General features: G+C 43.1%; 5 protein-coding genes and 1 long non-coding RNA gene across 12 annotated transcripts in view; 2 read left to right on the plus strand and 4 right to left on the minus strand.

The window, feature by feature from the left end:
* The window catches only part of LOC143323845 (uncharacterized), a 1,803-nt gene extending 1,033 nt beyond the window's left edge, over positions 1-770 (minus strand). Inside the window, exons 1-2 of the long non-coding RNA XR_013077416.1 lie at positions 609-770; positions 1-6 (exon numbers count right to left, since the gene is read on the minus strand). The exon at positions 1-6 is cut by the window's left edge and continues 129 nt beyond it. This is a non-coding gene — a long non-coding RNA (uncharacterized LOC143323845). The remainder of the gene's footprint in view (positions 7-608) is intronic.
* An 8,386-nt stretch (positions 771-9,156) lies between these two features.
* tmprss4a (transmembrane serine protease 4a) lies at positions 9,157-16,612 on the plus strand. Its single transcript, XM_076734311.1, has 13 exons — positions 9,157-9,230; positions 13,217-13,271; positions 13,405-13,548; positions 13,779-13,931; positions 14,038-14,164; positions 14,269-14,388; positions 14,756-14,799; positions 14,981-15,143; positions 15,252-15,415; positions 15,802-15,897; positions 16,018-16,160; positions 16,248-16,400; positions 16,525-16,612. Exons 1-13 carry the CDS (start codon positions 9,225-9,227, stop codon positions 16,534-16,536), a joined length of 1,380 nt encoding a protein of 459 aa, XP_076590426.1. The 5' UTR covers positions 9,157-9,224; the 3' UTR covers positions 16,537-16,612.
* A 2,004-nt stretch (positions 16,613-18,616) lies between these two features.
* Positions 18,617-24,427, minus strand: mre11a (MRE11 homolog A, double strand break repair nuclease). The gene is made up of 20 exons (XM_076735534.1): positions 24,369-24,427; positions 23,882-23,962; positions 23,558-23,690; positions 23,252-23,412; positions 23,077-23,164; positions 22,832-22,973; positions 22,613-22,727; positions 22,207-22,392; positions 21,938-22,106; positions 21,527-21,607; positions 21,313-21,442; positions 21,110-21,210; positions 20,849-21,019; positions 20,442-20,501; positions 20,178-20,358; positions 19,869-19,955; positions 19,658-19,722; positions 19,492-19,553; positions 19,282-19,378; positions 18,617-19,029 (listed from the first exon to the last, which is right to left on the minus strand). Exons 2-20 carry the CDS (start codon positions 23,899-23,901, stop codon positions 18,988-18,990), a joined length of 2,091 nt encoding a protein of 696 aa, XP_076591649.1. The 5' UTR covers positions 23,902-23,962; positions 24,369-24,427; the 3' UTR covers positions 18,617-18,987.
* Positions 24,428-24,696: 269 nt separating this feature from the next.
* Positions 24,697-29,562, plus strand: cep57 (centrosomal protein 57). Of its 2 annotated transcripts, none has more exons than XM_076735535.1 (11): positions 24,697-24,914; positions 25,329-25,512; positions 25,878-26,078; positions 26,173-26,294; positions 26,439-26,567; positions 27,071-27,148; positions 27,308-27,403; positions 27,773-27,853; positions 27,946-28,175; positions 28,260-28,404; positions 28,509-29,562. In XM_076735535.1, the coding sequence occupies exons 1-11, from the start codon at positions 24,867-24,869 to the stop codon at positions 28,692-28,694; spliced, it is 1,500 nt and encodes a 499-aa protein (XP_076591650.1). In that variant the 5' UTR covers positions 24,697-24,866; the 3' UTR covers positions 28,695-29,562. The 2 variants fall into 2 exon arrangements, with proteins under 2 accessions (XP_076591650.1, XP_076591652.1); XM_076735537.1 differs by having other exon boundaries at positions 28,260-28,378; positions 28,509-29,543.
* Positions 29,563-31,088: 1,526 nt separating this feature from the next.
* On the minus strand, positions 31,089-33,238 carry LOC143323742 (coiled-coil domain-containing protein 195-like). Its single transcript, XM_076735766.1, has 3 exons — positions 32,732-33,238; positions 31,968-32,187; positions 31,089-31,818 (listed from the first exon to the last, which is right to left on the minus strand). The coding sequence occupies exons 1-3, from the start codon at positions 33,069-33,071 to the stop codon at positions 31,689-31,691; spliced, it is 690 nt and encodes a 229-aa protein (XP_076591881.1). The 5' UTR covers positions 33,072-33,238; the 3' UTR covers positions 31,089-31,688.
* A 2,987-nt stretch (positions 33,239-36,225) lies between these two features.
* dock10 (dedicator of cytokinesis 10) lies at positions 36,226-94,001 on the minus strand. 6 transcript variants are annotated; one of them, XM_076734310.1, is made up of 57 exons: positions 74,971-75,263; positions 68,111-68,230; positions 65,253-65,342; positions 64,220-64,302; positions 62,505-62,577; positions 62,078-62,218; positions 61,770-61,904; positions 60,334-60,520; positions 59,279-59,367; positions 58,708-58,791; positions 58,321-58,479; positions 57,882-58,130; positions 57,632-57,754; positions 56,780-56,862; positions 56,560-56,682; positions 56,377-56,456; positions 56,097-56,284; positions 55,870-55,935; positions 55,637-55,729; positions 55,379-55,502; positions 55,168-55,289; positions 54,916-54,999; positions 53,750-53,842; positions 53,456-53,574; positions 53,193-53,262; positions 51,621-51,734; positions 51,346-51,417; positions 51,066-51,212; positions 50,723-50,806; positions 50,506-50,602; positions 50,330-50,362; positions 49,875-50,053; positions 49,021-49,137; positions 48,671-48,788; positions 48,450-48,571; positions 47,810-47,924; positions 47,591-47,657; positions 47,153-47,200; positions 44,659-44,769; positions 43,966-44,078; positions 43,754-43,869; positions 43,215-43,352; positions 42,941-43,123; positions 42,735-42,845; positions 42,430-42,645; positions 42,262-42,319; positions 41,507-41,608; positions 40,827-40,933; positions 40,593-40,715; positions 40,400-40,513; positions 39,451-39,597; positions 39,106-39,316; positions 38,837-39,027; positions 38,658-38,758; positions 38,193-38,331; positions 37,919-37,991; positions 37,095-37,302 (listed from the first exon to the last, which is right to left on the minus strand). In XM_076734310.1, the coding sequence occupies exons 1-57, from the start codon at positions 75,127-75,129 to the stop codon at positions 37,244-37,246; spliced, it is 6,663 nt and encodes a 2,220-aa protein (XP_076590425.1). In that variant the 5' UTR covers positions 75,130-75,263; the 3' UTR covers positions 37,095-37,243. The 6 variants fall into 6 exon arrangements, with proteins under 6 accessions (XP_076590422.1, XP_076590420.1, XP_076590421.1 ...); XM_076734307.1 differs by lacking the exons at positions 37,919-37,991; positions 74,971-75,263 and adding an exon at positions 93,773-94,001 and having other exon boundaries at positions 36,226-37,302; XM_076734305.1 differs by lacking the exon at positions 37,919-37,991 and having other exon boundaries at positions 36,226-37,302; positions 74,971-75,261.
* Between the last annotated feature and the right edge of the window lie 50,178 nt (positions 94,002-144,179).

Raw genomic sequence — 144,179 nt, forward strand, 5'->3', positions numbered from 1 at the left:
TGCTCGCTGCAAAGACAAATACAAGGAGCTAATTAGATTTCAGCCGTAGATTAACAAATTTTCACAGATCACCTCAGATGCCGAGCCAACTGAATGACAAAAAGGTTCTATTTGCTTTTTACAGGGTATCGTATTGCTGTCATAAATGATTACCAACTGCCCGCCTGCCTCGGCCTAATTGGATCAATATATCTGTTGGTTATGAATGAATATTCACTCTGATGGAATGAGACTGGAAAATCAATCTCTGGGAAAGATGCTGGCTCTACCTTTATTAGCAGACTTTGGAGAGACACTGACGAGTTTGAGTGATGAGCTCTGGCACATGATGTAAACAGATGAGATTTTTTTTTTAGGCTTTTTTTTTTAGGCTCTAACTTATAGTTACAAGAAAGAAGCAGAGCTAAATGACTGTGTGAAATGCACAACAGGCAACACAACAAAGCATTAAAAGACACTGATTCTAAAGACGAAAGGTACATTTTTGGTGGAATTCAGGAACAGCGGGGGTTGAATGAGTAAAATACTTGATGATGAGCAACTGTCTGAAAGTTGTGCACCACAGTTACTGTAAACAGAAGCATCTCACCTACAAGACTCCCACTTACCATCATTCCCCATCGCTGAACAGCCAGGATGTGTTCTGTCTTGTCTTCTTTTCTGCTCCCTGGCCGTTTGGAGTTGAGCTCTGCCGCTGACTTACTTGACTTTACATGAGTTTTTCTTAAATGGATTGTGTTGACTGTGAAGAACCACGACAGGGAACTCTTTAGTCTTCCTCCTTCACCTACGTCTGTCTGCTCATACCAGTCATTCTTTTAAAACCAGTCCATCTTCTTTCTTTATCATGCCTTCCACCCTCCCTCCACTGGCAATTGTTATAACAAAGTGGATCTGACGACCAGTCGTTCTCACATGGGCAGTCATGCTTAGCAACTCTTTCTTTAAAATTTCCCAGTGGAGCACTTTGATACTGGGTAACTTGTTGTATGACTGTCTCACTGAGACCCAGCAGGAAACTTAGGAAAACTATCTTGAAACTATGACGAGGCCTTCAGCATGAAGTGCCTTTCACTAAGGAAGTGCCGTTCTTTCGTCCCTCAGGTTCCCACAGCTCCAATGCCAGCCTCTCCTTCTATAACAAATCATAAACAGAGAGCCAGGTAACACCTGAATCAGGTGGTGCATGGGGACTCCCTGTTGGATGACTGAGTTATTACACCTCTTCATCATCATCGCTGAAAAATAATGGTGCAAACAGTAGACGAAACCAAATTTAACCCGGACTGGAAACAGTACCAAAACATGTGACTCAAACCGGAGCGCTGCTGCTTTGACTCAGAACAATTCCACGAAAAAAATGATTGAAAATGTTCTGACAGTAAATGTTTTTCATTTCATGTAAAAAGTTACAAACCCAACAGCTTCCATACAATGAAAACCTTTTGATCTAAGCAGATACTATCTTGCTGTTTGTAGGGTGGATGGGTTTTCTCGAGTGACACACAATTCTGCATCACTGAACACATGGAATTACCCACAATCCGTCACTGTATTTCAGAGGAGTACAGTAGCCACATGCTTATTCCAGGACCGAATTAAAATAAAACACCTGCATCCACTTTCATGCTTCAGGTTTGAAAGTGTGGTCTGAAAAGTGAAAGTTTGGGGATTCATTTTGAAAGCTTTCATGACTGTTGTGTGAACATGTAATTATTGTATTACACCTGGCAGCTGCTCTGACACATTCTGGAGAATAATATATGATAACGCAGATGGGTTGACTGTTATGGTAGTCGTGCAATGCTTAAGAACTAGATGAATGATTCTCAGTATGGCGGGCATCAACTTGAAAAATTTGAAGCTTAAAGATGTGTCACCCTTCATCCACAAGATGTTATCAGCAGTGGAAAGTTTCCTGTTATTTAACCTGTGTGGGTGATTTGCACTGCGACAAAATGAGTCTCACCAAAGATCATGAGCCACAAATTGTGTTAAAGGGTATACAGAGAGTATACCATTTACCAACGTGCATCAGGATGACTGCTGTCTTACACTGATAAGCATGACTGTTACTCGTAAATTCTGCTGAAAGACAGAAATCTTTCACGTCCGTACATTCATCTGAAATTCAAGTTCCCCCTTCCATCCTCCACATGTGTGGAGTCAGCAGTGCTTTAATCCTTCCTTTATTTATCTATCTCGAACTTGCTAAACGACAGCAATCATTGCCATGAGTGCATGTTAGCATGTTAGCATTCAGCTCAAAGCACAGCCTCAAAGAGCATGGCCAGCATGGTTAGCATGGCTATAGACTCTTAGGTTATGTCCCAATGTTGTCTACATTCTATGTTTCTCTGTATGTTTAATGCTACTGCAACAAAATAATTTCCCAAATTGGGATCAACAAAGAAGCAGTCTAACATCTAAAGTCAAAGCACTTCTTATTTACAATATAGTTCACGACATTTACTCTCTGCCATTTTATTTGAGCGTCCAGATTTTGAGGGCATGGATGTGAAAATTACAGTTTAAGAACGGAAATCTTTTCTCCACAATCAAGATTATCCCATAAAAGCCACACATGGTATGTCATCCAAAATTTGACATGACATATTGAGCTTTTACATAATCCTCCAGATATTTTTCTAAATGTTTTAAGGGAGAATTTCATAATCTTAAAAGAGTCAAACCCAAGTTTAAAGTTTCAGTATGTAGGATTTAGTGGCATCTAGAGGTGAGTTTGCAGATTGCAACCAACTGAAAACCCCTCACCCCAACTGACCTTTTAAGTGTGTAGGACAACCTATGGTGGCCCATAAAAGCTCGAAAGGCCATCTCTCGAACCAGTGTTTGGTTTGTTTGTTCTGAGCTACTATAGAAACATGGCGGTGCAACATGGCTGACTCTGTGGCAGAGGATCCGCTGCCTCTGTGGATATAAAGTTGACTCAGGTGACTATCCTCCTAAACACTGGACCTTTAAGATGGGTAAACATTCCTCTCTGTGTATCTGTGCCGTAGAAGGGAATAATTACCTTTAAAGAGTCAAAATCCTGCATTAAGTAACGGAAGCTGTAGTATTCGATAGGATATTGTTTTATGTTTTAATTTCAATGTACTGATATTTGAATCTTGAACAATGTCATTGTTGTCTTTCATCATGTGATTTTTTTGTATCTATAGGATACATTTGTCCTGTTTCCTGAAAAAACTCTTATCTACTTGTTTCTTCACGTAATTCAGTTTTCTATTTTATCAGACTTGCATAATTAGCTTAGTTTAGCAAAAAGACAGGAATCAGGGTGAAACAGCTAAACTTACTGGCCCAGTGGTACACTAAAATAATCCACCTACTACCACCTCTAAGGCTCACTAATTAATTAATTTTCTTAATCACTGCACTACTAACTAAAGCATAAAAACAAGTTTTTGGTTTCACGTATCTCTGACAAAGTGTGATGTTTTATTTCATACTTCATATTAAAATTGAAGTAGAGATTTAGATGAAAAATCTAAATTATAAAAAGTGGCTCAACATCATTTTGTACAAATGCGGCCTATGCCTGTGAGTCTGTGTGTTCATGAGGTGAACAGTAACAGTGAGCAGGAAACAATGTCACCTCACCCCCACAACACGTTCAGAAGTGCCACTTGATAATTGCCACAAAGGCATGGCGCCTTCTTATGTTGCCTAACTAGTGATATATTTCCCATTTCTCAGCACAAGCCCTTCCTTATGCTGTAAATCCATTCAATTAAAGTTGTCAGTCAGGGGAGGCGGGTGTCAGCTGACACAATGAAACCATAAAAAGTGTTTTGTGGTCCCAGAGGACAATGATGCAGGACTTGTATCACAGTTAAACCTCATGCTGCAGTGTCAATGCCTGTTATGGATTATCACAGACATTGTTGGTGGTGCTTGAATGTCTCATTTATGCCCTTTATCCAGGAAATGTCATCCATATTTTCTGAATTCCATTTTTTACATTACTCTATTTAACCTAAAGCATATCACATAACTGACCCAGATCATGCTTGAAGCCTTTGAGCTGCTTTTCTTTCAAATTTGAAGCATTTCTAACAATATTTGCTCCATTTTCAAAAAAAACAAAACCAGTTTTGTTAAAAACATGTTTAAAAAAATGTGTTTCCCAGATGACACTGGCAGGACTTACATTCTTCAGAGCCTAGGGAACATGAAATGTTACGGTGTTAATTATTAACCAGTTATTTTTCAAGCACTTCCCCGAACCTCTCTCCAGCTTCAGGTTTCACAAAATCTACACCTCTGGAGGGTTCAGGTGCCTTGATGGGTGGGGAGATGTTGGTGTAATGACTTTGATGGGAAATTGGGGTGGTGCATGTGTGAGAGAGAGACAGACAGAGGTGGGGTGAAGGAACCGTGCAGGGTGTTCCTTGTTGACACAAATAAAAGGTCAGATGAGAAATTCCTCAGAGGAAGATGCTGAACTTGAGAGACCAGAACACGTCTCTCAACCAGCTTGCTCACTAAACCTCAGATGCTTTTCCAGAAAGAAGGAAGCTACAATACAGGTGAGGAAATGAGGAACGATGCACGGGAAACTGTGAAATCTAAGCAAGATGAAATATCCTAAATCAAACGTGCCTGTTTTTTGTGTAGATCTATCTTCTTACCAGGCAGTTTTCATGTTGTCACTTGTTTCAAGCTTCACTTAATTCACTATTACAACTTCTTACTGGGATTTTATGACTGGTTATGAGTAACTTAATGCTTGAGACTAGAATTTCCAGAATTACAAGTACAAATCAGCTTTCTTCAAAGTCAGAATTTCTTTGTATCGAGACAAATGTGCTCATTTTTAGTGGAGCCGCTTACCAAAATCTTGGTTTGTGAAACTTTCCGACAATTATGCTGGGTGTCTGTGTGTTTGATGAGGATACTTTTCTTTACTTCTGTTTTATCACATTTTTGGTGAAGTGGCATGAGGTGGTGTCTTCACTAACTCAGCGGACTCAGAAAAGAACTCTGATCCATCTCTGGTTAAGTGTCCTATTAAACTTTATTGTAACCACCCTTATCAACATGTCTGATATGGATGCTCTGAGGGAAAGGTCAATTAGGTAATGATACACATTTGTTAAGCCTGATGCTAGTAGCTTTTCAAGCTTAATTAGATAATATAACCAAAATTCTGTTCACATGTTAAGTTCAACTAAATATGACTTAATAAGTACTTTGGAAAGTAAGAGATCAGAGGTGGATTGTAATTGGACTACAGTTTTTCACCATCTTCATGTTTCCTTTGCTTTGTTCAGGATTGGTCTTATAATCAAATGAAATGCTTCAGCCTGATCGAAGATCACACAGTAAGATCTCTGCTTAGGTTTCTCAGTAGTCTGTACAGAATTTGGGTCTCTTGCTGCATTGTTTGCAAGTCAGTGAGAACCAAAATAGATGTTGTTGGAGAATAACTAATGCAATTGTTTGAGAATACTTTCAGTGGAGTGATTTTAGCTCCAGTTCTCTCAGTTGGCACATATTCTTATTTACATTGTGAATACAAAAATCATCGGTGATAACCCCTAAACTAATCTGTTAATATGTAACCCATCTGGACCATAAACTTTTCGGGAAGTACTTGTACTTGAGCTTTCCGTGCGCCCAGTTTCAAATGAAAACAGCAGTGATTTTAGCAGGAGAACAGGTGGTTTCATTGACAAAGAAATGAAGAACAATGAACGGATGAATTTCATCTGTGTGATGCAGTCTGTGTGTTTGGCTGTCGTGCTGTGAGAGCTGATGGGATTGTGAATAGAATGAAACAGATTGACTCAGCAGAACAATAAAGGTCTGGAGTCAAACAAGGGCATACAATAGACTCATTAGATCTCTGAACTGCTCTCATCGTCTCTTTTGTAGCATGTGCAAACATCTTGTCAGCCGCTGCTAAGCCGTGTCAGCCAGGATAAACGCTGTGACTGCATAATATTCATGTGCGTTACACATGTGTGTTATTAGAGGGAATGAAAAATGGGTGATTTAATGGACATATTGTTGCGTTTTGGCAGGATTTGGACTCAATAGCAGTCACGCAGCAGGGGAGCAAGGGTTAACTAGGAATTCATCGAATGAATAAGAGACTTCAGGTATGCAGGAAACTAGTAGCTGGGGAATCCTGGGAATATCTGGTGAGGCACGAGGCACTGAGGTGAAGAGCAGTTCAGGGATATGCCGGAGCACACAGAACTCAGGTGGTGTGAGTACTTGTGTTGAGTGCACATGATGGTAGAGACACAGGTGAAACTGGGTGGTGACGGTCGTGGACTGGAGGCTCTAGACAAAAAGACACAGGAGATCAGGCACTCGTCAACAGCCAACTATACCACTAAGCGGCAGAAACAATCTGGCACAAGTCCTCTGCAGTCCACAGTCTTTATGCTGTGCTTGATTGTGATGAGTCCCAGGTGTGTTGGAGAAGCCACCTGATGAACCACGCCCAGCCTCTGCCAAAAAAAAAGAAGACACAAGAAACAAAGCCTCACATCTCTTCACAGTACACCAGAAAACACCAGTTTTCGTAACCGTCACACATACAGTGGGTGACAGCACACTATATACACACACTATAGCTGCTTTTGTTTTTTGTCCCACGTCATTTTGCAAATAGTCATGCACCAGACTTTATACCAGGGTGGAGCCTCTAAATGTCTTGTCTAAATGGAAACCTGAATATCAGCAAGGTTAGCAGAGCTTGTTGGCTGAGAGAGAAAATTGCATGTTCAGACGTCACCGGCCTCAAACTGGGCCACTCGGAAAGCTTTACGTATCTATCTACCAATCTAAATTACCTACCCACCTACATTTATACAGCCATAAATCAATATATTTTGGGATATCCTGTGAACTCTGAGACCAAGTTTTATGAATGAGGAAAGGTTGGGAGTGAGCTTTGAGGTTCATTGCATTTAATAGTCCAGTTCAAGGGACACAGTCAGCTGCTGCTTCTAACAATGGCTCTCTCTCTTCAGCCAACCTTGTCAGTCTTTTTTCTCGCGCTCCTGGTCTTTTCCCTCATTTGTCTATGCTCAGTGTCCCATGACATTCACAGTAGCCTAATTTTTAGAAGCAGTGACCTACTGACCAGATTGGTCATCAAGTGCATCCTTTGACACGTCAGTCACATAGTACAGAAACTTGCTGTTATATCAATCAAGTGTGTCAGAACAGGTTTTGTTTTGGTTTTTGTTTTGTTTTTTAGTCAGGGCCAGTTACATCACGGATTTAGGTGTGCCTACAACTGCAGCATTCTTGTAAGCTTTACAGTGACCCATAAAAAGCATTTGTCTGACGTGTAATACCACTTTCAATTAAACTTTAATTCAGTATATAGGTTAAAGGCATATTCAAATATATTTACTGCCGTCAAGGATGTTATGTTTTCAGTTTGGCTCATTTACTGGCTCGTTTGTCTGCAGGATTATGGAAAAAATGACAGATTTTCATTAAATTGGGTGGAGGGGTGTAGTTCAAGCCGAGGAAGAAATTTTGGAGCAGATCTGAATCATGTGGTGGATACATGAATTATTTTTCCATTTCGTTAACAGTGCAAGAGAGGGCATTTGGCCTTGGGGGAATAAATTTCCTTCTAGTTACAATGTATCACAACTCCAGCCACACGACCATCTGTTTGTCTGTTTGATCCAGGCAGAAATATCTCAACAACTACCGATGGAGTGCCATGAAATTAAGGACAGACATCCACGTTCACCTCAGAATCAATTATAATAACACTGGAGATCCCCTGACTTTCAATTAGAACATCGCATCAGTTTTAATTTGTCAAATACTTTGGTTTATGACCAAATACCTGCAAAACTAATGACATTCCCATCAGCCTCTGCTGCACTTTGTGTTAAGTCCTAATTAGCAAAAGGGAGTATGCTAACGCACTAAATTAAGAGGGTGAACATGATAAACATTACACCTGCTACACATCAACATGTTAGCATTGTCGCCGTGAGCATGTTAGCATGCTGGTGTGTGCAGTTGGCTGACAACATTGCTGTGCCTATATGCACAGCCTCACAGCTAGCAGCACGACTAGAGGCTCTTGTAGGTCGAGGCATATGGCCGCCAACGCAGAGCTTTGTTTTTCTTGAGGTCTCTGCTGTTAAAAGGAAGCTTTTCCTCGCTGCCTTCACCAAGCGCTTGCTCATGGGGGAATTGCTGGAATTGTTGGGTCTCTGTGCATTCAAGAATATGGTCTAGACCTGCTCGACATGGAAAGTGTCATGACAACAGCCTTTGTTGTGATTTGGTGTTACATAAATGAATTGAGTTCAATAGAAATAGGTCATTGCGTATATTTGTCATATTACTTGCTACGTGACATGGCATGAGTCACAGTTGGATGTCAGACAGGATCTCCTGACTGATACCAACTGACTTTTCATTTGACTGTCAAAACAGGTGAAAAAAGACTCACACCTCAGCCTCAGGGCATCGTACTGCACACGTATCACACCACTGTTGATTTCAAGTTGTGCCTGGGTTTGTGTGTGCGTGTGTGCATACATGCTGCACTGTGCCACATCTGTGCTTTTGTATATATTTGTATCTGTACAGATGCCTGATTGCGTGGGTGTATGTTTGGGTAAAACCTGAGAGGCAAAGAGGCACAGCAGGGAAGCTTAAGAGTAAAGGATGCAAAAGGAGGCAAAAAAGAGATGTCGTGCTTTATGTCCAGAGGGCTTAAAGGTTTGGAGTGGGAGGGATGGGAGGGAGGAGGGAAAATTGGGGAGGGCATACAGGTAGGAAGAGACAGGTAGTGAGAGAGAGGAGGATCAAGAGTCAGGTTACCTGGAATACCTCCGTTTAGTTTTGTTTCGTCAGCAGGGCTTGGTCATTCAAAAACAACTCTCTGAATCTGCGGAGCGCCGAAACACAACGCTACACACCAGCACTCTTTAATAAAGCCAGTCAGACATCCTTCAAGGCAGATTCAGTTACACTGCCAGAGAAAGAAAAGGAGAGAGAGACAGAAAGGAGATAGACTGAATCAAGCCGGGTTTTGTAGTTTAAGTCAGCGGAGAGGGAGGGTGAGAAGAAGAGGACCGAGGACATACAGAGGACAGTGACTTTCTGGGGAGTCCCACCTCCAGAGAGGGAGGGCAGTGTTTGCTCTGTGTTCGCTGTCAGAAGAGGTGCAACTGGGCCTTACCAAGAAAGACAACTACATCATGTGGGTGAGTCCAACTAGAAGTAAAATCAACATATTTATAAAGAAGATGGCAAGTCAGGTCACTGGTTTGCATCAGAGGGGCCATTTTGAATATTACCATCCCTACATATCCTGTATCCTGTAACATGTTTGTTATCATACCGTGGTACAAAGGTCATACTCACTGTTTGCTAACTTGTATTCAGCCAGTTTTTGCAGTGTAGCAGCAAAGTTTTGCATGTTGGAAATGCTGTCTGCAACTAAATGGTGTAAGTATTTTACAGTAGCACAGCCATAGCTGATATGCCAAAGCATATATTGCCTTGTGCTTTATATATAGAGTTTAGTAAAAGGTGTGTGATCATCAGCAGCTACTGGAGCAGGGAGGTAGGAACATGTTCGGTTCATGTTGATCCAGCTGATACTCATAGTTTTATTTGATTTGTGTGGAAAGAACAGTTCTCTGTAGGTCAGACTAGATAGTAAAATCTTCAAAAATGTATGTGGCTGGCAGCACAGTGTTACAGCGTTTAGTACTGTCGCCTCACAGCCAGAAGGTTGTGGGTTTGAGCCGACCGGCTGTGGATTCCCGCACATGTTCTCCCTGTGTCTGCGTGGGTTTCCCGCAGGCTTCCATCCACAGCCCAGAAACGTGAAGGCTGGGTTAATTGGCGACACTGTAGATGTGAGTGTGAATGGTTGTTTGTCTCTATGTGTCAGCCCTCACATTGAGACAAACCCATAACCATCCAAAGGATAAGTGGTTTTAGGTTATGAATGTATATGTGTGTGGAGTTGCTTGTGCGTTACTGAGTGCACTCACTATAGTGTGCACTTCTGCGCTTGTTTGTGCTTCTCAACATGCGCAGACTGCACTGGTCTAGATCTCTGCCTTTGATTAAAGCTCGTCCAACATGTAATGCATAGTTTCTCAGAAGCCCTTTTGTGACCGTTTCAGTTATGAGGAACATAATCCAACAAAGCTGAGAAGCGGCAAGGGGAACACCTCGTTTGAACAAAAGGTTTACCATGTCAAGGCCTGTATCCATTAAGCCTGACCCACTTATGTTTTTTTACTCAAGCAGTTCCCACTAGCACTGGCTTAACTGGCTGGAGTCCACTTTATGGGTCAGTTTGACTCAAACAGAATCAGGTAAAACACGTTAGATGACGTAGACAATAGATATGCTCATGCTTGGCGAATGCCGCATGATTGTGTTTTCCAGTAGGCACCATCATCATACTGTCTGTCATGGTAGGAACAGATGCCATGAACAGATCAGGTATGTGTGTGTCCGCTCTCAGCCACATGACTTCCTTTAGTCATCTTTCTGGTTTCCCAGATTGGATGGACCTCCCATTTTTTGTGCTGTCTCCTTAATCCCGCCGTTTATCCTCTCCCACTTATTCAGTTCATACTGTTTGCTATCAGGTGATGATGATCTAATTCCTTTTTTTTTCAGTGATGAGTATGTGTGATTTTTTTGGAGGGAGTGTATTAATCGGCATGTTAAAATCGGGTTATTGGTATACACCGGGGGCTCTCTCTTATGCTGGTTATGCAAATCTGATTATTATAGGCTCCATGTGTTGTAATGTTTGGCATCAGCGTGACTGATGACCGATGACACCTCAGTCTTGGGGAAATTGAGAAGATGGTTAATAAACTAACTATATGGAACAAAAAAAGCATTTTTAGTATAAGTGAGTGCAGCACTTATGTTACATACCAAGATGCTGCAGGGCTTAATCCACACAAGTGAAACACTTGTTTCGGAAAAGAGAAAACCGATAGTGATTTGACGACACGACATGCAGAGTAAAGAACAAACTGTCTGGGTGTTTGACGTATGCAGCTTTTATGCTTTAAGATGGACATGATTATTTGAAATGCTGTCCTATGTAAGAGTGTCTCAAAGCGCTTCCAAGCAAAACAGTCTGATTCATGGCAGGATAAGGAGAGCCGCCCAAGCCGCCCAAGCCGCCCAACCACCCCCCTCCTCAAAAAAAAACCTGTCCAACAACATTCCCCTCTCTCTTTATAGAGTATATACACTTTACTTGTTCCTCCTACTTGACTGACGAGAGCTGGACATGAAACAGCCACATCAGCCGTTATTTTCACAGGGAGGTATTTTCAAAACATCGCTATTGAGCACTTCCTTTAATTGAAGTAATTGCAGCAGAGCATATTTCTTTGCCTGGCAGCGAAGAAATATGAAAATGAGGGAAATTACCGAGTACTTTAAAGCAGAAGTGAAAATTAGACAACAGTATGTAGTGTGACAGTGTTCCCTATTAGCCGTTTTGTTTAGCTGTAGTTCTGGCAAGTCCTCATTTAGTCATCAAAGATTATGCACAACATGCTTTTTTAACCACACAAAGTATCAAGAAACATCCAAACTGCATACTGTAAGCATGTTTGTAGTTCAAACAATGGGTGGAAAGCTGTGAGAACAAGACAAAGGAAGAACAGCAGGTAGGCGAAAGTGCTCTTCAAACCATCACTCAGTAACTGTATATACCATCTGCTGAAATCCTCAAACAGGCCAGTCAGCAGCAGGTTTGGGACTTATTTTATTTCGCTGTGACATTACTGAGTCTACTTTCTTTTTACCACACCGTTTTAATCTTATAATTTCATAAAAGCCCTTCTAAGGCCTGGTGTCGCAATCTAGGAGCCACTATTAACACTTTGATATTTGCTTTAGATGGCGGTTTTTCAGATTGCATGTGTACAGTGTACCTGTCCCTATCAAATAAAGATAACACCCCCGACCTGTCACTCCAGTGAAGGGGCCAAACTGACTGTCAGACCCCTGACCACAGCCAATAAGCCAACTCCCAAATATTTCAGGGCAACTTCCTGTTCATGAAAATGCAAATATTTGACTTGAGACTAGACAAGACCGGCTAATCAGGGATGTAAGTCTTGGTTAGATCTTTGGAAGGACCTACCATCATGGGCCGTGTCCCTCAGAGCAGTGGTTCCCATCATGGAACCAGGCCAGGACCGAGCATGGGGCCACAAGATACTGTAAATCTGAAAGGTTGCAAGATAATGAAAAAGCAGGAGAAAAGACATGTTTCTGCTGCACAGATATTTTTTTTTTTTTTTTTTTTTTTTATTATCAAACAAACATTTTATCCCTTCAAGCCTCATTTGAATTTTTTAGGTGAAAATAATCTGAGAGGGGAAAATTACTCACAAACATGAGCACATTGGAGCTGCTCTATTGGGACATAATTACTATGATTTATTTTGTAATCTATCCCACATGCTAGGAACACAATACAGACTGAAGTGTACATTATGCAATTATGCAACCGGGATACAGCTGATATCTTGCTTAAGGATACAAGAGTAGCATTTAACCTGGCTCCTGTGGTTGAAGGGCAGCCACCCCTCTCACTGTACCATCCTGCATCCTTACAGGCTGTTCTGTCTCCAAAGTATCAGTTGCATGAATGGAGGACTCGCTGGGTCCCAACAGACCCTGCCACACTACACCCCAGGATCCTGTACATTCACATAAGATCCCGTTCACACTGGGGTCTGTCAGACAACAGATTATGGGAACTGCCTGCAGCACATGGAGCGGCTGACATATGCACATCGGTGTAACGTGACAATTCATAGTGGGACACTATGTTCCATGTGTGCATGATGGGTAATCTGTTGTGGCTCCTCCCATGGATATGTATTGTATTGTACACCTGTCTTGCACATGGTTCATTTGTTCTATGCTGTGCAGGACTTTTGGACAGATAGGTGCAATTTATTCTCACATATACTTGGACAGCCACCTGGAGAGAAACACAAAAAGTCACATGCAAACAGCTGATGACAGCTTAGATAAATACACTGAAACCTACACACACAATTACACAATCACCTACACCCCCAGCTAGACGCACACACTATATTTTCTCTCAAGCCACACAACGCACACTGTTGTTTCGACACCTGTGCTCATCCTGTCTAATGCGTCTTTGTTATTCTCGCCTCAGGCAGTCGTCCAGGTGCCTGAAGAAAGCACAAGACCATTGAATCCCAGGCAGCCAGGTAAGCTGTTTCATGTTAATGTGTTACTGCAATGATGGAAGATTTATTTATGAATATCATGTTAAATACATGGAAAGTAGGGTATTAGATGGTACTAAGAACGTGTTTGTTTTTTTTCCCCTCCTCATCCCAGTGGTTCCTAAGCCAGGTCGCCACAGAAAGCCCATGACGGCTCCAAGGACTCAGAAAAGCAAGGCGTCTAAGGCGAAGGCAGTGCTGCTCACTGTCGTGGCAGTTGTGGTGTTTCTGGGCATATTGGTCACCGCAGTATACTTCAGTGAGTCACAGTTCCTGACAGTAGTTTTCTTCCTTCAAGGAAATGTACATACATCACAGGATGGCATCATGTTTCTATTTCTATATCAGTCACACTGGAGACACATGTTTTCCAAAGGTGTATTCGTGACAATTCATTCGTGACACTTGACTATTTATCAAATCATCCAAGGAAAATGTTGTTCTAATCCGAGTTCTGCCCTTCCAACGTGCCACCTCTTTCCCCTGCAGTAAAGCAGCTGATTGACAGCAAGTATTTCTTCTGCAAGCATTCGCTGAAGTTCATCCCAATAGACCAAGCATGTGACGGGAAAGAGGACTGCGCAAAAGGAGAGGATGAAATAACTTGCGTGGCGAGCTTTAAAGTCAACACCACCTATCCAGGTAAAGCAAACACTTGACTCGGCCTCACTTGGGCATCACAAAAATAAAGCTTGAAAAAATAAGTTGACTCCTCTCTTCTTCCTCTCTGTGCCACTCCTCCCTCCAGTGCGTCTCACGTCAGCTTGGAATGTCCTGCAGGTGTACAGTCCTGGCTCAGGTTGGCGGAGTGTGTGTGGTGAGGACTGGACCCAGCAGCACACAGAGACGGCATGCAAGCAACTGGGATACACAAAGTGAGTTCACACCCTCAGAGGATCAATAGACTGTGTGAATTTAAAGCTTGGGTTATCAGAAATCAAGCCTTGCATCGTCCCCCTTCTGTCGTCTGTCTTACCAGTAAACCTCGTAGTACCAGTATCCCAGTGGCCATTTTGATATCTTCCCTGAAACCTGGACCATTCACAGCTGTCAGGCCGGGGACTACGACCAAACCCATACATCAGGCTACCATTGACCGGTGAGCGAGGCAGTACATCTGTCATCCAATGGGAAATTTAGATGCTCATTTCTCTCCTTCCCACTTCCTATCTCTGTGAAAAAAAATCTTTCATTTATTTTCTCTTTCTCTTTCAGCTTTAAATGCTCCCCCCTGCCTGATTGTACCCTTCTCACAGTTTCTGTTCCTAAAAGACAAAAACTTCCACGGTTTTTGTTCCCTCTCTGTCTAATCCCCCATCAGAGTGTACAAAACACTTCACTCAGAGAGGGCAGAACAGGAGCAGGGGTCAGTTAGGTCAACATGCGACTGTGTATTTTGTCTGTTTGACAAACTAATTGTGGTTCATGTGTAGTTCTAAATATTTGATTTCCCCCCCCCCCAACAGAACTCAATGCAAATCCGGATCTGTGGTATCTTTGTCCTGTTCAGGTGAGTTTTATTGTTCAAAAAACAACCACAGTCACCAACATTGTTTACAGTTTTTAACGAGGCAGAGCTGTGTGACCAGTTTCACAATAACAGGCTCACACATGTCTGCAGAAAAACTGTCTCTGTGAACCACAGTAAAGAAAATGCTCTTTGAAAATAACAAGAAACCTTTGCTTTTCAGACTGTGGAGAGGTGGGCTCTCAGGACCGTATTGTTGGGGGTACAGATGCTTTCATTGAGGACTGGCCCTGGCAGGTTAGCCTGCAGATGGGAGGCAGCCATGTGTGTGGAGGCTCTCTGGTGTCGCCGCAATGGGTTGTCACTGCTGCCCACTGCTTTGCTGAGTCAGTACAGTTTGCATATATACCATTTCCACTGAACTTCCTTCGTTGCTAACATCTAAAACATGCTCACACCCCCTCCTTGCTCTCTTCTTCTGGATCTTGCAACAGTAAAAAGGAGGTGAGTCGCTGGAGAGTGGTATCAGGCCGGACATACATGAGTACGCTGGGAGGTTCCTATGTGGACAGGATCATCGTGAATGGAGACTACAGTGCAGTTCGAAACGACTATGACATAGCTCTGATGAGACTCAGCAGTCCGCTCAGTGTGGGAGGTCAGAGTTCAATTTAATACTCATAAAAACACACAGGCAGAAATCACTGCCCCTTACTGATTGATTAGAATTATGAGCATATCAGTTAATGGACCCTGAAGAGTCTGTAGTTGAAATTTAAACCTGAACAGTTCTGATAAGAACAAGACATATAATCAGTAGGCTTTCCTCTATTACCCTCTACTGGTGTACATGCCAAACAGCAAGCTCTTCACTGTACATGTGTGCACGTACAGGAAATTTGACTCTGCTTTAGACATTGCACTTGCATAGGAAAGAAGTCTTTCAACTCAGCCAGTGTAACCACTTGATAACTGTACTTTTCAACTGCCAAAGCTACGACAAAAGCAAACATTTTCGAAATGAATGCGCTGCCTGTCTTTCAGAGAGCCGTAGGCCGGTTTGTCTGCCTCCTTATGCCCTCGGCCTTCAAGCCGGAGCCGCCATGATTGTGACTGGCTGGGGATACCTGAAGGAAAACGGTGAGAAACCCTTCACACTACCTGTCATCATCATCAACTGCCAGCTCGCAAACAAAAAAAAAAGACAACTCTTCTGAAGTAACCTATAACTCAAACGTTGCATCCCCACTCTTTCTTCAGGCAAGATTAATCCTTCACTTCAGAAGGCCTCCGTCCCTCTGATAGACTGGGCTACCTGTGCCAGCCCAACAGTGTATGGTGGTTCCATCACCCCAAGGATGATCTGTGCTGGGTACCTGGAGGGGAAAGTGGATGCCTGCCAGGTAACGAACCACTGACAATAATATTTAAAGCCTAGCAATACAGATGGATTGGATATCAAAATATAACTGTGCTGTTATGAATCCCAGGGGGACAGTGGGGGTCCTTTGGTGCACTTCACCTCCTCTCAGTGGCATCTGGTGGGAGTGGTGAGCTGGGGCATCGGCTGTGGCCAGGCGAGAAAACCAGGTGTCTACTGCAACACTGAAGAGATGCTCAGCTGGATTCATACAGTCATTGACGTAAGTGTGTGGTGTTACAAGTGTCTGTTCGTGAGCTCCACTCACTAGCTCTTCCAAGCAGTAGTAGTAGTAGTTTTACTTGGCAAAACATACACTAAACAAACATTTTACGTCATCCCTCCAGAAAAACCCCTGAGGTCCTCCATCATGAGACGCAGCCACCACGAGACTGCAGTCCAGTGCGGCTTGGACAGACCGTGAAACTAAAAGAAGGCTTTTGTTTCCATGTGGTTTACTGAGAGACAGAAAGGGGAAGTGGAAGATCGATGTCAGCAGCAATGCAGATGAACTGTTAAACACAGCCTTATGCAAAAACACTGCAAGTGTACACGCACACACAAACTTGTTTTGGGTGTGGTTTGTACCATTTCAGGTTCTTATCTCAGGGGACAAGTATATTTACGTTGCTTTGGTATGTGCCGCTGGTCTGTCTGGGATGTTTTAAGCTTTCAGTGTCGTAATCTGACAGACCCAAACCACTGATTCCTGTGTCTTTACAACGAGATTAGTATCAATTTAAAGTAGAAAAATTGTTCACTACCTTTGGTTTAGCAATAAGTGTACAAACTGTTTTAACTGTGAAGACCAGGCTGGCAGACAAAATGTACTTGATTACTGTGTGCTACGATTTTGGGTGTGCAATGTGATATGAGGGTTGATATGGTAATGAAAGGTGACAGACAGGCTAAACCTGTGCTGTGCTAAAGCTCGCAGAGGTCAGTGCGAAGCCTCAGGTTAATATCACCAATGTTGTAAAAATGATGCAAAGTGCAGGACTTTAACGCATCGATGGAGCTGATTCAGTCGATCTGATGCGTGTCCACATTGAAGGGCAAATGCACCTTTTTCACAGCACAGATTATGTGCTTTTCTTCCTACCACACATTGATTTATACAAGCACTTTAAGTGGAAAGCGGGAATTACTTGACGTCACTGCGAGCGCAGAAGATTCAAGTAACAAGTCTACTGATGCACTGAAGACTATAACTTATAAATGTAACGCTGTAATGTGTTCACGGTACCTCCACACTGAGTTTCAAAGGGCCTTCAGAAAACTCAAACCGTGGCCAGAATATTCAAAGCTGTGCTCACTGACTGTATGTTAACATGTGCACTCAGGCAAACCCCTGTCACTACTTCTTCATTTTAAGGTTGTGATTCCATGTGTAGCAAAGTAACAGAATTCATCAACCTGATTTATTTATGATTCTCTGGTCTTTGAGACATATGTTAAATAAGTAGAAATTGGCACTTTTGAATTTAGAAATTTTAGTTAACCTACTGTCATGATATTAGAAAATTTTGTACAACAATAACATTGCTGTCAAGGTTTGCATACAGTGTGGTGAGTGACGTAGCAGCTGATAGTTGACTATATGTGGAACGTTTTGTTCATTTTTATATACCTGTAAAATTGGTTGTAAAATAGGCTGTAAATGCAATAAAAACATTCTTTAACTTGGCAAGTGGAACATTTGTTTTGCCACATAACTGTCTGGATATTCTTTGTATGAGCTGGAAACCAGATCCCTCCTTGTTCCAGTCAGTGTCGGCCTCGTCCCACGCACACACCCTCTGACCCAAAGTTAACAAAAGCAACAAGAGAAGGATTTATGGAAATCATTATATGAATCCTGAACAAAAGATGACGCAAATGACAATGGTCATCTCAAATTTCAAGCACAATCAGTGGGAACATCCCTCAAGCAGCATATGGTGCAAGAAAGGTTAAATTCATAAATCATCTGACGAATGAAAACAATAAATCAAAAATAAACTTTGGATGAAGTTTCAAATATCTGCCTTTCCAGGCTGCATCCTGAAAGATCTTACCCTTCAACTTTCTTACAACTCCCCTAGTGACACCCAGTGCCTTCAACTTGACTATACCGCCCCCCTCTGGTGGATAGATGTCATTTTTTTCTGTGTGACCAGCTTCACTGTCTTTACCTTTGCATTTGTACCTGAAACTTCATCAGTATTAGCTTTAACAGCAAAACAGCAGGAAAAAAACTGGCAGTAAAACCCAAAATATCTGTATAAATTTAAAATACAAATAATCTGAAACACAGTAGAGGACAGAAGAGCCAAGTGGCGAGTGAGAATCTGACTTTATCTGCATTTGATGGTGTATTGCTCTTTCAGATTCTCTCACCCTCTGCCACTGGGACGTTACGTCAACACAAGGGCACAAAAAAAAAAGAGACGATCACATATGAAAAAAACATTTATTATATCCTGAATATCAGAGAAGTACAAAAGCCAACGACAAAACCCAAAATGGATCAGTGCTGATGTACAGTAGCAGACACCGTCTGCCAGTTGGTGCGTTCAGGTGGTGGCTAATAAATGAGGCTGTGAAAACTGCCACATCCACCTTATAGCCTTTATCTTAAGCCTTTGATCAGAACTGATTGACTGGATAGTTTTATGCTAAGCAAACAGCAGCTGATCAACTTAATTATTCATCATCAACATTAGGAAGAGTGAGTGAAACATGCCCTCAGAAGTCCTTCAGCACAACCCTGCAGCAGCTCACTTGCTAATTAGCATTTATCAAGTGCTTCAAAACAGACGCGCTCGTTGTTATCTCCGTGAACCAGACCTGGGGCCTTTGAATGGGTTATCCTGCATCACAATAAAAAAAAAAGAGAGATGAAGATGGAAAAATGATTAAAATGTTTGTCAGGGAAATGTGAAAACAATCAAGTTAAGTTCATTTTTGGCAAGAAAATCTGAAATGGATTGTGTGAGATTAAGGGTAGGGGTACATATTGCTGCTTCCCAGAAAACAATGTGGTTTTGTAGGAAACCCACTAGAAAAATAATCATACGATCCCCAGCACTGCAGACACATGCTGGGTCATTTTCTCTTTTCACCTCATCATCATCACTGTCATCAAACGCGACTCCTCTCGATGACTGGCTCTGGCTCTGAGAGCTGTACTTTGTGAAGGATGATGATGACGATGCTGCTCTGTGGTAGAAAGAAAACCCAGATTTAGAAAAAAAAAAATGTTCAAACACAGGGGTGGTGGAGGGTTTTCCTCTCATGAACGGCTGGATTACCACCAACTGAAACAAACATACTTTGGCGGGCGTTGGGCAGTTTTCGTTATAGGTATATCTTCATCCGAGTCATCAATGGTCATCTGGAGATGAGACGCAGGGTTGGAGGACAGTAGAGTTAACATAGAGATTAAATTTAGGAGGTGTGTGTGTTTACTGCATGTGTGTGTGTTTTCCCTTGACCTACTTCATCTGCAGCGTAAGATGTGGCGGCCGCTGTCCGAGATGGTCTCTGGGACGTAGCTTGAAACGCTGAAGAATGGGGTAAAAAGGAGAGAGGAGACACGTTGAAGGAAACAGATTCATACCCTGATGAAACACCAGGTTCCTCTGAATTCTCTGCGTATACAGAACATTAACCTGTGCGTCCGCAGATCATCACGCTCACTCTCTCCTACCTTGCATAATGCCTCTGCTCTGTGTTGTTGCTGAGGGTTTCTGGGAACGGCCCCGACCGGCTGGCTTTGGTTCAGCGGAGGTTGCGCCTGAATAGACAGATGAAGGATTTATGATGCACAGCATTTTGCTCCATTAGATGCCACTTTTCTTTGTCAGGCAGCTGGAGGAAGTGCTGTGGATGTTTGGTCTAACCTGCCGCTCAAGCACTAACTGCTGTATTTGCTGTGTGTCACTGCCTTGTGTCAGGCCTCCATTCTTGAATCAACCTTTGAAACACCTATTTACCACTGTATGCCCCTCTAACTCACCTCTCCCTCTACCCCGGCCACCCCGCCCCCTGCTTCCTCGCCCTCTGCCTCGGGTGGGGGCCGGGAACGGGACTGCGCCTTCATCAGAGTCCATCGCAACATCGTCGAGCCCATCGAACATGTCCTGGTCTACAGGGTCATCGCCTCGCTGCTGACGGTGAGCTTTGGCTCTGTCCATAGCCTGAGAAGGACAGAGAGAGAGCTCACAGAGTCAGACACAGCAGACAGTACAACATTTGAGGCGTCTCTGCATTCATTACTTACTTCTTTGATTTCATTCTCTTCCTCAGTTGTGTTCTTTTTGGACTCCCTGAATCGCTTGATCTGAAAATGTAAAAACAAGCACCGAAAAAGTCAATAGTCCTACAAAGCTATTTACATGGCCAATGAAAATTAACACTCCTGTTTACATGCAGCCAAACATCCTCTGATTAACACACACAGCCTGCCTCTTTCATTTGTTCAACCACCTTCTTGGAAAGGTCAGCACTGCAATATTTGCACATATCCAAAAACCTGTTGATATCTTAGTCTTTCGTGATGTTTAAAGGTAGGTGATGTTCTGTTCTTTTGAGCATGCATCTCTACCGCACCAGAGCTTATCATGAACAGACAAGAGGTCGTGTGTCGCAAACTGCGATAAAATTTTGAAATTAGACCCCGCCCCTCACCTCTGTGTCTATATCCTGCTCTGTGGTCACTCCTCTGGCCTGGAGGTGGCGCTGTGTCTTCTCTAACTGGTAAGTGATCAGTTCCTCGATAGCGTCTTTCTCATCTTTGTCTACAAACTCCTGAATGGCCTTCCCCATGCCCTGCTCAGTCAGAAGGGACAGCTGCACTGTCTGTGAAGATACGCACACACACACACTACATAAAAACAAGCGTTATGACACCCTGCAAATACGAGACTGTGAATCAGTGAGTGGCAGCACCTGTTCAGCTGCCTCAAAGTACTGTTTAACCAGGTCCTCCACTCTCAGCCCCTCAACGGCTGTGGGTTTCAACAGTTTGCTGTAGTCAACGTTGACCTCATCTGAAAAGCACAACAATTAAAGCACGTCAATTAGGCAACACTGTACGTCCATCTACGGTGTGTACCGCAGATCCAGAGATGTGTATTTATTCCGCGTCATACCTTTGATGCCCTCCTTTTGCTCCCGTCGTCTGAGAAAGTGAATGATGTCTTTCGGGTTGGCCACACGGTCCACAAACCTCTGGCTGAAGCGAGACGTGTTGAAAGCCTCGAAACCTCCACTGTAGTCCACCTGGGGAAGGCGATGAAGAGGGTGAATTGGAATGTAGAGTGACGATGAAGGTGCGCACACACGCGTAAGGTGTGTAATTCTTACCCTGAGGCGGATTAGAGGTTTCTCTGGGGTGAGAGGACATCCGAGTCGTTCTCTTTCAGCTTCTTCTAACATCTCTGTGACCTAGAGAAAGGCAGACGGACAGACAGAGGACACAAGGGGGACATTTCCATGACTTTAAGAATGTTATTAAACATGCACTTCACAGGCATTTTTGTGGATAAGCAGACTGCGAACTTTACTGGCTCATTAGACGTTCCCACCACCAATTAGATGCATCCGCCAATGTGTATCACAATACTAGTTTCAACGATCATGCAACAGAACACTAGATTTTAAATTAGTAATACATGCGTTTCTCATAAGATGAGACATGTTTGGGGATTTTTCTGAACAAATGAGTGACAGATGTAAGACCGGCTCTGCATGTTTGATGGCGAGTGCAGGTGTTACCTTCGCATAGCACAAGTTCTCCACCTTCTTTGTGACCTGGGGTGTACCAGGTATGAGGTCTTGGTAGTCAGCCAGCACCACATCCTGGATAAAGAACTGACGCACCGTCTTTAAGGGGATCTTCTCCAGGTTCATCTTGCGACCTTTCACCCTCAGCAGCCCTATGTGCCTAGATCCACACAAACAGAGTAGTTTGGCAACTTCATAGTGTCAAAACAATCTCAGAATATGGGAACGATCATTCACTGTGTGCAGGTGTCTCTGTGTACTTCTTGGTAGCCTCTCCAGGGGACAGGGAGGTGGCGACTGAGCTGCCAGGCTGTGTCACATAAAAGAGCTGCTGTTCATTTCTGGTCGGTGTAATCAAGCACTCGTGCTCGTGACCCCACACCACCAAGTCAAGAAAGTCATCCAGGAACTGCTCAGGAATGTAGTTAGTGGGTCCGTGCTTACTCCTAGGTTTAAAAAAAAAAACACAGGCAGAAAAAAACATAACAATTAAAAAAACAGGAAAACTGACATTGAAAAATACAGCCATTTACATCTTAAAATTATAATCTAGGCCTGGCTTTGTGAGGTAATGCAGTAAAAGTTTACTAGTCCCAATGTGTGAAGAACATGCCAACCTATCAATGTTAAACAACACTCCTAACGCATTAGTTTGCATGCACACACCTGTTCTGGTGGATGGCGAAGAGGTTAAACCACTCATCCTGGTCCTCTTTGGGGCGAAGCATAGTTACCTGGTTGTTGACAAACATCCTGTACAAGCGCTCATCTGGGATAGAGCCTTCACACACACACACACACACAATTTAGACTGAAAAAACGATTCCTATTTCCAGTAATCCTAGAAGGCTGCAGACAAAGAATGCACAAAACACACACACTTACCAAGACCATACAAGGCGAGCCTGGAGTTGCCTTTCTGCATGAGGATGGGACTAATCTCAATCCTCTCCACTGAATGGGAGTGACCGAAGTGATTGACAAGACCAGAAGCACTTAGCAGATCCAGCGCACACAAACCTTCAGCCTAGAGGAAAACAAAGTAAGCGTGGTTTTAAAACGAGCACACAGGAAGAACGAGACAAAGATCTTGTATGTAATAAATTTCCTTCACGCTGGAAGCAACTCACCCCAGTGGGATCATCGTGGTTACCGTGAATGCTGAATACGGGAATGGAGACGTTCAGGTTTTCATCCTCATAGTTAACCCAGGGGAACCTATGACACACCGACACTGATGTAACGTTCGTTCAACACGAATACAGCGTTTGCCAAGAATAATCACACGAACACAGCAGAACTGACTGGGTGGTGTTGAAGTTGACAGTCTGATCACTGAGAATGTTGAAGTGAATGGGCGAGTCTCCCATGCAGTACTGTCTGAGCATAGTGATGCAGGTGTGGAGGCACCGGCGTGACGGCTTGTTGTCATGGAACAAATCCCCACCCAGCAGGATGAAATCTACCTGCAAGCGAACAAATACACAAATAGAAAGCAGTGGGCATTTCGAACACGTTGACTTTTTGATGTTCGTTCAAGCAGACTTTGTGTAAATGAATCTGATTTTCTGCTGAGTCACCCATTGTACCCTCTGCACAGCTCGCACGCACCTGATTTGTCTTGGCACATTTCAGGATCTCATTTAGGGTATTGTAAGAGTCACTGCCACGGATAGCATCCTTCTCGAGGTAGCCGAGATGAATATCTGTAGCAATCAGGATCTTGAAGGTATCCTCGTCATCTCTGGAAAAAAACACATTTTATCCAGTCATGAAAAAGAAACACAGCTCATACCTGGATATACCTGTACATTAGACTGCACTGTGCATTATCTGATTATAAATTCATTAGGACATTTCAGGAGATCTGTTAATAAACAACGAGCATGACCACAGTATATTATGGCTTTAAAGTGATAATTTAAACAGACTCACAAGGTGTTCTCCGAGGACATGGTGATAATGAGAACTTGAGAGGTCTGTTTACACCTCACAGGTGGTCAGCAAAAGGATTCCCTGCAGAAAATAACATTAATTTCAGAGAATGGCACAAAACTATCACGGAGGCTTATGACGCTACAACTAATGTTAAAAAATGTTGATAACGTGTTCGAGGAGCCAGGAAACACTAGCTACATTTAGCTACAGTTAGCTGTATTTCGTGATAGCTAGTGTAGCTAACTAATAATCAAGTCGTAAAGCAGTAGCATAGCTAACAGTGAGTTCATGTGAGGATGATGTATTAACGTTAGCTTTCACTTTTGCTAGAAAACTGCCGCGTGCCAGCTATCAATGCAGTAGCTAACATGAACTTATGTCTACACTTCGACTGGCTGTAACTAATCGATATCTCGATAAGTAATTACTATTTGTTGTGTTCGTTATAAGGTACAACGTGGGAGAAACACTGCTTGCGACCCACCTCCTCTCAGAAACGCTAAACTTTCCATAAAAATCCCGGCAAGTCTTGCAAACCCTCCATCCCGCCCCTCACTGGAGGCTCACAGTTATTGTAGTTTTACTCTGAAGCATCAGCGTTATAAGCGGGAGAATCTACGCGGAGGAAGAACTACATTTCCGGTAAGCAAATAATATGCATTTGCTTTATTTACCCAGGCGCGCCGTTGAGGCCGTCTCAAAAATAAAACTATGTTCTATAGGCGCCCACCTCTGACGGGGCATGCTGTAATTAATATCAATCAATCCCTTAGAAACCCTGTGTTATGAGGCTCAAGTGATGTTTTCTTTTCACAACCATATTAGCACTGACAGCGCTGGAAACGGTGCTTAGCTAGCGAGCTGTCAGTCGTATTTAAAAAGGTCTTGGCTGTAGCTTTAATCTCAACTAACATTAGCACATTTTGCACATTTTACTCCCCGGTTCAGCACGAGCGAGGCAGACTGGATCGGCAGCATTTCAATGGAGACTATGTCAAAAACACCCGCTGCTGCTGCTACGCGGGAGAAGGTAGCTTTACTAGACCTTACACAATTTAATTCAAAAAGGAAGAATAGCAACTCTTCGCCATGGTTTATAGGAGCCATAGAGTTAGCCAGACTATACGGAAAGCTACCTAGCAGCAGTTGCTACAACTCAGACCAGCTAATGTCGCAAAACTAGAAAGTTTCACCTTAAATGTGTCTTTTTTGACTCGAGCAGGAAAAATAACACATGCTGCAACGTTAGTTGTGTTAAAGCACGAATTTAAGGTTTTAGCTCACATTTATGTCACTTTCTGTACTTCATTTGCTCGTTATGAGAAGGCTACCACCACTCCAGCACCTCCATCACTGATCGACTGCAGCCATCACCATGAAAGCATGTGGAATATTTGCCAGATATTGTGGATGCTGTTCAACATTTAGCCCTGTGTCTCTGCAGGACCTCTGTCCACCGCCACCCAGTGGAGTGGTATCTGACAGCCTGTCCCTCCCATCCTACAAAGCGTATCCTGCTCACCGTCCCTTCATCAACACACTCGTGCATCACACACCCCAAACACGCACACATCAGTCCTGTCGCTCATCATCACCCAGCAAGGCATTCCCAGAGAGCAGCAGTGCAGGTGACTTTAATTTGTGCATGTGTGTGTCTCTGTGTTATTTTCCCTTTGCAAAGTTTCCAGTCAAGTATTGTGGTGTTTCAGAGCTCCATGGTTACAGCCTGTGTAACATGATGCCACACTACTTGAATGTCTCAGCCGCACTGACATCTATTCATCCTCTCACATTATCCTCTCCAGGTCCCTATCCGACCCTCCTATTCCTCCCCCCCAAACCTAAAACTCATATCTTATTACACCTTGACTTTAATCATACTCTAAATATGTTTCTATCAGTATCCATATGCATTCACTCACACACAATCCCTGTGTGTATGTGTGTGTGTGTGTGTGTGTGTGTGTGTGTGTGTGTGTGTGTGTGTGTGTAGCAATCCTGTCCGCCTTGAGGAACCTCCAGGAGAAGATCAGGAGGTTGGAGTTGGAGAGAGGACACACAGAGCGCAGCCTGCACGCCGTGGGGAACGATGCATCGCGCACACATCTGCAGAGCGACACAGTCACACAGAGGCTGTTCAGTGAGCAGACAGACACAGAAAGAGAGATGAGCGGCCAGTCCAGCTGCAACCAAGGTGGGTGTGCGATGAAGATGTAATAGCTTTTTAACTGATGTTGTTTATATATTCATCTTTATGTGTTATGGTGTGTCATTGTTCTACGCCACAGTGCTGGTGAACCACCTGGCTGCTGCAGAGTCTCGCTGTGTGAAGCTGGAGCGACAGCTGGAACACATGAGGAGGATGCTGCGCAGTGCCAAGGCAGACAGGACCAGCCTGCTCAAACAGCAGGTTAGCCCCATGCTAAGCGTCATCGGCCGTGCTACAGACGCTATGACTCTTCACCTCGAAATACACACAAAAAAACACTCATGCGTGAATGTTTTTGAGCAAAAGTGAATGGAACTGTATTTTAATTGTTCTCTGCACTCTCAGGTTTCCATGGAGACAGCCAAGTCAGCTGATCAGCAGTCTGACACAGTGTCTGAGCATGCCCAGCTGGAGAAGCTGGAGCGGCTGGAGCAGGAGTATCGTCGGCTGACACGCACACAAAACAGCGCTGAGGTACACGCAGAGACACAGTTTGTACAAGATATGCATTGATGAGTGACTTCTTTAGAGCCAAAAGTCATAGATTATCCAAGAATTTAGGGTTATGGTTCCCAATCAGGGGGTCAGGACCAACACATGGGTTCCTAAGATAGATCTTAAGGGGGTCATGATTGATTTAAAGGGGTAAGAAAAGGAAATACATTCATTTATTTGGCACAAAAGTATTTTATTTAACATTTCCTTACATTTTTTTTCTTTTTTCTTGTGAAATGCTCAATATGTTCACGTGTTTAGACCTCAGTTTGAGAGGACAGTGACTCTTTGGTCAAACTGCTCACTGAAACCTCATTCTGTCATCTCAGAAATATTTCCAGTGTATGGCCTTACTTGACCAGAATTATATAGAAAAGCCCATTAATATTTTAATTTCAGGTGGGCAGTGACAAGAAAAAATAAAATTTCTTTTTTATTATTACCACAATAATGATGGTTGTGTGTGTGTCTGAATGTGTCAGATGAAGATTCGGCAGCTGGAGATGAAGCTGCAAGAGGAGGAGCACCAGAGAAAGCTGGTCCAGGATAAAGCCAATCAGGTCAGCTTTGACTTGTATTTCTCTTTAGCCACACTAGCTTGTACGCACTGTTGACAGCTGGTCATGTTTGTTATACTATAAAGGAAAGTCTGTTGTTTTACACACTGTATGCTTTATGCTAAATGTGGGGCCTTTTGTGGGTGCGTGTGTGTTCCTCAGCTTCAGACAGGCTTGGAGGCCAATAGGATCCTGCTGCAGTCAGTTTCACCTTGCCTGTCCAGCAGACAGTCCAAAGAGAAGAAGATCAATTCAAAGGTGAAGAGCGTCACAGCGGAGGTTCAAGGTTTTCCATCTGTTTGAGTGCGCTGAGAGTGTTTCTGTCCCGTTTTATGAGCACATGTTAAGACCAGCGTGACAAGACAGCTGCAGTCGAGTGCTTCTCCACGGTGTTAGTATATCTGTAAATGACATGTCGAATAAAGAACGAAGGAATTTAAGTGCATCTGTCAGGATATCCTGATGGAAGCTGCTGCTTTTGTTTCTGTAAAATGCACCTTTTTCCCTTTCTTTTTTTAAAGAATATCTCTCTTTTCTCTCCTTGGTGCCATGATGAAATAAGTCTTTTTAAAATTAGCTACCATTTTCCTGTAGATCGTATTTCTTATGTTTATTGTCTCTCTCCAGAAATCTGCACCCCAGCAGTCGTCCTACACACAGCCACACTACAGACTGAGCCTCAGAGATGTACCTTTTGTTGCTGGAACGGTAGTATGGGCGTATATGCATTTTTTTGGCTTTAGTGCTGGAACAAAATGATATTGAATTAACGCTGCACTTCTCTCCTCCATGACTTTCAGTCGGTAGGCTGCAGCCACTCAGTCCGAGCAAACGTCCAGTCAGTGTTGTCTCTCCTGAAGCGACACCAGCCGCACCTCTGCAACAGCCGTGTCCTCTCTAACAGCGCAAACGGCTATGGGACAGGTAGTCGCAGGCACTCGGACACTTCCTCTTCTTCCTCCTCCGCTAGTGGGGGGGAGCTATCGGAGCTGCTGCAAGCACTACAGGAGGAGCTGCGACTCATGAGCCTGTGAGTGTCGCCGCATCTGAGGTCTCTCTATAAGGAGTGGATTGCTTAGAAAGGTGTTTGAGTTGACCCTGTGTGTGTTTGCAGGGAGCAGGACGAGCTGATGAGGCAGGTGGAGGCCAGTGTTTCTGAACAGGAGAGAAAAGGGCTTCAGAGGGAGCAGGAGGGGCTGCTGCTGAAAATGGAGAGGAAGGGAGAGCAGATCAGTAAGCTCTACAAACACAAAACACAGGTCGGCTCTCACACAGAAGCAGTTCAGTTCACACAGACTCACTGCACGAGGTAGATTCTGTTTTCTGATTACTGTCTATTTCCTTTTCTTGTCTCTGTTTTTAGATAAAGAAGTTGAGGAAGGAGGCCAGTTCTAGGCCGAACAGTGGGAATGAGGTGAGAGTGACGACCACGGTGTCCACCAGAGGTCGTTCAGCTGGAACGGTCAAAGTCAGACCAGGAGAGAGAAGCCAGAGGAACCTGAGGCTGCTGAGGGACATGAAGGCTCTGCAGACCTCACTACGGGCCTGAAACCCACCAGGACATGAACACAGCACACTAGATTAATCCTGTCGGTGCTATCTGCCCACCTATGGCCATCATTTCACCATCAACGCAGCCACTGACTGATGATCACTGCAGAAAGTGGCAGACCATCGAAAACAGTCTGTTCATGAACATATGATCTCTTGAGAAGAAGATAAATTTGTTTACTAGGAGTATTGTACCTGAAAAGCTGCCCGTGTCTGCCCACCCAAAGTGCATTTTATCAAAAGAGTTTGTTTTCTGATTAGTCATATCTTTATCTTGATGTGTAAGTCGTTCACCAGCAGAGGGCGTGAAAGATCTAATGAGTGCTGCAAAAGATGTTTGAAAGGTTCATTTCAAGTTTTTAAATGTTGTTTTTATTGGGGGGCGTGGAAACAAGTTTTACACTAATGCACAACCTGGACTTAAATGAGTCCCAAAAAAACTTGGTTTTTCTATTTTTTCCCTCCTTCAAGGGAACCAAAATCCCACGGTGCTGAAACTTTCCTTGGTTTTCTGTTTCGAATGCAGCAGTCAGTGATATCGTAAAGAAACTGCAGCGATGAAATCAGCTGATACATATTTCTGGAGCTTGATTAGCCTCATGATGTGCTGAAGAACCTAAAAAAAAAAAAATACTGTATTCTTGGTTAAAACAACTGAATCCTCTCGATAGATGTGTCATATTGCAGATTCTTACTATGTGAATATGAACACGCACATGTTTTGTGTTATGATCAGAATATTTGTAATTATTTCTACAAATATATGAAGCTGGATTTTGATATTTTTTTGACAATCATGGGTAATTATTTTTGAGTGGGCCTTCCTCTGACAAATAAAAGTATTTGTGTTTGCATATGATGACGGTACTGTTTTCTTCTGTTTTTGGCTTTGTCATGTGCATCAGCCTATGCACTGGTGGCCAGTCTTGGACCACTGTGGCCTCGTACCTGTACCCTGCTGAGCTGTGACTGAGCTGCTCCCGCTGGACTCTCCTCTGTGACAGACTCGTCTCATCAGCCTTCGATGCTCATGACGTCAATCAACGTCAGACCAAAATAACATTATAATGATCTTAAAACAAATTATCTGCAGCTGCTTTAACACCATCCTAAGGCTTCATGTGTCATTACATTTAGATGTGTACCTTCAGGCAAACTGTAACTAAATTCACTGTAAAACAAAGGATTTTCAATACTTTATTGTGATTTTCTTCACTCATGTTACTTTTTCTACTTTATAAAATTAAATGAATTGTTGATGTGAAGTGCAGTTTTTTATATTAATATTGTAAATGCTCTTGATCCCAAACCTGCAGTCTTTTTTTAAGGGTTGTTCAAAATTAAATATATAAAAATAATTAGAATATGTATTATATGATAAGTAACTGTATGTACAGATTTGTTTCAAGGCTCACCTAAAAGCTGCTGATGGGTGGTCTGGACATAATGCATGACTTTGAGAGGATCATTTTTCAAATCAGAATTTCTTCTTCAGTTTTTAACCTCTTTATCATAGATCCCAAAACAATTAATCCACTCTCTTCTCAAAACTCTCACCATCGTTGCAGGGATGAAGCTGGAGTCCAGGATGCCTTCCTGACATATGAAGTCTCCTCACATACGTCTGAACCCCAGTTCTGCCCAGCCATGAAGCCCTGGGACTCAGAGAGTCTGCACACTGATGACCAATCAGAGGGTGGAGCTCCAGACCAGCTAAAAGATACAGATGGCCAAACAGAGGTGAAATTCACAGAAAAACATACAGCCGGTTTAGGCAGTGACAGCCATGTGGACACAGAGGAACACAGAGGATAACCGGTGCTGTGGAAACCAACAATCAAAGCAATCACACCCGAACCAGGTTCTGTGGTCCTCTGAGTTGATATCTGCTGAACGGCTGATTTGCCCTGACAATGACTGACCTTCAATAAATCTTATCAGAGGGTAAAAATATTCAGTTCAGTGACTCTTCATTTGTTTTCATACAGTGTAGAGAAGAATCAACACGCTCGTCCTTGTTTACATGCTGCACCAGCAAAATCTGCAGTATATCCAGCTTGAGGTAAACTGCACTGTGAAAAGCTTGAAGTTCATTTGCTGTATCTTTTTGTAATGAACAAACATTTTGGCTAATGTCTTTCTGTGTGTGCAGGCGTCTGAGTTTCAGCTAATGCCAAAACGTTAATAAAGCAAATCTGAACTTTTCGCTAATATGACCCACTTTGCCTCTAGTTGAATTTCCTCAACACAAAATTCAGTCTTATAAATACATAAAAGTGATATTAATGCATTATTTTGGAAATTTAAACTGACCCACAATAAGGATAAGAGTGAAACATAATGGTAATAATGAGCTTCTTAAAATGTGTCAAAACAATTCATAACACTGCATATGTTACAGGCAATAGGTCACAATGCCTCACTTTAATGTTCATATTAGTGTGCCAGTGGTATATCTACATACATGAGAAGCAGACACTACACTTTGTGATTTGGACTAAAAAAAATACACTCTTTACACATGTTTAAACTCGCACGAGGCCCCTTGACAACCCAGTAAAGTTTACATTGTGAAAAGAAACAAAGATGAATAAATAATGAGCGTGATGTTGCTCACGAGGACTGGGGCGGCGACCACAACTGTCCGTTAAAGAGCTGTCACCTGCAGGTGTTTGTCTCAGTCCAAAAACAACACCCCGGGCTGGGACAGGAGTCCAGACATCTGATCCTCGCTGCAGAGGGCCCCGTGTCTCATCACTGCTGACCGGGCCTGGATCGCCATGGCCAAATGAAAAGCACACCTGTAACCAGAGTCTTCTATTTGTGCGGTCAGGTGTGATAAAATCGGTCTGCTGGCTCACTCAGTAAAAGCCCAATCTACGCTGACCTAAATGAAGAGGCGAGTCTGTTTTGAGGCCGCAGAGGCTCAGTTCATGCGTGTGCGTTTTGTCTCGTGGCCACAGCCAAAGTCTTTAAAGAACAAGTTCTTCTCTCAAGAGTCTGTTTCAGTTATGGAAGCCAGCTCGCTGATTTTAGGCTCCTCCTGGTGCTTGCTCAGAACTGGCCGGTTGGTGTAAATGTCATCCACAGGTAGAAGGAACGTCACAGTTTTTACCTTGGCCCTTAAAAAAAAAAAGAAAAGAAATAAAAATCACGTGAGTTACATGGGAACAATGCTGCGACTGGACCACCTCTTAAATTAAAACCAAACTTAATTCAATAATGTTGCTTTGAAGCTACATTTCTGTGTTTTAAACTGCATCACTTGCACCTGTTCTTGTGTACATATTCCTGCAGGGAGTGCCTGTTGGACACCTTGCCCACTTCTCTGTCTGAGTGACCAAAGATGCTGTTTCCATGCTGGATTTCTCCTTGTAGTCTTCCCCATCCAGAGTCACTCCGCTGTGCTCTGTCAGTCGCCCCCTCTCTCATGGTCACCCCCGATAGGTTGGAGCTTATGGAGTACCTTCGGACAGTCATGACAGTGTTCTCTGTGAAATACCATGAACACGGTGCATTGGGATGGTTTAATTCCCACAGTGCAGGGAGAGTAGATGTGGAACAGAAATAGTAAGGAAATATCTCATTTAAATGTCATCTTTCTGCACCACTTTAATAACCTGACATATTTTAAAGTAAATCCACGGTTTTCTTCTCCTTTACACATTTTGCTGTGCATTGCTGTAAAAAAAAAAAGTTTCATAAAGAGGATACTGAGTTGCATTATGGGAAACGTAGATCCAGTGTTTTTGAAGTCTGACCAACACTAAGGACTAAAATCAGGATATCTCAGCTCTTGTTTCTAAGATTTTTTGATATCATCTGTCTTTTGTGAGACATCCAATTTAATGACATTGTGATGAGAAATTGTTGGACTGTTCCTTTAAAATGCTCTTTATGCTCCTTTATTCGTGTTTTGTTATATATGTGTATATATATATAAATATATCTATGATGCTGTATTGGAAATTAAGTTGTAGAAATAAACAAATAAATACAACAGTGAAAGCAACCACCTGTGTACTTCTCTCTTACCTTTGTACTGTCCCTCCAGGACTGGCGCAGACGCATTTCGCCTCAGGTTCACATACGGGTTTTCCTCCATTGCCGACCGCTGCTCCGCTGCTGAAGACACCGGGCTACCTTCCACAGGCACTCCCCCTAATGACCGCTGACCGGAGCCTCCCCGCAGCTCCTGGTTCTCCGCCTCCAGCTTCTTGATTTCATCGCGCATCTCCATGATGACCTGCGCCAGGCTGCGGGTGCTCTCCATGGTGCCGCTGCTGCGCTGCCAGTACCACGGCTTCCCAAACACCGGCGGGGAGTCGCGCAGGAGAAGCTCACCGTGCTGCTGCTGCTGCTGGGGCTTCAACATGCTGCACCCTTTTGAGGTCCTCCTGCTGCGTGCTTCTGTCTCTGCTGTGTGTGACTCAATCTCAGTCCAGATCTTGTTCTGGGGAGATTATGTCGCCTTTCACCACTTATACAGCTGAAAGGGCTCCGGTGATCAGCCAGCAGCACACAATAGATGTTTTATTAATCAGCAACCGGCTTCCAGTTTCAGGAAAACTAAGCAGGGGTCGGAAATGAAATGCGCACTGCACAAGAGCTTGAATGCGGGGGACCTACAAAACCTGCAGGGTCAGCGAAATAACACGGGTTTTTTGGTCCTGCAACACGTGTACACTTTCATGTTTTAGCTCTATAAAACATGATCAGATTTTTCTTCTCTTTTTTTTTGGCATCTCACCCTCCCTCTTGTAATGCCCTTGTCTCTGCTGGGATTACAATATCCTCCTTCTAAAATATTAATTACATCTGTCAGCAAAGATAAATCTAGGAAGGAAACTGAGAGAAAAAAAAAAAAAAAAAGGCCACCTTTCGGCTTTTTCTTAATGCATAGTGAGGCTTCATTCATTACACTCAGGGGACAGAAGGTTTGCCTTAAATTTACTGTAAGGCTGCTAAATGACTGGTCCTCGCTCTCATTAATATGCATGTTGTTTGATAAAGGCACAGGTCAGGGGGTTGACCCCATGATGACAGGCAGTCTTGGTCAAAAACGTGAAAACAAAACAGGCGTTTCATGAATAATAAGAGAAGGAATCACTGCAACAGACGGGACAGGCAGGCTGCAGACAAAGAAGGGAATTACAGATAATTACTCTCAATGAGGCTTCCACAGCCAGGATTGTATGGTCAGGTGCTGCACAGGGTTCATGTTGTCCCGCAAGTTGTAACTCATTATGCATAGACCGGACAGTTTCTGAGTGCACCTGTAGCTTAGCTGGCCTGACTTCAACAAGAAAAGATATAAAACAACATAAGATCAGATATGAAATATTGTCAAGAAGAGCTGTTCGCTTGAGACCCTTCAGTCTGTGACCTGGACTGAATGGTGCTGGCTCAGAGCAACCTGACCCCACCAGAGTCTAGGCCACTGGGAGAGAGACAGGCACACAGAAGCCGGCCTGCAGAGGAGAGAAACCCAATCAGCCCCCTCTTTCTGGTTCACAAAATAGGCTACAGCAGGGGAGGGAGGCCAAAAAAGATGAGACCGAGGGAAGGAGAGAAATACTAATCGGCTGGAAGGAAGGGAGTGTGCGAAGAGGTAGGAGGTCAGCAAAACTCAATCTGCTGCACCTCAGGCCTGCAGCCACAGAGGGAGAGTGAAGAGACAGAGGTGTAAATGTGTCACAGGCTGGTCAGGCAGAGGTACAGACAGACAGACAGGACTGCATGCTGCCCCGTACCACCGGCTCCATGTTCAGGGCCACTTAACCTCTTTTTATGTGCGGTGCCACAACCCCAGGCTTAGCATCAATAAATAAACAACCACTCTCCTGCTCTCTCTCCCTCTGCATGGTCAGTAATTATACCCAGCGATTGGAAAAAACTGACACCAGATCCCACGGAAAGCCGTTCTATGTCAGAGCACATGCTGAATTTGAACGTCATTTCACTTTCAATGAAAGCTCAAACGCAAGTTTTGTACTTTCCTGTGTAGTCGGGGGCGTTGTCTCATAATACATGCATTTTATCATCAAGTTTCTGTCTGCGTTACAGCTTTCTGCATCAAATACATCATACATCAGCTAGTAGGAGCACATTAAAGTAAGTGAGTGTCAAAAAATGGCTAGTTTGCCAAGAAAACAGCTGAACTAAAACAATAACAAATTAAAATTTCATATTAAACCTCACTTAAAACAAAGTCTACCAAGAGAAAACATCAAAATCACTTAATTAAATGAATGAATAGAAGACAATTCAAAAAAACCCATCCAATTGTCTCCCTGTTATCAATTAAAACGACTCTCTTAATTCATTCTTATTTCCAGATGGAATCTTAGCTCCCCGCACGCCAGTGAAATAGTCTGGCTGGGGCGTCAGTTGTGGTTTTAGTGAAAAATAGAGCCGACAATGAAAACAGAGCTGCGGGGTAAACACAGTGGAGACAGAGAGACCAAACAGCAGACAGACACACAGCACTGATGATGGGAGCCTCGAGGCTCCATCACATCTAAACAAACTGCTCAGATTTGGATTCATTTGGCTGCTGACTTTGTTCTGACCCCTCTGACTTTGAAAAAGAAATCAATGATCCAAAACAAAGGATTGTTGCTTTTGGAGTCTGCCCTTTCATTTCAGGCAGGATTACTGTACAGCAGCAGTAATCCTGGCTCCCGGAGTTCAGAATATGTTGAAACTCTCACTGCTGTGCATGTGTCATGTAGTTTCTGCAGTACATTTTGAGTACATTTATCTATAGAGGAAATATTTTGAACATTTCAGGGTGTAAACACAGCAGCACCGGCTCTTGTGATGCCGATGGCGGAGGGAGATGACATGACAGGTTGACCTAAAGCAAAATGTCTTTCTACTGGTTAAAAACAAGCCTGACCTCTTTTACCTGAAAGCTTTGATGCAGCAGAGCCTTCACGTCTTTCGCACGTTTAAGCTAAGCACCACTGCATATTATTAAGTTACTCCATTGACATTAAACTCATTGAAGAAGACGTGACAGCAGACATTACAGAGCACACGTGCAGCTTACAAATGGAGGTTGAACCTCTGTGAACGTTCTGTTGTCTTATTATATATCAGTCTGTACTATTATATTTGTTTAACTGGGAAACAGTGAAGTTGGCGTTTAGCTGTTGGATTTGAAGATTTGTACATTATCTTTAGCACCATGCACCAAGGCAAAAAGACATTTTCTCCATCTTGGTTTCAGGCTGAGTTATTACAAATTTCATTTCACATCTTTTGTGCACCTGAAGGACCTCACAATTATATATAATTAGCTGCCGTCTGGTCCAGTCAATAGACGGGATATGAGGGGCTGCTGTGCACAGCTGAGGCACGATTTCTGCTCCATTCAACAAGATTGGAAACCTGGGCGATCAAAACAGTGAGAGACATGGTGAGAGGAGGTGTAAGGTGCAACCTCCCACAAAAGAATAGATCATGTAGGATTGTAGCAAAGCTGCCGTCAGGGCAGCGGATGAAGAAATGCTGAGGAAAATGAATTTTGGACATTAACAAAATTTTATTTAAATGTTATACGTAAAACTTTAGTTTTTGTTCTTTTTTTTAAATTCAGCTAAACAAATATTTATATATCGCATATTTTATAAAAAGAAACATTTCAAACATTTTAAATATTAATATTTCTTATTTACAATTCAAAACAGTACAGGAAATAATAACAGTAACAATGCAATCTCAATCATAAAAATGTTACAAAACATATTTTTTTTTGTTTGTTTGTTTCTATTTGAAAATCGGCAAGCTGATATCTCCAGAACGTTAGCAAGGATAGAAAGTAGCAATGTGGAGCTGCTCTACATTCAAACAGGAACTGGAGGTGCGTTCAACTCTTCAGATGCTTCGTTAGTCAAAGACCTGTAATCTTTTCTCTTTTTTTTTTCACATTAGTCAACTCACGAGATCTCCGGAGATAGTTTGAAGTACAATGATAATCCACAGAAAAAATGTAGAAAATGTCATCAAAATGCACCAGAAAGCTTTATATTACACAGACAGCTGAACGCACCTCGAGCTCAGTAAGGTCACTGTTCTCTAAAGGGACAGAGAGAAGGCGCATGTTGTGTGGTTGTGTGCATGTGCGTGCAAACATATGCACTGTGTGTGTTTGTGAGCGTGTCTGTCGGCATGTAAGCTGATGAGTCAGTTGGCAGGGCAGGGGAATCCATATGACACATGGAACGAGTCTCTAAAACCAAAAACAAACAGTAGCTTACAGTCCAGCAGCCTGGCCTCTACTGTAGATAGTTTTCAACGACAGCACTACAGACTATCACGACCACAGTCTACACACTTCTTCCCTTGTTTTCTCTACGCTCGCCATCAGTCACAGTTCCACTCGCCCGCTGCGCCGTGCAGCAGGAAATAACTACAGTCAGAACAAGAAAAGGAGCCGCTTTCAGGCTCAAACTGGCACTCCAAAGCCATTTTTTCTGTGTGTGTGTCAGGGGTGGGGGGGTTGGGGGTGTCCTTTCCTGGCACAAAGCATTTCTTGTGAGTCTATTGGCCATTCAGTAGGCGCTGTGCCGCTCCGTTCCTGGTTGTCTTGTGTGAGGAATCTGGACAAAGCAAGGATAAAAAGCTTGTATTGGAACAGGAACATATAAAAGGAGGTATGAAGAGAAGCAGTTTTGGCTCGGGGACAGGCTGGGAGAGCAAGCACAACTCCGATTCCAAAAAAAGTTGGGATGCTGTGTAAAACAAATAAAAACAGAAGGCAATAATTCACAAACTAACTGCGTTTACAAAGAGTTCCTGAGCCCATGTACTAATATCCTTTATACAATCATGTTCACAAAGTGGTGAACCTCACTGCATAGTTGCTTGTGAACAACTGAGCCTTTCCAGGACACCCCTTTCATACCCAATCATGACACTATCACCTGTTACCAATCAACCTGTGGAATGTGGAACAGGTGTTTAGTTGCTCCTGTCCCAATTTGTCTGAAATGTATTGCTGCATCAAATTCAGAATAAGCAGATATTTACAAAAACCAATGAAGCTGATGAGGTAAAACATTAAATATTTTGTCATTCTTTACTGTTCTCAGTTGAGTTGATGTCAAAAAGCCAATGATCACATTCTGTGTGTTTTACACAGCATCCGTATGTTTTTGGAATCAGGGTTGTATTAACGTGACGTGATGCCTTCCATGAATGAATTTGATGACATACCAGCCTTAGAAAGAGTGGACAGAGAGCTGTTAGAGAGAGATGAGGCACTGGCAGCAAGAACACTTTTTTGAAGCTGTAATGAGAGAAAAAGTTCAAAAAGAAGCAGAGAGAAGCATGAAGCCACAACAGAAGCCGATGCCCATGAAAATGTCCAAATGTCTCATGAAATAATGCAAAGGAAAAGATGATGCTTGTGATGCCATGCAACTGAATAAGAAAAAAAAAACAATAGAAACAGAGGTCTGGACACTCATTGGTCATTGCATAGTGAGACCTGTTCATTCATGATGGCAGACAGCTCAGTCAGCATGTCCCGGTAGTGAGCTCTCATCTCCTCCTGGTACTCCAGCTGGTCCTCCTTGATCAGACGCTCGTTCACATCCAAAGCCTGACCGCAGGCTTCTGCAAACTGCCTGCGGGGGGCAAACAAAGTTGTACTGATTATTAATGCTGCAAATCACACCGCTGAGCCTGACCTCTAATGATCTACACAAAGATTCTTTTCAAAAAGTCAAACAACGTTGGGCTTGAACCACTTCTGATTAAACAAAGGCAGGTGTGCCTGATGGGTGCTTTTGACAGGACATTGCTGCATCCTACAGAGCAATAGGACCAAAAATCAAACAGGAAGTGGACAAATGCATTCAGGGCTTCTGTTGTTCCTTGAAACTTCATGCAAAATATGTATCTGCTGTGTAATGCTGGGCACAAAGTCCACAATTTGTGCTTTGAATCCTACCTGAAGATCTCCTTCAGCAGTTTGACCTGGTTGTCTGGGTATTTCTTGGCATTCTTCTCCTCTAGAAACGCCCTGGCATAAGCCATTGGCCCTGCATTCACCTGAAAGAAGAAGATCAGGTAAGACAAAACACAGCACCCCAATTCACCCAAAAACGTGCATTTTGGAAGAATCCCCACCTTCACACTGACGCTGCCCTGCAGTTTCAGCTGCAGCCGGATCATGTCCACCTCCTCCATGTTGCAGAGCTGGTTGAGCTCGGAGACTTTGCGAGACATCTCATCAATGGCCACCTCGATCGGGTTCATTTCTGTGCTCTGCTGCTCCACCACCTGGATACGCTTCTTCAGGTAGGGGAAGCTGGAACTCGCTGAAGGGAAACAACAAGCCACCAATCAGACCGACTCTACGTTACAGGACAGAAATTGGCACGTGAACAAACACTTACTGGTCAATATGGTGCGTCTCTTGCACTGCTCCTCCACGTCTCCATGTTTCTTCCCTGACAGAGTGAACGGCGTCTCAAACACAAAGCGGTTGATGTTATGATGTCTCTCAAAATCTGTCCTCTTGTCCTGTTGTTCTTTCTCATCAAAGTAGGGCACCACGTACGTCACCTGGATGTAGGCAAACTTGGGGTCCAGGTCTTTAGGATTCACCTGTTTTTTAAGGTTGTTAAGCAAACAACAGTGAATATATTTGCACATATGCTGGCAACAATACAAGAAAGGCAAATTATTCAGGTTTAATGACGTAACAAACTCTTAGAAACAGGTTAAATTCTGTCAGGTACCTTGTTGGAGTCCTGGATCATCTTGACATTATCAGCTCCAAACTTGTCAGAGTAGAGTTTGAGTAATCTCTGGGAGATTTCTGACAGCCCTGTCAGCTTCGGCTCTTTGTAGATGAACTCTTTGCTCTCCTCCTCCTCAAAGAAACCCTACCAGAGCACACACACACAGACACACACACACACATTAATTAACAAAGCCTGTTACATGCATGGGTGTTTTTGTGTGTGCAATGCAAATGTAATCTTTAGATGACTTCTATTCACTGTATAGTCTGATTTGATACTGCCCCCTGGTGGTTTCTTGTACACACAGGCCATAACACGTATTAGAACAACTCAGCCCTAACAGGGTACCAGTGTTAAGTTCTGGAGGGGAGAGATCAGAGGTCGTTTTCAAAGCAGCATTGGAGCCAGATGTCAAAGGTGAATGAGGTTTATTAAGTGGCATCTTCCTGTCCTGTTTGACACCAGCTCTTCTGAACGTTTAGGGGGGGAAACAGCTTCATCGTTGGAGATTATGGAAGGTAAAATGGACCACAGCAAGCTTGACACAGACCCCTCAAAGGGTGAGAGCGGCATGTGTTAATAGTGGTAGAAGGAGAAGAGAGGTAAAAGTGGTTAGCTCTGAGGACAATGGAAAATCAAAGACAGACAAAACTTACCGCAATCTTGAAATAGAATTTAATAAAAAAAAAAAAAAAGGAAGAAAAGAGCACACAGAGAAATTAAGGACACTGAAATCTGGTCTCCTTATCCTTCCTCACTGACAAGGCTTTGTATCATTTCCCTCCATTATTTCAATAGTGAGAAGATTTCATATTCTCGTTATGGGCTTTTTAAACCCTTTCTTCACTCCACAACTCTGAAATCCCTGCATGGAAATATCATCCCCTCATTCACAAACAGGAAACTGTGTGTGTACTCCCTGCAGGGATGAACCAGCGCTCACCTGTCCATAGAAAGCTACGCGGTAGTAGCGACCGAAGAGCCGCTTTTCTGAGTTCACCACCTCAGTCACCTTGAGATAGGAGCGATGGATGTCATAGTACAGCTCTGACAGTCTCTGTGGACACAAACACACATGTAAGATGAATATTAGCTCAACATGCACGCGCACAAAAAGCAGAAGGGTTAGCAGTTACCTTAAAATCCCGCCTCTTTTCGAAGACAGCGATCACAGGTTTGTTGATGTCGGCAATTAGCTCGTGTCTCTCTGATTTCCAGAGGTAGTCCACGCACAGCTCTAACTGCTCCACCAGGGTGTCCTGCACAGTGCAGCAAGATCAGGAAGTGCATAAGGGAGAGAAGGGAAGCCCAGTTCCTGCCATGCAATCGACGTTTGAAGTTTGAGGTTTTGTTCAGGATTTAGGGCTAACCTCAGTATAAGGTGTGTCTTGTGTACCAGTGTCTTCCTTCATGGCGCCCTCCTCCTTGACATTAGGGCTGATGCACATAAACGCTGCCCAGCCCATAGAGAACGACGCTGGGGTTTCAGACGAGTGAAAGAGATATCAGGGCAAGTAATTCAATAGATGCACACTTCCCATAAACGGTCCCACATTATTAGTTATGTTTAGCTTTTAAACACAGAGATGCATAAAATGCATCCGACACACACTTTCTTGTATTAAAATACAAGAAGTTTTTCATCGTTTTTACAGTCAAGCATTCCGTTCTTGCACACTCAAAGGCAAATTAAAAACATCAGACGTGAGCGTGCGTCATATCAAACCCCAGTGACACTGAACAGCTTCTCCAGTGAGATTTGAGTGAACAGTGAGGATCAAACAAAAAAAAAAAAAGACAATCATTAAGGCAAGAACAGTGGTCCTCAAAACATTTAACTGCACAGTGTAGAAAACTTTATCCATCAGTGCAGAGGTTGGATGTCCCTTCAATCCAAACCAAGTCCTCCTGTCAATATCAACACCTTCCATCCAGCTGGTTCTAACACATCAGTGCACACCCACTCCCTCCCACAGCCCCTTGTCTCGCCATCATTATGTTCTGCACTCCCAACCCCACCACCCAGCAGGCCCCAGGCGCACACACTCACTGTCTTGATCTCGGGAGGTAGTTAGTAAGGAGCTACAGTTAAAGACAGGGCTTTCTTCAGGGGACACACTGGACATCCTGGCCTTGTCAGCTCTCCAGTAGCCTGTTTGGTAGGAGCGGAGGAGGAAGAGGAGGTTTACAAAGTTCACGTTCCACTTGCTTTTGCCTTTTATGCTCAAGGACAAGGCTCACGAATCAGCCGAGCTGCTGGCATGCTATGCTAGCTATTGGCACACAGGCTCAGCGCATAAAGATGTCAGACAGGTGCAGCTAAAGATGGACACATGCTGTGTTCTGACTGAGGAAGCATGCACACATAAGAACAAACAGATTTGCAGAGGAACATGAAGCACGGCGACATCAGTCTCTATTTGTACTAGAAGTTGTTAATGGGAATGGTATTTGGATGCAAAGACAGACCCATACGATCCAACCTGAGTTCCTAATTCATCTTCACCACACAAAGACTCAAGTCACCAGTGTGCTCGCTTTCAGGCATACACATCAACCCCCATGATGATATGAAGGACTGAGAGTTGCAATGACTGTGTTAGCAGTGAGAAAGAGAGGTGTGCAGATTGACAAAAGATGGCAGTGATTGGACATTTCTGATTAGTTGTTACCATGTCTGCAAAGATGCACACACCACAACAGCAATACCATAGCCCTGCATATGCACCAATATCTGTACATACGCATAAACACACAAACCATGCTGCAAAAGGTAAAGTCAAGCAGCAGCACATGTGCACTAACCTCTCCTCTTCAGCGATTCTGCAATCAGGGCTGAGATGTGGATGTAGCACATGGCAGCCTGAGGGAAAGCCAGACACATCACCATCACATTTACGTAATAAGTTGTTTTAAGCATCATTTGTGAAGTTCATGAAGTAAGAGCACACTAAAAAGTATAAGGTGTATAACCTCTGAGAGGTCGCCGTTGCGGACGTGAACCTTGGCCATGCTCTCCAGCCAGGTGCGTCGGAGCTCGGGGGTGCTGGCGTAAGAGTTGGCCAGACTGTACTGAAGATCCACCAGCATCTCTGGATCCTTCTCATGCTCCTTCATTTGGGCTGTGGCCATCAGAACCGTCCTGATCCGTTTGGTCAGGTCCTTCACCTCAGCAGGGAATGGGGTGTTCTGTAGAAATAGTAGTTTATGAAAGTAGAATGAAATACCACTGTGAATCATAATTATTAATAATAAAGCTAACCAGGAAGCTGCTCTACCTTGAGTGGTGCATCCCCGTTGGCAAAGTTATTGATGATAGCCAATGACTGCTGGAATCTCGAGCCTCCGATACCAGCATCTGCTATCAACTGGCTCACTGCCTTGATAACCTGAAGTGGACAGAGGCATGTTGGGTGACGACACGCGATTCATAAAACACACAAACCTGAAATGACACACTTGTACTGCATTTGGTCTAACTGACCTGCAGATGTGAGCGGACTATAGACTTGCCCTTGGTAAACTCAAAGTTTTTCCTCATGAAAAAATACAGCAGGGCAGCTGCCTCCGTCTGGGTGGAGCTGGAGCGATGGTTACAGCACTTGAGGATCTCATAGCACAGACAGCCGCACAGGTCTGCCTTACCCTGGAAAAATGCACTGGGGAACTACAGAAAGAGATGAAGATGAAACCACACTTCAGAAACACGATGGGACTCTTTGCTTTGATCTTATATGTGTATAAAAAGTTTGCTGGACCTTTTGTACAAAGAGCCTGAGTGCAGCGAAGATATGCCGCAGCGTGGTGGTTGATTGGTTGATCTGAAAAAAGAGCAAGTAGGTGTCCAGCACCTTCTTCATCAATGCATTTTGCCCTTCATCCAGCAGCAGCTGCTTCTGTATGAATGGACAGTAGGGAAGAGCGAAAAAGAAGAAAACACATTTTATTATTATAGTTTCATCAGGCAACTTTTTTTTTTTAATTGAAAGTCTCTTAAAAATAAAGATTCTTCTGGCCACTAGGTGGCAGTACAGTATTAATGGCTGTGCTTCAGAGCATGCCTGAGGTATACCACAATTCAGTCTGTCCATTAGAATGATGGAGGCAGGTATGAGAATACTGGCTTTTTTGTTGTTGTTGTTTTTATCAAGAAGCACAGACAAAAATATGATTTGAATTACAGTTACAGTCACAAAGCTAAAAAAAGTGGTTATTAAATATCTGTAATTGCGAAGTGAAGAGGACAGTTTGCAGTAGTCTTTGGTTTCAGGTTGTAATCCGTGAGAGGAACACAGACCTTGTGATGGTGGACAAAGAGCTCCAGGACATCCAGCACAGTGAGGGCCACCTCTGTGGACAAGTTTGCCTCAATATCTGTAGGACTCAGCGTGTCTCCATCCTGAATATTCCCATCTGGAAACACACAATCACATGTATGAATAACACCAACCCATCTGAGTAACCGCGTATCCATCTCATTCAAAATGTGTGTCTGTGTGTGTGTGTTACCCGTCTCCATCATCTGCAGCAGCTTAGGGTTGGTGAGAGCATTCTTGCCCCTGATGATGGGCATGGTTTGGGAGCGAGCATGTCGGTGACCCTCCCCTCCAGATGACGCCATCCTGGAGGCGACAGCAGGGATCAGCAGCGAGCATCGATCATAGCACTCACACGTATTATTTGATTTAAGATTACACTGCAGCAGACGTACTACTACTAAACCTATAGTGCCAGGTCTGGGCCAACCATCTCTGAGGGGTTTGCACATTTTAGTAGGCTGGGAAATATAAATGTCACCCATGTCACAAGGACCTGCTGTTATCGGGAGTCTATTAACACACAGGAGTACAGAGACAGAGGCTGGCAAATCACATGAAACACTGCAGGTATGAGGAGGGGCATGCTGAGAACACAGTCACAGTCTATAACATGGAAACACACAGTGGTCACATCAAAGATGAGTATACACAGGACAAGGATGCATTAATCTAAATCCAAGTGTTCACATTGGTGTTGGAGGTTGTACCTGCATTTAAATAATCTGGAGTTTCTCATTATTAAAAGACAGTATTTACATCTTGAGCCAATCACCAGACATAATTAGCATTAGGAACAAATTCCAGTAACCAAAGACTCAGTGGCTTTGAAAGAGTTTAACTCTGTCATCATGGCTGAGGTGTTTTCCTGGCGGAGGGTGATTACCATTGTGGGAAGAGGCTTGAGGGTTGAGAGGACTGGGAGGGGTGGTTAGAGCCCTTCAGGGTGCCATTGGCGTGGGCGGACTGGGCCAGCTTTACTGCCGCTGCTAGCTTCCTGTTCACGAGCCAATCACATCAAAGCTAACATTAGTTAGTTTAGTCAAGACCGTCGTTGTTTAGTGACAATCATTACCATCATTATTAGTCAGCTAATAGTTGCCTGCAATCAACAAAAAAATGACTTTACAGTGTAAAGGAGGTGCAGGAGCTCCAATTTGACCTTGGTGTGATGGGAGCGGCTAGAGTCAGAGAGGAAGATCAAACATCTCATATAGAGAGGGAGGTCAGCCAGATGGAAAGGTTAGTGGCGTAGCAGAGTCAATGGTTTTAGTTTGCCATTAGTACATGTAGTATCGTGTAAATCAACTCTTGTTCGAGCGTTAGTGGAGAGCAGAGGCTTGCAGTTAGCTTTAATGTAAAACAGTGGACAGCAAGGAGATTAAGATGTACAGATGTGATGAAACCACTAGCAGCTGCAGCACAAATCAGCTTAGCAACTGGATCTCAACAAACAGATGTTCAACATATCATATTCTTATGATACCTAAATAAAGCTTGATCGACGACCACCAATTTAAACAAAGCAAGCGGCGTCTTGGTCAGCCAAAAGAAAGAGGACACAAACGGTGTGTAAGCCAATCAAAACAATGGCCTCAGAGCCCATTAAGGAAACTCATTCAAGCCAAGCAGCAGGTGGAGTCCAGCCAGTCATGAGGCAGCACGTGGAGACGGAGGGCTACCAGGTGGACATGCAACATCAATGAGGGAAACATGTTAAAGAAGGTAACTAAAACTATCATGCAATGCCAGCTTCAATTCCCTGTTTATTTATCATATATGCCAATACACAAAGGGTCACTGATGCAACGAAACATCAATAATGTGCAACCACACTGATCCATTAGCCGCAAGCAGCATGCACAGAGGGGGAGGGCATGAGGCGTGCACTGTGGTGGAGAAGCTACAACAGCAAGGTCAACATGGAGAAAACATTACAGTTATTTGTTGGTGTCATGTAGTGTATATGTACATATGTGCAAGCCTGTATCTTAGCTAAAGTCAAAATATGGCTCAGGTTGAGGAGATGAGGCTCCCAGCGCTACACACAAACTGCTACTAACTATAGCTACTAGCATTGCTTGCTAACTTAAAGGACCTGACAATCGATTTTCTCAGTCAGCTTCTTAACAAGTGTTGGGACAAAACGAACACACAATTTTCGGCCAAATTGGAACAATTTTGGTCATTTTACATGATAGATATATGTGTTTTTCTTTTTGTCTGCTCCCCTCTGACTAGTTTGAAGTGGGCGGGGCTCAGTTAGAAACTGGCGATGTCGTGCACGGCCCTGCTCCAATCGGGATTTAGCAACAGCCAATCCAATGAGAATTTTGGGGATGTTTGCTTTCGTTGTCAGGTTGCTGTCAATCAAATTTGATCAAACCACATCAACACATTCCTGATGAAGCAGATTAGCAGTTTTTGACAACTTTCATTGTTGCTTCAAGCATGAATTTTCAATAATGTTTAAATTTTGAAACCTTTAATGGGCTTTAATGACTGGATTGTCTGACTGACTGTCTTTCTAGCTTGCTGGCTGGCTACACTGCTCCTATAATTCATTGCTCCTGAACTTCAATGGGTGCCTACACTGACTCAGCCAGGCATCAAAAAGCTAACAGAGAGACACACTGAGACAGACACAGGCGTAAGACTGTGAATCCCCCATGGCCTGGTATTACAGACGAATGTTAAGTAGCTAGCAGCCCCAGACAGGCTCAACTGCGTCTGAGTGTGCTAGCAAGGCTTGCAGCTATCTTTACTCTGTTAATGCCTCCACACACAGTAAAGCAGTGTGTTCTCCCAGCCTTTTGTTGGCTTACATCTCAGCATCTCATTGCTGAAAGGAAAAAGAGGGCTAATTTAATTAGCTGGGAGGAACCAGAAGATGGAGGAGTCGAGCGGTGCCAATGGCTCAGCTCCAGTAAGAGCACACACACACACACACACACTCAATAACAACCCCCATCCTGCGCCTGCCAACTACTACAATACAATATCCAGCAGTGCTTTTCTCTCAACAGCATGATCCAGGAGTTTCACCACCCCCTCCCTTCCTTTTCTTCCCCTCTTGAAGCTCATCCCTGAGCATGCACACGCATACAGAGCACATATTAGTATTTCTGCCTGACTGTGCCTGATTCATTTATTTGTGTGTGTTTGCACATAATGCGTCTGCGTGGCTGCATTTGCACATGTGTGCACTCATGTGTGCGCATGATTATATGAATTATGTATCAGTGGGTGGGGGGAGTGTTACGACCTTTGGCTGCGGCATGTATGTTGAGTTAATAAGCCGTTTCCATATCTGCGGCATTACAATAAATGCATGTGAATGAGACAGCGTCTTTGTCGCAGAAGGAAGCGAGGAGACTCACCTGGCGATGTGGCGTTTTCCGAGGAACCTGAAGTGCTGAAGACACAGCCTGTAGGAAATGCAAAAACATTTTGGGTGAAGGTTCGCTGGTTTTTTAAGTGTTTTGTAAGCTAAGAGCACAGAATAAAGAAGACGCATGTGTTCAAACTGAGCTGCAACATTTCAGTCTGGATGCTGAAACAAACAGGAAACACAGACACTTCATTAACTGCGCTGTTCAGTGGATAGGGAGCTCTCATTGGAAGTACAGTCTGTTTTTCTTCTCTCTCGCTTGCTGTGTCATTGCTTTCATCTGTTCCCTTCTGGCTACATTCTTCCCCCCCTTGTCTTCTCCTTTCATTCTCCTGTCCCCGTCCCTGTCTGTCTCTTTTTCTTTCTGCGCACAGTACGTATCTCTTGCTGTGGTAACACTCTACAATGAAGAAAGAAGAGCACTCACTCCAGGATGTTAAAGAAGTCTGAGATCTCCTGGTGAATGGCCCGGTGCCAGTAGGACACCAGCACATCTGGATACACGTTAAAAAAAAAGACATCATGTCACACACACACATCAGATTTCTAGAAGGGGAGCCAAGTGCCAGTGAGTGAGTATAATAGTAAATATAATAACCCATAAATAGCATTTACAGTTACAAGAGTCTAAAATGTCACTTCTCACCCTCAGATATGGTTTTCATGATGTGCAAAAAGCACATGAGCAGGCTGCGGGTCTCTGCCTGGTCCAGCTTGTCACAACGGGAACCGTAGCCTATGAGGGACTGCGGCCGAGCAAACTGAGGAGAAACATCCAGACAGAAGTACAGTGATACGCTGCTCATATGTGGGTTTCAGCGACCTGGAGGGAAACTTGGGCACAATGGGTTCAAGTTGATGTGGTATTTCAAGCTTTCAGCAAGTTGTGGCCAAAGTTTGATTCCAGGCAATGTGGAGAAGGTCTGGAGACAATATTGTAGGTGAGAGATGGAGAATAACACGCAACAAAGGTCTATAATATTGGAAATTCGTGATTTGACCCAGACCACCTAGACACCCTAACTTCAGTATTTCAGAGGTCCACTTGTCCACTATCTGTGGTCTAACATGGAAGTGGAAGTCAGAAAGCCATTTATAATGTAACATGTATTATGAAGGACTCACAATGAAGGATAGGCATGTATATACCAAATACATAAGTACCAAAGGTATCCAAACCACTTCAGTTCTTTGACAGATCTCCTCTGCCAGAAACACAGCACTTGCTACGAGTCATAACACAGAAGATGATCGCTGCTTCTCTGCTTCCTCGACTCTTTTCTCACCTTCTCACATCCGTCCATCTTCTCACTGTTCCTGTCACTGTTGCTCGGGTTGGAGTCCACACTGATCAGAGAACCACGAGAGTCAGCCTGGTTTCCTGTGGCAACTGCCAAGGATGAGAAGGCTGGTGTGTAGAAGGGAGGGGGGGGGGAGTCAAATCAATGTCCTGATTCACACATTTTATAGATGGACGGCCACACACAAGCACATCACGAGCTGCTACCTGTGATGGAGTTGAGTACTTCTTTGGAAAAGGAGGCATCTACGGAGTTGCCATGCCGAGTCACGGGAATTACCCCTCCAGCCACTCCTCCTCCCACACTGAGGTCATCTCTGGAGCCCTGGTAGGGGAAAATATATTTTGTTCCACCTGAGTCTCAACATTTTATTATCAAGGCTATTATTTACAAGATATCAAGACGCTGCAAAGATTTCCAAGCCTATGAAAATAAGACCACTGCTGACAGAAACGAAGGTTTCTAGGAGGATTATGTATGACACTGAGCACAATCAATAAAACCAGCACACACAGAGAATCAATGAGTCATTTCATCTTCCATCATCCATTCTTACTTGGTCACTAGAAGTGAAGTAGATGGGGAAGAGATCCCTGAGGAAGAACCGAGGCATGTTGTCCAGGATCAGGCCGTACAGCGGCAGATAGAGAGATGCAATTCTTGCCTGCTTCTCCTGGAGAGGCGGTCAATGAAAGGGATACCACATTTTAAAGAAATGCACATTTTCTATATCCGGTGACATAGGGTTAGGGTTAACACCATCTCTGATTTTTAATAAGCCTGTAATGATACATTTAATATGTTTGGAAGCCACTCAAAGTCCCCTTCTAATAAAACTGCACTTGTGTCCCCAGAGAGTCCCTTACTACTTAATTAAGGCTGTATATAAGAGTTGACGCTTTATATCTCTCCGGTCTTTCAGTACTCCATAGATTTCTCAGTGCATTTATTTAATATCCAATATACGTTGCCAAGAAGCAGGGTTTGTACAACTTTTTAAGAGCACTTTCAAGATACCTAAATCAAAAATTTCCAGACTCTCAAAACCTTTATCGTCATATCTAAATTGTTACTATAAATGCAACTGCAGAAAATAAGGTTTACAGAATTCCTTTATACCCCAGCAATCAATCTGTATATACTGCCACTTTGTCTATTTTACCAGCTGTTCACATTGACTTGCATGTGGCCCGTGCACACATTCGGTTTTGCCTCGACTACAGCTCTGCTGCTGCGTTGTGGTTGGCAGCATTTGGTGGTGTTAAACAGTGGGCAGATTACTGACTGGACCATTTCCAGCATTCAATAAGACACGGTCTCTGCTGCTTGCAGCTGCTACTGACAATCATATGTCAGTGTGTGCCTGTTTGTGTGAGTCACATGGGAAGAATTTCTATGTGTTCTGGCTACCTTGGTGGCGTAGCGTGCGTCCAGAGAGTGTTTGGCCATCAGAGTCTTCAGGGTGGCCAAGGCTAGATGTCTCAGGTCCTGCTCGTCCTGGAGGGCCAGCCCCAGTTCCCGTAGCAAGATGCCGGTCAGGAAGTGCTTCCTGCAGAACTCTCCGGTCAGGTTGTACTCAGGCACCGACACTGAGGAGAGAAGAGCAGAAAAGATTCACATTTTAAATGGAAATGAACGTTATTTAAATAACGCGTGTGCCAAAGTTTGCTTTCCATCAGGGAGTTAATTAATCCTTTTCTAAACAGAAATCTGGTTACAGTGAGCAAATAATGTGACGGGCCAATTTTCCTTTTCGTTATCATCGTACCACTGTAGCGCACACACACACACACACACACACACACACACACACACACACACTGTAGCACATACAACATTACAAAGGAATGAGTGAACATATTTACCATGAGTACTTTGTGGCTCTGGAGATGCATGGTCTGACATGGACAAACAGTCAGAGAAAGTGACAGAGAGAGAGAAAGACGGAGCGTTAATAGACAAATGAGAGTGTGAGAGCGACTCGATGTTATGAGAACTACCACGTTAACGCCGAGCCACAGGCTTTGACTCGGCTTCTCACCTGAGATGCGAGCGGAGGGTAAGGGCAGGCTGAGAGGGATGTAGTGTTCGTGGTTACACACCTCTCTCAAGAATTCAAATTTCAGCTCACACAGAACCTGTCAGACACAAAAAAAAGATATCATTGCACTGTACATGTGTGCCCAGTTGCACCTAAATAAAGTTATTTTCAATCATTGATATCCTTATTAATCAGCACTGTGTCCCTGTTTTTTTACCTTGCTGTCAGTAGCTGTGATCATGTTTATGTAGTTGCTAATCAGCTTGAACGTGAAGCCTCTATCCATGAGAGTAAAGCAGCGCTGCAAAGAGACAGGCAGAGACGGGAGATGAGACATCAGCTGACAAGACAGCGAGAGACAGATCATGTAACACAGGTTCAAGAATCAATAGGCAACAACTGCAAACAGAAACTTTCATCTGCAGACTGTGCCCTTCCCAGAGCATTTAACGGTAATATTAACAGTCTGTTCCATTCACATGTGCTCAACCTTTACTGGGTCCCACAGCATCGATGGCTGGGATTTTTAAAAAAATGATCATTTAAAGGTTTGCTCCCACCTTGACAAAAGCTGCTACGGCTAAGTTGGCACTGCGCGTCTCCTCTGCCAGGTCTTTGTATTTCCAGAAGATGTGCTCAGACACCGTCTCCACCAGGGTCTCCACACGGTTCAGGTAGGACGAGGGGAAACGCTGGGGCCTCGGCAGCTGCGGGAACATGGAGTCAGCAAAGCATAATCATGCGCTGTGTTACAAGACTCACGCAAAGGAGCTGTACTGAACCAAGAATTACAAGTGGTTAAAAGACTCGAGGGGTCCAAAGCAGAGGATCTAACCTTACCTTCACCTTGTCAGAGTCGACCAAATGTTGGGCCATGGACTTGACAATCAGCTCAAAGAAGAACCAGGAGAACTGAAACAGGACAGGTCGAAGCAAGGTCAATCTTATGCCAATATTTATCCGTCTAATCAGCTCCAGGAGGCACACATGACTCTGTTATCGGCACTAATTCGCTCTGTTCTAGGAGCATAAACAGCAGTCTCAATAATTACTTATTCAAAAATTCATTTTTCCTTCTTAGAGTGAGTAGACGGAAGAGCAGGTGGGAGACTAACCTTCAGGACATTCCTGACTGCTGCCTGCTCGTTGCTCTTCAGGTCAAAGGTCATCCCCTTGGCCAGCTCCTCATGAACGGTCCTGAAGCCATGGGCCTCTGACTTGAACACATACTGCACACAGGAGAGAAGGGAGAGGGAGGTGCTCAGTTAAGGGAGTGTATAAAGTAGGGCTGCAAATAACAATTCTTTTCATTATCCAGTAATCTTGTTTTAATTATATTTTGGGGGCATTTTTTGCTTTTACTGGAACGCAGCACTGGAGAGAAAGAGAGAGAGTTATGTGCAACAAAGATCCCTGTTCATGCCTGGTGTGCTGCAGTTCACGGACCTGACTAGAGTTTCAATCAATCAGTTTTTCATTTGTTGCTTTTGTTTGTCTTACATTACAGTACACTGAATATTTTGGACGACATTAATTGACATGCTCTAGAATACTGCAATGTACATTTTTCATTGTTTTTGAATGTTAATAGACCGAACCATTCACTGATTTATCGAGAAAATATTCTGGGGATTAATCGACAATGAACATTACTGTTAATTGCAGCTCTAGACCTCTGCAGTTTCCTGCAGCTCAGCGTGATATCTTCAAATGTCTTGTTCCGTCCAACCAACTGTCCAAAACCCAAATATATTCAGCCTATAATGATGCAAAGCAGAGAGAAGTAGCAAATCCTCACAATTGGGAAACTGGAACAAGAGAATATTGAGCTGTTTTTCCAAAAAAAATTTGACATTCACGGATTATCAAAATACTGGCTGATTAATTTTCCAATTGATTCATTGTTTCAGCTCTAATATGTACCAAAACACACAGTCACAAACACTGGAAAAAAACACTTAAACAGCAGCCTGGAACGAGGCCGATGTGAGGTTTGAATCAAAGAATATTGCTTCATGCTACTCAATTCATGCTGCAGTGAGTTCAGCCCCCATCTCACTGAGCACACACAGGTTTCCACACACACACATACACACACACACACACACACACACACACACACACACACACACACACACTCAGCAGTTTAAATTGGGCACCACTACTACTGAACATCATGCCAATCTGTTACCATGGCAACCCCAGTTCCATTAGCTCTGCTAGTCCTCTCCTCTTACCTCCCACCATTCATCTTTGCCACTAGCTCTTCAAGCGCTGCGGTTTTCCTTCATTGTGGCCAACATGAAGCCGGATGTGCGGCCCGTCCTGCTCTCTTCTATACTTCTCTTACTGACTCTTTAACCCTAAACAAACACGCCTTGTGCTTGTGATTGAGCCGGCTGAATGTCCTAGTTTGACTCCTACACAATCACCTCTTCTTCTTCTTCTTCTTCTGTGTTTGCACTGTGTTCTGGGCACGCGGCCCTAGCCACACTCCTGCTGGCCCAAACACACACAAACACATAAATCCCCCTTTTCTAATTTATTTCTTCAGATATTAAATGGTCTGTGCAGAGAAACGCCTCCTTCAGGGGAAACAGCAGTAATTAAATTTATCATATCATCTTCCTGAGCAAAAACAGGATTACTGAAAGCACAGCACACACAGCACATCTGTGTTGTTATACCTTGATATACGAGTGCAGGTAGTGATCCAGGTTTTCTTCATGGCACTTTGCAACAATGTGGACGAGCACTCTGCAGACACACGGCAACAACAACAACAGGTTTTTATATTATTCGATTAATAAAATAGCAAAATCCAAATAAAAAAGCCATAAATAAACTTAAAAGAACAATGGTGCTTTAAACAGTACATGTTTTTCCTCACTGCATGCTTTGCCACATCCACTGAGCTTGTTGTTATTGACATTGCAGTTTCACGGCCTACCTGGTGGTGGCAGTGGTGACCTCATCGTTGTCATTCTGAGTCAGGACCTTGAACAGCTGGTTGAAGAGCACTGGCAGAAATCGGATGATCACTGGGATTCTCTCCATGCTGAGTAGACCCTGGAGAAGGGTGGAAAAGAGGCGTGGGTGTAGGCGTAGACGTAGGAGGACATGTAGAAGGGTGGAAATAAATAAGAAACAAGACAAATGCAGCAGGGTTCAGCAGTCCAGGCCTTAGCTTCTGTGTCAGTCACAATAAATGAAAACTGAGGGGACAGAGTGCCTTTTCTCTGACCTTCAGGCAGTTGAGGAAGTTGGAGGTAGGAGGTAGCGAGAGGTCCAGCTCTCTCTTCTGGCACTGCTGGAAGAATCGGTTCAGGTGGGGGTCCTGGCAAAGAGAGATGAGCTCATGAAAATCAGCCGTCAACATCTGCTATAGGAATTAGTGAACTGGTTCCTTTTCAAGAAACAATTAATCCTAAAATGTGAACTGTGATACCTCACAGCTATCTGTCAAATTTCATCGAGTAGCAAACACTATTTTTATTGGGACAAGAGCAAATGAACTGTGTTTAACGTTTTCTACGAAGTGTTCCTGAGCCCATGTAGTAATATCCTTTATTCATTCATGTGTTCACAAAGATCGACTGAGCCTTTCCCGGATGCCCCTTTCATACCCAATCATGACACTATCACCTGTTACCAATCAACCTGTTTACCTGTGGAATGTTCCAAACAGGTGTTTTTGGAGCATTTCTCATCTTTCCCAGACTTTAGTTGCTCCTGTCTCAACTTGTTTGAAATGTGTTGCTGCATCAAATTCAGAATAATCATATATTTACATATATCAATGAAGCCGATGAGGTAAAACATTAAATATATTGTCTTTGTAATGTTTTCAATTGAGTATATTTATCTTTTATAAAGTGCTGCAAGTGAAACTAAGACAACTCAACAGCCAATCAAGACATCCTGTACTGAAACTAAAACTACTGAAACAATCCATTTCCTTGTTACATGTCCATAGCACATAAAAGGAAGATATCATGTTTACCATCCACTAATGCTGATTGTGCATCTTGGCCTCACATTACATTTGTTTAAATACTTTTGCATGTTGTATAATTTGTTTAGGAACATCTAATGGTTTGCTCAGAGAACGGAAATGGCCAATTACCTCATTTCAAAGTAAAGTGTTCCTTTGAAGACCTTTACAGTGCATGCTCACATTCTGGCTCATTTTTACAAGGATGTAGTGGCTGACACAATATGTCCAAATCCATCCATCCATTCATTTTCTATACCATATACGTGTCCCGTTCAGGTTCATGTGGGGCTGTAAACCTAACCTAGCATTCAGTGGTCAAGCTGCAGAGCACACCTTGAACACATAACCAGTCCATCACAGTATCAGTGAGGCAGTGAAAACAAAGAAAGCGAGGGCAGACTGTGTGGTCTTACCTGAGTGTATACTGTGGAGACGACATTGGTGGACACTTTGAAGATAGCTTTTCCTCCATCGACCCATTTCACATCTGCTCCGTTCTGTAAAACGCAGAAAGGAAGGATGTTCATTCTCTTCAAACGCTCCATTTATCACATGATTAATACCCTTCTTTTCATAGAAAAGGGCTGCTTTTTTGTCATTCATGACTTCGTTTCATATTCATCCACCCTGTAGCCTCGTCCTCTTTCTCCTCCCCTCCCTCTCACCTTGGTGTTGCTCGCCTCCTTGATGGCCAGGTATCCAGGCGGCAGGTTACAGGAGACGGGGATGCTGAACTCTTGAGATGACAGACGACCTTCTTTGAGGAGAGGCAGCCAAGAATACCCCACTGAAAGATGTAAAACACAAGAGTACAGGATGGTGGAAGAGGCCAACGACAAAATAAGCAGCTGCATGATGAATGTTTCACAAGCTCACCTGGGGTCTCCAGGGATTCTTTCCTCTTGGCGTTCGTCTTGGCGTTGATGTCACAGGTGACGTGGTAAAAGGAGAAAAGAAGGTGGTGCTTTTCATGAAGTTGAGTAGGAAGCTCAATCTTCGCCTGGGGACACAATGGATGCATGTAGTGGGTTACAGCAATTACATTACAGGCAAGGGATGCTGCAGACTGGCTAGCAATCCTATCCCAGGTTCTCATGATGTCTACAGTATGTGATTATTCCTCATATCTTTTACCTCATCGTAGAAGTCAGGGTTCTGGGAGTGGTGCAGAACAGTGGAACAGGCTGCTGTGGTGAAGACTGGACCTCCTGGCTTGCCATAGATGCACTACAAAAACAGTAACAGAACAAAGGCAAAGTCGAGTCATGCTCAGCCAGTTTCTCACGATAGACTGAGTTTAACTGGAGAAAACAGTCACATAAAATCCAATAAATCTCCCATCAGCATGTTTTTGGATGGCGCTCTACCTTTAAAGGTTTGGCAACTTCTTCGTCCGAGCTGCGGAACTCCACATAGACTGCCAGGTTACGAGCCTGCAGACAAGAAGACCATTGTAACATTAATAATTGTCCACATACCAAAAACAGTTAATAATAAAAGTATATGAAGTATGGAGGAAAACGAGAGGCACGCTTTTGGATCATTTCTACAACCTTAACTCAGGCCCCTCTTAAACTGTGCTAAAACATTATACCTTGGCGAAGCTCTTCTGGCTGTCATATTTGAGGTGTTTCGGGTAGACGTAGATGTGGTTTTTGTAGACGCGGTGCGGCTGAGTGAACTTGGTGGAGTCCTGGACGAACTCCTCCACCTCCACAGTAGGCTGGTGTTTGCTCAGCTCTTCAAAGGGCTTCACCGGTACATAGGAGGATGTCACACAGTCTAAAAGCACAGATGAGAGTGTGAGCAGAGAGACAGCAGAATGGGATGTGAATCAACACAGAGGGGAAGTGCTGCCTAAAAAGCGGACATACTAGGATGCTCCATTGGAATGTAGTCGACTGCAATGTCCAGCGCCCCAGGAACAGTCTGCAGTTTGCTGGTCTTCTCAGCCCTGCGGACACAAAAATTCACATAAAACTTGTAAACAAGTGTTTATCTTGACTCGCAGAAGAAGTGACCTGTAGTTTACAGGTAAAGTCTACATTCTGCCTCACCTCCTGTACTCAGACACCAACTTAATCAGGTCATCAGTGGAAATCTTGTTGCTCTCCTGTTTGAAGAGCGGTGAGAAACGAGACTCTCTGTCCAGCGCCCCATGGTTGTCCTTAAACACTGACCTTTAAGAGAAAGGAAGAGATTAAATTCTGTGAAGAGGACATTGTAGATACATTGTTAAATATTTAGACAACTGAGCCTCCAACCGGGGGCACTGACCTGACGGACCAGGCAAACGGCATTCGGTACTTCCCCAGTTTACTACAGAACTGTTTGTTGGATTTCAAAATCTTCTGAACAGTCTGTGCAAGACACAAGCAGATGGAGAGAAGGTTAGCCGGACGCCTCAGCTGAGATTTTAAATACAAAGGGATGTGATCAGCCCTAAATTCTACTTGACTTGGACAGAGTGACAGACTAAATCAGAGGTTGTTTAATACAGTAACTGGCAGCAGGTTGAATGTCTGGTGACAGACTTTAAAGAAGGACCACATGGAGCTCTGCCAGCGGGGCAGCCAGGAAATGTGGTGGATAGGATTTCGGAAAAACTTAATTTATAAACAATCCGGCCGGACGGACATTCGGTGATGAAGATAAACTCCAGCCTTACAGGAAAACCATTCTGTAAATGTGATGCATTAAACTGTTTGAGGAGATTAAGGCATTTACCCTGCAGTAAAGGCCCTAACAGCATGTTTCATGAGCCATTTTTCCATCTTGCATCAAGAGATAAGACAACGTAAAAGCGGCACTGCTTTACTTAATTAGTTTTATGTGCTCAATTTTAACTTATTTTATCATCTTATTTTCCATTCATTTTCTATGCCTGTTTTTCAGTTCGTTCTTTGTCTTTTTTATGTGGAGCACTTCATGCCTGCAATTTCTTTGTTGTGAAGCACTTTGAGTTGCAATTCTGGCATGAAAGATGCCATAAATATAAAGTTTTTATTGTTACTGTTACTATTAGCTCTATGTTGTGGGTCAGGGACAGGAAATAAATCAAGCCAAGTAAATAGCGATGCAAAACTATCAGTGCCAACGACCAAAGCAATGAAGAAATGAGTTTCTGACCTTGCTGGAGTCTGTATTCTTGATATAAGGTTCTGTCCCACAAGCAATGTTTCCCATCAGCACCTTTTCCACTCTTGCCACCATCACTATGTCTGTGTGGGGGTTGGTCACAGAGAAGATGGCCTGCATGGAGAGCATAGGAAATGAATGTTAGAGTCAATCTGAATGTAAAATGCAGAGTAAAGGATGGAAGAAAAGTATTTTTCCCTTGGCTGATATCCATCATACTGTAGGAGTAACATCCTTGCACCTGTTTGGGAAAACACAGCCAGTGATCCATGTCCAGGCTGAGGTAACAGTCCCCTGGCTTCTTCTCAGCAGGAGAGCACAGGCCATTCTCCTGACCTCCAACCCCCGTCCCTGAACCACCCGTCCCGTTACTGCAGCCTCCAAGCATCTGACGCACTGCCTCGTGGTTGAGGTCCACGTGGAAGTCGGCGGACACCTTTCTCCCCTCTCGTACATCCAGCAGAGCCAGCGACACGAAGAAGGGTTCAATCTAGTGGAGCACAATCAACTCAGTCATTCTCTGCACATTTACAGTCACTCAAGAAGCAGTTCCTCTATATATAAAATGACCATAACTCTACGGAGATGAGTGCCATGACCATTTGTTTCACAGAGACGTATTAAAAGTTAACTTTGAAGCATGCTTTATTAACTGTCTGAAATATGTCTCCCATCCTCACATTAGTGACTGGTCCAGTTTCACTCTCGTTGATGCAGCCCTGCAGCATGAGGTTGAGTGACCGGCAGGTTATCATAAATCTTCTGCCCAGTTTCTCCTCAAACGGACGCACTGCTGCGCTCTCAGCTGAGGAATGCTCGGCCCGTGGGCTCCTCAGAACCTGCAGTGGGTGAAACACAGCCTGTTATTCTACTTTATTTTATCAAGGTGAAATCATTGAGAGGGATTGAGAGAATTTTACTAATAAGATCTGATTAAAAACTGCAGCATCATGACAAACATTAGCTTAATGCCCTTAAGTACAACGATGCATGAGGTGAAAACATGATGTAAGTCACATCGAAATGGAGAAAATACAAAACAATGAACACTTGAAGAGTCTACTTACAGGAGTATCAGGGTCCAGCGAGAACAGATTCAACCTCTCTTCCCTCCTGGCAGAGCGAATTCCTTCATCTGTCTCAGAGATATACTGTTGTGGAAGAGACGGTAAGAAAGACAGAAAGAGATGCAAATAATAAATCACTTAATATGAATATGAAATGAATATGAAATATGATAACCCTAAAACAGCAAGGCTTTCTAGTTTTTGCTTTTTCAGTCAGTTTTAATGGTTTGGACTTGAAGGCAGCCTGTGGAGTTTTCTTGTACACAAGCAGTTATTCCCATCAAAACGCATCTTTGAGGCCAATCAAAACGTAGTTGTAGTCGTTTTCTTTCCTATTCTACTCAGTGGAATCGTGAAAACCATCAGCAGGACTGTGTGTCACGTCATGTTGTGTGTGTCTGTATGCAGGTCCGTGTTCCAAAGCGCCACTAATGGTCAATAGCTCCAAAGTGTACCTTTAAGTAGACACTGACAGGTGTGCTATACATGAATGAAGCATGAATTATGATAACTATAATTGAGTCGCAGAGGATTATATTATGTCATCTTTTGCAGTTTCATCTTAGCCAACCTTTGCCAGCTCTGGATTGATGCCGTTCTCTGTCGTAGTATCTTCGTTCTCCTGCAAACAGCTGTCACTCAACGACAGGTCAAACACATCTGGAGAGAGAACAAACACAATCAGGACTCCTGAGAGTAACTTCTGCTTATGAGTGATTGACTGCCGACACTGAGTGGATGGGAATGTTGATCTAAGCAGTCCATTTCCCCGCGTGGGTTAAAGGTTATGTGGCTTTTTCTAAAATAGGTTCAGCTGTACGCTAAATACACACTAACCAGAGTCAGTGGACACATATCCATCTCAGAAGAAAATATGACTCCATTTGTGGTATTTATGGATAATAAAGAAGGCGGGCAGGCTTCTGCAGAAATATAACCTTCATGCGCCTGGAGCACTTCTTCCCAAAGGCCACGCTGAACAAAATGGCTCATTAATGGTAGGTCACCACATGCTCGCAGCCTGATTTAGAGGCATGCTAACAGACCACAGAGCCATGACGGCTGAGGCTATTACATCATCCCACCACTTTTCACTGGGCCAAGTCTCAGTGTCAGTGTGCGTTATGTTACAGGCTGTGGTGCCATGCCCAAGCTCTCACAGCGCTGGCACTTAAAGTGGAGTTTAATGACTTCTGCTTCCATGTTAATTTTTTTTTTTTTTCTCTATTAACAACAAGGTATGATGTATTAAACAAAGGTGGAGTCAAGGTTGGTGTCAGGCTTCATTTCCTGATAGTGACGTTTGGGATTGAGCACCAACCCGGCAGAAATTCCCCATTACGTTTGTGGCAAGATGGCAGATATTATTTAGCTAGAGCAAGTCTGACAGAGAGGAAAGGTTAAATTTTCGCTGACACTGAGTATAAAATCATTCGTCTCCTAAGGGCACCATGATTTATACATGTGTTGGAAATATGCTCTCTTTAAATACCCCTTTCTCCTCTAAATTACCATTTGTGCTTCCATTCCCTTTGCTCTGTCCAACTGTTTTTCAGTTCCCTCTGTCTGCACCCATCGTAGGTATACATTGTGTATTCCTAAATACGAAAACAGATCCAATCTCACCCTGCCGATGGTCGGTGAGGTCCAGACTCTTGCGGTCAGGAGCCGGCCCGTCGTGGGGGCTGATCTGTAAGATGCGGGTCAACGTGCTAATCCACTCCTCCATGTCCTGCTCGCTCTCCGCGGCCAGCACGAAGTACGTAACCTCGTTCATCTTCAGCTCAAAGGCATGTTTCCTCAGACGGTTATTCTTCAGGGGGATGAATGGAAGGACGGATAGGATAATGTGGTTACACAACAAAATCAGAGCTTGGTTCGGTTTTTGGAAAAGTTGATTCCCTCTTACACACAGACGTAGTGTATACTGAATCATAACCTTAGCGTAGCGTAGCTTAGTTCCTGGATGTCAAAAGGAAACAAAGCCTGCCTCTAAAAATATTTAAAATATCATAAAGCCTCACAGTTTTCTAACAAAGACATATTCACTCATAACAATAAAATGAGGCTTTCTTATTATAAAGCACAGAGTGCACGGCTGCTTTCCTCTGCCGTGCCTGTGTAGTTGTACGCACGTTTGATATAGCATCACTCCTTTTTAATTTAACTTTTTAGTTTTCTTACCATTAACTCTACTGTACCTTCAGATAGACTGATTTATTTGACAGTGACGAAGCTAAACACAAGAGAGCACACGCATACATTATATAAAGACAATAAAGCTAAAAGCTCATTTCCACTGTGGTCTTTGGAAGGAAGAGGAAGCTCTCAGTCCCGAACCCACATACAGTACATCCAGCAATTACTACAATTACAATCGCTGCAATTATAAGTTAAGCTAGACAACTGCAAACTGTATGCAGACACCCGTGAGGTTTGTCATTCACTGGATAAGTTAGAAAACACAAAAGGTTAAATTCTCCCAACAACACAATAACGTCTTGACCTGGACATGCAGTGTCATTGTGCCCTGCATTGTCATGCCACAAGCCACATTTAACATCAGTACAACTATAAAACACGTCTCCTCATAAAACATAATACCAGTTCAGTGAAAGTTAAATGTCACTTGCTCCTCAGCTTTGTTTATAGGGGAGTGCCCTGATGAGGGAACGAAAAAAATTTCATGCAATGGAAACAAGCTTTTAGGTGTTTTTCTTTGCTGCTTCTTGCATTCAGCACTTTTGTTTTGTGGCAGTGTGCAGAACTTTTGGAGGGAAGGGAGCCTGAAAAGTCCCCTTGTATCACTCAAATGTCCATACACTGCAAGAAGTGAATTCTAAGTATGATAAAATATCTTAAATCAAGAATCAAGGCCAAATCTGCTTGTGTTCAGATCAGATATATCATCTTACCAGGCAGTTTTTATGTTAGAACATTTTATTTGTTTCAAGCCTTTTTTGTTCTGTCGCTGCTTGTCAGTAACACTGATTTGTTTTGTTTTTTTTGCAGTGTATAGTGTAGACTGTGTTGCGCTCTCACTTGAATGCTTTCAAACCCACCTGTACCACACCAGTGCACGAGTCAAGGAAGATGCACCCTTTGGGTTCCTTGGAGATCTTTTCGTCTTTGTAGAAGTTCATGATGTAGGAGTTATCTGTCAGCTGGGTGAGCTGAAAATATCTCCTCTTGAATGACTGCACAGATAGAGAGAGTTTCAAATGCATTAAAATGGTTTAAGGACCAAGTCAGAGGCAGCTAATTACTTGGGCCTCAAACTAAAACAGGGGGAATCTGAGGATCGGGGTGAAAAGGTAAAACAGAAAAAGTGTGTGTGTATAAAAAGGAACAGCGTCAGACATTTCCTCACCCGAACAGTGATGCTATTGTTGACGGTGCTGTTAAAGTTCCCTTTGTAGAGCCAGCCTGACCGAAACACACCGATCCCTCCGCCTCCTCCTCCACCACCACCTCCCCCTCCTCCTTTGGACGAGGACAGAGAGGTGGTATCCTGTAAAACACAAACGCAGTCAGCTCTGACACAGAGGAGCAGATGATCAATAGAGAAAATGAGACTTTCCGAGACATATTCTACCACAGGACGGCCATTTGTCAGTCAAATTATGTTCATAAACAATGTCCCTGACTGACCTGTAATGAGCTAACTGCTCTCACAAAGTATCTTTTAACAGCCTTAAACGGTGCAATAAACTAATTTAAACATGAGGCTCAGGATGTATCCAGAATGTAATGCACTCATTCTGAGAGCATTTGTCAAGAGGATGGTCTTTACTGACCTCATCCTTGTCCATGTCCTCATAGTCAATCTCAAAAGAGTGGGATGGCAGCTTCTCTGCCTTGTACAGTTTCCTATAAAGGAAAGAAGAGAAGACACATGTGGGACTGATAATGAAATATAGTGATGGAGAGAGAAAATGATTTCAGGAATGTAATTAATCCACTCTCATGACGGCGGGTGGCTGACTCCGCTCCACCGTTCTGTCAGGAGTCAACAATAGGTAGCCCTCGCTCGATCCCGCTCCGCTGATTTCACACGCTGGCCCGTCTTTGTGTGAGAGCCACGGGATAAAATGCCTTTGTGTGTGTGATGTGAGCTGCAGACAGCTCGGCTGCAGTCTGTGGAGGACGACGCTGGAAACACCCTCTGCTAAAAGTCACTAAGTCGTAAAAAAGCTGTCTGAAAAAAACAAACCTCTTAAAGGGACTATGTTTAGAAGATTTTTGGTGATTGCGGGCTGGCCGCTGACAGAGGAATGCTAATATTGGCATGCGCGTCCTCTCGATCACAGCAGTGACAAACACACATATACAATAGCTGCAGATTCCCATTGTACTATGTTTCCCTGGTGTATTTCCCGACAAACCCGTAAGCCTCCAGTTTATGGCTGGTTAGCTTGTCAGCCATATAAACAAACACTATAGCGGTTGCTTTTACAGCTACAAAGAGACAACATAAGTCGGTATGATTGTGCTCTAACTAGTGTTTACTGCATCTTACTGTATAGTTCATCCTGGTTGACAGTTCAGAGGTTATGAGAACTGACTGAAAGAATACAGTGGCAGCCCAGGGGACAGAAGAGGGACATTCCTGTGGCTGAGAGCAGTAACTGCAGGGCTGCTCAGGGTCAATCTCACTGGGGCTGACACAACTCCAGTTGACTGACTGACAGCCTGATTTAAATAAACGAGCGGCTGAATGGGTGTCAGCGTCTAAAAAAGGGCAACGAAAATCAACATTTGCTAGAGACGTTCTCAGTCTTTCTCACTCGCCACCATTTTGTTATTGCTCATGATCTTTCACCTCAGTGTAACAAACTGTGGTTATCCTACAGGGTGGAAAAATATGGACAAAGCAAGAATGGAAGTGAGTATGGAAAAACTAATATACATCACTGAAGGAAAGCTGGGAGTTTCTGAATTTTTGTGCGGCAGCTTCATGGAGCTTTTGAAACAAAACGATGGTAATGATCATTAAAGCTTAAGACTAAAAGCAAGGCAACTAGAATACGATCATAAAGTAGTCCATGTAATCTTCAAGATTTCTGATGCCTGTAGGCTAAAGATGAAACTACAACCAGGATACAGTTAGCTTAACTTGGTTCAAAGACTGGAAAGCTCATGCAATATCTTGTTTGTTTAATTAGTACAATGAGTGTAAATGACAAGCAGCAGTTCTTGGGGGTTTAAGTGCTGGTGGAGGGGCTTGATCTGGTGTCATGACTCCCCTGGTGTCTCCACTGGTTGCATGCCATCCTCATGGGGATGACGAGAACCCAGAGAGTCAATGTGCCTGGCACACATAACCCACGCTAACTGTTTCCCCTTGCTTCCAGCCTTTATGCTAAGCTAACCGAACCATCTTCTGGTTGTAGCTGCATATAGATTGTACAGATCCCTCCCCACGAAAGCGCATTTCCCAGAATGATGAATTGTTGCTTTAAATCCCATACAGCAGACACAGCAGATAGGGTGACACAGTAAAATGGATTACCTGGGCAGCAGGCGGTAGTCTCCAGCGTAGTCGTCATACTTGAACTGGACCACATTTAGCTCAGAGTTGTAATACTTACAGGCCTGCAGGGGAGGATGGAGATTAAGTTCAATATGATAAATTATTAACTGTCCAAAATGACGGACCTGGGGCAGCTGGAAAGTCCGCAGACAATGAAGACAACTTCAGCAGAGTGAAAGTACAATCAGACCTCAGCGCTCTCTCCCGAGGCCTCGTTACTGATGTGCAGGCTGGGATTCATCATTAGATTATTTAAATTATAAAAGGAACTGAATTAAGACTCTGTCCCCGAGGAATCTGCAAATAAAGATATCTTAACATCTGAATAGATTACTTGTCTGTCTCAGGGGTTGAAATAGTGCTCTCACTGGGTGTGTACTATTACTACGTATTGTCCACATACACAAGCCGCAGAGACTGGGAGGCAGCTTCCCTTCCTCTGTCTGCCTGCTGAATGCTCTGCCGCTGTTCTCTTTCATCCATTTGTTTGGAAAGATTGTGATCTTTGGTTAACAATGTCCCAAATTATAAACAGACCAAACATATTATCAGCTACAATATCAGCCTCAGACAGGACAGCAGACACACACACACACACACACACACACACACACACACACACACAAAAGTGTCTGACACAGACTCCAGTGAGCTGTGACAGCACTGTCTGGGGACTTTCCTTCTACTCAGACATTATTTCTACACTTAGCCTTTGAGATTATGGCTGGTCGGCCTGATGCACACATGCAAATGCGCACACACTGGCAAATACACATCAAGATATATATACACACACACACACATCTGGTTCATTTCAGAGATGTGGTGAAACTGCTCCACTGGTATCAGGATGTCCGACATTTAAGACAGCCTGAACTGACAAACCACCACCAACTGAAACCCCTTTTATTCCAAACCTCAGTGGCTTCAGTTAAGTCCTGCACACCACCACATACACACACACACACACACACACACACACACACACACACACACACACTAACTCCCTCACCTGTCTGACCAGCAGACATTCGGCCTGTAGCTCTGCCCCCTCTGGAACAGTTGACTTGAGAGTCCGACTCTCCTGAGGCACAGTGGATACCTGAAGAGACAAAAGCATCCAGAGGGACTGTTAATATGACAGGAAATTAAAAAAAAAAAACACCTCCGTTATCATGGAAATAATATACTTAAATGACATTAAACAAGAACCATGAGGGTAAAAATGAGCAGAGGTGCTATTTCACAAAGCAAATGTCACATTTAAGAAGTGTGGGTGTTGTTTGTGCTTTTGTATATTAACTAAACTGATCACAAGTCAAGATGTGTGAGGAGAGGAGTCACTCCTCTGCTAAAAAAATCCCCTCGGGGGGAAACTGATTATTGTTCATAGGAATTCATTCACTGATCCATCTAGTCAAGCCAATCACTCAACAACACAAAATCATGGCCGCTGAGACTATTTCGTTCTATGCGTATCCACCTAGTGAAACCATCGTGGAGAAACGTAACCTGTTAACGGCTTGGTGAGTAACTAAAATGTGAATCATACGCTATGACCTTCAGAGGTGCAAGACGTCAACCAAACTGTCAAGTCATTTTCATAGTTACAGCTCAATATTATAAAGGACAAGATGGGGTTTAGGCTGATGTGTTAGACAGCTCTCTCCACTATCAAAAACACCAAATCCTCTTTTGGATGAATGGCGTTCAGCCCTACAATCTACTGTGTGCCACGGAGCGTTCAAGCTGCTCTGGAGGCCCAACATGTTACTGATACACTTTGAGCTGTTGCTTTTCCTTATCAGGTCTCCTTGTCAAGCTTTATTGCTCTTCATGATGATTGGAGAGGACATGCAAAAAGTTAGCCCTTATATTGATGTAATATTCATTCAGTCCTTCTTCTTGAAATTCTTTCCGGCCGGCTTTATTGCAGTGAAGATGAACAATTCAAGTCGAATCTCTTAATAAGTATTCCCTCTCTCAGAAGCGGTTAGACACGCAACTAATAACCTAGCCTATCAATCACGCAGTTTTAATTATATAGAGTATATTTTATGATGCCTGAGACAGAAAATCAACGTTCAGTCTTTATGGTACATGGTCATATTCAAAAAGAAATATTCTTCAAAGTGTGCACAATGGGAATGAAAACAAGTCAGCATTAAAGATCTTGGTGCCTGAACAGAGACAGACTTTGATTTATAGAACCCAATCAGCTGGCTAGAGCGCTGAGCTCACTAACCAACTGGCAATGAAGCAGATCTAGTAAATGCCTTTTGTGCATTAGCAATACACTGCCAAGCCACTTTCACTTACAATTATGGAAATTGACTGTAGGCCGCGGAGACAAAGAAAATCAGAGGAGCTTGTGTTGTAGCCAGACAAAGCTGGGAACCAGCGGAGTCATGCATTAAAGCCACAACTCCAGGGGTCCACGAGCAAACGTTCCCCTTTACCACAATGAGCCAATTAGGTCATCATAATGTGCAGTGGATCTGCGTCTGCAGAAACGCATTAGCAGAGTAATGAAAGCACTAATGAACAAAGAGCTAAAGGGAGCCAGAGAGAAGAAAGTGTTGACTGTAATGAAAAGACTGCAATGCTTAACATGCGTGATTAGTGTGAGTAAGTCTGTTATGCTTGAGAGGAGAAAAGATGTCACGTGTTGCATTTTAAACAACGCATCGTTGTCAAATTAGGAACTGACATCTTGGCCCTTGTCCGAAATCACTCAATATTTACTGGGCAGTGCAGCGCAACATTTACTGTCTGCAATTAGTGTCTGAATTCTGAGTGTGAAATATACGCACAATTGAGCAATTCTCACAACGGAAATAAAGTCCATGGCGTGTAAAGTACTTTCTGCAAACAGCCCCACAGCGCAATGTGTTGCATTTTATAGATGTGAAAATTACACAGGTCAGCAATGATGCAAAGTGATGATTATCCATAGGCGCCCAAAATCTGAATTTACTTCCCACTGTGGAGCAGTGGTTCTCAAACTGAGGGGACATAGAGCCACTGCGGGGTGGATGACTAAGGGAAAAGTACAGAGGGAAACAAAGTTGAATAAATATGATTTATGTGAGAAAATAAACAAAAGAGTTTGCTGATGTTATCGTGCTGACCTTTATTTTACTAAAATTCAAATTGGATCCTTTGTTATTGGTTGCTTCCCCTGTAGAGTTGTCTATTAAATACTGAATGATGGAACGAAGGAAGGATTTTGGTACAATGATACGGATCTGTGTGTTTTCAGTTGTTTAGTAAACTGGTGAGATTGATACGAGGGCTTGACTGATGTTGAATTCTTCTTGTCAGAGCTCCGGTCCAGTGGAAGCCAGCTGATCCTCTGCAATGCGCTTTACCTTGACCTAATGTTATGACAGTGTGGAAGGATTTGTGTAGACCTGTGTTCAAATGAATGCTTTTTAAGGTGCTGTCCATATCATAACATGATGCAGCAAAGCAACATAAGTTTTGCTGTAGCTGTCAATGGTAACAGTCTCATAAATGTGACAAATTACTGCTTTTTCTTATTTCACCTCATTGTGAACTGGAAATCTGTATTTTTCATGGGTTTCAGATGTTTTAGTTGCCTTGGGCTTTAACCCACTGAAAATGGCATCTCAAAATCCTCATTTTGAGCCTGGTGTTGTTGCATGTCGCCTCCATCTCTCTTTGTCCTTTAGCTCTCTGCTGTACACCTGTCTAATAAAGTTAACAAAGGCCCAGAAAAATACTTTCAAAAATGTGTCATGGCAGCTTCTGGTAACTTGAAATGAGTCAAAACAAACCGATGAACAACTCAATAATGAACTGAAGCAGGACTGAACCACAAGCACACAAACACACAAGCACGCTTACCGAGAAATCATTGTCAGGGAATAGGAGCAGGTCTCTGAGAGGGTCTTCCTTCAACTCGTCTCCCAGTTCAGAGATGACAGTCTCATAGTCAAGAGGATCGATCAGCTTCGGCTTCTCCTGCTGCAAATGGAAACACCGAGACGTTTGATCAGCATTCGCTCGCTTGATACAACACAATAAGATGCAGTAAGATAAGCAGTGAAAAGTGTCAAGTGTTGAAAGCTGCCATTGAGGGGATCGAATACTTCCTGATTAGCAACATTTTCTAACTCTCTGCTGTGATGATGTCTTTATTTAACACTTATATAGTGAATTTTTGTTTAATTTGTTAACCGAAACCTTAAGTAAAGGATATTTAGTGTCAAAAAGTGATGCTTTGGCATCTACACTGTAATTTGGCACATTGAAGATTTTCAAATGATATAAAAGCCTTCTGTGTTTTCATTTCATATCTCATATCAATTAGCCGATAATGCGAAAGCAGAAAAAAAGCCTCAGTGTAATGAACTTGAGACACATTTTTCTTGCAGCACAAAGATTTTATCAAAAGCAGTATCCAATGCAGACAGTCATAATCATTTCCTGTGTTATGCCATGACATCATTAGGACCTAAAAGTATCGAAGAGGAAGTAGCACCACCACCGAAGCTGAAGCTGAAATGAGCCTCAGACACGACACACAGAACAGTACCATTAAAATTAGCTGAGACTAAAAAGAGAAATATGAGTGTGAGACAGCTTCATTTCAATAAACATTACACAGGTGGATTTTCCAAACCACCAAACTGAAACCTGTAAAGCGACGCCGCTCTTCAGACAGAACAATCCATTACACACTAACTCTCTCTTTCCTCAAAGAGGTTTAAAACTGTGCTGAGGGATTATGTAACGGGTCAACGAGTCATTTTCAGCATGTGTTTTACAGATAGAGCGCAGCGCTAAATTACATCTGTCATTCAGAGAACAGCAACAGCAGCGAGGCGAGAGCTGGAGCAGGCTGTGGTGAGGCATGTGGAGGAAGTAATGATCTCTGGTTTGGTTCACACGCATACAGTGCAGACCGGGGCTTTTGCCCACCACAGCTAGCTTAACAGTCAGAACAGGCCTCCTGGCGCACCACCAAGAGAAGGCACAGAGGGGAAGAGCAGGAACGTAACTCAGCTGAAGGTGATCTATGTTTTAGGGCAGCTCTTACCACCCATGCTGCATACTGTTAACGTCTACAGGAGAGTACACGGATTTACACTGTCAGCATGATTTATGCTCCGTCCAGGCCTGCAGTTCATCAGGAGTGTTATTTTCTAGCTCTTTGTTCCATTCTGTAACTGATAAGCCAAATAAATTGTCAAACGCCATAATAATGGATTGAAATTTTGAATCAATTGTATAAAAAAAAAAGCTAAAAATGTGCAGCATTTTCTCAAACATGAGAATTTGCTGCTTTGCCCTGTTTTATATCACTTCAAATCTTTGAGTTTTGGGCTGCTGATCGATAAAAAACAAGCAGTCTGAAGGTGTCTGCTTGGGTTCTGAGAAATCATGATCGGCATTTTTCTTATTTTAAGCATTTAATCACTAAATCAAATAAAATGCTCATCAGATCGATATCGATTGAATCGATGATGGAAGTAATCATTGGTTGTAGTTTTGTGGCAAACAGTAATGAGCTGATTAATGACATGAGAGACGCAGTGGGCAGGCAGGTATGTTTAAGCTTGAGCATAGTGACTCTGCCCTGACCCACGTGACGTCAGAGTGAATGTTTGAGGGGGAAAGCCAGACTTTCCCCCTCACCAGCCGACATCATTAGCTGTGCTAGGTGTGCATCATTGCTACACACATCATTTAATAAGCCGACTTCAAAGCGCTCTCCTCTCTCTTCCTGTCACAGAGCCTGACTCAATGTAGTGTAACAAGCAAATCTTCAAAAGAGGAGGAAATGAAGCACACAGATATCATAAAGCACAGATACAGTATAATGGCCACAGGCTGCGGGCTATAATCATTAAAGCTGTAGAAATCACAATTATGACTACGGCTGAAAGCGTAGAAGCACTAAACCCAGTGTGTTAGTCAATAAATACTATTTGAGAGCGTAACGCCTTGACATTGTAACAACAGGCAGAGATATAAAGTAAATACATACAATTCTCAGGTGGTTGAAATCCGACCGCACTCGTTTGCTTTTTATTCTCTTCCTGAAGGTGATTTTGCTCCTGAAGCTCATTGTGAGCAGAGCGTGTAAGGTGTTACAGAAAAAAAAAAAGCAGCAGAACTCCCACTACTTAGAAAAAGGGGTTAAAGTTAAATTAAAAGTGAACTAAACAAAGCGCACGTCGGCAGGCATGTGCTCTATCAGAAGCAGAACTGACACTGAGGGTGGGTTTATGAGTGTGTGTCCGCGCACGTGGATGTAGAGGAAGTTGATTTTGGTTTCCAACACACACGCATACAACCGAACGCACAGACAGCTCCAGCAAAAGTGAAACCAAACAACCAGGCCGACACATCATTCTCTCAAGGTCTTTGACAGTCTGTGAATTCAGCAGATGCTGCTATCTGTACTGGACAAATGAAGGGTACAGACAGTCAATTTTTACAATCTACATTATTAAAAGTATGCACACACACACACATAATATGAGACCACTCTCTACAGTCAAGCACTATCATGCACTCACACACACACTCTAACTCAACCTCTCAGCATCTTATCTTCCTCTGTCCAGAGTTATCAACAGCACACCGTCACCCCACACATTCACTCAAACATAGCATGAACTAGCACGCAAACCATCAGCTTCCTGTTCCAAAGTGGACTGTCCTCCTGCCCCTCCTGCATGACACACTCTGCAGCACACGTATATAAAAAAAAAACATATGCAAAATGAAAGCACACCCAGGTATTCACTGATGCATGTTCCCCTTCAGAATACGCAACAACATTAATACACGATAACAGCTATGTCTATGTTCGCCTGCACACACACATTCACTTCCCCCAGTTTAAACCTTAATGCAGAACAGAGATCTGTACAAGAGGAACACTCCCAAACTATACCTGCTGTCAACACATTGCATATGGTGCCGCCATCAGGCTTATTATTAGGCTATTCCCACTTTAAAGGGTCGATTTGCTTGTTGCTAAGGAAAACATTCAGGACATGTTGTATCAATTCCCTCATTATTTTTGGCACATTTTGACTGAATTTTAGGCCACATTTGTCTTACAGCAACATTTGGATTAGTATATGGGACACAGTGAATGGTAGACGTCCATTATAATCTCAGGTACATATCTCAAAATCTGAGCAAACAAATATGCATCTGCATGGCTAGATACCACCACAGCTGTGTGAGAAAATATGATTTTGTTCCTATAAATCACGGGAACTGAGCCCTTAACGCTTCTGTGATTACTTTGATACAGAGAAGTCATACTTTTTAACATCTGGCTGTCTTTTATTCAAATCTGAGGTGGTGGTACGTGCTGTAACCTACAGTGTGTGGAGTCTTTTGGCTGGTAAGTAGAGGCCAATTTTAAGGGTAAAGTCATAATATCAAACACAAATGAGTGAAATGCAAAGGTTTGTCATCTGTGTCGCTTTGAGCAAGACATTTTATGATTCAGCAGAGGCGACGATAAAGTCTGTCTCATGACTGCAACGCTCATGTTGACGAGAGAGTGAAACAAAAACGTGGCCCTGCAGGACTACCAGGACAAGACGTTTCAAAGTAAACCATTAATCTTAATCTACCGTATGTTTTCCTAATTTAATAACCGTTAATAAGTCTTTGATGTTTTGCATGTGAAACAGTGAATCATAATTACGCTCTCAGCACTGCACTCCTTCAAACCTATTTAACGTCAGCAGCAACCTCCTCTTCTTTCACCCTTTCACTCCCTCCATCCATCCTCTGTTCTGCACCAGCTGCCTCAGCTGGCTCCATCCCTCCAGTCCTCCCTCCCATCCCCTCCTATCGCTTCCTCATTTCATCAAACATCCTGAGCAGCGTACTCCTTTATTTCTTCATCCTTTGATTCTCTCCTGTCTCTCCCCTGCTCCCTTGTTCTCACCCTATTAAACATCCCTTTTAACACCTCTCCCTCAGTACCCCACTCCTCTGTTTTCGCTCTCTCCCTCCCTCTTAGCAGGGGTGAGATAGAGTGGGTCTTGGTGTTGGTAAACTACAGCTGTGTGGAGGGCACAAATAGAGCACTAGACTGGTGGCTCACAGCATGGCTTTCCTCCAGCATAACTTTGAAGAAGGGAGTGAGACGGAGGAAGAGGAAGGAGGGGTCTGAATTAGTCGGAAGAAAAAAAAGAGAAGCAGAATGAATCTAAGCTGGGAAGTGATTAAGATAAAAGATGGAGCGAGGGTTCACCTCTTTGCACATTATGCGTGCAAGCTGGTCTGTGTCATTCTCAAGCACAGATTTAAGGGCTTTTCATTTTGTTGAGGGAAATTTGTGAGCAAAGTGTGACCAATACAGAGACAGGGGGAGTGTGGAAGAAGAGAGAGAGTGTGAAAGATTGATAGGGAGTAAGAGAGAGAAAGGGGGTGAGCAGGGGACAGAGACAGCTGAGACAGCAGAGAGGAGAAGAAACAAGACAGAAGCCATCTGCTTTACATCATTAGAGCAATACAGAGTTTGGGAGAGACACAGTGGGACTAATGGAGGCTCATACTTCTAAGAGAAGTTGCTCCTCTTTGTGGTGGCAGTTTGACGTGTTGAGTTTTTTTTTTTTTTTTTTTCTCGAACTTCCTTCCTTTCCACCAAACACAAATACTACAGTTTTTGTGGTGGGTGTTTACTTAACACGTCTATTTCAGGCTGTCCATTGAGCTGTGTGAACGTCTGTGCATGCATGACTGTGAATAATTGACATGACTGTGACAAATAATTCCCAAAAATCACACAGTTCGTCAACGGCCAATCAACCAACCGATGGCACATGATCGAACGCCACACAAGAGGTCTAAAGGGGTCTATGCCAAAAGAGGACTGACAGCGGCCAAAGAGAGGCTGGAAGATGTGCATTCTTTCCCCAACCACAGTGTCAGTGACAGAGGGTTAGCCAGTGGTTAGTGTCAAGCTTGGAGGGAGAGACGGAGGGAGGTACATGGGGTGTCTGACAGCTAGGAACGACTTAAGCTTAAGCTTAGCTTAAGACCGTTTTCCAAACATATCTACTGAAATACATACTTGTCATCAGTTTTATGAACACAAATCCTGACCAGAAATAGGAGAAGGCTCTCATGCCATTAAACAAGTTTTAAAAAATTGAGTTGGATTTGTCTTTTGGAGTTCTCCATGGCTCCATACTTGGGCCACTACAATTCTCCATCTGCATGCTGCCGCTAATATACATGGGTTTCATTCTTACATGAGTTTCATTTTTACGCAGATGACATACAGCTCTACTTTTTAGTTTCATCCTCCTAATATCTAACAACCTGACTCTCTACGTGAGTGTCTAATACAACTCTGTGTATCTTAACACTGACAAAACTGGCCTGGACACCCGTGTAAATCACCACTAATGGATCAAACATTAGATCACTGTCTTTCTGCATAAAACTGTGTTGCAGAAATTGTCAATTGTGTTATTGACAACAGTGCCACCTGTATTTTTACTACTTTACAGAAGAAAACTATTCCCAACAATTGCATTTTGGAATAAAATCTTTGAGCCATTTAAGCCTGGAACAGTGTGACACCCTGTAACAATGATGACTCTCTTTCTCTGACATGGAAACCAGAGAGCAAAAGGAAGAGTCAGTGCACTAGTTCCTGGTGTCGCCTGGCTTGACTATATCAGTACATCTTATACTTTCAGTACAAGACTCAGCAGGAAAACACACTGCAGTGTAAACTAACATAACTCTAGCTTGCCACACAGACCAGAAAAGCGGGCACCAGAAGAGATGGTTTATAGAGGGAAAGAAAAGAGAAACAGAAAGGGTGACTCTAAAGATCCCACCCTGCCAAAACTCTGACATTTTTTCCACTAGGCTCACAGAAACCAGGGTCTTTCTGGGAATAAAAAAATCTGGCCAACACTAACGGACACAGATACCAAACAGATGTCTGACGTGCAGCACTGTACAGAGGAGTCAGTAAAGAGAAGCACACATGTACTTTCATGTAATTCATTCATCGGCTCCCTCATCCAGCCATTCATTCTCTCATGCTTTCATTGATTCATTCACTCAGCCGAACAACTTTCATCCACCATCTTATTCATGGTTCTGTTTGAACAGCTATATTTATCATCTTCTCTGTGGGGCCATATGCAGAGAAAGCAGTTTTTTCCCACAGAAACTAGATTCCTCATGTCTGACCCCACCATCCCCCTCTACTCTCCCCCCTCCGTTTCCGTTTTTCTGCCTCTCAGCTGTGAGGCGAAACAACCAAGGCCCCATCATTGATCATACATGAACCTCTGCAGCAGAGAAGAAGAAAGAGGCAATGAAAAAGAGAGAGTTGGACAAGAGACGGCAGAGAAAACAAAGCAGAACTGATTGCCTGTGATTGAAGTTCTCCTAATTTACTGTTTTCTACTATTGTCTTAATTGTAACACATGTTGACTGTGGTGAAGCCAAAGACAATTTTCCACAAGTTTCTAGCCTAAATAAAGATTACAGACATGGTAAAAATTCCCTCTGGCTGAGGACATCCATCCATCCATCCATCATTACAATTTAAAAGAAAACCCAAAAAATACATTTGTGCACATCCAAATATGATGCCATTGTGCACACAATTACTCCACACCCACATACTGTCCTCTCCTCTACCTGCCCACACATGCATTAGGTAGGAAGTCAATGGGGAGCTGGGGGTGCTGGTTACCATTACAATGACGGTCAGAGGTGAGGTGGTGGCGGTGTAACCCTCTAGGGTGGGAGTGGCAGCATCCAACGACATCTGGTCCTGTCGTGAACACATGTGACCACAGTCAGCCCCGCCCACTGAGCGCAGGAGCAGGACCACACTGGCCGAACAACCCATAATCCACTGCTGCCGACTCCTAGTCCAGCCTGATCCCGTCCTGCAGTGTAGGCGTCACCTGAACTGAGGTTCTTTGTTTATCTACCTGAACTCAACTGTCTGCCCTGATGACACAGTCAGCCCCTGGTCCAGCCAGTGGTGCTGTGCTCTTTTCAAGCCCAGTAGGATAACTGAGACTCCATCCTACTCTTCCCTCCCCTGCTTTGCTTGACTCAACCAGTCCTGCTTTGCAAGCTTTCCGTGTCTTCCCTGCACTGCTCTACTCCAGCCTCCAGCTCCTAATGTTGCTGTTGCTGAGCTTACACACTGGCAGTCTTACATGGCTCTCTCTCTCTTTCCCTCTCTCTCTCCCTCTCTCTCTTCCTCTAATACACACACACACACACACACACACTGACTGCAGCTGTGCACGGTTCAGCCCAGCCCAGCTCACCCAACAAATCACAATCTGCAATGGCTGTCAGCTGACCAGAACCAGCTGCCACACGCGCACACACACACACACACACACACACACACACACACACACACACACACACAAACCAACATAATTTTTCTGATTTTCATTCTGCAGCACTCTCCTTCACTATTTCCCTCCCAATCACACCAGACCTTTCAACTGGGAGTTCTGCTGCCTGTGTTTGTGCTTTTGCGGTTGGCGCAGGATAAAAAGCCCACACTCTGATTTGGTCGAATAAACTGTTGCTTTTGTTAAAGAAAGAGTACGGAAATGTGTGTGTCTTTGCATATGCATGTGTTTGCTACAGTGAATTCAGCATGGAGGTTGGCAGAGTGTGTGTGAGGCTCCAGGAAGACTGTTGGGGAGCGGTGAGAGAGGCTATTGAACAGAAAGTGGATGGAAAGTGGGGAGTGGGCGGCTTTACAGATGAAGCGTGCATTTGGAGTTTTAGGGCAGGAGAGTTAATGTGAAATTCTGTTGACTTTGGTTCAGCACAGAGGCAGGCAATAGGACACTAACTGGGCTTTCAGTATGTCTAAAACAAGTGCTCTAAGTATAAAATTGCATTAGATCAGCTCTGATGTCCCTGAGTGCCAGCGACTATCACTTGTGTTCTCATGTCACCGTAACATCTGGTCTTGCTTTTCCTCTTCCATTTTCAGTGCGTGTGGCTAAACGAAAAGACAGAAATGTGCATTCTGAGAACAAAATGGTTTTCGTATGTTTGCAGCAATTTGAACTTCTTCTCATTATAAAATTCCCCTTGCTCTTCCTTGCCAGTCGTACTTGCTGAACCAGAGGTTGTCCAAACATAGATTTCATAAAAGATATGGACGTAGCACCAGTTACACCACCCAAAGGTTTCCAAAGGGTTGCTTTGAAGCCTGGGTTTGGGTTTGCTGTTCTTTGCCATCTTTGTCAATCAGCCAGAAACCTTTTAATTTGATTAAGGGGGGAGGAGGTGGAACAAGATTGAGCTTAACTAGAACAACAAACTGAATGTGACAGGCTGAGACATCTGTCAGTCAAACAGTGCCCAAAGCGTACTTCTTTTAAGCCTCAATGCTTCCTCAGTGGAATAAAATCACGGCTATGACACACAGGTGAAAAAGATCTTCAGACGCTACTGTGCTATTGAAAATAATTTAATAATGCCCTGACCATTGGTAGAATATGACTTTTCTCTTAACTTATGGTTTGCAGATACGTTGTTTTTACACGACAGAGGCGACACTGTGTATACATGATAAGAGGTGACTTAAACAATGAAAGAAGGAACGAGTCACACAAGTAAATTTGAGTCAACTTCACATTTGACCTGCGATGCATTATAATTTAGCCGTGTGTATGCCTTGTTTTCAAAGGCTGTCAGCGGATCTGTAATCAAGTGACACATAATGTATAGGTAGAGACATTTGCACGCTCTCAGATGCCTGCAGAGAGTGGGAGGTAGCCATGGTGATGCTGTTGGGTCATGATTAAGGCCATTAGTGTCCATGCCAATGTGACAGCAAATCCTGCCCACCACCCACATAAATGCTCATTATTATAATGCTTTACGTAGCTAAATATACAACAGCACACACAAACACGCGGAGGACGCCCATGAGCGTGCACACATATGGAATCACTATTCCTCTCCCACACTGTACAAATATCAGTGTGCCCCACTCAGTAGGAGATGACAGTACATATGTCCACTGCAATGTACAAAGTGGGGAGAAACATTAACCGCACCCACCGCCACCCCTCCCCACTGCCTCCTAAACCACCAGCTCTGACTGAAGGCTCTTCAGTGCAACATGCCTGATGGCAGCAGCTAAAACACACCGAAGTCACAGAGATGGGCTTTGTTTGTACGCCAGGCCTCCACAATGGTCCTGTCATGCTAATATGCCCACACACTCATGCCCTGTAGATGCCAGCAAAGCCCGCGTGTTACACAGCTAGCTTGGTGTTACGCTCTCATTCACTCCGCCTGCCTTCACACTGTTTTCAAACACAGATGATATCATGGTGCTGGCTGCTGTAAGTACGCTCCCATCCAAATGTTCGTCAAGGTTTAGACTAATGCAACTAATGCAACCCATGCGTGGATGACAAGATCTTTTCATTCTCAATTCTGTGGAATTTAATTAATGCTAAGTTGCTATTTATGTTTTTTTTTTAGGAATTTCTCCGTCCACACACACTAGGTTTATATTCGCGGGCTCTCTAATGTTCTTTTTTTCACAGGATTTTTATGCACAAATGCAAAATATGCATAAAAAGAGTAGCTGGAAGCATACTTGCATTTGATATTAGGAGAGTCTGCGGCCAGATCACACCACACTCATGTCTTTCGCAGACGATGATATATATTAAGTACTGTAGTCATCAATTAAATTACAATTCTTGGCACGTTTCCCAGAAGAAAACACTGCAGTGTTAATGCAGAGCCAGCGCGGGAGGTAACTTGAGGGAAAGCTACAATAGCTACAGTCTTCTTTGCATTTTCGCTGTTTTGCTGGAGCCCTTTTTTTGTAATGGTTTCACTTCACCTCCTTTTAAAATAAAAAAGGAGAGGGAGAGGTGAATTTTAAGCAAAGCACCCGAGGCAACTCTCGGTGAATGAGAGCGTTGAATAAGTGATGAGGACCTCGCACTTCCACGGGAGGGAATGAGGAAACTGACACACCCTCTGTGGCTGCAGACACAGGCGTGGAGATGAAGCTGAGTAAAGCGGCTCAGCTCCCAGGACACTTGTCCTGGAGTTAGAGTCGGTTAGGAGAATAAATAAATCACACAATGAAATGGGAGAACAAAACTCTACAAGGATTGTGTCACATCCCCGGACACAACCACAAACACTGTGAACACGATGAGACGGAATGATCGACTCTTTGGTTCTTCAGTCTATCTGTTATTATCTGTAATGTTTTATTTTATGTCATTCACTTTCCAATTTCCAGCAGCAGACAGCAGCTGATATGCACTGTAACCGTTGTTTCTTACATGTTCTTTGGAAACTATAAATGACGCTGTTTGTTTGAGGAAACGGAGAGAAGTGTTAAATTGGTACATTTGGTAAGTCCCTGCTATTCTTGACTGGAACTTCAGGAGAAAGAATAATGATATTATAATTACATGAACAATAGAGGAACACAGAGGTGGTAGAGAAAGAGCTCAGGCTTTTAAACAGTTTGAAAAAGTATGAAGAGCCATTTGGTAACAATAATAAACAGGCTAAAGGTTAATGATAATGAAGTATTCTATTGTCCATATATGTGTAATTGTATGCTTTGCTGTAGTTTCTACCACCAAGGAGGACATAAGCATTTCAATGCATTACTTACACAGATTCTCTGGGTTTGAACATTGTTGGAAATAACAACATGTTGGCCTGTAGGTCTGGTCGTTTATTTGACTTTTTAATGAATATGTTACATATTAGACCTTTGAGCTTTACTTCAGTACTTGTCAGAAGTGTTATAATGTCAGCTGGTCAAGGCGGATCTACTTTCTTATTGTTGCTAATTCATTGCAGTTCCAAATAGTTTATGAGCTAATCGTTTATTTTGTCTGTTACTAGTGAAATATTTTCTCAGTTTTCCCAAATGATATAATAGGGAACTTCCCAGAAAAATAAAGAGTTAGCATTCAGTTAGTGTGCGTGTGCGTGTGCGTGTGTGTGTGTGTGTGTGTGTGTGCACCTTTGTTATTGTTTGGACCTACAGTATCCATGCCTAGGTGTCCTCCTTGTGCTTGCCTGTGCTTCCCTGTGTGACCGGGGTTAAGCGGTGTGTAAATCTGAACCTCTGTGAAGGATGACATCATCGGGGTGTACAGGGCAGTGTGCCGCCATCATTTGTGGAGTTAATGTTTTCCAGCTGTACAGCCTCAGTCTCTACAATCCTCCTGTTCCCGGCAGAGCAGTTCCTCTGCTGAGCGATACTGAAGGTGACAAAGCAGCGGTTATGTACAATGGATTTGGACGAGTTTGATCTGTGTGTGTGTGCGCGGACGCTGCATACACACGTAGATTAACTTTTTAGACAAAAAACAAACATAAGCCATTTTACTGACTCCAAATACTCGGCCAACTAGGCCAAGTAGGAAACCACAGTCCATTAAAAACTCCCGCACACTGCCTTGTAAGCAGTTAGCTCTGCTATAGTTAGGTTCCCTGCAGAGCTGCAGGCTGACTCATGGCAGCGGCGTTTGATGTGGTGCAGAGCTCCACTCAGTTTACTTGGGAAAACACTCTCCTGTTCCCATGGTGACCACAACAGGAAGGATGCTGTCACTCACTCAAGGGTGCTGGGCTCTCAGCAAACTACGGCTTGGCCCCTTGCACTCACAGAGCATCGAGAGGGACACAGGGTCAGCCTCCTTCTGCCCCCCCCCCCCATTTTCACACAGCAGGCACACATGGTGTTTCTCTCTGATGAGCTGCAGAGATGCAGAAAGTTCACCGACTGTACCGTAAAGTAAGGATTCAAAGAAGTGAGCGGCTGAAGGAAAACAGGACTTTGAAGACTACAAGCTTTCAGATCTGGTAATATTTTTTCACTGTTTGATCTGATTTGGTCAATGTAGATGGACTTCATCACATGACCGGTGTGTGTCTGCAACTGTCGTTCAGCAGACAGGTGGTTACAGTAGAGGGTAGCTCATACAATGATTGCTGTGTTGTTTACAGTGATGTTAATATTGTCTCAATGTCATCCTGATGTGCTGTTCTCAGTAAAACCTCAGCCTGCAGATGCAACACCACAGCACACCATCTCTTGCACAAACAGGAAGATAGACAAGGTCTAAAGAGAGTGCGTTTTTCACCTGATGCACTGAGGTTCTCCAGGAACCTATTTCTGCATGATTCAAAGCAAAAAGTCTTGCTAAGAATTGATTAGAGAAACGATTTCAATGGTTCAATGTTTCAACTGGTTCATCATATTTTATGATGGTGTTTCAGGTGGTTGCACACATTTATGGCATTACCCTGCTGTGCTGCAGCTGTGGCAAAATGAAGAAAATATGTGCTTTTGACTGTCATTTTAAATCCGAAACAGTTTAACACAACTGTTGAAGCACAGGATTTCACTTTCAGCTGGCGGGGTTTTCTTGATTCTGACTCATTTTTGTCTTGATATTGTTGCTCCTCCACAGCTTTCTCTTTCGTTTCCTCTCTCTCTCTCTCTCCCTCACAGGTTAGATTTGTTTTTGTGTCTGCCCCGCTCTCCTGATGCCTGCCTGTCATGAGTCGTCTTGTTATTTGTAGAAGGGGGAAATTAGAAGCACTGGGTTTGATGCAACAGATCGCCCTCCTAATGCAAACACTGCTGGAATATGTGAGAAAGCAATTGCAAATATGAATCAAAATTACTTATATTTAATATGCAATACATGTTGGGAGCCTGAAGACGGAGTGTGTGGAATGTCTGACTCAGTCGTATTTGGCTCTGAGTCCGGCTCTTCCCTCGAGGAGGCAACAGGAAGAACTGAGTGCAGAGCCACAGCACGCTGCCAATGCCATCTAGTGTTGACAACTGGACACAGCAGGCTGTGTGGGCGACGAGTGTGCCGCTGTGCCAGTCTCCACACCTCTGTGAAGCAGCTGCGCTCACTGCCACGTCTTTAATGAATGACCTCCAGGAGGCGCTCTGTGCCAGAGATGCTATCTGGTCTTCTGGCAGCTGGTTTGTTTGGAAAAGGAAGCTATTAAAATGTCTTTAACTGAGAACTAAAGTCCCGAGGCAGGAGGGATGTTGGGGGAGGGACCAGGAGATGGGAGATGAGGTGGAGAATATGGCAGAGGGGAAGTTGGTGAGAAACAAATGCCGGGAAGGGGGGAGGCTTTGTTAAAAATTTCCATTCATTCTCCTTCAGCTCACCTCCCTCTTGAACTTCACCCACCCACTCCGAACAACAACCAGCCTCACCTTCTCTCCTGTCCATCCATCGAACCTACGCTCCAAAGCACTGCTGAACTCTTTTCGACACGACATTTCTACTTTCTCCAACAGTTCAGTAAATGCAGATACACACACATACAGCTCGGTTCTTGTGACAGTTACATCTGCGAGATTTGAATAACTGGCTTTATTATAAGAGACAATCAGGCAGCATTAGATCACATAGAGCCCGACAGCTTTAAAAGGTAAGAAATCAATAAATAAGAGTGTAATTGAAAGCAGGCATTATTTTATCTTTAACCTGGAGGCAAAGCGGTAATGTTTTTGATTCTTTAACTTATTGTGAGTTTATTCCATAATTTATCAGTCATATGAAATATAAATTGGATGCAGTACATGTCACAGAGGGGTTTACATTCAACATCAGGGAATCCTCCAAGAAACAGACTGGCCGAGGCGATGGGCCATCCACATCTGATACATCTTATCTGGTGGTCAATGTAATTAGTAGATTAGCAAATGTATGGTATTTGCTGTGTAAAATAGAGCCTCTGCTCCCTGAGCTTTTCCCTAACATTTTGTGTTTTAGTTTGGAAAAGTAGATCAGTTTTTATGATATCAGTGGAGGAGGCCCACATCGACTATAAAACACTTTGGGAAACAAGCTGGACTTTGTGATCCTGCAAGGACGTTACTGTTCCTTGATCTACTCTGTGAAACAGTCCTTTTATCTTGGCCTTAATGGCATGAAACTACCACTTATACCTGTCTACCTGCCTGTTTCGTTTTAACATTCACTCTCTGACTCACAAAAATGCCTCATAAGGGAAAAATCTGACCGGTGAGACGTGAAAAGCTGGTGTCATTTACCGGCCATGCAGCAGCAGAAACACACACAGCTACTGTACTGTCACAGAGATGGTGTCTCATTAATTCATTCTCCCACGTGGCGTCTCTCCACATCTCCCTGCTGTTTTCTACTCCCTGCCCTCCCCCCTCCTCTTGTCCCGCATCGGGCCTCAGCCGTCTTTGCTTGACGGCTGAGGTCACCAGCTCTTATGTGCTCTGCAATAAATATTTGCGATTATACCGATACATGTGCACATGGGGTAGTAAAGCTGTTTTTGGTCCATGTGGTACTTTTAAAATGTGTTGTTACCGTTACTGAGAAACGCAGATAAAGTTTCAGTTCAAACTTCAAGGCAAGTTTACGGTAATAACAGCAAGCGGAGCAAAAGAGCTGCTCCTTTAATTGTAATTTTTTCCATCCAGGAGCGAGAACATTGATTAGAAACAGAAAAATGAACCTCGCTGCAGACGGAAGAGGTCTATGCCAGTATTAATCTGCTGATCAAAACCTGATAATACTGGAACGAGTAACTGCAGCAACATAATAAACACCAGTCCAGTACGGTGGTCGTGATTATTCTCTCAGCACTGCCATGTCTCCGTTGTTTCTCTGTGATCGTATCGGGGCCAGTTACACAGCTGTTAGGCCTCTCCTGCATCCTGTCCAGGTAAGACAGTCTCCGACCAATAAGACAGTTCACTGGCTCCTTCATGCGGGCCAAGTCAAACTCTGAAATAGCCCAAACTCTCCTCTACCTCCGCTGCACGTCTGTGCCTCTGACACTCGGAAACCGTAACTATTCCTTAAGCAATTATCCCTAATGATTTCTGCTTCCTGTAACTCTGCTAGCTTGAAAAATATGTCCTTACTCTGAACCTGCCATATTCATCCTAAATCAGGCCCGAGCCAATATTTACTTTTAAGCAGACATGCCAGAAACACATACCGGCACGATGGATGCTATGGTTAAAAGCTACTTTGGTTATGAACAGTCACATCAGCCTCATTACAGCCAGAGTAAGAAATAAATTATAAGACTTTATGCCAGCCCCCAATCTACACCCTCACAGAGAAGAAAAAGCCCAGTCGAATGCCTGCTTCGCAATAAATCATTCAGTCATAACGCCTACATATGACACCTACACAAAGCCCACATGTAACCTCTGTGTAACCTCCACACCAGCGCTGACTATCTACCAGACGCCCACTCAGCACAACTCCCAGAGGTCCCAGATTAGACTGAGGACGCAGCTGGTCTGAGGACTTTTCCTCATGCCTTTTCATATGATCCTCCCTTACCTTTCCCTCCTTACCCCCCATTCCCTCCCCAATTTCTCCCCCTAAAAAAATCCCTCCTCTGTCTCCCCCTCGGTGCTTTTTTTTTTTCCTCCCTTATTTCTTTTGCAGATCCCCTTTCAGCTCTCTGGCTGACATTTAAGGCGCACAAAATTGATGTACGCACACAGAAAGATACAGAGTCAGACATGCAGCGAGCCAGCGCTGACTCGTAGAAAGGCTTTAAATCCAAAGCAGAAAAAGAAAAGCAGAACTCCTACAGACGTCCGTCCTCTCACATCAGCGTCCACAGTGTGTCTGACAGTCATGGGTCTGAGTGTTGTTTCTTCACCTTTACTACCTTCACTTATGGAACGTTTTGGCTCGGCGCTACGTTTCCTGTGGGATGCATGTCGGAGAGGCACACCTTTGTGTCAGTCAGCATGAATAGCAATGAACTGGTGTCTTTGAATCAAATCTATCTCCACTGCATGAACAAAAATGTGTGACCATACACTGACCATACACCCTCAAGAGTCCTATTAATGAGATAAGAATACTTAGATAACTATAAATACATCAGCATAACTCATGTAGGCTTTCCATTCTCACGCTGACTTCAGTTTGTCTTGTCTAATTACAGAATAACAGCATAAAGTTCTGGTATCCACTTTTAAAAACAGTTTGGGAAATATACTTATTAACTTTATTGCCGAGAATTTCTCGAAAACCTTGATGGCGCTCTCCGGTCTGTACGCTAAGCTTAGCCTCGCTTAGCTTAGTTTAACTAAATGTAAAGACTGGAAATGGCTGACAAGAAGTTCAACCAATATCTTTAAAGGATTTGTTCAACATTTTGGAAAATACTGGGGGATTGTTTACTTTCTTGCTGACAATTAGATGAGATGGTAGACACTGCAACGTGCTGCTAAATATGAAGCTGCAGCAGCCGGTTAGCTTGTTTAGCTAGCATTAAGAAACAGGGTGAAATAGCTAGCCTGGCTGTGTCCAAAGGTAACAAATGTCTGCCAAGCTAACCAAGCTAACCGGCTGCCGCAACTTCTGGTTGGATGTTTTTCAGCCACAGTTAATAAAAAAAAAAAAGTAAATCTAAGTAAAATGTTTACTGTCCAGTTCTTAGATAAGTAGAAAAAAAGGATAATGTGCCAGAAAGCCACCAGTGAAGAATATTTATTTTGATCCAAAATTTCACCCAATGAGAATATTAATGGAAGCCATATCTTCAAACTATAGGCTTTTTTCAGACAGTTATCTTGTGCTCTGACCAGTTATGCCAGCTATGTCCTCTTGTGCGGTGCTACTTAAGACAACACATTATCTATAAGTGAAAACTATCTGTTCTATTTCTATCAGGCTCTGCAGACATAATAATGTGTGTGCCTTTATCTCTCTGTGTGTATATGTGAAGGGATGTGGGTAACTGGTGGTGAAATTTTAATAATGGCTGCTTGTTTCTGTCTCTTTCTTTTTTACTTTCTGACACCAGGGCAGAGAGGACAGACTCGGTCAGACAGGATTATTGGGGGGTCAGCCGGGCTGATCAAAGCTGGCGGGGAACAGTCAGACAGGCGGAGCAGAGAGGCACTAAAAGATCTTAGAGGATTCGACCATGTAACAAAAGCACGGATCTTAAGTTTTAAGATTTATTGACTTTGAGGACAAATGGCTGACACATTTTCTTTACATCCGGCCAATTTGTTGCCAGATTATATCAATCCTGCGCTCTCTCTGGCTCACCCTGTCCAGCCAGTGTTAATGAGGGAAAGTCCACATCACGTATAACTGCCACACAGTGTGTATGACTCTGTGTGTGTGTGTGTGTGTGTGTGTGTATACAACAGGCGAGGGCAGCAGGGCATGGAGGTCGGACGGTAATGGCAGTAGCATATTCAGGCCTCCTACTCCGGAATGCAGAGAGAGGGAGAGACACAACACTGCAATTCACTGGCGGAGAACTATTCTTAGTCCAGTATGTGAAGTGGACTCCCCCCCAACCCTCCCTCACCCCCGCCCTGGGGGCCATGGAAAGAGCCTGGACGGACGAGTGGACATGGCGTCTGTCTATTAAGGTACGGGGCAGGATGGCGAGGCTCGACGGAGAGCTTCAGAGAAAGAGAGCGAGAGAGAGGATAAAAGTTAAGCTCCAGCAAGGCAAAGCCCGGTCAGCTCAGTCTGAATGGAGCAGTTCACTGGCTGTGAAGCCTCTCCAAAGAGCCTATTGTAAACGTACATTGGCACAATGCATGGAGCCCCGGGGACCTCTCTCTCCTCCTCTCATGTGACCTCTCGCGAACACTGACACACAGACACATACTTTCTCTCGATCCAGTTTTCCTACCTAGACTAAACAGACTTTGTGCCTTCTTATACGATTCAACAATTGGCTGTCTGACAGTGCAAAGTTACATGTATTTCATGGGGGGGGGGGGGGGTGAATTTCCTGTGCTCACACACCACTGAGATCACTGTGCAGCATCACGCAGAGTTCAAACAGTGGGGGAATTCAGCCAGAGACAGCGTCACTAGTGACAGTGACAGTCTCAGATTCATTTTTCTGCTGTGTTCTCTGCTCTTTGCTTTTATTTCTCTGTCCTTTCTGAATGAGTCATTGAGAAGATGGGGACCGACGCACACCAAGGCCTGGCAGTGCACGGTCCTACTGTTATCAGGCAAACATGGCTGAGTTGTCTGCAGCTCAGTCATAACAAAATGTCAAAGAGCTATTCATCTCCTCTAATCCCTCTCTCCATTCTCTTGTCTGCATGCGTACACACACACACACACACACACACACACACACACACACACACACACACACACACACCGGTGACACTAGAAGCATTCACTCAAAATAACAAGGAGTGAGAAGTGGAGAGCAGGGTGAATGTAAATCCAGTTGATTTTGAGAACGCAAGAAGGAGCAGAGAGGAAGTGTAGGCAATTAGGGAATTCATGTAGAGATGGAAAAGGCAAAGCGAGAAGACAGACAGACAGGGAGCAGAGCAGGGGGGGGGCTGAAGGTAAGAAGTGAAAATGTAAAAGGGAGCGGTAAGCGAAAGTGGAGGGAGGAAGAACGGAGGGGGAGGTGGGGCGAGGGGAGGTTTGAGAGGAGGAAGAGAAAAAGTAAGTGTCACCCCGCTGATGAAATCTCTCTAGTGATATGAACACACATTTAGGTTGCATCGCATGACAAAGGCGCCATGAAGAACTGCACAGCACGGCTTCTCAGAAAAGCTGCATGCTGAGTTGTTCAGAGAGATACAAAATGTGTGGTGGGTGTGTGTGACAGAGCAAGATACGACATCCTGTCTCACATTGTGAAAGCGTGCACAAACACAACCTGAGACACTTTTCACAGCCCGGTTTGACTCATACAGAGCAGCCCATACGATACGACATACAAGCAAACCGGGGTGTTGAGGGGAAACACAATGTGAGGTGCCTCTGTGATAGTGAGTGACGTGAAACAGTCTTTCACAAAAGTTATTTAATTTCATGTTTTATAACATGTGCAGAGCTGGTCTTTATTCTAGGCAAGTCGTCCCAACTCCACAATAAACCCCGATAATCATCCTGTAAAATTTAATAGTGCCATTGCAATGTTATAAGCCAAAAGCTCCTTTCTTGATTGTTCTTGCTGGGAGAGTCTCTTTTCTTTCACAGTCTTATTTATATGGTTATACAATCAGACTGTGGTATGATTTCCAAAACCCCAACTTATGTAAGAGAGTGACTTCGCTGGCAGGCAAAGAAACTTTGCCTCTGTTGATTTGTGAAGCAGCTTCATGTCCGACTCCATGGATATAAAGACAACAGCGCAGTATTTGTCCCTGAGTGTTGAGAAATCAAATTTCTTCGAGAGCTGGAACACTTACACGAACGTCCACGGGGACCAGAAATGCTGCTAGCGTGCAAACTTGTGAATCTAGCACAAAGTCACTAACAACTGCATGCACGCTCAAACATGAGGCCGCTAAAGCTAATGAGAAACCCCTGACGTGTGCAAACACTGCATGTAAAAACATGAACATTGCATTACAGCTGGACAATAGCTTGCTAAACACACAAACACAGGACAGAGTGTTTATAAGAGGACAAGTTATCTGCAGTAGAGCCTCAGTGTGGGCTCCTCTGGGAGGTGAGACAGAGATCTACTGAGCCTCTCTCTTCCTCTTCTCACCCTTCCTCCCCCATTCTCTTCATGGTTTTCCCCTCTTTATGGTCTAGCTCTCTAAAATGATAAGACTGGTGATGTCTGACCCAATTATAAACCTGATTCTGGCTCCAGCTCCACTGCGGTCCCTGTCATACCTTGCCTTGATGTAATCAGAGGCATGTGACAGAAATGTCTGGATCAGTGCAGCTCTCCTTCAGCGACTAGAAGCCGGGTCTACTGTTCAGGCCTGTCATTGTGCAAGCAATAACTGCACATGACCGACGCAGGATAGATAAATAAAATGAAAATATAGGATTGAATTTACAAAATACTTGGGAGCGTGGGAAGAGAAGAGCGATGGATGAGATGAAATAAGACATACTAGAAGGGGGAAAAGTAGAGATATGCGAGGAGCGATAGGAGTGCTTCCTGTTAGAATTCCATCCCAATTGACCTTCCTCTGTTGCCGTGGTAACAGAGGCATGGCTGTGGGAGAGTAGGCTAATTACTGGTAATCTTACCGGTTTCTCTCCTCTGGGACAATTGATTTTCAGCATTATCAGTCAGACTAAGTCGCATGAGACGGGCGTATTAGCTGGTGTTGCGCGCTGCCAGCGACTGAAGTGACACTGACAACTCTCTTCTTGGAACAGAGCAGCCCACTGCGGTCAAATCGAGATAAAACCCACGCTGACACTGGTGAAGTGCAGCTACAAACCCATGCATGCACGCTACAAGATTTTTTTACGCAGCTCAAACGGTTGGTTTTGCAGAACCACAAGTGCCACACAGAGACACACACACACACACACTAGGCAGCTGTGCATGTGGACAAATGCGCAGGTCAGCAGTCATGCACAATGCATCCCAGGCGGTTGACATGATGTGTCATGAGGGGAGAGCAGAGAGCCAGACTGACAGCACGTCGTCCAACGACCACACACACCCGCAGCACATCACTGGGTCGTGCTGGGTAGATGTGCCCCCCCACCAACAAATGACTGCTCCACGCTGTCTGACACACATTTCAGCTCCAGACAGACAGACATGCCCAGTAGTGGTATTTTACTAGAAAAAGAGCAGACACACGCATGCAGAACATGACTAGTAAAAGCCCAGAAGACAGACATACAGGCTGGCATACATGCAGTTTCACAGAAAGCAGAGAAAATTAAACTAATCTAATGTGACAAGACAAAAAGGGTTCAATTTCCAGAGAGAGGAGAGGAGGAGAGAGGAAAGACACAGACATCTGAAATATCTTCCTTCTTTTCTTCCAGAGTGTAAAGTGAGATGAGTTAGGTAAGACGGTATAAATCCTGAGAGGGAGTGAAAAACAAAAAAGACAAGCTCAGGGCAGGTCAATGAAATATGAACACCTTTATCAATATTTGAGAACATCCAGTGCAAGCTTTGGGGCATATCGCACAAAAGAACAGGAAGGAAAAGCACTTGAACTTTAACCAAAGTGTGACCCTCTTTCTACATGTTACAGCGTGAGTGTGTGTGTGTGTGTGTGTGTGTGTGTGTGTGTGTGTGTGTGTGTGTGTGTGTGTGTGTGTGTGTTCACATTTTAGTGTGAAGGCCAAAGAACACATACTGCTCTCATGCGATTAGTTTAGGAGAGCTGGAGCATGCACATGAGTGTAAGGGTGAACCGCACTGGTAAAGGACCACCATGGCAAAGGTTTTTTTTGCATTAACTACAACTCACATGCATTTAACATCACTGTCAACCACTTTCCAAAGCACTACACTATACAACACAGAAGAGACCTTGCTTACAATTTAATCACTGTAAAATTATTTTTCATATTGTTGTACATGTAATATCTTGGGATTTTGAACTGTTGGTCAATTATTATTATTCAAATAATTGACATTAGCCTGCAACAGTGAGATATATTCATGCTCTCTTTTGGAAAATGGTCAGCAGCAGCAATGAGTTAATAAGGTTTATGTACACCAGACACCTTCACATGATACGATTACAGAGCCATCTCTGTGACTGGACGACAGACGCTGGTTTGTAACAAAATGGAAAATTCACGGTAAATGCCTGGAGACTGGGAGTGGGCACCAGAAATAGTCAATATGTGATCAGGCATGAAGCTTGCACCATAAGGGCACGGAGGATGCCAAGGCAAGGCGTGGCATAATCTGGAGCCAAAGGAAAGTCAGGACCACGGCCATATCACACCAAACATAAGGATACCATGTGGAAAAATGCATGGGCGTACATATGGCCATAAGCAGCGAGCGCTGGTGACTGCATACCAGCGACCCCGTGCTCCTGGGCAAATAAACTCTGAGCTGCAGTGGGATGCCGGGGCAGGCATGTTGGCCTGAAGGTCTGGCTGTGTGGTTAGTGTGGCTGGCATCCTCCTGACATGTGGTTCATCCCAGCAGGCAGCCAGAGTCACAACAAGAATGACACTTGTGTCTGCACGGCTATGCTGCTCACTCTTACTGAGAGTCATAACAAACACACCCACCCTGATGCCAGTATCTAAAACGCTTTTAATGTTGATGTTTAGGTGATTTATATGACTGACCTTCAGCTGTGTTTGATACAAAACCTGCATCACAATCTTTTACATCGAACATATCTTACATATGTCTGTTTTTATGTTTAATTTCATTGTTATTTGGCGTATAGCAGCTCCAAAGCCAGACAGGCCAGAGAAGATGTGATGGAAAAGATCCCATGGTCACTGAAGCAGCAAACCATACTTAAAAAAAACCTCAACCACTATTACATCCTTCATTCTTGTATCTATGTACCCTTCCATGCTCCCTGCATATTTGAGGACGGGTGGGCCGACCAGTATGAGAAACAGTGAAGTAGTCAGACAGCACTGATTGCTTTCACAGAGCAGCTCATCAGAGGAAAATACAGCATACACCAGAGGGATTTACCAGGTATCACGTATGCTGCACACACACAGGAACACACACGCATTCACACACGCTTCAGAAACTGATCTAACCTGACCGGGGACCCACGCAGAGCAGTGGGGCAGTCAGAAACACAGAGGAAAACAGTGTCCGAACTAAAATATAGACGAATCTGAATGAGTGAAGGCATGGAGGGATGGGGAGTTAAGTCAGGGGAGGGGGTGGCGTTAAGTGAATGAGGGGAAAAAATGGCCGCTATGAAAAGAGAGTGGGGGTCAGTGGGAGAGAAAAAGAGGCTCACGCTTCGATGAATGTTATGCCATAGGGGCTGATTCTGCTGACCTGGTTTCTTTCGCCAACAAAAGGCCATGCATTAACACACTCACAAAAACACCCACACACATGCACAAAACGCCTATGGACATTTACACACCCACTTAGCCCAAGCGTGTGCAAACAAGCGTTACACCTACACATTTACACACATGCTTACTCTTCTATCCCGCTCCCCCCCCCTTCCTCCCCATGTTCCTGCATCCTATATCTGTATATAGAATGACTCCCAGTAATTATCTATGGCTTTTCATCTTCAGAGATGTGTTTAAGATGTAGGGAAGAATTGAGTCCGTACCTCACACTGGAGGATGTCAGAGACAAAGCAGCAGGTGTATTTGCACACACTGATGCAGATTAAAGTATCGGACATGGTTTCCATATCAGCTCTGACTGTTAAACAAACCAACTTTTGTGAAATGGTTAGGTTATCTGGCCAATTCTGCATAAGAATGTGAGATATGACAACATATGCGTGAGACCTTTCGACCTTTCTCAACCATCTGAGATGCTGAACCATTTCATGTTTATACTTTTAATAGCTCAGGGTGTATTCAGCTGTATTATTGTATTGTGAGCAATGTCATGTATCAAATAAGAGATCATTGACTTTTTTATATGATTTCTGCACTGATATGATACTTTGACTTGTCAGGTATTTAATTCAGTGGATTATAGCAGATGTGCCTGTTTTTTTTTTTTTTATCCACTAACAACTTCTCACATGATTTAGCCAGAAAATGTATTGTATCATGATATATATTTACATTCAGTGGTGGAAAAAGTATTCTGATCTTTTACTTAAGGAAAACTAGAAACACTAAAAACACTCTGTAGGTAAAAGTCCTGCACTAAAAATGCAAATTAAGTAAAAGTACAAAAGTATTTTATGCAGTAGAGCATAACTACAAAGTAGCATAAACATGGAAATACTCAAGCAAAGTGCAGGTACCTCAAAATTGTACCAAAGTACTTGAGTAAATGTACTGAAGTAGTGTACATTCTGAATATTAAATGGGTTTTATGCATATTGTCCACCCCTCATTCAGCATGTATTTATCCCTGTATCCCCCAAAATAATGGGGGCTTTAACGACTGTTTGCCTTAATTAGCATTACTGTTTATATTTGATACTCTAAAGCACGGTGATACATGCTATCACTTTCTCTCCCCATCTATCTACATCTCCTTTTATTTAAAACTTGTCTGTATTGTGTTTGCTTGAAAAACCACACACTCAGTGAATTCAGCTGCGGGGCTTTGAGGCGAGGCGGTGAAGCTCAGTGTGCTGTGACTGCACCGCAACATGTGTATCAGTGTCCTAAATGATACCAACACAAGGTGACCCACCAGTCAATTTCTACATCCAGTCAGGGGATCAATAAACACTATTCTGTTGTACTCCATTTGGGGACATGACAAATGCATACTGTCAGTGAGCCTTTCCTCTTAAGGCTCATGCTTGTCTGTCATATTCTGCTCTATTCGGCTGACCAAGCTGAACATCTGGATGCTCACAGAACATGTCTACTTCCCAGTGAAAAACACATTGTAATAGCAGGCTTTCATTCGTTGTGAGTCCATTCGATTCTCTTCCATTTTAATCCTGTCTTCTGCCACACACACCCCATTTGACAAATATCACATTTTCCCTCTTTATTCCAATCAATTCTCACTGCGCTCTGTTCTGCATGTGTCCCACTGACACACTAACACCAGAGTGAAGAGGATGTGGAGTAGCAGCAAAGAGACTGGAGTGGAGTGACCTTTCTCTATGCTAATCTCTACAGAATGGGCAGACAGAGAGAGAGAGAGAGAGAGAGAGAGAGAGAGGGAGAGAGAGAGAGAAACACACACACAGACACACACACGCAAAACGTAAGGTAGAGGATTTGTCCTCTGCCATAAATCAAAAGGACATCATCAAAACACAAATCCTTCTCCTTGCGTGTGTCTGCGCGCATACATGCTCGAGTGAGGCTGTTTTTTCCTGGATTACCCCTCCTCCCACTATCCTGTGTGTCAATCAGAGCCTTTCATTATAAGGCGTGACACACCCACTGGAGCATGCATTACGCACAATTCGCGATGTAACAGCCTGATGATAGAATTAGTCGTAAATGGAGCCCAGTGGTCGAATTCATCGCCCTCCCTGCTCCTCCCTCCATCTTCCCTGGTGTCTCTGTGCACCGCTGGGCAGATGTAAACCGCTGCCTGTGCCATGCCGCATCCCACTATCCCACTACCAAGCCGCTATGTGCTGCATTTCATTCACTTCAGCCAGCCACGGTGAAATAAACTCCAACCCACAAGGGGATATGATAGGCTCTGCGACTTTATAGCCACGTTACCAGCCAATACCGGCCAATCTTTCCAATAGTGGCAAAGAAATGTGGCGATCCCTGCACCTTCTGAGCTCTATCCGTTTAAACGTATTGAATTGTTCCCCCCGCAGGATCAATAGACAGAGGCTGAACAGCCCTGCTGCACCGTGCTCATCCCCTGCAAAGAAAGATGCAACATGAATGCCAATGTCAGGTCCGCAAGAGCTGCGGTGCAGTGGTGCGGTGCGTCCTCTGGAACAGATGATACCAAATCTAATTCACTTCCAGATGCAAAGCTTTTAGGGGCCGCGCCGCTCAAAGCGACCAGCGGTGAAAAGCTTTGGGCCCACAGGTGGTGATGCGTATTCTTTCTTTCTTTTTTTTTTTTTTCCACTACCACCATGTTTTTACGATTCATACGGGTCCACTCACCGTCACTGCGGAGTGTCTGACTGCGTTGCACGCCGTCTGCCGTATCTCCGCCGCGCTCCCCGGTTTCAGCAGGTTCTTGGTGAATCTCCGGGTCGATTCGGCTGCCATCTCCTCATCTGAGCGGCCACCGAGCGCTATTCAAGCTGGTAGTTTGTGCTGCAGTCAGACCTGGCCCTCGCTCCTTACATGAGCCGACCGAGCTGTGTTTACACACACACACATACACACAGACACAGACACAGACACACGCGCGCACATACACGCTTCACACACACACCGTCGGTCCACACGCGCAGACAGAGCGCGGGGTGCAGGAGATGTCTGTGTCAAACTGGGCTGGAGCAAAAGCAGCGCTTCCGGTTATGACTTTCAAAGTAATCTATATTTAGCAAACCCGAGCGAGGTGGGTTCGTGACTAAGAGCGGTGCTTTTATTTTGAAGGCTAGCAGCATGGAGTACAGCGTTTCTATTCTATCTCTTCAGTGAACTTGACGTGTGAAAGAAAGCATACATTTTAGCACTGCAACTAAATTTTATTTTCCATTCAGCTTAATTAACATGTTTTTTTCTTTTTTCTGTCTTTTTTTCTTATCTTTTCTTTTTCTTTCTTTTGTACTACTTGAAGTGTATCTTAAATGTATTTGCAGGGATTCATTCGACATTCAACAGTCTAAACTGCCAACATTGATTTGATCAGGGTGTTTGAGGCTATACTGTATACATCATGCATCTCAAGGGGAGCTCTGAAATGTCAACTACTCATCAGCAGTCCAGTCACGACCACGATGGGATGGAGGAGCATTTTCGGTGGAGGGAGATGTGGGAGACACACAGGCCAACAGCGACACGTGGCGGTAACAAATGGTTATCTCAGAATCTCAGAGTTACTGTTCCAGAAGAGGTGAACTTCTGCAACACAGAGGAGAAATATGAGATGCAATTCAGCTTGTTTAACCATTGCACAGCTCTTTTAATGTAAAAGAAAATATCTACCTATTTTCCATGCATTTTTTTCTTTTCTTGAAAATTCCTATTTTATTTATGATTCTTGCCTTGTGCAGCACTCTTTTTTTTTTTCGCTTGCAATGTTTATTATTATGTATCATAAATTACTTGTATGTAATAACCGACGGTAATCAAATTTCCGTCCTAGAAACCAGACTTAAAACACACCATTTATCCCCAGTCAGACAGCATTTAAGCTACAATAGTGCTCTGCCGCTCTCTTGTGTGCATAAGCAGTACTGCAGTAGAAGGTGAAATCGTGTCTGACTTGAAAGATGAGTTCATCCAAATTACAAAGAACTTTCTCACCTAATGTCATTAATGAAGATCGTTTTGGGTTTATTTGCAGGGCTTTTGAGATAACCTTTGCCTAGACGTCTACCGCAATATAATGGAGATGAATAAGACTTTGTGGTGGCCAGTGCATTAAAATAAAATTTCAAAATTTCACAAAAATGAGAAAACTGAGCAGCACCGTCTATCTGCATTTTAACTGTTGCTCAGTTTCCGGATGTTCCAAAGAAAAGTCGACAAATGTCATTTGAATTAACATATTTAATATTTTGGGTACAACAGCGCCCCTCTGGAATGTAACCACAAGTCGTCGTCAGTCAATCTGTGTGGTCAAAGTTCGTATTGCAGTGTTACAGTCGAGGTGAGCGTCTCAGGGCCGCTGGAGGAAAGTATAGGTGAAGTCGATTTAAAACACACCTTAAACAGTCAGAAGCGGTCACTTTCATGGCAAGAAGAAAGAGTGAACGAACCGTCCTCCGAAAATCTAAAATCTCTGAGGTTAACTATGAAGCCAGTCATATTATGGCGTCACAAACAAAAGTTAACATAATTTAAGCTAGCTAAGGGAAACAACCAAGAGACTTAGTTAGCCTTAACGGTTAGTCTTCCAGTGTTATGCTAATGATAGTATGCTAATTATACAAGCTAGCGTGGTGTTGTACGACTAGTTAGCTAGCTAGCAGTGCTGGAAATTATACACGAGTGTGGTCAACAAATAGGCCAACAAAATGACCATCACTGCAACAAGTGCAGTTGGATGTAGTATTATATGTTATGGATACTTCATAAAGAAGACTGGACTTCAGGGACAAATAAGGTGAGTCTGATACACTATTTGCCTGTCTCTCTCTGTGTTTTCGCTGCTTTGTTTCCTGGTGGTTAAATGTTTTTAAACTCCTTGCTGTTTGCTTGTTGATGTTATGAAGGTTATGTCGCAGCAGGCCTATGTACTGTACCCTGTTTGTTGTTATGTTGTAGCATAACACGCCGCAGCTCTAGTAATGTTGGCCTTGTGGGTTGTTTTTGTTTGCCAAGCATGAAAGTGAGTAAGTCATGTGGTTGATACATGCACTGGTACTGTTTGGTGTGAACAGAAATATTCAGATCTGTCAGTGTTTTTATTGTTCAGTGAGTAGAAGCTTTTGTTGTGTGGTATATATTTTTAATGTTACGATGAATGTGTGTTTTCATGTATCTGTGAGATTCACATTGTTGATTTTTTATGTGGCTTGTGTCTTATGATACAGCACAGCATGCCTTATTTCTTAAAATCATCTGTCTGTCTTCTTCTGAACCACTCCACTGTTTCAAAGTTGATTTAACTGGCCCCTCTGAAAGTACAGCTGACCCTAGTCTGGCCCCTGTTGTTTCCAGTGTACCGCCACTGGATGGGCCCTTGGGCGCAGATGCCTAAAGGAACACCCTTGCCCTACCTACTTGAGTAGCTCCCATCCACCATGTTCTTCATAGTGATTTTGATTGAATCCTTTGACTCTACAACAGTAAATATAGTATAGTAATAGTGATTAACTGCCTCCTCACACACAACCCTTGGACCATATGTTTTTTACTTATACCAAGTCATATAATAGGTTTGAGCAGTAGTCATGTTTATGATGGCTTAAGTGTGAGGTCGAAGTCCATGGGACACATACACTCAGTTGCCAGTTTATTTTGTGCACCCAGCTAAAGCTACCATAATGCAGTCTAATATACAACAGCCCTGCAATAAATCCCACTTTTATGAAGGTTATAAAGTATATGTATGTTTCAGAGAGGAGTTGATTCAACTTTAGGCTCCTTTTGATGGCTGTACCCCTCCACCACCACCCCTTTATATCAGTAAGTATAGACAAAATAATAGAAACTCCTCTTAGTGTAGAACAATATACAGCATGGTTCAACAGTACCACAAAGAACAGCCTCCAAAATGACCATAAAGTTGAATGAACACTTCTTTATGACAGTTTCAACAAAAAACGATTATAACCCTCATGAAGGCAGGGTTTATTGCTGTTCTGTTGTCTTGATCTACATTAGTTTGAGCTTACTGTAGGTGTACCTATTAAACTAGCAACTGAACGTAAATTTGGTATACCAAATTTGATCTCTGGGTGGCAGTAACATATCAGACATTGCCTTACATGAGCCCGTGCAAGACAGGACGCACCATCAATGTGATATTAGAACCAATCAACCAACCAATCCTAACAGTACTGATGTAGGGGTTATGTATGTGGTGTATAACTTAAAAAAAAAACACCTATTAAATCTTCACAATGAAGGCTTTAGGAACATAACTTTCTGTTGTATGACACAGTAACAATTGAGCCATGTTTGAATATCACAGCCAGGTCCCCTCATAGCTTCAGTTCAACCACCCATGAAAGCACATATCCAGTAACATGGTAGTGACTATACCTTAATCCAATGTCCTGCATAGTCTCCAAGTCTTGAGCTATAAATGGACCACAAACTTTCTGCAGGAATGGTATGAAACCGTAAGCGTGGGCCAAGTTCCTTGGAAATACGCAGGGTTGAATCCGTGCCCTGAAGAATACAGTCTCCTCCAGCGACTGGGTGGTGATGCGTTTCTCACAAACACATCAGAAATGGGACTTGTGAGGATGAGGCTTTGGACGTGCCTTGTGGGGTCACTGGGGCTAAGCTAGCTGTTCATGCACAGTGAAGTTTTGACGTGTAAGGGGTGATGGCCTTCGAGGTCCTCTGACAGAGCTTGGCGGTGTAACGAGTAATCAGTAAATTTATGTGATTATTTTTTCGAGGTTTGAAACATAATGAGCGGTTTGCACATTGAGCTTGCCCAACATTTCTGCTCTGAGGGTGAACCAATCCTTGTAGTAGTGCTACAGTATGTGCAAATAATAAAGTGGCCACAGAATGTAGAAATACTTTTTGGACACATGACAAAATCCTGTGCGGTCTGACAGACATCTAGACTCACCTCAGAGCTGCAGACAGAGGCAACCAGATGGGGAGGGGCAGTTTTAAAGGAGGGGATGGAGCAAAAGAGCAGCAATGAGGAAGACAAGTAAAGAAGCCAAGAAATAAGTGCTGGTGCACTCATAAATGATAAATCTATCCCAAAATGCGTTAGCCAGACAGTTGTGAATGCATTGTGAGTTCTAGCCTAATCCCAGTTCTATGTGGCTGACAGCAAATGTTAACTGAGAGGTGAGAGTGAAATGCAGGATATGGAAAAGAGAAATCAGAGCAGCCAAGACAGAAAAAGAGGGAGTGAAGAGGTTTGGTGAAATGCTGGATCTCTTCTGGCAGGGGTTGGACATAGTGCAGCTTTAGGCAGCCTATTTTTCTTGTCAAGTCCTCAGATTCAATAACAAGATAGCACTCTCCAGCGTCCACAGGTTCCTCAATTCAAAACTATCTTGAGGACAGAGGAAAGAAAAAGAGCATTTGAAACCTTAAGGGAGAGCAGCAGGATCACATTTCTGCAGGCCAGGCTTTGCCGGAGTGTCTAATTCTAATTTCCTCTTTCACAAGCTAACACAAAAGGAGTGCATGTCCATCTGCAATAGACTCCCCCAGTGGGAAAGGGAAGAATGGTGTGTGTGAAGGGGTGAGGGTCTGATGCTTGCATTTGTGCTGCTGAGTGTGTGTATGTGCGTGTGAGATTCTTTAAAAGATGAGAATACGATGTGATGTAAGTAACTGGACTTGTGTGAGATGGAGAGAGTATGGGAAATGAGAGCTTTTGCCAGTGGAGGACAAGCTGATGGTGGATATACAACCACAGAGAGAGACTTAGATGGAGGGAGAATCGCAGTGATATTAAAAAGTAGATGGAGGCAAAAACAGAGCAAAATGAAAACAGAACTTTTGCACATAACATATGGACAGTGGAGGGTTTTGAACATATGGGCTTCCAACTGTGGAGGACAAGTGAATGTCAGGGGAAAAATCCACCGAATTGCTGCAGTCCAATTTTTTTTTTAACTCTAAACACATCAGGCAGTCAAGTCTTAACTCATGAGGTTTGGAAGAGTCTGACTCATGTATGCAAACTGAGCAAATATGTTTATCACTGTTTTTTCATAATCTGAGCTTTGCAAAGTAACCATCAAATGCAAATGCAGTAAACAGTAAGTTGATATGGTTGATGTGTTTGTCAGAGATGAATTAGCTCATAAAGAGCCACGCAGTAATAGATGTACAGTGCAGACTTCCTTCCAAACCTCAGTTGTTTCATAAATTATACTGACTAACAGAAGCAATCTGCGCATCTACTCAGTGTATTTATGCACCTGAAGCCAGTTGTGGGTTATAAGTATTTCTCGAACCAGCCAAAAAGAGAGGCAAAGAAATGAATAAAGCACAAACTGGTACTGCATAGTTTCCCTAAATGCCAAACACCAACAGACATTGGTGTTTCATATGCTGTTCAATACTTTTTTGGTAATACCGAAACATGTCCATAGCACTGAATATTGAAAAATTTAGTAAATGTACAAGTAGGGTATAACTTTAACCATCGACTTATCCACAAGAACATTCTCAGTTAATCATTCCTGAGAAAAATGAGTCGCTCGTGAAAAAGGCCCATCATAATTTCCTAAAGCCAAAGATGTCGTCAACTGGCCTGTTTTGCCTCAAATCCTCACATTTGAGAGGCTGGAACGTGAAAATGTTTGGTATTTTTGCTTTAATAATGACTTAAAATGACTAATCACTTATCTGATCAATCAACTAGCTGATAAAATGACTAATCGTATCACCTCTGCTGTAATGGGAAATTATCAAATCAGAAGTAGATGAACCCTGACAGTTGAAGCCAAACAGGTGCCATGGATTTTGCCATGTACACTGATCCTGCAGTGTCAATGCGTGAGCTTGCTGTACATGCGTTGGTAAATATCTCTCTAAGCTCGCCTCAAAATCTGCCACGGGGCAAAAGTTTAGTATGCTCTCATCCTCGGCTTTTTCTTACTTTGTCTTTTTGTTTCGTCTTTTTCTTTCTCCACGCTGGACTTTTACAAAGTCAACCAGATAAGTGAAGCGTCACTCTGAGTCCGGCATAGACTCCCCAATCCTAGATGACATGCCCTTCTTTATTTGTTTTGCACACGTACTTTCTAGCTTCTCTTTGTGTTCTTTAATAAATGAATAGTGTTCATCCTCTCTTATCCCTCTCATTCACTTACCCTGTGTGTATGTGTCTGTGTGTGCGAGCGCGTGTGTGTTAGAGAAGAGTGTCTGGTGCCTGGGGTGAAATCAGGCAGATAAAAGGCAGTGATGAGGTCTGGATCGTCAGCATCCTGACAGCTGTAGATTAAATTAAAGAACTTCTGACAAATCAAACAGATTTCTCTCTCTATCTCTCCCTCTCTTTCTCTCCATCGCTCTCTCTCTCCCTCTTCACCCCCAGAGCCCTCATCAGGCAAGCTGGGTGCGGAACTTGAAACAAAATGGATTTCATCTTTAAGGGCTTGGGCAGGCTTTGAAACAGCACCAGCTGCCGGGCCTGCTTGTCTCTCTTTCTTTCTCTTTAGGACTCGTTGGCTTGCCTTTTTTTCCCAGATACTTCAACAAACTTGAGCCATATTGTGACAGATAAAGGTAGAACATCAGTACTTCAAACCCTGACAGTAATTGAGAGATGAAACAGACACATTTTCCAGGTTCTGAGAGGACCGCTCCAAACGGCACATCAAACGCTCCCACTCGGGATTCCAGGGAATGGCAGAGAGCGGCGCTCCGCTCCCACTGGATCTAAATGCCGCCGTAATAAGATGTTAGTACTTTCTAATGTGGTCTATTGGCAGTTAAACCCACTCTGATATGAAAATTCAAGTCAAATAGGCCCACTGCTGATCCCGCTGAAGCACACACACACACGCACACACACACAGACATGCTCAAAAAATAGCGGCTGCCATCATGAAAATGTGTCTGTCATTGAAATATTGTCCCCTAACGTGTGGCCCTCATGTGATTGCCAGTCTAACATTACACAGATTTATAATGGAAACCTAATTCAGGCACATGCTGCCCCACAAAGGGAGTAACTGACAACTGTGTCAAAAAGAAGTTTTTTTTTTATTTTTTGCTCACACTGCCCAGTGTCATGTTATCAGTCTTGTATCGGCTGTAGCCTTTATCTTTGCGTCAACATTTTGACTGTAGTTAAAATCGTTCCACATGGGTTCCCATGAGTGTAAAAATAATTTGATTTAATTTCTGAAAATAATAAATGTTATGTGTAAGATTAGCTTCACATAGCACACCTACAGACCAATAACAATTAAGGCAGATGTTTGTTTAATTTATTTATTTTTTAATCGGGCTTTGATGTTTGTCTGATGAGCAGAGGAAAAAGGCTAAAATTTGCTGATCATTATATTCAATATCAATTAGCCTGCTAATTATATTCTGGATTAATCATGCGGTTTATAAAATAGAACATAGTGAATTTAGTGATTCCTGTAACGCAACTCATCTTCATATTTCTTGTTTTATCTGACAATCAGTCCAAAAACAGACTATGTTTAGTTTACGATCATAGATGGCAAAGAAAAGCAAAGCAAATCCTCACAAATGAGAAGCTGTGGCATTTTTGCTGGAAAAATTATTGAAGTGATTAATTGATTGCCAACATATTTACTCATTAATTTCATGTCGATAGACTAATCGTTGAATGAAATAATTGTTTCATATCCACACAACAGCTCAATCTGTAAAGATAAAGTAGGAAACTAATACATAACTATTCCCGATTTGTTTCATTAGTTTGATGAGTTTGTGTAAAACTGTGAAAGCCTCAATATTCACTCATTCCTTTACATTTCTCTCTAATTTCCTCAGACAGGCAGAGGATTGTACTTCACCCAAAAAGTGATATTAGACTGTATTGTTGCGCACACCAAAATTTGAACACCCATCTTCAAGAATGTTTTCTGTCACTAGAGAGCAGTATTGGGCAGCGATGAGAGGGGCGATGCCAATTCTGTGTGTGTGTGTGTGTGTGTGTGTGTGTGTGTGTGTGTGTGTGTGTGTGTGTGTGTGTGTGTGTGGAGATAAAGAATGTAAAAGAGTGTGTGGACACAAAGAGCCCAAGCTTCAGCAGCTGGCCAAACAAACTGAGCAGGGGTTCAAGCAGAAGCTCTGTGTGTGTGTGTGTGTGTGTGTGTGTGTGTGTGTGTGTGTGTGTGTGTGTGTTTGTGTGTGTGTGTGTGTGTGTGTGTGAGTGTGAGTGTGGCAGGGAGAGAGAGGAGTGGTGCTGACTGCTGAAGAGAAGAGAGGCCTTCTTCTTACCCGACTCCTCGGCCCTGCTGCTCAAACCAACAGAATTAATAGGCTCGTTTGCCAAGAAAAACACTCTAATCAGTGGGTTTCCTCTCATTAAAAGTTAATTAGTTTGACACGAGTTTCCTGCAGAAGAAAGTATTGGCCACTTAGAACTCATTAGAGCCAAAGGAAAACATCACACTGAGGAAAGCTGGAGGAGAGGAGAGAAAGGAGGAATGGGGCACACACACACATACACACTCATACTCCAACGTAGAGTGCACACTGAAAGACTGGTGCTGGCTGGCACATCAACTGATATGCGCATCACTTTGTTATTCCAAAATGTTGATGACATATGTAAACATGCATGCCAGCACACATATACATCTAGACACACATAAGCAGTTCCATACACATGTGCACACACATAGATAGACAACACTGTAACCTAATTTAAAAGCCATGTCAGTGATCTTGGCTTTCATTCTGTGATGGCATCAGTTGTAGAATAGTTTGCTACCATATGATAAGTTGATAACACCCCAGCTGCTTATTGAACTCTTGTAGGCCACTGGCACTGTGAAGTGACGTGGTTCACTGAAATGTAGAAGGAGCTCTTCTGGACAAATATGAAAATAATGCAATTCAAGTTATATATTTCATTCCAAGACAAACACTGCAAACAACTGACAATGATGATAGATCAGGTTGCTCCATCATTGAAGGCAGACAGGCGATGTTTGAGCTGGATTGATGACTTTTTCATCCTCGCGCTGTTGACATGCGGACCTCTGGAGGTCTGCTGTCAGGCGGTGGTGGTAGCTTTTGTTGTGCTTTAGGTATTAGTGTGGTTGTTACTCCAGAATCTGTTGAGATTTTATGTTGTATATTAAGAACTCTGACAAAGTGGTGAGGAAACTATGGACCTTTTACCAGTTTAAAGTGTTGTTTGCTTTGATAGTTCAAAGTTTGGACTCGCTCATACCAGTGTGGTTTAAGATTATGACACGGAAGTCATCCAAGATTACACATATTTTAAAATGTATGGACGGAATATAACATTTACTTTGTTAAAACAACATATTAATGTTAAATATGGACAAAACATGTAAATTCGTGTAAGATTTGACATAAAAACATTGGCTATTAAATGATGAGAGCATTTCTGAGTAAGCTGAAGAAAAAAGGTGAATACTTGACTAACATACAAACTTTCATTTTTTCTTTTTTCAGTGTCAAAGTTCGTTTCACACAATTGAGATATAAACCCCAAATAAATGTATTTTCAAAGACCTTTGCTCCACAATACAATCCTGTGCTTCTATTACTTTGCCATACCGCATCTGCTCTATACTGTAACTCCAAAGCAGGTGTGGACAGCTTCTCAGCACTCAATATTTCATTCAGCACATTTCCTAGAGGAAATTACGAGACTCACATTGGAGACGAAGAGGACAGAAGTCATAACAAACCTGAGAGAAGGTAGAAAGGAGAGGAAAAAGTAAAGGAATGTGTCTGCTATCAAAAAGTTAAAAAAGAAAAAGAGTAAAACCACATCTACCAGTGTAGTGCAGGCAGTTATTATCAAAATTACGTCCGGTGGATCCCAGTCTCCATTTGGGATGGATTTGGGTTCTCCCACCCCGCACTGTTAAATAACATTGAACACACACACACATTCACAGAGACACATACCCTCCCGAACCCTCTTCCATTTCCTCCTTCACTCCATCTCTCCACTGCTCACTGATCTGTCCAGTCTGCTCAGACTTCCTCTTCTTAATGAATCATGAAGTTTGACTTGTACTCCTTAATAAGCAGTGTTTTGCAGAGAGCGGGTGGAAAGCGCAGAGTTTGTTTTCCTTTAATTAGCCGGGCAGGTTCCCTGGTCACGGGGCTGAGCGAGTGAGAAGGCCTGAACCCACGGAGCAGCATCAAACGAGGAAATGCTGGGAGGCAGCCGGCGCTGCCAGGTGGCCGTAAGACGAATGGGCGCGGGCACAGACTGAGACGGAGCAGGAAACATAGAGGCATGGTGCCGCGAACTGAAGAACAATGATCGGAAATGTCCTGGTGAAAACACACCAGCCAGTGGTGAAAGAAGGCTGGAAAAAGGGAGGAAAAGAAAGATGAAGAGTGAAGAAAGGAGAAGAAAGACAAGGAGAAAGAAAGGAGTCAAAAAGGAAAGAATGTTGAGATGCATAAGAGTAGAGCAATAGGAACTGTACCTAAATATGTTTTTGAGTTACTTGTACTTTACTTGAATATTTTCATTTTGTACTACTTAAAACTTCTTCTCCACTACATTTCAGAAGGAAATCTTGTGCATTTAGCTGACAGATGTAGTTACTAGTTCAGTGGCAGATTGAAAGGCCCATTTTCAGCTGCTTTTAAAACAGTGAAATTTTGCATCAGCTTCAATTGAATTGCGGCGGTCGATGGATTTCTTTGCAGGGGTGAAGTAAATCAGTGCAAGTTGTTCACGCTGAGTTTGACTTTGGTGAACTTTGACATACGAATGTGCTCCGTGACAGTGCTGACCTTTGAAGGAGCATGGAGTCAGAGAGTCCAAAGTAGAGGAAGCTATCATAGCTTTGTCTTTGTTTTACCAGCCTCTGTCTGGGTAGGAACGGTTCACAGGCAATAAGGAGACATAAGTCAATGGTAGAGGTTTAAATTATGAATCCCTATGCTGAAATTGTTTCATTCAGTTGAGTGTAAAGATTCACATAGACTACGTAGTTTGTGCACTTTTGTTCTCAGCTAAGCGGTCACATCACAGTTCAGTATTTCAGTGCAAAACTAGGTCCATACAAGCACTGATTATAAGACTTATTGCTCATTATTTGCTTACAGTGCTTCAGTAATCACCTTCTGAACATTTGTGTGGCCCTTGTAGTCTTTTAAGAAGGTCTTAACCAGGAAGTAACATACTTTGTATCACAGCTTAGTGGACAACTTGTGCTCATCGACTTGACTCAGTGACTAAGGTGATTGTCAGAACAGTTTGAGGATTCTTAGCTGAGGAGTCACTGCACAGTGCTGCAGCTGTAGCTGATGGTGCAATACATCTGTCTGTCAAACTGTCTGAACTTACTGTTCCACCTAACAGTAGGCAAGTGTCGGTACATTTTGCTGATAATACTCTTGTGCTTTTACTCGAGTGAAATTGTGCAGGGGTTTTACATTGGTATTGTTTTAGTCAAGTAAAAGATCTGAGGTCTTCTTCCACCAATGGACGTTCAACTTTGAAGTTTCTTCAGAGAGATCAGCTGGAGAGAGAATTTAAAAGTCGGCAAAATGACACAGCACAACAGTCATGCTCCTTTCCATGAATGCATAAAAAGAATATAAAACCAGACTAAGACTAAGACAAGTGTCAACACTAGAGCTGCAATGATTAATCAATTAATCAATTAGGTGTCAGCAATTAAATTTATTGCCAACTATTGGTAATTTTTTAAGAGAAAACAGTCAATAAAATGTACATCAATATTTTTCAGCTTTTTCTAACATTTTACAAACCAAACAACTTATCAATTAATCAAGAACATAATTGACAGATTAATCAACATCTTCGTTAGCTGTTGCCGGAGTCAACACACACAGCACAATGTGACCAAGACCAGCATGGTGTTAGCTTCTTATTCCAGGCTCTTAGCTATTCGACATATTTATTAATGTAATTAATTCAAAGTAATCCTCAGTGCAGCACTGTTACTTTTGACTGCATGTCTCATTGTGATCGTACTTGTCTGTGTGTGTGTGTGTGTGTGTGTGTGTGTGTGTGTGTGTGTGTGTGTGTGTTTACACCTTGGAGTTGTGGGATCATAGGTATCAGACTCTCATCAGAGCAAACCTTTGTAGAGTCAATATCAGAGGCTTCACCTCACAGCCTGACCTTTCCAGCCTGTCCCCTCTCTAAAACACCCACCGCCACCACGCCACCCCTTCCCATGCATGCGCACACACACGCACACACACGCACACACACAGACACACACACCCTACGCCCCCATGATCAATCTTCCCCCGGTCACTACGACAGCAAAGCACAAAGCCAATCACATCAACGCGGCCGGGATGCCACACTCACCCTCTGACGAAATGTCACTAGAGAGGCTATGTCAGGAGACCTCGGGCCTGTTAAGCGTCTGAGTGTGTGTGAGTGTGTATGTATGTACGTGTGTGTGTGAGAGAGAGAGAGAGCGCGAGCAGAGGATCGAGAAGATTCTGGTTGCAGATGAATAGAGGAGTCCTTTTGGGTTGTGTATTTGGTTGCGGCAAGAAAGTGAAGTTGTGTGATTCATGCACACTTTGACCCTTTAACTCATTGAGCAACAGATGATGGACTAACCTTATTACCAGCTGGTATTTCAGCAACTATTGTATTACAAAGCAACAGAGGTGAACTTTGTCTATTGAGATCACCCTGGAGGCAGTGAAGATAATGCCATGACGCCGCGCTTGAATAAGAGGGCAGCAGTTGATAGGTTGGTTAAGAGACAGCCAACTAAGAGTAACACAACACAATAAAAGCTGTAATATACTTTAATTAATTCATCAGGAAATCAATTTACATCCCGCAGACTCAGGTCTTACCCTGAATGATTATGCTTCAAATGCACTAATTAAACAATGAGTGATCTGTTTGTTTTTTTTTCCACAGTATATTACAAAAAAGCACTCTGGCCAATCAAATGCATGATGGAGCCTAGCCAATGCTGTGTACCGTATACTATTACCTTACCTGGGTTACATTGTGTTTCCGTGTGAAGTGGGATGCCAAGATGAGGCTTCAGAGCCCATCTGAGTCTCACGTCCTACAGACAGCCGTCTGCGTTCTCCTGCCAAGCTCACCTGGGCTGCTTCACCTGCGCTTGTGACCCAGTGGTGCAGTGCAGCTCTGTATGTGTAGAGCCGTTGGCTGAATCAAAGAAAAGTGGTGTGTTAACACTGGTATGTAAGAAAGAGGTTAGCGAGACGCAGGACATACACTCACAGAATGAGAGCAGCTCAACAGTGCCAAATGGCGGCTCTTTGGCGAGCTTTTAGTGTAACGTGTGGTGTTGTGTACTGCCGTAAATGCAAAGACATTATTTTACTTGAAAGAATAAATACGGGATAACTATTACAATGATGAGTGAAGTCAAATGAAATCAAATTAAAAAAAAAAAAAAAAAGTTTGCATTAAAGGACTTTACAGTCTATACAAAGGATTGCAGCCTGTATCATAAGACCCTCAATTCAGATTTGGAAAAAGTTCATAAATAACTAGACCCCAAAGCATCCTCAGTACCACAACATGCTGCAGTTCGGTGAATAACTCTCCATGGTTGGGATCAGTGTGCCATTGGCCTTTTTCCCAGCATGCATTTTGTATCATCTTAGCGGGAAAAGCACTGGTGTTACTTATGACATTAACGATGGCTCCGTTCTGTTTCCAGTAAGTCATGACATTTTAATGCAGTAATGAGGTTCTGGAGGACTTCAAATGTGTTTCTGCACTCGCAGTAACTTGTGCATTTTTGTCCATATCCCTAAAAATCCTCAAACCACAAACACTCCTCCTTCAGTGCTCTTTTAAGGTAAGAGGTATCAGGCTGATGCCATATCTTTCATGTGTTATACAAATAAGAAAATGTTCAAGTTTGTTTTATTTTTATGTGTCTGTTCAATCAAAGTCTGACCTGTACCTACTAATTATAGTAATTTTGAAGAAGTTTCTGTCATTTTTATGGAAAAGGTGTGTTTTCTTAAACAATATTCAGAATAAGTGATTGTTACATGAATCCAAAAAATTCAAAATTGTAGCATCATCCATCCCTGTCGATGAATGAAATCACAGTGAGGAAAGCATAATTTGTGTAGTGAGGAAAATGTTATTAGAGTAATCTGTCGAAAGAGAACTACACTCACGATTGGTTTGTTTGAGAATAGCTCTGAGGACTATGGGATCAATTCTGGCTGGCAGCACCTACGTTTCAGACATCAGAAACATTTGCATTGTTTGATTGTGGATAAACCAAGTTTTGGACATAAGAGTATTAGCCCTAAGGTTCACCCTGTGCTTTGTGTTTTTTAAATATATATTTATTTGTTTAGGGCAAAGTGGGGTTATATTTAGAGAGATTGATATTCTCTATTTACAGAATGAATTATATTAACCAAACAAGAGGTCATTGGCTCTGGCTAGCATGTTGGGGCTAAGGGAGTGTCTGGAGTTGAACAATATCAGCGTAACCTCTGCTTTAACCCCACATATGAGCACTATTGATTCATTCACTTTGAAGAGGTCCTTGAAATTGTTTCGATGAGGAACTATCGTGGCAGTCTATTGGGGCATCCAAGGCACCAGTCCAAATGAGAATGTCTCCAAGCTGGAGACAGACAGACAGACAAAATCACAAAGGCTGCGAACAAAGACAGACAGACACAGACAAAAAAAAAAAAAAAATGAAAAAAGGGGGAGAAAGAGTAAAAGAGCTATAAAAAACAGAGAACTCCTTGTTTCAGAAACAATGACTTTCCTGCCGATAGAAAGCGATGCCTGAGCTGTTGCAATATCCATGTCTCTGACAGAACTCAGGGCGTATCAGGCTTATTGCATTACCTGAAAAAAAGGGAAAGGGTAGAAATAATCAAAAATGCATCAGAAATAATGCACTTTTCAGACTCTATCCATCATTGTTTCGGCACCCTCGATCCTTTACGAGAAGTGAGTGAGCGGAGGGAGGGGGGCGAGGCGCTTGCTCCCGCTCCCACAGCCAAAGAGGAGGATGGGTAATTAAATTGTGTGTCGCTCTCTAAGAACTAAAATGAATGAAATAGATGAATGCTATTGCATTATGCCACAATCGTGACCTGCAGAAAACTAATGGCGGAATAATAGTTTTAGGTAGTGGTTCTATTTCTCTGATGCAGACAGCCACTTGAGTGAATATGCATCCGTACTCGCAGTCAAAATGGTTTGTCCTCCACCTTGACTATGTAATGGTCTGCCTGTCTGTCTGTCTGAAGTATGCGTCTGTCTCTCTGTTGGCCTGCTTGTCTGTAGACTTGTTTTATGTGCAGCTGTCTCTCCATCCATCCGTCCACCCACCTTTCTCTCCCAAGCTGTCACGCTCAGATCAGCCTACTTACCAGGCCGACACGGAGTCCAAAGTGGCTGAACCGATTTAGTTTTTTTGTTTCTGAAGCAAGCAGCCAAACCAGCGGTCTTTTTCTCTGTTCAACATGCCTCCCAGAGACGGGGGCATTGCTTTGTAGTTTGTTGACTGTAAAGAGCTGGGAAAATTGTCCTGAAATCCTGAGCAAAAAGGAGCGTAAATAAAAGATCAAACCAGGCCTGTGAGCAGAACCAGCGGCCTGGTACTCAGTGCAATAACTCACCACGCGTCACCACGTATTAGCTTGATGCGTTCAGCCGGGGTGGAGAGAGGTAGCCAGGAGCTTTTTCCAGCTGCTCTGTAGTACTGTACTATCACCTGAGGAGATACGGCACATTCGGCTGTAAAGAAATGCAGCTTGTTGGAGCTTTGAAGTTTTGTAAGTTGCTCATCGTGGATTGCTTGTTTCGCAAAGATTAAAGAATTAGAGTCTGCGAATTAGAGTCTGCTCACATTCTGAAGGTGTTTTCTGTCTGCCTAAAATTAGTTTTTAAGCTTCAACAAATATAAGTGTCGAGGGCGGATGTTACGTGGCTGAAAGTGTTGCAGCATCTACCTCACTGGTATTGATCCATGATTGTTTAAACGACAAAACAGACAGGGAATTTAATTTCCAAAACATGCATGACACTTCCCACAACATGAATTTGCCATCCTCATGTGGCGCCTGGCCAGAAGATGGCAGCACCCAGCTATGCTTTGGCCTCCTCTGATCTCCATTGTGTCCTCCGGTCTGTTCATGGATATGCTGCGTCCAATGATGGATAGAGATGTTTCGTGGCTGCGCTCGCTACACAGTGTAGGTCACTGGGCTGATTGGGGGCCTGGTCCTCACCGCTGCTCTCTACATTTAAACATGCTGAACCAGTTAACCGCGGCATTCCAGGATCGGCCCACGAATCAACAGCTGATCAACAGAATCGCTCATGACACATCCTGGCAGTGAATACTAAACATAACTTAACAAATAGCTGTCTAGGGAAATGAATGAGAAGATGCCAGCCGTCTCCGAATACACAAGCAGACAAATATACACAAACCTTGTAAATGACTGCTCAAACTTCGCAATAGCCTTGAAGTAAAAGTTGTTGTCCTATTGTTAGATATAGACAGCCGAGGTTTATTTCTGTTTGTATATGCTGGAGGGGGTTGTAGCTGTGCTCCTGTTGGCCCTGTTATTTGATTTCCTCTTTTACAAAGGCCACAGTCAGAGCTCATGTCAAAAGAATGCATGCAATAACAAAACAAGCTTGACTGATAAATACCCTCCTTTCAGTGTGTGTGTGTGTGTGTGTGTGTGTGTGTGTTTAAATGTGCATATCTTCAGGGCTGCACTGTTAGTGATCTTCCTAGAGTGCGTCTGACAGAAACAGTCTGACACACAAAAACCAAAGCAGCTTGAGACTCTTCCAACCCGCTAATGATGTTTAATGATACCTATCAGTGATGGAATACACACACACACACACACTAACACACACACTCACACCCTTTCAAACCCCTCCAGGAGTAGCAGCACCTTGCCGACTGTGGAATTACAGACAGGCGATAATCAGGTCAGCCCGCAGGTCCTGGGGGATTGAGGTGTTCATAAACATTCCTGCTGCTCTTTTGTGTTACTTCCTGCGGTAAAACAGCAAGGCGCTCCAGTCGAGCCGACACAGGCTAGCTAGCGCGTTGGCTCGCCCCTAGGTGCACCATCTCCGTCTCTATGTGGAGGTAGACACACACACACACCTTCTGTGGGATATTAAAACACACTCAGGCTTCATGTAGACATATCATCAGAATATTAACCACCTTATTAGCATAAAAAACCCTCCCAGTCATCTACATCTGATTTGACATTTGGCATTGAAATCAGTACCTCGACTTAAAATAATATCTAACAGCATTATACATTTCTTTTAAAGACTGAACAAATGTGTGTGTGTGCATGTGTGTGTGATATTACTTGAGGTTGATACTCAGAGCCAACTACCTCCTCCTCCGTGTATGAACCTTCTACAAACAAAGACCAAAAGAATACAAAGGCGTGGGTTCAGTGCATGCTTCGTTTTTTTTTTTTCCAAGGATGTCAGCCTCTGCTTTTCAAAGATTTGACTCTTGCTCTGCAGTCAAACAAAAACCTTTTGGTAAATTGATTAGGCTCTGCAAACTTTTCAGGTTTTTTTGATGCAACTCAATGTGAAAAGTTCAATATTCCACTCGCTCGCACTGGAAAGTTCACAGACATATGTTTTTGTCTCTTGTCAGTGACCCGGGGCCTTCCTCTGGAGCAGGTGTAAAGGGGGCTGATGACTTTTTCTACTGGGGTCTTTTACTGTTCAGGAGAAGAGGAGATAAACATCTCCCCTTTTCACTGTGACAGCTCCAACTTTACATTCTATCTCAGGAATTTCACTTTTTTGGAACTTGTTGCGGTCCCACACTGAGCTTGGTTTCATTTTCTGACATGTGAGGACACTTTTGCAGACATGAACCCTGCAAGTAAGATCAAGGAAAGTGAGATGTTTGTTCCCAGTTTGGTTTTATGGTTTTCTCCAGTCCTGTGCAGCCCATTTCAGTCCACCTCTCCTCACTATATTTACTCTCTTTTGTTGTACCCACTGTCATTCAACCTGGTTCGTCTCCTGCTTCAGTCAGTGATGTTCTGCAATCTCAAAAAGGATTTGTAGTGAGAGCTAAAGCTATAAAAATGTTAGAAAGTTAGCTTTTTTTTAAGATTGAAGTCAGAAATGGGCGACATTCTGATCTTTTTAGGGTATAGTCAGAGAAGAAAACGATTTTTCTGCTTCTTTCTGATGGATTTTTTTTTTTTTTTGGACTGTTTGACACCAAATTCTGTGTTTTAACTCAATTCTGTAATCAAATTGTGCCTACTTATTGGGAAGAATAATAGCACACCAGAAAATGGGCCAAGAAATACAAAGCCCTCACTATTACATGCTGCAATTAACAGTGTTTAAGTTAGATTAGGGTGGATTTTTCCTTTAGCACTACTGTATATAATATTCCACTCCTGTCTTCCTGTCCTTTGTCCAACCTTTTTTTTTTTTTATACCTCCGTTCTTTGCCCTGGTTGACCTGTCCTTCGCCACAACAGGCCAACTCCGATCCAGATACTGTACAGACCTTGAGAGCAACGCGGCTCTTCGTCTCAGCCCTCCTCAGTGTCAACATGTCTCCAGCAGAGCTATGTAAACAGCTCAGCCACAGTACAGGGCCCACTGTCAGAGCCTGATTACCCCCAAACAGCCCCCAATCAAATGGAAATATGAAATAAATCACAAGTGACTAGCTCTGCTTCGAGGGTTGGCATCAGTCTGCTGTTGTGGCTGAATCTGAGGGTCAGGTTTAATGCATCAAAATAAACAAGTCAGGCCAGCTTTGTTTGTTACGCGCACCAGACTACACAAGAAATATTTTGTCTTTGGCTGTTTTGTTGATGAAGCTGAGAGAGGAGATATGCCGTATGAGTGCCGTATGATATGACTGATGAAGAGGCCGTGGTGGAAGAAGTATTCAATTGCTGTGCTTACGTAAAAGTATCAATACCACAATGTACAAATACTCCATTACAAGTAAAAGTCCTGCATTGGAAGTTGTACTTGCACAGCATTATTGTCACCAAAATGTACTTAAAGTATCAAACTCATTGTGCAAAATGGCCCCTGTCTGTATCATATTATCCTACATGGTATTTCTGGATTATTATTGATGCATCACTAAAGTGAAAGCAGCATTTTAACACTGTAGCTGGTCAAGGTGGAATAAATTTCAATTATTCTACACACTGTTTGGCACTTAAATGTACTGTATCACAATGCGTCCTGTTCAAAATGTTAATCTGCAAAGTATGTAACTATAGCTGCCAAATAAATGCCATGGTGTAAAATACAGAGGTATAAAACAGCACAAAATTGAAATGTCAAGTCAAGTACTACCTCAGAGTGGTACCAAAGTACTGCACAGTACTTAAGCAAATATCCACCAGTGTGAAGAGGAATTAAAAGGCAGAAAGAATGAAAAAAAAAGGAAAGGAAGAAAAATAAGAACAGGAAGAAAGAATGTCCGTGTGAAAGCACAAAACAATGGGCCAAATGAGTCGGATTAGGGCCTAAATCTGATACAGCCTACTGTCAGTGTGGGACTGAGGCAGCGGTTGTGGTGTTAACATGATGCCGTAAGTGTGATAGCCCTGTAATACCATGTCATTAAACTGTTATGGTTACACAGCTGAGTGGAACAGAACAGTGGGTGTATAACCTTGAATGAGGCAAGGCTCTTCAAGCTTCAGCCCAGCAACAATCTATAGGGCAGAGGGGAATGTGCAAGTGTATGTGTGTCTGTGTGTGTGTGTGCATGCGTGTGCCTCATCACAGCAGCCAGTCTGATTTGTGTATTCGGTATTACAGTTTAAATAAGCACGGAGTCCTTGTGCCACTTTTCAAGCATTTGATCAAAATCCAATATATCTAAGTTGAGCAGAGCTCGAGCCCGCTGCCCAAAGAAAATACACTGACAAACCGTGTTTCAGCTTCAAGCCTTTACACAGAAGTTATAGCACGAGAAAGAGGGAGAGAGATGTTGGCGATTGTAAAGAGGGGAATTTCAGATTCGCCTGTGCACAGTTGTTTTTGTGGGTTATTCTCTTGCTGTAGCTGAATGTTTACTGTCATGACTCAAACGGCTTTTATTATTTTAACTCAAATGACCACTGAAAACATGAAGACATGCACAAATTGTTGACTGAATCTCGTATGTATAACAAAAGTTTAGCATCCTAATTTGAAGAGTGTTTATAGAGCATGACCTCGCAGGCCCCGTTCTCATCTCGGTCCAAATGTGGTTACACCTCTCTTCCTCTGTGCCAGCATCTGTCTCTTTCTGACTATGTCTCTGCTCGCCACAGCTGGGTCACAAACCCTTAAAAAAAAACATCTAAATTAAAAATCTCTGTCCTGACCGATGTTATTACAATCTTTAACATGCCAGTAAACACTGATGAAGGCGAGCAGTAATGTGACCTGCATGTGGATTTATGCAGCCCTGTGAAGGCTGGCTAGCTGCTGGGTGGGTCGGTCGATGGTGCTGGGAGACTGGGCTGTTGTCAGCCTCAACACTGGCCCTCTGATCTCTCTCTTTCTCTCCTCTGCTAACAAGCCCTTTCATTTCCTTTCTGGAAAATCTGTTCTTCATAATATCACACACACAGAGCTGGAGTGGGAAAGTGGTAAGACGCCAAGGAGAGGCAGAGGGAGTAAAATTTAGGAAATTTTCCAGACAAAAAGACTTGATTCTTACCATATTTCCATTCCATGTGGATGTGGCTGACTTCCAATGATGAGTACTGGCTGTGTGTGTTGGTCAAAGATATAATTGAAGGTTCACTCTGTGGCTGTTGATGGAGCGATGCTAAACAGTGCAGGCAAAGATGGGATTATACTGTACATACAGAAGCTGCAGGGTATGGATGAGCTTTGTGCTGCACCACCAGAACCACAAGACATACACCAAAGAAGAATGAATGTTTGAGACATCATGTTCTTTCATAAAAACCCACAAGGATCATGGCATGACATGGTAAAACTGAAAATAGCACCCACTATCATCACAGTGCTGTAGTATTTTATGTAAAGGGTCTTAAAATTCAGCCCACTGTAAAAGCTTGGAACCAACACTGTTTTGTGCTGCCTGCTGTAGAATATACAGTATATGACCGTTTCAAAAGTGATTGTTTCCTGATCTGCCTCCTCTGTGGTTACGTTTGATTGTATTGAGGGAAGTCAAACTACTTGGTTAAGGTCAGAGGCAAAATTGTGTTGAAAAGAAAGCAACACCTACAGTTGGTAGAAGACAGGATGCAAGCTTTCATCCACAAAGTTTTATGGCACTATAACCGTGTCCGTCCTTCTCGGAGAGGACACAACCACAAGAGGTCATTGTGTGGAAAACATAAACAGGTTGTTTTATTTTCAGACCACTTGGGGGCAGCAAAACAAGCTGTAAACACATCATAAGATGTATTAATACCTTTAAAGTTTTGTGGCAAACATGAAAAGACTTGCCTATTTACCCATCTAGAAGACACATTAGCAGCGTTAGCACTGCAGTGTTTTCACTATATTCATTCTAATTATGAGCACAACTGCTAAAATTTCACACTACCATTACTGTCATTAGCCTGTCCATACACTGATGGAGCAAAACCAAGGAGAAGACAAGTGAAGTGAAGATAACGTTGTCGGGCCGGTTTCAAACAGCCTTGGTAGTGAGCAGCATACGCTAACATACTGACAGGTTCTGTGTTTTTGTGTTTTTAGCCGAGCCAGACCTGAGAATATTCGCTTAAAGCAGATCGGTGATGCTGTTTTTCCCTCATTCTCTGTGATGTTTGCTGGAAGTGATGTAATGTAGCCCCAGTGCGTGTTATGTGGAGTGAGCACTGTGCCGGACATTTAAAAAATAGCCTTTTAAATGCTACATCGCTTGCCAGCAACAGATCATATGGTAACTTAGGAGGAAATCTGGCCTCATGTGCACTGATTAATTTGGCATGTGGTTAACACACCAGCCATAATTTGGTTGTAATGAAAATCAGCTCCTGACATTTGCTCCTGGTGTTCTTCAACACTGTTTAGAAAAGAAGGAAATAAGTAAGAGGTAAGAGGTGAACCAGCTTTAAAAGTTTTGCATTAAAGAAGTGGAGTGGATCGAATCTGAGTGGTTCATGTGGATTTCCAGAAGTAACTGATGAGTATTCCTTGGCGAGTCTACATTAGCATACTTTAAAGTGTTAAATTTGAGAATGGAGTTTGGTGTGATGGTAAGTGGTCGAAGGGAAGGGGAAACACTGCACTGATTTGGAGTCCTTCTGATCAATGTAAGTCCAATATTCACTTTCCTTTTATCTGTTTTGGCCTCCACTGGCTCCTGAGGGAAATTTCCTGTTATTTTTCCTGCTCGTTAATGCTACATTATGTTAACCAGCTAGCTGCTAACCTTGTCTGTCTGCTATTTGGTGATGGGCAGGTGGCATCCACCTGGTTTGTTAGACTGTGAGAGCAATGAGGGTGAATGAAAACAAAGTTGCGGGCCATAAAACCCAAACAGTGGGCTTATGCAATTGCAATCAAGTGATAATTTTCTGGGGATTCATCAGTATGAGTGTCACATCTCACATTTCACATCATCATTTGATCCATTGTTAACATAAAAATATTGATTAATGCAGCTTTAAAGATTAACAACCTGGGCTGTTTGGCTTGTTTGGTTCTTTGTGGGGAAAGAAACTCATGAAGAGAATGTATCCGCTGAAAGAAGAAGGCAGGATTAACAATGAGATGAATGACAAGCTTTGTGATGGCAGGAGGCAGCAGTAACTCAGCATAGAGCCCAGCATTCAGCTTGACCCTCACTGATCTTTGCTGTCTATAGCACTCAGAGCCAAAGAAAGCTGATTCACTTTCAAAAACACATCACTTGTCAAAAGGAGCTGTCAGACACTAAGGTAGGAAGGCACTTCAATTAGAAGATACAAAAGTAAGCCCCTTATCCTGGATGTGACGTTTCTGTTGATCTGGCATTTTTCTCCAAAAAAGAGCACGGAGACAACAGAGGCTGGAAGAGGAAAGACAATAGAGAAAGAGGAAAGAGAGACAGAGAAGCGGGGCCGTAGGGAGCTAAGGAAAGATGTTAAAAGAACATACTACATAGCTTCCTGCATGTTTTGCATGTTTAAACCCATGTTTCAACTCATTACCCACAACCTGTATACCCAGCAGTCTACAAAGCCTTAAAGCCGCGATTCCAAGGCTAACCATAAGATTTCGGATTGATTTCTCACCTTGTAGGTAGCTGTTTGTTTGATTTAACTCGAGTATATCAATGACCACAACACTGTATATCAAATATCAACTTTTAATAATCTACTTAGAATAACCTTATATAACCTGAACCCTGACCCAAAAAGCATTAAGTCTGCAAGCTGGTTACAATAAATAGAAAAACCATGGCTGCACAGAATGTAGAAACCCAGTATAAAAATGAATTTTGAGAAATATGTCATTGGTAGTGCTCATGATTAGTAGTTATGGGGCTAACACTGCCATTCAAGCAATGGAACCATTCAGCATTGAAGGAAAAGAGCCAACCAAGCCACTACGAGAGAAAAATCTCTTTTTTACATCTACCTATTCATATCCTCTGTCCTAACCTGTTTCCAAATGTCTTCTTTGCTTCTTCCCTCCCTTACTCCTTTCCTGTTTCTTGTCATTTTCACCATCTCTCCACTTCATCTGAGCTTCTCACCTCCCATTGTCTTTTCTCACCTGTTCCTTTCTTCCTAACATGTCTCCACTCCCCCTCTCCCTCGTCTTGGCTTTTCCTCTCCTCTCCTCTCCTCCCCTCTCCCTTGAGTTCTGTGTTGAGAGCACAACAGTAGAATTTGTTTTGCTGCCTCTCATCAGATTAGTGTTGATTTTTCTGCCGCCAAGCTGCAGTTCAGCAGAGTGGATGAACTTCTTTAACTGTTTATCAGAGGCGCATTTACACTGCAGCGCTCAGCGGCCCCGCGGTTTGTTACCTGCCATTTACTATGAAATAAAAATCGATGGATGCTGAAATGTGATTTTACGGCCCGCCGTTATTGAGACCAATGATGATTTCCTGCTTAACAGGATATGGAATGTCAGTCCCACTGGCGTGCTGCTTTAACAGTGGAAAACGGCCTTATGAAGTACTGGTGTAGCAACAGTAGTTTTCACATTTGTTGGGATTACTCTGCTTGACATTTGTATCCAGGAAAATCATTCAATAGTGCAAAAGTTTTTTGGTCTCGTGGTAGTTGTCTGGATCGATAAGCAACGAGTCAAAGTTCAGTATCAAATATTAATATCTGCTGTTGCAGCTTGAATGAAACATCCTGTGTGTGTTCTGCGGTCATAACTCCCCTCACACTCTGTCATTTAACAAACTACAAAGGGATACTGGGCTGCCCACAATAAAAATAGTAGTTAAGTTGAAGCCTCTCCACTCGAGTGGACTTGTGCGCCAGACAATGATGACACAGTGTCCTGTCAGAGCAGTAATGACTGAGATTTACACTCTATTATTAGAGCTGGGCCCCTTTGAGCTGCCCTTGGAGACCCCTTCTCTGGATGAGAGAGGTCTGAGGCAGAGCAACAGATCACAGCTAATGCACTGACTCACCTACCACAGGATAACATGCTGATAAGAGGTAAAATTATAGTGTTTGCATAAGTGTGTGTCTTCGCCCTCTCCTGTACTTTTGAGAAGCACAAATTCAAGCAGCAGATTACAAGATGTAATTAAGAAACCGCGTGTGAGTGTGCAGAAATGGCAAGAAGACCGGGTCTGCGTGTTTACCCCATAAACTGCTGTGAACCACTCATAATAACACATCCTTGGATGAGAGGAAGTGAGGAAACAGGATTTTAGTCAGCACCATGCATGTTGCAACACGGTCATTTATAGTACTCACCTGTGTCTGCCCTTATCATGAAAGTAGTCACCAGGTTAGCATCAAATCACCACTATTATGTGTTCAGCCTGAAATAATACTGGCAGGCAATAAGAGGCTAGATGAGGTCAGGGGCTTGAGGTCCTTTTTTCTAAAAATATTTTTTCGCCTTTGCAGGTCTGCTGTGGTTGTTATTGTTATTACTGTTTACAGGTAATTTCACATGCTACCATAGATGATAAGCATGCAGGAGCTCCAGGACAGGGTCCTGTAGCTGTAAGGCCACTCAGTGCACTCTCTCTGCATGCCTTCTCTCTTGCATTAATCATTTCTCCTCTTTCTCTTCATCTTTATGTGGTTGCATCTCTTTTCTAGTAGAGAAAGTGTGAATCTCTGTAAGATTTTCACGGTCCCCAGACCATCACTAATGAGGTCATATACCACACTAAACACCGATGCAGAACACAGAAAACACAAAGATGGAGGTATCCTCACCAGGTGTTTGTTGAGCCTCTATTCTCCCCTCTTTGGTGACAGTAAGACAACACACTACATATACAGACTGGCAAATAGACACATAGGCAGGAGATTCTCCCATCTGTCGCTCATAAATGTGCACGTTTACGCACGCACAGTCATGCGCACACACCCTCAAAGAGTTGTAAGCCCTGGGGATTGGGGGGGGGGGGGGGGGGCTGCTGCTGCCAAAGGAGCAGCAAGTAGGGAGGCAAAGGGATGGGCAAAGAGGAATACAGAGGGAAGAGCAGGGTGAGAGGAGGAGAGGAGAAAGGGTATACTATCTCAGCAGGTGGTTCAGAGCTGCCTGGCAATGTCACCATGTCATCGCCATGGGAACACAGAGGCTGCAGACTCTTTTGGACTAATAGGCAGTTGTCAAGGCAATGATAAGATAAATGCTGCGTTTGATGGAAACATAGAGCGATGGGCCTGATAGGCACTGAGAAGCCCAAACAATCGGCAGAGAGCTGCTGAGAGAGGAGAACGGGAGGGGTGGGGTTGGTACAAGGCAAGGGGTAGAGGGTGAGGGAGCTAGAGGGGGGAGGAACGGTGAGGGGAGAAACAGAGGATGGACTCCCACTGGACAGGCAACGTCAAACCTCTTTCTCTCCCTCTGTCTCTGCCAGGGTCTCTCTTTGTCTGCTGGGCCTGTTGGCTTTTTTCTCTTGATTTCTGCCTCGTTCCCCCTCTTGCTATGTGACCTGCACACTAACACTTGACTGTAGAAACAATCTAAACCTGCTGCTATGTGTGTGATATGTTCATACACACACACACACACACACACACACACACGCACGTGCACACACACCCACTCGTGTAGAGGGGAGGGGGTATGTGCTTATCTAATGTTGAGGATTGAATTCAGTTAGCCCCAGTGGGATTGGGTTAGGAGATGTCAGAAAGATAGATGGGCATCATGCTGCTACACCCCACCCCCCCACACCCCTCAAATTGTTTTGCATGTGTGTGTGTGTTTATCATACACTTGCATGCTCACATAACACATCACATCCACCCGACGTGTGAACACAAAACATTTTCGAAGTCAAATTTGTTTGAAAAACTACACAACAGAAAAGGAGGCTCACGTCACATTACCGAAAACTTGGGTTATATGTCTTGTCGTATTTTTTGCATAATGAATAGGCTGATTATATTGCATTGCAGTAAGTGTCTGAAGCAAGCATCATGCACATACTGTACAATGCAGTATTAGTACTTGTCACACCACTTGCACATACAAAGCTTGATGCATACTGGGACTCTGGTAGCTGTCGAGCCTGTCGCACTGATCTTTGTCCTGGAGGAGAGTCTGTCCTTTTGCTGCAAGGGTCTCCTCTCCTGATGAAAACTAAGGGCACTTTCAGCCGTAATCTAATGTTTGATCAAAGTTATGGGAAGAGAAAAGAAGAGAGGAAGAAACACAACACTGCAGCAGCTTAGTCAACGTCTCGGTGTAAGAATGTATGTACTGTGAGCATTGAAGCCATGCCCCCAGCCTTTGGCCCATGATTGGGTTCTCCTGTCAGTGTTGTGGTCATGTATTGATTTGCCGACAGTTGTACGACAACACAGTCTGACTTCTCTTTCTCGGTTTTCTTTCCCCCTCTGTTTCATATGCTTGCATACGTACAGTACACACACACACACACACACACACACACACACACACACACACGCACATACATTACACAGACAGGGCAGGGCCATTTGATCCGGATCAAACAACTCATTTTAACTCTGAATAAGATCACAATCCAAGTTCAAATGCTCTGGATCCCATAAAAGATTGTGTGTTTCTTGTGTCTGTCTTTGTCACACAAATGCATGCACACACACCCAAATAAACACACTTCCTATATGGGTGTGTATGGCCCGTATGATCTTTTCTCCAGAGAGTCTGATAGAGTCTGATGCCCTGCAGTAATGGCTAGCCATACCTGGCCATAGCTGCCTTCTCATGGCCTCAGGCTACTGCTTAGCAATTCCACTCTGAATACAATGGGCTGCAGGCTCACACACACACACACACACACACACACACACACACACACACACACACACACACACACACACAGTTAAACCCATATACATCCAACAGACATCTTTCAAAGCTGCTGTCCAGTAATGAATTTCCAGACCTTGGAAAGCTCCTTCTGATACACTTCAAACAGGTACTAACAAAAAAAGACAGACTACCTCTTCATGTTGCCCTACCTCCACCGTCTGCGTCTCTATCGGCTCATGAAAACCAGACAAAGTGCATTTATGGATCAAGACCACCAAAACCAGCAGTGTGCGCCTAAACATATCCTTCATATCAATTTTAAGAACATGAAAACCTCAATGTTCTTTTGTAGGACTAAATCAACCTTCATAAATGAGTGTCTGCATATTCTGCCTCTTTGGTGTCGCTCCCCTTCTTCTCGCCCCCAAGCTTTGGGATGGATTTATTTTTATTTATTTGTTGTCTGACACTGGCTAGTTGTACAAAGGAGCGAGTCGCAGGAAGAACAGGATCCACATATGAGGACATGCCAATCACAGGGCTTAGAGAAGGCAGGGAAGAGAGAGGACAAGAGAGGTGCTACGGCAGCCTTTCCAACCAGCGTTTGAAATGAGAATACATTTCTGTCACACTCACTTCCCGTCTGCTGGATCAGCCGGTTTGAGTCGGGAAGAGGAGACACTCGGAGACAGATACAGGCGGGCACACACAGCAGGCATCCCGTGAAGGTGGTAGGCTTAAAGATGAGCTCACTCTCAGACTGTCGCATGAGACAAAATACATACTCTCATACTGTGAATATGCAGCCAAGTATGACGTTTTTAAACTTAAACCAATGTAACTGGGTGCTTGCAGTGTTTCATGTTTACTGTACAGACATGACGGTATTGATCTTCTCTTGGTGGTATAGGCTACATTATAGATGGCAATAATAAGCAGAGTACAAGTAGAAGAAGTAGAGGTCGTGAAGCAGAAACAAAACCATATACTTCAAATACTTCAATATACTTCAAAATGTGAAAAAAGATACATTGGTGAACCATGGCTATTGAACGTAGTTAGTGTTTTTGCAGAATCGTCCAATATCTATGCTCCTGTTTGGTGACAGGGTTGGAATATATCAACAGCGTTTGTAGCGTACGCTCATGGTGGACACTGTGCTGGGATGGGGGAGCTGAATATTGCTAACAAGGTTGTGTGTGCCTGTTTCTGTGTATATTAGGGCAGGGTGATGTAGAGTAGTGTAAATATAAAACCCTGACTTCCTGCTGTCTCCTCCATAATGGCAGCCGCGGAAACTTAATCTGCCCGAGCACCACAGCTGCCTTGCAGCGTACCTCACTGCTGTCTCCCTTTGCTCCCCATCGCTTCTATCCTGCCATCCTCCAACTGTTTCCCCCCTCTCTCTCTCAGCGTCTTCCTTCACTTACACTCGCCAGCTTTTTCTGTCATATCATTAGTCTTTGCGCACACATGCGCACAAACTGTGTGATTCTTCTCTCGGTGTAGACCTAACGTAACCTGCTTAGGTTTCCTGTTGGACTCTCTTACAGTCCCTGTTGGGAGAAAATGACAGGATGGCAGGAAACTGTGAGACAGACAGATTGAGGGAGAGAAGAGGAGACGGTGGGGGGGGTGGGGGGGGGGTACAGGAGCGAAGGACAGGACGGAGAGAGTGAGACATTAGCGGTATGGTGCGCAGTGGGCGGCAGCCATATTTATCTTCTATTGTAGGTGTGGTGGCCCCTATGCGATTATCTAAGTTCGTCTATTTTTTTTTTTTTTTTTTTTTACCTTGACCTTGCGCGTGGAGGGTATTTTCCAGTCAGCAGAACGCTTTATCTCTGAGAGCAACAATCAATAAGGATAATTAATGATGCCCGCCGCAATGATAGCCTCAGCAGTCATTACCAGGCATTAATCCATGCAGTCAGAGGAGGGTCAAGGCCGGCCGCATAGCTCACCTAGGGGCGGGGCGCAAATTAAAATAATCTACACACTGGCCGCTCTGTCAGGCCTTTTCTGATGCATTCACCTCCGTCAGACCATAATTAAAGATGGCCCATTGCTAGGTGGTGGGGCGCCAGGGTGACAATCCACTGCGATGTCTCTTTAATATACAACACTTAGCCCGGAGGATGACACTAACAGCAATCTGCAGGAACTCATCTCACCTGCAAGCGTGGGAGGGTGGATGTTTTTTTTTTCCTTCTAGATATGCTGAGACATAAATCAAACGCACAACATGCAATTTTCTAATAACGCAGCGCCATCAGAAATGTGATTTAGCAGTAAATATAATTTGGTCTGGGTGTGAGACAGATCAAGTGGATGTATTATCTTTGCAGTAATGCTGTGCTTAAGGAATGAAATATCACAAAGACATGTTTTAACAGGTTAGATGACTCTGAACACTGGAGACTGGTATAACGTCTTAATATCAGCTGTAACATTAGATACTGTGACGGATGATCTTGAGCAGATGATGTCTTTGCAAGAGATTCAACAGTTTGCCGTGAAAATAGATGTTAAAGCATAAGTTAAAGTACGAGATTGTCACCACTGCAAGAAAAATACAGATCAGATGGAAAAATGGAGCCGATAGTGATCACTGCATCTCACTTTCATCTGCTCTTTTTACATGTATCCAGCAGAGAAACACAGCCCAGCAAAATGGGTTTATCCTCTCCTCTTCTTTATCTGCCTCTGATTGGCTGTCGCACCACATCAGGAAGAGGGAGCGGCGGAGCCTCCAAGTGCCCACCTTGTTGTCAAGGACATTTACATTTACAGTTTCAAGTTTGGAGGAGAAATTCAGCTTGATTCCATAATTCATGGCTGACATTTTCATTGTACTTAAATTTTAGGCTAAAAATTGGAAATGTGAGATTTAATTTCCTGTAATGTTTAAATTACTTTTCGCTTGGCCGGCGTCCAAACGCGAGGGAGCGCCGAGGGGCAGAGAAGAGATGTTTAAGCAGAGGTTGCTCTTGCCAGCGGAGAAGTGGAGAGAATCTATAATAATGAAAAATGCATTTATCCTCAGCTGCCATTCCTCCTTTTCTCCCCTCCGAAAAAAAACCCTGCTGTGCAAACGCATGTGTGTTAGTGAGACGGAGTAAGGTGTGTGTCACATTCAACATGCACAAGCAAGTGAAGAATAAGTACGTCAAATTCAAAAAGCCTCAAGTGTGTGGAGTTGGAACTTATCCCGAACGATGAGGAAAGTCAAACTGCGAGCATCAAGAAGGGCACTTGATGATGATTGACAAGCATTGGTTATATCTCACTCCCACGCATGATTACACCGTCTTCATCTATCCTCCAGTAGCTCTCTCACCTTCAGCTCTGTTTGGTTTAAGTGAAGAGGCGTGCAGGCGCAGCACAAGACGCTCATGTGATTTCTATCGAGTCATTCTCTCCAAGTTAACTTCTCTTCTCTCTGCTTCAAATTTTCATCTTATTAAACTTATTACTGGTCAGGAAAGAGAAGGGCCTGGGGTGTGTGCACCTATTGTGGCACATTAAAAGCGTTCACACATGCAGGCTCTTGCAGTCAAACATGTATGTGCAAGAAAAATCTAAAAAAAATTTCATTACATGATGTGTTTCCAGTGTACTGAGCCTCCTTTGTAAGTATTTCTCCTGATTAATCTCAGCAAAACCAGCAGTGGAGACACTGTAAATGTTTTATATGCCTATGTGGAGTAAACACTGCCAGCAGACTTCTGGAATATGGCACTCATGTTGAACATTTCCCAGCAGGCACCCTTGTCACTGTGACATTTATTTTTTAGCTTACTTTCACATCACATCACTGGTGATTTAGAGCAGCAAATTAAACACAAGAAGAGACATAAATCTCCTCCTTGTCGGCCAGCATACACCTCCAGCAGTTTTCTTCATCTCATTTTTCCCCAGTATTGTAACTGTACACTCTGTAATCACAAATGAATTGACCCGAGTGCTTAGATACTGCAGTAGGCCCCTTAAACACGCTTTGGTATTTATTTACAGTTGATCAGTGAATTCTACACATTTCAAATGAGTTTTTTTCTTTCTCGCTTGATTGTTCTGCGAACAGCGTTTTCCCCATTTTCTCTCCCTATTTCCATCCAATAAGGTAATGGAGAATTACAGAGATTAGCGATATGCATATAAAAGACTGTCAATCATTTAAAATTAATTCTGTAAAGCGTCTGATGATGTGATCGTTAGATGGCTGATCTTCAGACATGAGCCGTCATTAGGCAACGGCGGGGATTGTTTATAGAAAATGTCCTGTTGCGCTGACTGTGTTCAGGCACGAAATGCTAAGTTTGTGTTTTCTGCTCGTTTTTTTTTTTTTTCCGTTGTTATTATGAGGAAGAATATAGCTGCAGCGTAGTTAATTCGGTAAGACAACATTTTGCATTCATGTTACGTTTTATGGCACAAACAATGCAGGGTCAAAGGTCTGAAATGTAGTTTTCAATGGGTTTGATTCAGCAAGTGTATATTGATTTGTGTGGCTTGAGTGCATGTTTGTAGTATGAGTATATGTGTGTGTGCGCCCGTCTTATCCTGTGTATTTCCGAACATGCGCCTGTTTGTATCCCTGTGTGCACCCTGGTCTTGTCATCAGGTTAGCCGGTAGGTATTCCTGATATCGCTGAAACCTGCCAGCCGGTTAATTAGAGCATGCATCCAGCCGCCCTGGCTTCATTTGACTATCAGCCACCAAGCCACTTACTTCATAATTTCCTGCCTGAATTGGAGGGCTTTACTATCGCTCACCCAGGCAGATCGGAAGTTTCCCTTTATCTCCTACATAAAACCAGCAAGCTGCACCCAAACTAAGCAGGCCCACCACCAGAATACATATACATTATGATTACAAGCTGAGGGTGTGAAGTTGAGACACAGGCGAGCTTCAAACCCTCAGCAAACAACAGATAGGATTGTTTTGCTGTCTATGTGTCATGGAAAAAAAAAAATGCTGAAGATCTTTCAAGTCTCAAGTTTGTTTTGTTTTTTTTTTTTTCAATCCGCAGCCGTGTGTGCGCTTGTGCGTGCATGTGTGTGTATTTCATATTGGTGATTACAAATTCTGTGTGTGTGCCCTTGCCCGAGTGTGTGTACACGCTGTCGTCCACTGTGTCATACTGCCTTTTAACTTTTTTATGGTTTTCTCTTCATTAATTGAAAACATGACGGGGTGCTCTCGGGGCCTGATGGATGGAGCAGGAGAATTGAGAAAGCCATTAGCTTTACTGGAATCACAGCCTGTCAAGCAGTCAATACACACTGCTTTATGTGTCTGCAAGCAAAGATGGAACAATTATCCCTTTTATTAGGCAGCCGCGGCACGTGCGCACACACACATGCACGTGCACGCACACGCACACACATGCATAGTGCATCACAGGCAAGAGGAGGGCAGCAATAACGATCAGCTAAAATCAGTCATTCATTACTGTCAAGTACACCTGACTCTCGGCTTATTAAAAACAGGCATAATAGGAGGAATGAGATCGAAAAATTTAATTAGTAAACAATTGTGATTAGTAACCTTTGGAATAAATAGACATTTTCTGACTTTGGCTTTTGGAGCAGTGTTATCATATATCAGATGAAACTACAGACAGTATACTAGCTACGTCTGGATCTCTATCACCAAGCTGTCTTCAGTTTTTATTGTGTTTTTTAATGAGTGTTAATGCATGATAAACACATGCAAAAACATGAATGAATAACGCGAACAGCTATCCAGAGTGTCCCTGGCCTCCCAGCCCCTTGTGGGGGTCATGCCCCCTCACTGAGCAGAGCTGAGCAGCAGGAGGTCACGAGTTCACGACCCAGGGGCTGGTTTAGTAATAGCAGGACACTGCGGGCTGTCTGTGAGGGGATGCCGGGCCTGCGATCAATACAACAGGTACGGGAGCAGCAGCGAAGATGTCTCTGAGGGAATCAGCGGAAATAAGTACATTTATTGTATACAAAGAAACACACAACAACTTTCATGAAATTTCTTGTACATGAACTTAACAAGTGTAGAGTAACTATGAAGATGATTGACAAATGTTAATATTAATATAGAATTCCTAATTTTCCTACCTGCAAATGCGGCCCAGGCGTGCACGTTTGCGTCTATGTGCCGTGCTGTGCTCGTACTTCACTTCATTGTACGACACTTTGCACAAGGCAGAAAACATATTGAATATTCCAAAGATATATATAAGTTACTTAAAGTTTAACTCCGTAGTTATCTGCATCAAAAGCACCAATGGGTTGGAAAACAGCAGAAAGTAGTCATCGCCAGCAAGTGGGATGGTGTATTTTACAAGACAGTGTGTGTGTGTGTGTGTGTGTGTGTGTGTGTGCGCACGTCTGTGTTTATCTGCCCTGCTGTGCTTGTACCACAGTACAAACGGCCGCCAGCTAACGATACTTTTGTGGTGTTAGGGAAAAAGTATGAGTAGGTTTTGAAGGGTGCCATGTTTCTATATTTCTTACTTTATGTATTATTTTCTTATGGGTGAATTGTGTTTCTGTCTGCCGCTTAAAAGAATGTATAATTTTGCTTCCACGTAGCATTAATGCCAGAAGATTTGAGTGTGCGTATTCCAGTACTAATATTACCAGTTCTACGTTAGTCAATTTGCCAATCACATGCCTCAGTGTTGCAGATAATAACCGCGTTGTTGGAGATACAGCTTGGACTTCCTGTTATCCACGGGAGCCAAAAAGACAGTGAGGATGGAAAAATCCAAAAAAAAAAAAGAAATGGAGGACAAGTTAAAAAAATAAGGAGTGTGCCTTTTTCCAACCATATCTCTGCCATTGCTATATAAGCGCTGGAGCACTTTACATAAGATTTATTACATCCAAGCAGAAATATTATCTTCTGCGGGTGCCATTCATCACCCGGGCTGTGAGACACTGTGAATGATACCACCAAATTATGTAGATCAGCCATGTCTGGGGGGACGATTCAATTTGGTAACCTTGGTAACCCCAGGTACTTTGAGCCACCCCGGCTTCCCAACACATGCCCATTTTTGGCACATCACACAGCAAGTTCAAATACTAAAACATCACACACTTCAAGCAGGTTGTGCAAACACCAGCGCAGCCTGTGTGTGTCCATGTAAACGTATGAAGACAACCACATACTCAACACATGAGCAGAGAGTGTGCCAACAAAGAGACTTACTGAGAGTTGGAGAGGCCATTAAATGCACGGAGAGGTGGTGGGATGCAGGCAGGATATGCAGGTGGGATGCAAGGTTATTGACCATTTGGCCACAGATCAGCTTCAGGTGGTCATTTGGGGTTTCTGTGGCTTGGCAGAGGCCACATCTGGGAAAACTGTTGACCAGTAGAAACAATTCCTGTCAATGGCATCCTCGGGTGTAGCTGGACGACACCAGGCCCCTGAAAAGTGATTTGTCAGCCTTGTTGCTTTGTGGTCATTGATTGTTTAACCCTCACCCTCGTGCCCTAACATTATCCACAGTGAAAGATGATATTGTGTATTGTTTTTTTTTTTGTTTTTTGTTTTTTTGTTTAAAGCCTGATATCGTTTATTGCTTTGTGCCATAGTGTGGCTTCAGTTGAGCCATGCTGAGCCACGTTACTTCATTATGATTAAATCAGTACCGTAGTTTAAGTGAATCACAGCGTCCCGCAGCTGTAAATACTCACTATTGCACCAAATGTGGAGCCCAGCTGTTTTAGCTGGGGTTTTTTTTTTTGGTTAAATGAAACATATATTTGTGAGTGGTTGTGAACCACTGGGTTTTTTCTGGAGTGTCACAGACAGATCAGAGAAGGTTGAAACTATTGAGAGACAGACGAACACATTATTGGTTTTGGTGCTCTCATGGGATTTGTTGACAATACAGAAAGAAAAATACACAACAATAGAGGTCTTATCCGTTAAAATGAAGATGGCCTACATGTGAAGTGGTGATCAGCTGAGCCGTAATTTTCTCTTTTCATGCTGTTTCATTTACTTCATTATGGAGCCTCCATTCTGAAAATAGGGGAGAAATAGGCATTTGTATGGTAGGAAAGTTTTTTTCTATCATCGGTCCCGAAATAGTTTCACAACTCTCTCAGGGGTTCCTCAGGTTCAAAGCCCCCCAGGATAACCGCTGTTTTTAGAGACTAATATGCTCTCTTTGATACGAGGAATAGCTTTAATATGCAGCTGATATTGCACACTTCAGCCCATAGTTTCCCTTTTCACCTCAATAGTCTTTTAATGCTATGAGTCAAATAAATACTTGTAGAAGCTTTGTCCTACCTTTGACATTTATTTCCAGAAACCAACGCGTAGACACAATTGCTAAACGAATCGCACTGTTTGTGTTTTTTTGCATTTCGCCGTGACTTTCAACCTCGTGTTCACACTTCCTCTTTGGACCTCCTGATGTTAGCAGCGGTCCTCAGTGGTTTTAAAAAGTCCTAGACGCACCTCTTCATTCAAAAACTGCCCACATATTGAAACACCTGCAACTTCGCCACCACAACCCCCTGTGGATACAAAGCATTATTCTTCTTATTACATACAATGCTTAACATATATTTCATTGTTTTGACCCAGCTATCATAGGGCAGTTTCTTCTGCTGTTGTTCAAAGCGCATACAAGTGTTTTGTGTAAAAATAATACAACTTGCTCTGAGCCCAGGTAGGTGTATCATAATTACCAATCATCTCTGAGTGTGTTCAGAAACAGGCATCTTTTCCCCCACTCACTGCCGTCTACTCCAGCGCTGAGCTGACTCAATTATGATGCAAAAGGGTGTTTTTGAAAAGCCTGGCTCATTTCTAATTAAGCCACACACTCATACCTATTTGTAGCTCATGTCCTGACATAATGCAAATGCTATGTAAATTAACTGCACTGATCTCCCGCTAGCTCCGCACTCAGAGCTCCTCGGAGACTAGCAGGGCATTTAGTCATACTTTATACCAGTTTGGTTTCTCATTGGCTGAAACACAGGCAGAGACAGATATACTGACGGTTCAGCTAGGAAACAGACAGCACTGCGAATAATTCTTTTGCTGCCCTGTCTTTCTCTCTGCTTTTCAGCATATCGATCACTAATTATTATCGCGGCTTCATTCATCCCTTCTGTTTCTTCTTGCTGTGGTCTCCAGATGCTTTCACAGACTACAACCTGCCACACCTCCGGCCTGCAGAGCAACCAGAGAACTGTCTACCCCTCCTTGCGGCCCCCAGCTGAGACTGTTTAGACAGGCCATTAACACGCTCACTCTGCCGTCACTAAACAACCATACAATGGCTGGTTAGGCAGCTGACTGACCGTATCTGAATGCAGTGGAGGGGTTATGGCCTTAACCGTGGCTCGGCTCTTTAGGCTTAGGATTTACTTCCCGGAAGACTCATTTATTCAGGCTGACACTGCCTGGAAGGCACATAAAATTGCATTTACTATTGTAGTTTGCACTGTGCAGGAAGTTCAGGCAAAAAAATCATTTTTTAACAATTAAAAATAAGGTGTTGGTGGTGCTATCATTTCATGTACATTACTTATACATGGAATTATAATGTTATGTGTTGTGCACAGACACACACACATAGATAGATAGATAGATAGATAGATAGATACTGTAAATATATTCGATTGAAGAGAGCTAAATTTGATGTCATGCTATTCGTTTCATAACCGCCATTTAAATTAAAGAGTCAAGAAGTTCAGCGTTCACCCTTGACCCTGGAAACAGCACATAGAGTCCATTTAGTAGCTGTTCTGGAGCTTTTGATGATATCACATGAACGTCGTTAGCAGATGGAGATTGCCCAGTTGTCATGAAATTGTAGATGTCCACATTTTCTGTCTAATTTCAACAGCCACAATTTTATAACTCACTTAAACACAAGGTCCATTTAGTATCTCTCCTAGAGCTTTCAATCATATCTCTTGATCTCATCAATAGATGGTATTTTCCCACTTGTCATAGCCTTTTCAGTGTTTTCAAATGGATTCATTAGGAATAAGGAATGAATAACTAATCAAATAGAATTAAAGAATTTACTCTTCTAATCATGTAATCAATGAATGCTTTAATTGCTCAAAATGAAAATTCTATAATTCCAAATTCTGTAATTAACAACTGGGCAAATCCATCTCCTGACGATAGGAGCAAAAACTCCAGTACAGCTACTAAATGGACCTTATGGTGAGGTTGTTTTCTCAACTAAAGAAAAGAATTTTTCACATACAAATAATAATAATAATGTGAATTCTGCAGTTGTGCAAAATGTGGGAAATCCTATCATTACAGTCATGTGAGTATAATTACTGGGAAATAGATAGTAAGATGAAATGTAATGCTGCATAATCATTTTCAACCAAACATTATGAGATGAACGTTTTCATAAGAGGCTGATGCCATCACATCTGCAGGCAAAATATTTCTTTTGTTATATGAATTAGTCCCAGTTGTAGTCATTCTGATGGGGAGCCACACACAGTATTATTCTGTGCCAGACTTCAGACAAACATCTACAGTGTTTGAGATCATTTAAAGTATTTGAACAGCCAGTGCCTGTATTTCCTATTAAAACTTAGCGAGACAGGAAAAAGCACTAGAAATACGATAATATAAATCATTACAGTTAATCTGTCCAGGTCTAGACTTTGCGCTCTCTTGACTCATCTGTGCCACCAGTCATTTCTTTGTATCTTTGTCTCTTTTTGTTCTCTCTCTCCATATCTCTGTGTCTATGCTCAGCCCATTAATTGTGCCCGAACACTGCCACATGCCTCAATGAAAATAAATTGCTTTTAATTTGGGCTTTCCTTTTTGCCACGGCCGGCATCACTTAATTTCATTAGCTCTGAACCTGTAGAGCGCTTTTTCAAAAGCGTCATCTCATGGACGCACTTGAAAATGAAAAGAAGCCCCGCTTTTTTTTTTTCCCCCTCCTCGCTCCCTCTCTCCTCTCTCTGCGCTCCTCAATTAACAGAATCGTTTCCTTTCAACTAAAATGAATGTTATTGAAACCAATTAGCATGGACTGGAAAATCTCTCGTTAATGAGGGGAGTGTGGGTGAGTAAACAGGAATGAAAAGATGAAATTAGAGAAGAGGCTCTTCTTGTTGGCCTGGAATAATGACATGCTTAGTCGCCTAATTGTCTAGTGAAAAGCACCGCTGCGATAGTAACAGATTGCGGTGTTCATTAGGCAGCAATGGGCCACCTGCTGCTGGGGCGGCGAGCCCGCAGTCCCTGTACACGTGTTTATCCCAGGGGGCACTTTTTTTTGGACACAACGCTCACTATGAAAAGCAAATGAGCTTGCCAATATGCTGCAATGTTGTGTCCTTATTGCCAAGGCACAGAAGCATGATATGTCAAATCAAATGAAATGAATGAAACCCAATAGTGTGAAGCTGGAGGGTTTCCTCTTTTTTTTGATGATGTTTAGCAGGAAATGACCTATAAAAATACAAGGGTTAGCAAAACTATGTAATTTCATTATAAATCCTAAAGATAAGTATTCTGTTCATCATTTCTGTGATCATATCTCATCACAGGGCTCTTTATTGCTGCTTTTGAGGCCCAGTTTGTACAGAGCGTGAGGGTTGAGAGAGGGATAATGGGCCTCTAATTGCAGTGTGGATCAGGTTGGGAGGGGGTGGCATTCTCCCAGTATTTATCCCCCTCCATGAAATATTTAATGGCTTGCCGGGAGAAACAAACTCTACACACATTCTCTAATTCATAACCTGGAGATAGCCTCAGACGTAAGAACACAATGCATCCATATCTCGATCCCTCCTCTTTGTCTCTCGCCGGCTCTGGCTCCTATTATTCCTGACTACACAGAAAGAGAGGGAAAAAAAAAACTGAGAGATTTAAAAGTAGCCGCTCCTAAGTGTAATGTTAATTAATTCATAATTAATTCTCGCATTAGGACTAAAATGGGAAGCACATATTCTTAAGCTCAGTGGGGTCCGCTGTTGCTTTGAGGCAGAGTGCAGAGTGTGGATTTTAAAGAGCTATGACCTCTCTATGCAACAACATAACAAAAGTCATCAGCTGCAGCTTCTTTTCAACCTTTTTCCCACCAAAGCATCACAAGGCTTGTGTGTGCATGCCATTTGTGTAGGCATATTTCCACTGTGTATAAATGTGTACATATTTGTGTGCGCATATACTACATATCAACATTGTTTAAGAGTCATTCATGTGGTCTGGCACTCCCCAGCAGACCTCCGCCAGAATGCAAATAAGTCCCATTGTTGCATGTTGCATCGTCTACAGCTGTTGGCCATAATTATCTTGCAGATAACTTAAAGGGTGTCAATTAAAACACTGCTCTTTTTCACTGCCCTCATCTATCGCCTGTGTCCCCTTCATGCACCCCCTCTGCCTCTCAGGGAGTGAGGGTGAAGGTTCAGGGTGAGAATGGATGTGGGAGAGCAGGGGGGGGCATGAAGGCTGCTCCGGGATGTTTTAGTGAAGCTGAATTGATCTGAGTCAATGGTTCCAATAACAACATCATGCTTTAAACAGTGCGCCTGTTTACTGCATTCTTATATGTTTCTTATGCTCAAACAGGCTGAACACATGCACAAGATTCATTAATGAAATCCTAATAAAACAGGGTGAATCTGTCCCTGTGGACTGCTCTCTCAGGGGCAGGGTGTGGGTCTTCCTCTTGAAGAGGCTAAGCATACCCTAGATGCTTGCCCCACCCTGTTCACACCACGTGCACCCTCCCATCACCCGTTGTAACCCCTCCACACTCCCCTTAGGGACAATTCAACCTTTGAGCGCCGGGGTTTGGCTTCACAGCCTCGGCACAACACCACGGGGGTCTCAGTGGAAATGATCACTGGAACTTTTGTCTTTACTCACAGTCACTGATGATGTAAATAACCCAGAATGCAACCCGGCATAGTGGCTTTCACGCCCTTTATCGTCATCGTACAAGCACCCAAGTCTAAACTGAAAAAAATGTTTGCTGTCTATCTAACACCTGAGGTACTAGGAGACTGGATTAGATTTTATGGTTCAACGTAACCTAATTTGATTAAAGATGGAGTTGATTAAGCAACATTGGTTTAATGCTTGAGTATAAGATACAGCAAGCGAAATATAATCAGAGCATTTTTTTTTTTTTTTTTTGTCGTGAGATGCAGAATTATGGGGTTTACAACACTATGAAGACCAGACATGTCTAAAGTGTGGTGGTGCAGCTCGTAATGGAAACACAGATTACATTTTAAATGGTGTGTATTTTTAAGGGTCTTTGGGGAGTTGAGGACAGGAACCTTTCTTTGTCTCCCCAGAGATTCCCTCTGCTTAATTGATTTACTTTGTGCACAATGACACACCCCTTCACACATGCATGTGATCACCAAGTGTCACTGCCATGCAGTGGGATCCCCTTCCTCTCTGGCCCACACACACACACAGATGGGTCACCAGATGTGACATCACAGATCTGCAGAGGGATTCAAAGGCCATCACATTTTTTATCGCTAATGAAGGAAATCTGAAAACAAAACCATAGAACTGGATTCACACATGCACCACTGCTCTGAACCTTTGTGGACATTACCCGGACGAGCTGTATGTGTGAATGCAAATATCCGCATCAGCTGAACTGGACTTGACCCTGCCAGAACCTTTGCACAAAGTCTGGATCATGGCCGATTGAGTCCCTGTGCGAATAGAGCAGGCGTTCCACTCTTTGCTTGATACATCCAATGTACCCGACATGTAGTATTGATGAGTCCAGTAGGTGACAAGTCATCTGACAAGGACAAAGTCCTGTTGTGTTCTACGTGTCTGAAGGGGAAATTCTTTGGACAATTTCAACTTTGGACTTGATTCTTTGGACATTGCCCAGAGTTCACAAAAGTGGCTTAGGCCAAAACAAAGAGTCAGTAGTCATGAATGTTATGATCACATCAGATCATAACTTGTTCACAATGACAATTCAATCATGCTGATCTTAAGCAGGTGCTCTGCTTATCGTGGTCAGTCTTTCAGTAGTGTGTTAGCGTGCTAATATTTGCAAACTAGCACAAAGAACAGCTGAAGTTGATGGGATTGTCATTCGTTTTGCGGATATTTGGTCATGAAAAGTACTGGTCAAAATAGAAAGTAAAATTTTGATTGAGTCGGGGGATCACCAGAATCTCATGACAATCCATGCAATAGTTGTTGATATCTTTTGGTCTGGACCGAAGTGGTGGACCAACCTACCGACCAATAATGCCAATACAGAACGACTAAAAAAATGGACGTAAAAGGGTGGCACCTGGGGAGCAGGGACAAGCATGTGACAGGTGGGACATATGTAGAGCAGGAGTAGCCTTTAGGTATTGATGAATGAATGAATTAGGAGTTATTGAGGAGCCCATTGATTGTTAGACAATTCAGGATTAATGGATGCCAATAGGTTGTCTTGGTTCTTGAATAGTGGATTAGGGTCAGAGGAGATGGTTACACTGATGCAGTCCTCCGCTTCCTTCACCGCTCCCTGCTCCTCATTCATTCTCTTCCTCTTACTAATGCTTTTGTCTATTTATAGGGGCTGCTTGGCTAGAAACAGTCCAAATGTTGACAAGCTCTATTGTGCATCACCGCTGAAAAAGCCCCTTTTTGTCCTCGTCGTTTGTTTTGGTAAATGCATGTTGTTTGTTGTTTTGTTCTGCCTGCAGACGTCTGAGTTTAACTCCACAGTGAGACTGAGAGGAGCTCTTACAAATGTCAGGTGATGAGGTGGTGAGCGAGGGGTCAACATTAATGGATGGATGGATGGATGGATAGTCTACATTGCTTTAAGAAAACTAGGGTCTGAACCCAGACTGCTGGGTGTGCGGGACTACAGTTTCAGAATGTCTCATAGTTTTTAAACTTTCTCTTCCTCTGTGATTTGATAATCTAACTCTTACTTCCTGGTTTTATAATCTGACATTTCCTGTTTAGCCAAGCATTTCCTTCTTCAGGAGTATACAGAGCTGAGAGGAGGAAACTGGAGATTGTTGTACTGGATTTGATTAGAAGGAAGTGTGTCTCTATACACTCTCTCTTTGACCTCAGGAAAACGATTATTGTCTCCCTCCAGCCCCCGTCCACATGTCACTGTCCTCAGTGCGGTCAATGTTGTAATTGTTGTTTCTAGCTAGTATTGCATTATTGCCTTTTCTAGCAAGCAGCATGGCTCTGTGGACGGCAGTGTCAGTCCAGCAGTCAGTCAGTCCATCAGTTTGGCCCAGACCAAGATGTCTATTGGATGGGTTGCTAAGACATTTTGTACAGACCTTCATGGCTCCTAGAGGATGAATCCAGATGACTTTGGTTATCCTGATTTGTTTTAACCTCTAGCACCAACATAAGGCTAATTTCATGTTTTGAGGTAAATGTCTGTTGTGATTATTGGATGGATTACAGTGAATTTTGTCACAAACATTTTTTTTTTTTCCTCAGGAGGAATCGTAATAACTCAATTAACTTTCCATCTAGCACCATCATTGAGGCAAAATTTGTTATTGTGAGCGTGTTAGCATTTTGATTTTGCAGTGTAGTTCAGTGGAAATACAACCTCAAAGAGCAGTTAGCATGACTGTAGAGTCTTAGATCTTGTCTTACACGTATGCGATTATTTTTGAAAAACGGGTATTTTCTGTCTAGGCGCTGACGTTATCGTTTCCCAAGTGGTCTATTTTACATATCCACGGAGATGCACAGAAGCCAAAGCTTTAAAAAATCTCTATAGGCTAAACAGTAGAGAAAAATATTAGTTTTCAAAAATATCTGTATGCAGGTGGAGAAGACCTCAGTTAATTGTTACTAGACAAAGTAAATTTGCATATGTGGTCACAGAACAAGTCTGCTGGCTTGGTCAGAGTGGTTTAGATGCTGCCCTGCTTTATATTGTCCCTAATTATAATGGACTTTGTCTTGTCTGGTCTTTGCTTTTATAATTCCATATTTAAACTGTAACAATGGGAATCTGAATGCATATTATTGAATCATGCTTCTCTAAGAATGTCTTTTTCTGATCTGATAACATTGTATTGTGGTTCATTGCTATTTATCTGAGAACTTTACATCCAATAGATGAGCCATTATCCACTCCAAATACACTTTGACTCTGCTCTAACTACAAATAGGATTTGGAAAAATAACATTGTGATTAATGCATGCTAACTACATAATAGAACTTAGAAATGTAATTAACAGTAACTTCCTGCACCTAATTGGTATAGCTCTGTTATTCATTAGATTCCACTGAGGACAAAATATGGGATATTAGATGCATATTAGAGGCATTACTTTTTGATGTTAGGAACACAGCTTAAAGAGCACCATTTATTATTTATTGTCTCTTTTGTTTTCACTCGGGATTGCAGCAGTGAATACAGCAGTTAGCCTCCATTGTACCACGAGCCTTCAAAACGACTCCGCTTTAAAGTGAGGGTGTTACTGAAAAACACAAACTGACTGATGCGTGCACATTCGGTTTGCAAGTTGAAACAGACAAAGTGATTGATACACAGAAATTTTTTATCTTTCTCATTCTCTTTTTCTCGCTGTCTCACATCCACAGCACGTACAGAACAGAGGTAATGGCTTTGGGGAGAACTGGAGACATAAGGCTTGTTGATGATGCTCTGCAGCGTGTTTCTCAAATCTGCAAAGATTTTCTCCTCCCATCCGCTGCACTTCAAACAAAACAGACATGTTGCGCTCTCACTCTTAACTTGAAGTCCTCTTTGACCAAATAGTTCCAGGAGCAATGGAACCAAGAAAATAAACTCAGGTTCTGCAGTGAACTAAAAGGTATTTTTGTGTATTCCTGTGTGCCTTTCCGCTGCATTTGAAGAACCCTGAAAAAATCGTCGTCCTGTTGTTCTACCTATTTACTGTTGAATATAATGAATGATATGCAAAGGTGAAAAAGGCAAAAAAAAAATGGTGTTTCGATGGTGGTGAACCTGTTGTCACCAATAGCCGCTGGTTTCATCTGGTGGACACACAGTGAACAATCTAGAGCCACAAATATGCACATTAAATATCTAAATTAACTACGAAGGGCAATTTTTCATTAACCTCCCACCTTCTTTTCATTCACTGAATTATGAGCACAGAGGCTGCTTGCATGCAGAAATGTTTTTTCTCTCATTTGTGTTTCACTGGTTTTGGATCATGGCTCTGTCTTTGTAAACTATCTGACATCTGAGTGTCTCAGTTACTGCAGAGGCGTAAGCAGATGAGGCGGTAGGTGTTGGAATACTGTATTGCAAAGTGCGTGTGTGTGTGTGCATTGTGGTCGTGAAGACAGATTGACCACACACTCGGGGAAGAGACAAGAAGACACCAAGAAAAACCCAAACTCAGGTGACAGAAGGACTGCAGCTTTCAGGTCACTGCGGTCAGCATGAAACCCTGCTCTCAAAGCTCTTCTAATAGTGTTTAAGTCTCAAATTCTCAATAAAGTCGCCCTTTACTGTGAGGAAAATACAGTATCTGACCACGTGTTCCCTCGATTGTCTGAATTAAAAGGATTAGTAGGATGCTGTGTAATGTAATGTGCAAACTTTAAACACAGAGTTGGCTTAAAAACATACAAAAAAAAACACAGAAATAAAAAAAACAACACAAAAATGTAGGATTTTAGATGGCAACAACATGCCAAATGATGTTGCAAATGTACATTTTTGAAATGAGCGGGCTTCTGCCTGATGGTGCAAGTTCATGACACACACACGGCGCACACACGCTGTCTCACTTCCTACAATCTTTTGTCACCTGCTGCAGCAAATGTCCCATTCAGGGCGAGGGCAGGACCGTGGCCTGATGGGAAAATGGGAAATGGGCTATCATCGGGCTAACAGGGCACCGCAGTCCGCTAATCAGATCAGGAAGCTGGGTGTGTGTGTCTCAGAGATGGAAAGCATGTGTGTGTGTGGTAAACTAATGGCAGGCATGTTTCAGGAGTGCAGAGTTTTCGGCATCACTCGTACCCAGCAATTGGGGGCCTTTCCGGGTCCGTGCGCGCCGTCGTCTGAGCGCGAGTCAGCTGGCTGCAGAAGAGGGTAAATATTTAGGTCCAGGAAAGGAAACATGTATTTCCCCTCCCAAGCTGCAGAACAATAATTCCCTCCTTCTCCTGCCTTCTGTGTCTGCTTCTCAGAATAGCCGTAATTATCACACTTCCCTGCATTCATGTGAGGACCTCATTGTCCCTGCAAAAGAAAAAAACTGATGGTGACTTGGCGTTCTTATCGGTTAAGTCATTTGATTGTTTATTCATTGTTTTTACATACAGTGTATACTGTATACAGTTATACATATACAGTTTGTTTGGCTTGTCAAAGTTTTAACGGGAAACTGAATTTAATATTGTAATTCTTTCCATGATTTATTACTGAAAAAGTAATCCTGTTCCTCTAATGCATTGAGTAAGAGTCAAGTCATTTTCACTAATATAGCCTAAAGTCATAAATTTGCCTCAAAGGCCATAATTATTATTTGCAAAAAAAAAATAAAAAATTAAGAACTGAATGAAAAACAATGTTATGACACTGGACAGATGTGCAGTAGATGTCATATCTACAGAGTAAACAGGAGAGAAGAGGAAAACAAAGAGCAAACGGCCTTCAGTTAGTAATGTCCCACAGAACTGTCAAACCCAAGCACCGTGTAACCCTTCAATAGTAAGGAAATCCCAGTTTTGTGGTTTTCACACAACAAAAACTCATTGTTGATTGACAGCATGTTGTTACAGCGGTTGCGGCGAGCTTTAAGTCATGTTTGTAACAATGGATTCTGGTACTCCTGTTCCACCCAAAATATATATTTTTACTATCAAATACTCACTTGTTGATTTGAAAGCTTAAATGTTGGTTTGTCCCTCATATAAACAGCACCTGCTGTCAGCTAAAATGGTTGTTGGTCACAATGGATTTCAATTTTGACAAGTTTTAACAGGAAATTGAGTTTCAAAGTGTTGTTTTTTGCACTACTACACACTGACAAACGTTTAACAAACAGACACATTCTTCACTTCTTATAGCATTATTTAACCCTTCTATTAGTAAAAAAAAAAAAAGAAACCTCCCTCTCTCCATTTTTTCTCCTCATAATTTTCAAGTTGTAGCTACAGAAAAGTAGACAGCAGTACACCAACGGTTTGAGGTACTACAGCCTTAGAATAAAAGCCTCACTTCCGATGATTATCATTGTGCTTAAACAGCTGATTGTTTGTGAAAGAAGAAACTTAACAGCTGCTTGTGAAGAATAGAAAATCAATGTCACGCTCGTTCAAAGGAGCCTGTAAAGACAGAAAAAGCATCCAGTTATGAATAAATACCCACACCCCATTAACAATCAGCTCATTGATTGGAAAGCCAATACCCCACAGCCAGCCGACTAACCCGAGCGATGGGAGAACAGCCAATAAATGATCAGAATTAAGGCGCTCGTTTGATGTGACTGAACCAGCCGTGGGCTGACGAGACGCCTGCGCAGATTTTGTTGGACTGTGACAAGAGCACAAGACTGGCGTTTGAGGTGCTGTCACTCAAACACACACACACACACACACAGAAACATGTACACACACACACACACACACACACACACACACACACACACACACACACCCCTCAGTGTCTGAAAGATGCTTGACTCTGACAAGCTGATAAATCAACATTATAACGCTTTACTGTCTCCTTTTGTGAATTCACACACACACACACACACACACACACACACACACACACACACACACGTACGCTGCCCAGGAAAATATCATCTTATTTACAATAACCTGACACTCCACTGTGGTGAAAGCGGTATTAGATTCTTGATGACAAATAAAGAGAGTGAGGAACAGGGGTAGAGAATGGCGGGAATGTTGGGATGGGGGTTTTCTTGGGAAGCTGCATTTTTTAGTATGCATGTTGATCCTGTTAGGCAGAAATGCAATAACAGATTCGTAGGTCCGCTCCACAGGAGGAAAGACCCTCGCAACTCTCTCTGACTATCTTCTATTTATCATCTGCACATAGACTGTCGCTGGAAAGAATATATTGCTTTAAAAAGTCGCTGCCGTAATAGCATTGATCTAATTTCCATAAATTTTCATCTGGAATTTGATATTTTCTTCATCGGTGAACAACATAAACTATTTAAAGAGGATGCTGGTGTGGCAAACTTTCCTCCCGTCCCTAAATTTGCTTTTGGATATTCCTTTGTGATGGATACCTCAGCAGGAGTCGGCGTAGGAGGGATTCACATATTGGGCAACTAGAGTAGCATGCACTGGGGCACACACACACACACACACACACACACACACACACACCACAGATGGAGTAAGCCTCATAACAAGATCCAAGACCCTGCATGTTCCATTCATAAATCATTTACTTTCACTGTCAGGTCGAACTCTTTTCAAAGACTAACCTGTTTATTTATTAAATGGTCCTGATAAATCCCCAGTTTGTCTCTCAAGTGCTGCAAGTCATCTGTTTGACCTGCGTAACCTGTTTCATGTCCGTAATGTAAAACACATGCGGACATAATGCAGTAGATGGCCGTAAAATAAGCATCTAATTGACCAGATTGATGTTTAGTGAATGTATTCATGCTTCTGAAACAAACAGCCTGTCTCTTTCACAGCTCCTCCGGCCTAAATGAAAAAATAGCTCCTTCCTTTTGAGTGTTATGTGATCTAACATCCCGATCAGCAGAATGACAACCGAATAAGTTCTTTCACATTTGAGTGTTGTTCTCATCTGCCACCTCTTTGTTTAAGGTTTTCTAAGCAAAGAAAAAAAAAAAAAAAATCAAAGCTGGTCCAATTGTGCTTTTCTGACCCCCCAACATTTTCAAAAATCATTATATTATGATAAACATTAAATGTGATAAACAAATATTGATAAGCAATTGAAACTATTAATTTGCAAAGACATTAATAAATTAAAAATACACATAATAAAATCATGGCCCGGCTGACATCAGGTAGGCACTGACCGATGCACGTTTCACTTTCAGTGAAGCTAGCTAGCAAAGTTTAACAACATGAACATGAAGAAATGGCTCAAAACCCCCTTCTGCACCGCCCACATCGCAATCTACTACAGGAACTGCTCCGTCAAACTCAGAACCACCATCAGTTTCCAAATCCCAGGCAACTTCACCAAGTGCAGTCAGCGATGTTTCTCTGCTTCACAGCAAGCGAAACTGGCTAACATTAGCATCGACTCTGCTGCAGCAGCTTGCTCAGCTTGTACGCTTGGTAGGCGCTTAACATTTGGACCAGAGCCTCCACCACCACCACCACAGCAAGCGTTTCTGACAGTGTGATTGTTACATCTGACACGGTGACCTCTTCAGATTGATTGACCATTTGATTGTGGTCAGTATTAAGCATTTTGTCTATTAGTTATGTGATCCATTTGCATACGTGTGTTCATTATAATGAGATTATGCAATGACTTGAATACTGAATTCTGATTGGTCCAAGGGTGGACATTAATTCTCAGCAAAGGGACACCCGCTCGGTCTAGTGTTGGTTTGCCTGGTTTGGTGGTGTGGCGCTGGTTTGTGGAAAGTTTAGGCAACTATGTCAAAGATTGTGGTCATGGTCAAAGCTGCACTAATCAGTATTTTTGTATGAACAATAGATGAAATAAAAATGAGTAGATTCACAGCTGTCACTCATAGTGAGAAACCCACAGAGTCTACAGTTCCCATAAGCTTTATGAAGCATTTGGAGACCGAAACAGAGCTACAAGCAAAATGAACAATGGGTTCGTCAAGTGGCCAGGAACACAAATGAATGCTCATGTTGCTCTGTGTTTGCTGGATGTGTAAATATATAACTGTTTTGCTAACACATCTGCTTTAACAACTTTACAAAGCCATAATATGTGAAATGTGTGGACCAGTATGTGTAGCTGAACCGTCCACCCACAACCGGCAGCAGAGGAACAGCTCAACTCTGCTTGGTACCTTTGTGAGGACAGTCGTTATCCTCAGACCATAACTGGTCACTTGTGTGTTAAGCCTTTGAACAAATAAGCGTTGCTGTCATTTTTCTGGTGAGGACAGTCTCTCTTATTTTGCATGTGTTTGCAGTGTCTGCATGCGGTGCACATCAATTCTCTATCCTGTGTCTGATAAATGACAATTGGGCGTAATCATACATGGTGTGATGAGAATTAGATCTATGTAGCAGCACGTTAGATTGATGTTCTTAAATGGTAGGCACATTAAGTTTGACTGGTTAGATATTGATAGTAGCAGATAGTAGTACAGCAGGACTGTATTGTATCACCATCAAGGACATCAGTCCCAGAGAATGTTATTACCTCTATGCAAGCATTTATGTCCAGATGGCCCCCAGCCTGCTGCTCCCACCACCACCAACAGGCTTTGTTTACAGGCTCATGTTTGCGTTCTAGTTACTCAAACAAGTCCTCTCAATCCCACTATAAAGATATTGTCTGTCAGTGATACAGAGTAGCCAAGAAGCCGTGGCATGTTTCCAGACTTCATGAGATGCTGCCCAAGACTTTGACCAGCACTAAGAGAAGGTGAAGGGACCACATTGCACCCAGTTTGGCATCTTCACACCCGGATGTCAGGTTTGAAATTGATTTTAGGATTTT

Source organism: Chaetodon auriga, chromosome 7 (genome assembly GCF_051107435.1).
Source record: "Chaetodon auriga isolate fChaAug3 chromosome 7, fChaAug3.hap1, whole genome shotgun sequence".
Lineage (NCBI taxonomy): Eukaryota > Metazoa > Chordata > Actinopteri > Chaetodontiformes > Chaetodontidae > Chaetodon > Chaetodon auriga.

Coding starts and splice junctions, on each gene's coding strand:
- mre11a (XM_076735534.1), bottom strand. CDS start 23,901: ATGTCCTCGGAGAACACCTT. Junction 22,393..22,612: donor TTCGCCATCCACCAGAACAG/GTGTGTGCATGC, acceptor TTTTAAACCTAG/GAGTAAGCACGGACCCACTA. Junction 19,030..19,281: donor ATGACAGTGATGATGATGAG/GTGAAAAGAGAA, acceptor ATTGTGATGCAG/GATAACCCATTCAAAGGCCC.
- cep57 (XM_076735535.1), top strand. CDS start 24,867: ATGGAGACTATGTCAAAAACACCCGCTGCTGCTGCTACGCGGGAGAAG. Junction 26,568..27,070: donor GCACACAAAACAGCGCTGAG/GTACACGCAGAG, acceptor TGAATGTGTCAG/ATGAAGATTCGGCAGCTGGA. Junction 27,404..27,772: donor AGAAGAAGATCAATTCAAAG/GTGAAGAGCGTC, acceptor GTCTCTCTCCAG/AAATCTGCACCCCAGCAGTC.
- tmprss4a (XM_076734311.1), top strand. Junction 13,272..13,404: donor ATTGAATCCCAGGCAGCCAG/GTAAGCTGTTTC, acceptor TCCTCATCCCAG/TGGTTCCTAAGCCAGGTCGC. Junction 16,161..16,247: donor GGAAAGTGGATGCCTGCCAG/GTAACGAACCAC, acceptor TATGAATCCCAG/GGGGACAGTGGGGGTCCTTT.
- LOC143323742 (XM_076735766.1), bottom strand. CDS start 33,071: ATGTTGAAGCCCCAGCAGCAGCAGCAGCACGGTGAGCTTCTCCTGCGC. Junction 32,188..32,731: donor CCTGGAGGGACAGTACAAAG/GTAAGAGAGAAG, acceptor GGTATTTCACAG/AGAACACTGTCATGACTGTC. Junction 31,819..31,967: donor GAATATGTACACAAGAACAG/GTGCAAGTGATG, acceptor TTTTTTTTTAAG/GGCCAAGGTAAAAACTGTGA.
- dock10 (XM_076734310.1), bottom strand. CDS start 75,129: ATGGGTTGTTCGGCCAGTGTGGTCCTGCTCCTGCGCTCAGTGGGCGGG. Junction 65,343..68,110: donor TCCCTGACAATGATTTCTCG/GTAAGCGTGCTT, acceptor TTGTCTCTTCAG/GTATCCACTGTGCCTCAGGA. Junction 62,219..62,504: donor AGGACATGGACAAGGATGAG/GTCAGTAAAGAC, acceptor TGTGTTTTACAG/GATACCACCTCTCTGTCCTC.